The sequence below is a fragment of the Tyto alba genome, unplaced genomic scaffold (genome assembly GCF_018691265.1).
Source record: "Tyto alba isolate M040663 unplaced genomic scaffold, T.alba_DEE_v4.0 Super-Scaffold_7, whole genome shotgun sequence".
Lineage (NCBI taxonomy): Eukaryota > Metazoa > Chordata > Aves > Strigiformes > Tytonidae > Tyto > Tyto alba.
The window spans coordinates 29,908,600-30,014,095 of record NW_024881328.1 but is presented as its reverse complement, the minus strand read 5'-3'; the positions used below and the strand labels follow the sequence as shown (position 1 = coordinate 30,014,095).

The 105,496-nt window shown below is 46.2% G+C and overlaps 1 protein-coding gene across 2 annotated transcripts; it reads left to right on the top strand.

Annotated features, from left to right (window-relative positions):
- The first annotated feature begins 39,842 nt into the window (after positions 1 to 39,842).
- KLF7 (Kruppel like factor 7) lies at positions 39,843 to 104,263 on the top strand. Of its 2 annotated transcripts, none has more exons than XM_033010906.2 (4): positions 39,843 to 40,255; positions 70,100 to 70,712; positions 89,080 to 89,203; positions 96,102 to 104,263. In XM_033010906.2, the coding sequence occupies exons 1-4, from the start codon at positions 40,154 to 40,156 to the stop codon at positions 96,151 to 96,153; spliced, it is 891 nt and encodes a 296-aa protein (XP_032866797.1). In that variant the 5' UTR covers positions 39,843 to 40,153; the 3' UTR covers positions 96,154 to 104,263. The 2 variants fall into 2 exon arrangements, with proteins under 2 accessions (XP_032866797.1, XP_032866798.1); XM_033010907.2 differs by having other exon boundaries at positions 70,100 to 70,528; positions 96,102 to 96,139.
- The last annotated feature ends 1,233 nt before the right edge of the window (positions 104,264 to 105,496 follow it).

Sequence of the window (105,496 nt, the reverse complement as noted above, 5' to 3'; positions counted from 1 at the left end):
TTGAAACGAGCAAGAGAATGATCCCCTTCAACCAGCGACAAGAATTCGGAGCCCTTTTCCCCCGACGGGCGAAAGGCTGCTTGTGGCCCCGGCTCTCTCACCGTGTGCTAGGAGCCCAGTGGCGTGGGGGGGGGAGCCAGGGCTGGCCCGTGGCATCCGACTGGGTGTCACAGCCGTTTCCTAGGCTGTTTGTGGAAAAGAGCTTTTTCCACAATAAGTATGCCAAGGCAGCCTGTGACTTCCAGTAGGAGTTATTTGAGTGTTAGGGAGGGGACTTCCCAAGGCTTCAGTGACAGCATATGAAGGGCTGATACTAAAATACCTTGGGGTGTGAGCAGGGCAGAGCTAACCCCTTTGGCTAGGGACGGCACTGTACTGGCACCACGCTGGGGGAAAATCCAGCTCCTGGCCAGCCACGGGAAGGATCCTTCTGATTAAGCCAAAGTCCAGATTTCTGCGTGAAGGTTCCCATGGCAACCGGGCTGCAAAGATTAAATATTTAAAAATATGGAAGCGATGCTGGCATGTGAGGTGAATGCAAGAACTTTGGGGCAAGTGGTGTTTCCCTGCTCCACCCACGTGGCGGGGTTGTGGTCCACACCGGTGTCTTGCAGCCGTGCTACTGCCACCGTGCCTGGCAAGGCTTCCTCAGGCTGGGAGCAGCCACCCTGCCCATTGTCACTGCTGCCCAAAGCCTCTGTGGGACATCTCCCTGATTGCCACACAATTTTCTGCAACAGAAACTGCAGGGCATGAGGCCCCCCCTTTTGGCAATTGCTCCTGTTGCTACCAGCACTTCTTAGTAAAAAGGACAGGGGAAAGTGCAATTTAAGTGAAGACCAAACCTTCCCCAGGCCTCTGCCTGGTGAAACATCATTTGTGGAGACGTTCAAAGTCATTCCCCGTAATTTGGGGTGGGATGAGAAGAGCACTGCTGATTTGCCTTCATTTTACAGCACTGCTGTTGGAGAGCACTATTTAATGAAAAGCAAATGCTCTGTGGGAAGTGATCAGTTTAATGATATTTTGATGGAAAGTTTCTAATCCACTAGAAATGAGTAATCTGTTTTGACCTCCTTGTTTTGTTTCTGACACACTGCATTACCTGAAGTGCATCGCTCGGGTGACACTGGTACAGCTCACTGCGGTAAAATCATTGTTCCAACACGAACAGTACCCATCCTAGAGTAAAAGAAAAAATACCACCTACAGCAATTCAGGATCTTCACTGGGAGTTGCACATTTCAAGCTTAAAGTAGTCACCTCTCTTCCCACCAGTCAACATTAATTTATTGATACAGCGATTGAGTAATAGTGGTAATACTAAAGGAAGACAGTGCCAGCATCCGGGCATCCGCAGAGAGGTACAGATGGCCTCTCCAGACACAGAAGAGCTTTAACAGCACCACAATTTCAGCTCCCGTCTCTGGAAAAGAGATATCTCATTTCTGAAATCACTGGAAAGTTAAGGAAGTTGAGTTTTTAATGGCACCCACCATACCTATATCCACGTTTAACGTCTTGTCTCTAAGGTAAAGAAAAGTGGGGCTCATTAGAGCTTTTTTCCTAATTAGCTGCTGCAAACAGATTTTCTTTTATAAATGCTGGAATGTAAAGTTATTTGTGTACCTAATTTCTTTTTTATGTTACATTTATTTTTAAGTGTAATTCACTAAGGCTTAACATTTGTAATCCTTGAAGGGGCATTACAACCAACGATGCACATTTATTACAACCCCTTAAATTGCTGCATTTTATTTCCATATGTTTTTGAATTGCTATTAAGCTTGTTTTGTGCTCTTCCCATCGTTAAAGTGTATTTTTTTATTGTACATAAATGGTAAATAATTGATACCTGCCATCTGGTGCTAATCATCCTGCCAGCCCTATGTCTCCACCCTGTCCTTTCATTCCTTGCTAGCTCTCCCCCATCAGCTCTTCCCCTTTCTTTCCCAGTTTTCTCCATGTCTTCACTCCTTTGCTCCCCGGAGTTGCCTGTAGTGATGTGGTGATGAGAAATGCACTATGCAGTGCCCTTCACCTCTGCTCAGCCCAAACCCTCCTCTTCCTCCCAGATGCTTTTCAGGGGAGGCGATTCCCCTGGGCATGCTCGTCCTGCCCCCCCCCGCCCAAGCACCCCTCATCCCTGTGGTCCAGCCTGTCCCATCACCCAGGGACCACTGGGGACCCGCTGGCTGGAGCCGCTCTGCCCCGACACCGCTGGGCTTTGCTGCATGGCTCCTGCGGCGCCCGTGTGCCTCGTTACTGTGACAGAGGCGGCACCCTTGCCAGCATCTCCTCCTGCATTAGCAGCGTGCATGGACCCGCGTGACATACAAGCACTGAACTGCAGGGCTGGGTTTCTCTCATTATAGACCGTGCTGGAAAAAATCAGCCAGGCATTACGGTAGTTAACGGCAGCAAACCTCAAGTGCTGGTGTCTCCAGAGAGTAGCAACAAGCCAGAAGCCATGATGACATGATGCTGTGCCCACCTCTTGCCCTGTAAGGGAACAAAATGAAGTCCCTCTGACCCCTGAGGTTGCTCAGTAGTGAGCTACATGGGCTATGTATGCTGAAAAACATATTTGCAAAGTATTCAGTCGCCAAAGCCAAAGCAGGGAAAGCCCAGAGCACACTTTCCGTGAGCAAAGCAATTTCTTTCTCTAAGCCTGAATTAAATCTTTCCAGACATAAAAAACCCCTCGGAGGCAGATCCTTGGGATTGAGAATTTCTGTCTAAATGGTTAAAAGTTCAGCAACATTATGAGTGACCAAAAGGTTTCATAGTGGGAAATGCCAGGGAAAATTAGTAGCCAGAATTATTATCAGCCCAGTCCATAATAACAGCTTGCGCTGTGCAGATATGTGACCATCCGTGCTGAGCTAATTGTTGATAAAATCCTAGGAGTTATAATTAGCCCCGGTGGGACTCCTCGTGCTGCTAAACCGAAGTGCATGCCTCCCTGTTTGCAGGGGAAAGCCACAGGGCAGGGTGGTGGCCCAGCGTCCCCAGGGTGCAGGATGCGACCTGGCAGCGCAGGCCCCACGGGGAGCAGGGGAGGACGGGGATGCTTGGCAGGGTTTGGAATAAATTAGCCAGTGCTTCACCCCGTCCCCTCTTTCCCACCTTTCCGTGTGATGGCCAAAACGGGCTGTTATATGACAATTTTGCTATTTTGCCCTTGCCAAAGCATGAGCGCTCCACCTGCTTTTACTGCCCGCGGGATGAGGAGGTTTCAGGATGCTGTACCTATCCATCTGTCCATCTGTCTGTCCTGAGCACTGTATGCAGGGCACAGAAGCGCAACGGCTCCTCTCTGCTCTGGGCAGCATCGTGGGTGCAGGTGTGCAGCTGCACGTGGTGCCCGACCCCTGGCAGGGCAGGTACCAGTGGCACCTCTGCGGGTGATGGGCTTTTTGCCTTTCCCTCAGCGCATACGTGCCGGGCTGAGCCCCCTGAGAAACCAAAGTCTCTGCGTGGCCGTGGCAGGTTCCAGCCTGCGGGCACGGCCGGGGGACAGGACTCTGCGGTGGCAAAGAGCGGCAGCAAAGGGGCTGAGGGCGGGAGGGAGGAGGTGCGAGGAGAGCGGTGGGAGGTGGCAGAGAAGGGGAGAGAGGACGGGAAGGTCTGCGCGCCAGAGCTGGGGCTCAGGTAGCCCGAGCTCTGTGAAGGGGAGGTCGCTGCCGGCTGTGGGTCAGAGGCAGCAATCTTTGCCTCTGAATATTGATGACTGATGATCCTAGGAGATGGTAAATACGCTGAAGGCTGAAGGCATCCCTCCTGATGGACTGATGCCTGCAGTGTGTTTAATAATGAACCGGGCTCCTTTCCATACTGCCTGTATCTTAGTGCACCGGGAACAGTCCTACTGAATGTGCCTCGAGCAACTAACTCCCGGAGAGATGCAGATGGGCTTTACTCTGTCCTGAAACCCCCTTTTTGGCAATCTTGCTTCACTGCGGGACCAATTGATCAGTAATTAAAACACGGGATAATTAAAATCTCATGAAAACCTTCTCTGAGTCTTCACAGTGAAATGTATCAGCTTCTCCACTAGCTACATCGCTTGTCCTGATTTTGCAAGGTCCCCCAAGCATGGTGATCCAACCACGGCATCTTGCTGCTGTGAAGAGCTGGAGACAACAGCCTCCAGGAGGCCCAGTCACTGGTGGCTCCCTCCAGGGCCCTGATGCATTTCCAGCATTGATTGCATCATTTGCAGCACAGCTGCATGGAGGATGTGCTCACGTATGTGCATGCTGGCTTTTGTTTGGAAAATGGTGGTTTTTAGCTACTTACATCCACCAGAACCTGAAAGCCCTGGGTGCTCTTGCAGCTGAGAAATGCACCCACCAGATATGAGAGTCCAAAGTCCAGTGAAATTCCACCACGATGGAGGAAGACTAAAGGCATTTTACCTGTTTGCTGCCAGGTAAAGTGTGACTGTTCTAAGAACTGAACCTTTTTTGGTTCAGCTGGGCCCTTTTTCGTGTGTTCATAAACCTAGTGATGACAATAAAATGGCAGTTTTTCTACAGAAAACACAGACCTTTTCCAGACATCTAAATGTTAAAACACATCAAGCAGACTTTGAACCTGGAGTGCCCCTCGCTCCCTCTGGCAGAGCAGAGCCCTTCTGCCCAGGGACGCTCTCCTGGGTGCATTCAGGCCTCTGAAACACCTTAGCTAAATGGCATTCATTAGTTTGGGGGAACTTCTTTAGAGAAAAAAAACCCTGTACTGGAGCCAGGCGCCACCAATGTGTGATTAATAGCAAGTGGTGGGGTCTGCACTTGCCAACAGGGGGGCAGAAATGCTCTTTCATTCCCAAATGTCTTTGGCACAAGCCTTGGCAGTTCTTTCTAAGCTTTTCCTGAAAACTAGCTGTCTTGTGGGATTAAAAAATGCTGCTGCGTCAACAACTGTGCTTACAGGAGCAGGTGAGACACAGCCCTGACATTTCCAGGCTGTCCAAGCAAGACAGTTCCTGACTGTAGCTTTGCCTGGATGCTAATGTTGGCTGCAGGGACCACATCCCCCGGGCACGCAGGGAAGCAAGCTGCAGACGGTGGGGGGCTGCCACCCGCCTCCAGCTGCCCAGCCACAAGCCCACCCCTGTGGGTCCCTGCTGTGGGAGCCTGGGTCCCCAGGGGCTTGTCTGTGCCACCCTGCAGCCTCTGCATCCCCGCGGACCACGAGCATCCGAAGAAACGGCTGCCTCTGCCAAGGCTGCCGGTGCCCAGAGCTGGCACCAAGGCCACGGATGCATCCAAATCCTCCCACGCCCCAGCGAGGCTTTGAGGCTGGCAGCGGTACCCGCCGGCTTTGCAGCACGCCACGGCGGTGTTTGCGGGGGGGTGAATGTGGCGGCTCCCAGACCTAAATTTTCTCGCTTGTGTCTGATGGGCTAATTATTATTGATTGACATTTTTGGAGTTTTCAGGGCACTTTGGGGGAAGAGCAGAGTGTGGGAAGAGGAATATGTTGACAACTTTTTCACATAATCCTTTCCAGCCCCCTCATTTTTCAGTTAGTCATGGAACGCATCCAAGTATCTGGGATTTTAATGAAATTAAAAGCAAGTGGACCCGAAACCCCTCGAAAAATACAAGAGAAACCACAAATAGCTGTTTCCCTCCTCTCTGGCCCCGGGGATGCATGGCTGGGATGGGCATCCAAGGGGGTCTGGTGGTGATGTGGGGAGGCTGCCCTGGCCCTCGCTCCCGGCCCCACACCAAGGCAGCTTTCCTGACCCCATGGCTCCACGTGGCCGCTCTGCTTGGGTGCTCGAGTGGTGTTTGGTGTGAGTGTCTTCCCTTCCCTCCACGGCCTGCCACCAGGTCCTGCCATAAGGAGTATTTATACAACCACCCTTTGCCCACAGCAAGAGCCACATGGCATCCTCAGTCCTTTTACAAGGGAGGGAACCAGTGGTTTTGGTCCAGCACCCTTGCATGCTGAGCTGTCTTAAGCAACATTTTGAGAGCCATTAGCTGCTGGTGTGTATTTATCCTAAACCCTGAGCAAAGCCCCTCTGGGAGCTGCACCTCAGCACATGCTGTTCAGGATCCCCAAAGGGCTTCAAGCAGGTTTGTCGCAGGGAAGAAAAAAAAAGCTCTTTGTATTAATAAGTAACAATCTACTTTAGCTTAACTGAACGGAAGTAAGCAATTTGCATTGCACATGCTATAAAGATGTAGTTAAAGGTTATTACAAGGGACAAATGATTGTATTCTGGATACATGAGCATCGGCACGTGCAACATCTACCTCAGCTGCTTTAAATGCATTTGCACAAGTTTAACCACCACTGCTGGCAGTAACTCCCATATTATATTATGTACAATGCAAACTGGTGTACAGTAAATACCTAACTAGCAAGATGGATTTTAAACTGGCATGAAAACTTCCTTGGAAATGGCAACCTGAACTGCCTATGTGGCTGGGAGGCATCACTGTGTCCTCACTGCCACGGCTGCTGGCGCTGGGCAGAGCCGGCACGGTAACATGTCCAAAAGATGCTCTGGTTGTGTGCTAATACTGCAAAGGTACAATCCAGGCACAGCTGGAACTGTGGCTCCTACGAGATATTAAAAACTCGGCTTGCAAACACATACTCTTTGTATTTTCCCCGGGCAGCTTGCTTAGCCTTTAGGCTTCTTGGGTTTTGAATTGACTCTGCCTTTTGAGTGGGAGTTCTAAGAAAAAAAAACCCAGCAGGTCGAAAGCAAAGGAGCCGGCTGTGCTGACTAACCATTTTGATTTAAGGCGAATGTGGGAAATACCGAGGGGAGAAGCAAAGCCTCCGCTTTGTGAGCAGCGCATTGGCAGTCAGCAGCCGCACATGCTTAAAATGGATCCCCATACCTGCCGTCCTCAGTTTAGGATTATTAATGTTACTTAACCTAAACAAGACTGGATGGGAGGATTTTCCCCCTGCATGGATTAGTGAGTAAGGAGAAAGCCGAAAATCAGCAGAAATCCTCTTAGTAATTTTTATCGGGTTGATTTTCACATCTGAATCTCAGCTGCCAATTTGCATGGATAATCTCAGATTAGTTTTAGTCCGTGGACAGGTTTCCCCTTCCCCCCCTGCCAAATAAGTGCACTTTTGCAGTGACAAAGGAGACTAACAATTCTTTAGGAGAATGGCTGTGACATCTAAATAACAATGATAAAAAAGTCCATCTAAAACCAAGCAGCTCGGCACTTTTGGCTCCCCCCTCCTCATTATGCATTATTCATAGTAGACAACAGGACCAAATGTGTATGCTCCCTGTGCAATTACCAGGAGAACATATTCAAAGACATATGCTAGTGCCTCTTAGTGAAAGGAGATGTGCAAGTACCCATTATTTACTAGGCACTGTTATAAAATCTGCAAGTTTGACTCCAAGGTTGCAGTTTAATTGACTCCCCCTGGTAGCTCTTGTCATCCATCTAATTCAAGCCATGCAAAAGCCTGGTTGTTGTTTTGTGTGTGTACAATACGCTGGCTGCTTTGGCACATGCTGGTGGAAGAAATGTGGTTTGCATCAATTAGCCTTTTTTATAGCAAGGAGAGTGGCTGAATGACAGGGCATCTGAGAAGTATCTAAAACTTCAGTGCTTCACTCAAAGCAAATAATCACTGAGGTCACCCATGTTATCATCACAACTGCCTTTGGACCCGCTCCTCCTGAGCACAGAAGCCTCGATAAGGATCATCTGCTCAGTTTATTGCCTTCTTGATCCAATAAATACATTTCCTGTGAGAAAACCCTTCTGTGGGATTTATTTAAATCAGCCTCCCCAAATTCATCTCTGCAAACTTCCTTCCTCTTCCTCCCACACTGGTTCTCTCTGCATGCCAGAAGCTGCAAGGATCTCTGCACTGATTCCTTTCCAGGCAGACTGTAACCTCTGTGCACGTGGAAATAATTTTCCTCCAGTCAACCAGACCATTTCAGCTCTTTTTTTTCCCCAAAGCACGACCCCCTTTAGAAATGAGGTACTGATGGTTGGTGGCATAGCGGCACCACCAAAAGCACCAGAGAAGGATGCTTTCCTCCACCCCCTTTCACAGCCGAGATGAAGAAATCTGGGGTTATTTATTTTTAATAGAGGTGTTTGACATCTGTGGCACAACCACTGTCAGAATAGAGAGCTGTGCGAGGGACAGAGAGGCCAGTGGATAACTGGCCATCCATCCCCATAATGGATGACAAAACTTCCCTGGGTAGGGGGTTGACAGGCTGACAGGCATCACTGAGGCAATGGCTGAAATGAAAGAGAGCAGCAAAGTCTCTGTTGTGCCGCCTGTACCAGGCACTGGCCTGTTTTAGGCAGCTGGTCCATCCAGGAAAGGGCTTTGTAACAGCACCAGGATCAGACCTGACAGGGAGAAGCTTCTTCACGTGCCGCTGAGGGATGTGCCAGGGCAGACTCAATGCTGGGAGCCACAGCAGGGCCAGCAGCAAGGTGTTGCCTGTGTCACTGCTGCACCTCGTCGTAATTTATCCGCCTCTCCTCTCTCCTTTGCCCTCCTCTTCAGTCTTGCACCAAACGGTGATTCCTCCAGGCTGCCGTCTGTCGGGACAGCCGTCCTCTGGCAATGCCGGCGTGGCTGGGGCCACGCAGCCCATGGCACCTGGCTCTCCCCAGGCTGGACCCTGGAAAAAAGCAGCAGCAGCAGACGTGCCGAGGATGTGCAGGTGTGGAGACGTGGCACCTCTTTCCTTTTAAAGTAAGAGTGCCTCAAAATAGGAAGGTCGTTAAACCAAGTTTTGGGATGACAGTATCATACCATTCCTCAGCCAGTCAAATAAATGTAGGAATCTGTATGGAAGCACTTATCCTAATTTTAATAACAAATTCAATTAAATAGGGATATTTTGGGGCATTTGTGTGAAATACACTTTTTTTCTAAGCAGCCCTGCTCTCTGCAGTGCCTTGGGAGGTAAAGCATCACTTCCAGCTTGCCTAGACTGGGAGGGGCGACGGAAGCGGCGATCTGGTGTGCTTTCCACGCAAATCCTTAATGTAGATATGCTGCAGCACCGCAAAAGGGAATTGACTTCACTGCAAATGAAGCAAGGCCTTAAGTGCTTTGTTGAACAGCAGCCGAGCTCTTTGGTAATGAACAACAGTGACAAAAGAATTAAAGAAGCAAGCCGTGATAGCCTGATGTGGTTGCAGTGGAGTAGCTGTTTCGATGGTTGCTGGCGTGTGAGATGACATGTGAATACAATCTATCTCCGTACATTGCTGCAGTCTTTCACCAGAGGCTACTTTAAAAACCTTGAAGACTTGGCAATTAAGAGGACCTCTAATTGAAACAGCACAACGGTAGCATTTTAATTGCCATGCAGCTCCCCTCCAGAGCATCGTGGTCTAGTAGAAATCCAAGGTTTCTACAAGCAGGTTTAAAAGCAGGTTTTTAACATCATACAGTAACCATGTCATACGTGTGCTTTGCCTCAAGAGCATTTTGCATCTGCGGGGAAGGGACTAGTTACTCCACAACACCAGGGCCACACGTAGAGGTAGAAAAGACACGCTGCTTCAATGGGTGACACTTGCCCTGGAAATCATCATGTTGGAGGACAGGGAAACCAACTGCAAGCACTGGGCAATTTAAAATGCATTAAAACATGCTCTGGAGCTCAGAGTTGAGTCTCCTTAAAACAAATCATTGGCCGCTAATGATTAGCAGCTGGGCAGTGACAGGGAAACCCCCCCCGTGTTGTGCAAACTGAGATAGTGTTGTTCTGGTGCCCTGTGGAGGTGCTGCAGAAATTCAAATCACTTCAAAGAAATGAACGGAACAGGAGGTCAGGATATTCCTTCCCATTACCTGAGTTATCCTTTGGTTTGGTGGCACTGACGTGGAGCTCTTCAAGGAAGGGACGTTCATTCCTCCTATTGCTGGGAGAAGAAACACTCCAGGTAGCACTTAGAGGGATAATAAATGGGATTACAGCAGCAGTCTCACCCCAGCACAGAGTAACCGTAACGCTGCGTGGATGTGGACCCTTCAGGGAAGGAGGGAGATGTTGGAGGCACCGGGAGCGGTGCCAGTGTCCCCTGTGGCAGATGCCAGGGCCCACGCTGGGCAGGAGCCGCTGGCAAATACATGTTGTAATATATTAATACACTTCTATAATTCCTTTCATTTCTGAGAGCCCCAAGACATGCCGCAGCAGATAATCCTGCTGATTAGCCAAATCAAAGATTTGTGAGCAACACACTATTTAGGGAGCTGTGCAATATGAAATCAATGTATTGAAAGAGCACTCTCCACAGCAAGCGCTGCTGATTCACAGCTCCCGTCAGCTTCTTGTTTCAAGGTAAGTGACATCCAAGCAGTTGTGGTGCTGTTTTCCATTGCTAATTATCTGCTGGTCCTGGGCTAGATGGGACTTGACACAGAAAAAGACACCATCCCTTCCCCAGGGAGATGAGGACCAGCACACAGAGGGAAAACGAAGGCCAGGAGAGGAGGTTTCTGCTGGGCAGCCTGTGCAAGACACCAAACCTGAGCTGAAGTCGTAAACCATTTTAGGAACATGTCTGCAAAAAAATGCGTGAGCAGGTGCTTGGCACGAGGCAGAGAGGAAACACAGAAAAACAGATGAAGAATAAAGATCTTTTCCTCCGCCCAAAAGCTGTATCAGAAATCTTAATCTAAAACCAGCCAAAGCCAAACCCCTCACTGGGACCTTGGGATTCACCCCTTATTTTTGCAGAAAATCCCAACGCTAAGCACTCCCGTCTGCAGTTGGTTTCCACTGCGTGTTTCAAAACTAGGTCTTGGTCCTCCTCGAGGGGGAAGTAGGTGGCAGTGGTGATGCCGGGGGAGCAGCACCCAGCAGGACCCCCGACACAGCCCCCCCTTTGCAGCACCCACAGCAGGGCACCACCAGCACCCTTGTTTTCATCCCCCCCAGCCCCAGCAGCACCGTGGCAGCCTGATGCTCTGCCGTGGGAAGGACCTATTAGATAATTGACTGTATCCCCTGCCAAGGCAGGAGGTAGTCTCCTGACAGAGGCTGTAACAGATATTAAACATATTGCTCTTGATCTCAGCAAAAAAAGGCCACTGGAGTAATTTTTTTTTAACCCGCTAAGTAAAAGCTTTCTAGCTAATATTAATAGGTTTTATCTGATGAAAACGGTACATTCATCAGGGAAGGGCTTTTCTTTTTTTTCTCCCCCAATAAACTTTCAAATAAATGTTTTAATTTTTTTAAGCTGTCATTGATTTTTTTTTTGTAAGCAAAAACGGACATGTTCAAGCAGAAAAAGAATCCATTTCACTGTAAACCAATTTTCATTTAGGAAAACATTTCAACATACAATCTCCAATTTGGTTTCATTGCATCCTCCTCGTCCCACTGTTACATAGGTCAAGATGCTACTGGAGATTGATAAAAGTGCAAAAAAGTGAGCTTGTTTTAGCAGTAATTGGAAGTTTTATATTTGTTTCCAGACAGATTTGTCTGGCTGCTTTCCTCTTTTTCTGTCAGCGCAAGAGACTAATGCCCTCTGGTAGCCACATGTTGGTGCCAAACCCATCACGGGGACATTTGTCACTCTCCCTCTTCCCATTTCTAAACAACTTCCTCAACTGGACACGGAGTAAGACCAGTATTTGAGTAAGCAGTCACCAGCACCGCCACCAGAGGTGATGACCAGCAAGTAATTCCCTCGTTAAAAGCAATCTTCTTGCTGAAACACTGCCTGTCCCGTGCTCCCCAAGGCCTTGGTGCCCTCAGCCTTGCCCTGCTCCCACCTGCCCGGCCGGGGGTGTGTGGGATGCGGAGCGGGGTGGGGGGCAGACCCTCAGCAGGGTCCCGCTCCCTCTGGCTTGGAAACACGGGGTCACCAGCACGGTAAGATGCTCCATTCTCCTGGATAACGTCACCCACCAGGCTTTCAGATCTTGCAACGACCCCTTGGTGCCAGTAAACACCGGCATTGCCGGCAGTGCCAGCGCTGCACCTTTTAGCCCCGTGCGCCTTGTGGCCTCATTAGCCCCAAATTATGTACAGCCAGGGCCACGTACAAGCCAGTTTCCAGCAAGCAGGGCTTCCCGCTGGCAGCTCGGCACCTCTTCCTGCAGCCTTGGATGTATTTTGCAATTGTCTCTGTTCGGTACCCACTGTAGGGAAAGAGGGAAAAGGTGAAAAGCAAGGAAAAGGGCTCCCGCATTGTTCGTCTCCGAAGGAGGGAGGGAAGCTGCTGCTACAGCCCGCAGGGGCACCGTCTGCCGTGAGTCAGCAACCAGCCAGATTTACTGCCGATTGATTAAATTAACATTTGTTATAAGCCAGGGAAAGGAGGAAGGGGGGGAGAAATCCTCTTCATGGCTCTTGAATTATTTACGCCCTGGAAGCCTCCACGCCGTGCTCAGGGCAGGCAGCAGCAATGCAAGCTGCAACTCCCCACGCACGGGGACGGGCTGCACTCCTCTAGGACCTCCTGTCCCCTGACAAATTATAGCAACATGAGGTGGTACGAGGTGTGCAATATGTGCTGCTCCAGAGGGAATTTTCCTCTGTTATTTTGGCTACGAGCTCTGTTTTCCCAATAATGGTGTGACAGATGACAGTGAAGCACCGCTGTATTTCTAATGCCCTCCACTAAGTCTTCACTGACTGGTGCAAGAGCGACTGGCTTTGCTCCGCTCCCCTGGCCGGGAGCCAGAGATGGGAAAAAAACCAAGCTGAATTCCCACCAATTTGACATGATATTTTTTTCCTGGGTGCCGATAATGAATCTGGATGGAGTCAGCTGGATGCTTTTAGATCTCAGCGAAACCTGCCTCCATGTGTGATGCGAGGCGCTAAATTCGGGACTGGGCTCATGTCACTCTGCGGGGGCTGTCTGGGCTCGGCGTGTGCCTGGTGGGGACGGGGAGAAAACGTGGAGGCACTGCCAAGAGACGTGTTAACACAGACAATGCCTGAGCGGGCTGGACCTGCCGGGAGAGAATGTCCGTGCAAATCTTGGCACTCAAGCCGACAAGCCAGCGAGGAGCGAGGACTGCGGGTCTTTTGTTCTTGTGGTTCACGTTGGGTTTCAGAGCCACCCAGCCCCGACACAAGACTGTAGCCCTGACCACAGTGGCCATCTATCTGCAGAGTTGGCAGCCGGCCTGAGTGAGAAATAAGGCAACTCTTCCCTACAGACTAATATCCTCTGCGCAAACACCATCAGGATGCGTGGCTGAGTTGCCGTACGGGGACGATGCTGTGAGCCCTTCGTCCCCCCGCAGGGTGACAGGAGAGAAGCGTGTTCCCCACAGGGATGGGGACACACGGGGGGGGGGGACAGGAAAGTGGAGGAAGGAAAGGAAGAGCTACCAAGGCACAAGGGCAGCAGCAGGGGTGATGCTGGGAGCAAGGCCACCTCCTGTCCTCACCAAGACTTTCTGAAGCCCAGCCACTGCCTTTACCTTTGCGGGGTCTCATCTGACAGCCCCTGCTAGCACATGGGGCCTCCCTGGCCCCCCATAGCTGTGAGCAGCCCCCCCCAGAATCCCAGGCTGCTGAGCAGCTCCCCAGCATCAGCAGCGCAGCCAGTGCGCCTGTACTGGAGAATAAATTTAGGTATTTAAACTTCTCATTACAGTCAGCCATCAAATATTCATAGTAATAGATAAATGAGGAGAGGAGGGGCGAGCCTATTGCACAGGGGCTGAAAAGGGAAATAACTTTTTACAACCAGCCGATTAAGTTATAAATCTGGGTATGTCCAGGATTTATTTAACATGCTTTCTGGATATAAGCACGCTGCAGTCTCTGGGGAAAGCTGCAGCCACGAGCAAGGGCAGGAGGCGTGCTGTTTGTCCAGCCCTTGGACAAGAGTTGGAGGTGGCGGTAAGAGGAGGGGGGTTCAAGGAGGAGAGCAGCCTGGTGTTGAGGGTACAGGCAGAAGTCAGGGAGGAAATCGAGGAAGGGCCCCCCCCTGCACAGACTGCAAGGGGATACGGGGGTGCATGGCAGTGGGGGGTGGCAGCAGGGCTGATGCCCAGTCAGGCAGGGCACTAGGCAGGTCTCTCCCCTCTCACTGCCCAGCTTCATCCAATTTGCAGGATGCTATAATCCTACCTGCTGGGATTTAAGCTGAGGGCTCTGACTGCTACTGCAGCACAAGATGAAAACGGTAGCAAAAGCTGAGAAGCGGGCTCAGGCCATCCAGTCCCTTCCCAGACGTGCCCAAAGTGCCATTGTCCAAGGACCGTTTCCCACCACCATCAGCTGGGAGGCAAAAGACTTCCTCTCCCCAACTCCTGCTGTGAGACATAGCCCTGATGTCCTGGTTTGCAATGGTGTGGCTTGAAATACTGCAGAGAAAAAGCCACGTCCTTCACATGAAGGGGTAAGATGTGGGTGGCACCAGGGAGGGACCACATCTGCTGGCACCAGCCAGAAGATGCCCAGGCAGCCCCTCCGGTCCCGACTGTGCCGTGGGGCTGGTTTGGGTTTCCCTTCCCCTCCAAGCGGCTGCTCAGCCTGAGCTCAACCTCCAGTGCCTGGAGAGACACTGACAAGGAGCTGTTTCAGCAGATTTTCTGTTACTGGAGAGAGGGTGGCATACGGAGGGAGCTGCCTGCTGACCTGCTCGCTGAACCTCTGGCAGGCACAGGCGCCCAGCGGGTACACAGCAGCCCCAGAGGTCAGCAGCAGATTTTTCCCCATCACTGACAGAAAAAGGAAGGGATGGGGTGGGAAGGTTGTTTTCTTGCTACACACCCCTTCCCCAGAGCCTGCTCCTCACCTTTGCTTTCCCTCTGGTGGCTGTGCCTGCTGTAGGGGCGCTGGATGTTGCAGAAGCCCCACAGTGAGGGGGAGGCCTTTGCAAAGCTCATTTCTGGGCAAGGATCTTCCCTCAGCCAGGCTGGGATTTTCCTAACCCTCAAAGGCCCAGCCTTCTAAAGGTCAGGGTGTATCTCAGCAGCACAGCGCATCCGGCACAACGAGCGGATGCCCAGACCCCTCTCCCAGTGGCTGGTGCAGATTCCCGGACAATATTGCTTCGTGAAGCTCCAGGTTTTCTGTGTCCCAGGGAGCAGAGTCGGCAGGGAGGGTCGGAGGCGTGCCAAGGGTAGTTCAGTCACTGATGAAGTTTCCAGTCATATTCTATTTTAATGTTAAGATCCTCCATTTGTTCCATTCTTAAAGGTGACCCACAAAGGAAAGTACAATTTGGGCTCATGCCCAGTGTTTGCTTCCCTGTGCCGAATAAAAAGACATGGAAGTAGGTATTTTTATAAAGCTACTTTTTGGCATTAGAAATGTGGATCCTTGCCTTACCTCAAGACTCTGGGAGGCAAAGGGACTCATTAGAGTGTGGTTACAGAAATAATAACGACATGAGCTGAGCTGCTGAGAGGTGACAAGAGCAGGCTGTTTGCTGTCTGGTGTTTCTGTTTGTTTTTTTATTAACAACACTTAATTTCGGTGACCAACTGACATTTTGGATAAAAAGCCTTTATTAAAGCCTAGGCATCCTTTCCCCTGCTATGGTATGCTTTCCATGGCCTTTTCCTCCATCTGCTTCAGCAAAACGTATCAACTACCACTTCCATCAGCTAAAACAGCAAACAGGAAAAATCTTTAATAGCTTTTCCCCTCCAGGACTTTTGTCATACAGAAAAGATAACTACAAGACAGCAACTCAAATAAGAAAACCCCAGCCCCAGGCCCCAGGTGCCGCCAGGGTCCTGGCTGAGCGGGGCTCTTTGCTCTTCAGTGAGCCATGGGTGAAGACAAGTGCTGTCCTGTGAGCAGATTCCTTCCTCAGCACAGCCACCCCCTGCACCCCATTTTGAGGCAGGATTTGTGGCTGTCCTCCCATCAGAGGCCACTGGTGTGAAGCCTGTACATCTTTGTGCAGGCTTGTGTCTCAATCTGTGTGCATGTCCTTGGAGCCTTATGCCTGACACCCCTGCACAGACACCCCCACCCCTCTCCTCTCACCTTTCTCTTATTTCCAGAGCCACCGTTAAGAGCTGGGGTAATTTCTGACCCTGGGTGTATGCCTATACAGTCGACAGTAAAAACACTCAGGGAATTTAATCACTAACAGAAATCAACTCCCCATGGGACTGATACCGCTCTTTGATGCATTGAGGTTTCCCGTGTGATGCCCCCACCTTTCCCAGTCCTTGCTGCTGGGCCAAGGCTACTGCCAGCCCTTAAGTGCTTGCCTCTGGGTGGAGCGCGCCAGGCGTGCTGGCAGGCAGGAGGGCAGTGGCGCAGGGCTGGGGACACTGCTGCAGCTCTGCCTGTGCTGAGTCACGCTCGCCGGACGCTCCTGCAAATCCCTCTGTTTCCTACGCCGCTGGAAAGGTACCAAGAGCATTAGCATTGCGAGCCCAATCTCTGCAAAACAAGACCGCCTGATCCTTGCAGTAGTTCCTTTTACAGACCATGGCTGCCTTCCCTGTGTCCTCCAGCCACCCATCTTGCCTGGCTCAGGCAGCCTCCCTTCGGTATGTGCTGCATGCTTGATGTTCAGATACACTTGGGCCTGCTCCAAAAAAAGACTCCCAACCTGATAAACTGCTGCCATACCTTATTTACAGACTGTTGTTCCTCCTCCCATGATCCTGCCCTCCAGCAAATACAGCAATGGCTCCCGCCTTTTTGACCCATCACATGGCACTGCCCAGCCATGCGCATCATTACGTCCATGCAAGGACCAAACAGACACCAAAGTGGCCTTCAGCAACACGAGAGACTCGAATGTTGGCCTTCCGTTCACATTTGCAAACATGGGGGAGGCAAAGGCTGGGAGGGACTTGCCTGCCCTGCGCCCCGGGAGGCTCACAGCCCATGAGCTCCCCTTCCCTTCAGCCGCAGGCAAATGATTTATGGCCTCTGTGCCTCCATTGTCCTGCCTGGGACCCAGACATGTGTCTCTCCCTCTCCAGGCTGCTGTGACGATGGCTGTGTTTAAAGCCTGAGGTTCCTGGACACTATGGCAACGGGGCCATACAAATACTTAGGGTTGAGCCACCCTTTGTTTGGGGTTTCTGGAACTCTGGTGTGACTGATGAGCTCTCACCAGACCAAAACCATCTCGAGCAGGCTCTGCCGGGGCCAGGCTCCTCTTGACGTCAGCAGGATTTGGACTGGGGCCCATCTTTCACAGGAGGCGAAGCCAAATCTGCTTTTAAACCACGATGCTTCTGCCGACAGCAGTGAGGACAGAGCGGGATGCAGGTCCACAGTGGCCCTGGAGGGACCTACAGGGATAGACCTCAACCAAATACACTCACTTTAACTGGCCAGCACTGTCCACCACCTTTTTTTCAAGACCCCAGAGCTCCTGGAGTGGGCAGTGGGCCTGGCACACTCCCTGACTGGAGAGCCCCAACTGTTTTTTGGGAAGACGGGGCTTCCTCTGCCCAGCTCCTCCAGCACCACCCATCATCTCTCTATGCCTTCCTTTCCAGCAAGATTTCCTGAGGGGACAAGGTTACTGCCACCAAGCTCTGCTGACACCCGGGGAGTGAGGGGGCTGAAAGGCTACAGGACCAGCACCAGTCGGCATTTGCACTGGGGGAGACACCGGAGAGACCAACTGCAAGACCTCATGATCCCAAACACATCCCTGAAGCAGTATTGCAAATGCCAAATAACCAGCAGTTCAGGTTGTCCCAGGGGTCTCTCCTTCCTGTTGGGCATCCAAGCGTCTCCCTCCCACTCTCAGTTCTTACTACAGTGCCAGAGACAAGGTGAAGGTCTGTGGACAGAAAGCAATTCCTTCATCGCCCATTGCATCTCCTCCCCAGCTTGCCCTCCCCGTGCCCCGCAGCTCCTGGCTCTGGCTCCTGCTCTCCTGTTTTCAGTTCATACAGGGGCCTCCCTGGGCTCCCCCTCACCCAAAGGCTCCCAAGGCTGCTGGGCCACCAGCCTGTCCCCTCGGCTTCCAGAGGGGCAGCGGGTGTCCAGGAAGGGCCCTGACCTGCAGCGAGGAGCCCAGCATCCGTGCTCCATGGAAAGGGAGCACTCATTTCCTGGCAAGGCAGCCGTCCCCAAAGAGGCCGTGTGTCCACCCATATGCCTGATGCTCACTTTTGATGTCCCCCAGCAGCAGGACCACCTGTCATCCCCGTCCTGGAGGCTCTGGGGCTCAGTGCACCCCATTGCCCCACTGCCTGGGCTGAGACCATGCCAGCCACAGTGTGCAGGGGGCCCGCACCCCCTCTCTGCCCTGGCTGTCTCCCCCTGGGAAGGAGGGCACAAAGGGAGGGCAAGGGGGCAGGGGGGGCATGAGACATCTGTCCAGAGTCAGGATCCAGCCAGGACAGGATCTCAGAGCCGGGCTTGGGGCACGCTCCCCATGCCCTGGGGCAGGCAGAGCCTTTGCTGGTGCAGGCTGCTGGTTTTGGCTCTGGGCTTGCCATGTGCCTGGGGTCCTGCTCCAGGCTGGAGGCTCCTGGGCAGGACAGTAGCGTAATTAACTGCTAATTCTCCTCCTCCCTGGATTTGTTCAGCTCTGCTAGGTCTCCCTGCTGCTGCTTCCAGGCATTTCATTGCCTCCCAACTCCTTCCCACTCACCCTCTTCCATCCCAGGGCTGCTCTCTGAATCCACTAAAGCTGCTTCTTGGGTCTTACACTAATTTTAACAAAGGCTCTTCCTTACCCTGGGGATTTTGCTAGTGTCTCTGTCAAAGATGCCTTTGAAAGCTTTGCTACATGTGCTCACTAATAATTTAGTGTTTGGCTTCTGCATGGTTTCCTACAGTTCTCCTGGCTTCACCAGTCTCCCTCTTGCTTCACTCATCTTCTTCCTCACACAGGTTGGGAGCAGGAACCAGTTAATATTTGATTGCCCCCTGACTGCTGTGTCTGGGAAACATTGGGGGATCAGCCACAGCTGCCCAAGGAGGGAGCAGGAGACCCCCTAGAGCTATTTGCAGCCTTCCCAGATGTCTCACTTTGCTGCCTTTGTGCCTCGTGATGCCCCATCTCCTTGTCCCTCCCCACACCCACTCCCCGAAGGTCTGTTCTCCCTGTTGATAATCCATTATCTACATTTAATGCCTTGCTTACGTCCTCCCCTTTGTCTGATGGTGAAACCCCGACCAGATGTGAAGCTTCTTCTGTTACGAATGGCAAATCCTTTTGCAATAGCTGGTTGGAAAATGGGGAAACTGTTTTAATGAAATAAAAATTGAAACACTGGACTAAATTTCATTCTGCGTGCCTCACAAAGAACAGGTTTTGTTTGGCATTATTTCTATCTTTTTACAGAAAATCACTGTTTAGAACTGTGGCTCCAAAGATGGGTTTGTATTGTCAGTACTTGCGCTGCTAAATGTTTCCTTTGCTGGTCCAGTGCAGCTACTATTTCTCTTATGGTCCACTTGACTCTAAAAAAAAAAAAAAAAAAAGGCACCAAGACATGGAAGGAAAAAATGTAAATGTTCTGTTACGTGTTCAGACCTTAGAAAACTGAGGTCAACAGTAACATTTCCAGAAACAGGATTGCCCTCTGTGTGTGCTGAGCGCACCTGGGTGGATGCGTAGATGGGCTCCAGGAACGGGGTGAAGCGCTACTCAGAGAGGAAGGTCTCCAGTTAACCCGCAAACTGTGTTTTTCTCATTTGGCATAATTTCCAGAGTCCTCCTGCAAACTTCCTCGCTGATATAATAAGGTGTTAGGTTGCCCCATAGTGCCACCCTCACGCAAAGTTGCCCTCACCCAAATTACTATTAAAATTTAACAGCATGGGCTGCTATGCAGCTGCAGAGCTTTACAGCAGCAGCAGAAACACCCGAACAAAGCCCTTGAGAGCCAGCAGACAGAGCCATGCCACACTGGGCCAGCACCTGAATGGAGACCCCCAAGCTGGAGGCACGCAGATAAGGCGTCAGCACGTTCTCCTTTCTGGTGAGCCAGCACTAGAACGGCACTTTGGTCTTTCATTTGGGCTGTGTGCGCTGAGATCTGCATCATCTTTTTTGCTGAGACAGGTGGTAAGAGTAGATCCTGGACCGCAGGACCCCTAAGCACTGCCAGCAAGCTGGGAGAGAACTGTCCTCCCGACCAAATGCTTATTCTCATCACTACAGATGTGCCTATCTATGTTTTTCTTTCAGATGCAAGCATTCATTTTTGCAGCTAGTCAGAAATTCACTGACAAGTGCCAGCCTGAAATGTTTCATCTTCTGTTCAATGAACTGTCACTGAACCAAAAACAAAAGATCTGCAAGGACACGCATGGGCTCCTGGTGGGTCTGCCCAGAGCCAGGATTTAAGAAGCCTCCCAGACTCACTCATGACATTCTTCCAGTTGAGGAGAAATCTAGCTAGTTTTTAAGTTTTGGTCTAATTCAGAGGATTGGATTTTTTGCTTTTAATTTCTGGATACAATGGCATATCCTGTGAACTGGAAAGCCTGTACACCAGCAAAGCTGTGCGTTTAGACCAGTGGAGGTTCTTGTGTCCTGTCACCTGGGATGAAGTCGTCGATGAACTCATTTGACATCCCAATGAGTTGAAACAATAAACTGAATATGCAAACTGCCGACATACACGGCAGCATGAACACCTACGCTGCCTGAGAGATTCAATGGGAACAGGTGAGGCAAAGGTGCTGGATTGTGACTATGAAGATGTCCTGGGGCAAGAAGAGCAAGCAGACAGAAAAGCTGTGGGGAAGTGTGTGAGCAAACTGGCAAAGGGGGCTGAGGAAAAGAGAGGGAGAGGTGCAGGACCACACACCAGCAAAAACAGCCCTGGAGTCATGAGAAAAGACATTTTTCCCTATGTGATTTTTCCCAGGTGCAAGGAAATGTTTCTTTGTGAAGGTAGAGGTCAGCAGCAGAGGTGTTTTCCCTCATCCTCGCTTTCTCTTCCCAAGGCCAGGAGCCTTTTCTGCTCACCACCACCACCAAGGAGAGGTGGCCATACGAGGAGTGACTGACTTCAGTGGAGCTATGGTTCACTGAACCACCTGGCTAAAGACTTTTGACCTGGGAGGAAATGTTTATTTATTCTCCCCATGCTTTTTTTTCCTGGAAGCTTTTTCTGCCGAGGTGCCCCCCCCAGTCAGCAGGAGCAGAGCCATCCCGCATGTAGCAGTGCCACCGGCACAGGGCACACGCTGGGCATTGCTCCACCACTGCAGAGTGAAATAGAAGTAGGTCAGGAAAGTAGGTTTGACAGAGCCAAGGACTGGACTTGTCACCTGACGTGCCATTGGTGTGGGAACAGAAAACTGCCAGCAGCCAGCGAGAGGGACAGGCAGCTGCTGGGATGCTGGGCAGAGCGGGCAGCCCCTGCCCTCCCAAAGCCATGGCACCGTACGCAGCCCCACTGCTGCACCCGCCTCCGGCAAAGGCTGAAGACCTCCGTGGGGATGATTTGGGTCTTGCAGGTTCCTCAGCCACCAGCTACACTGGCCTAACTGATACCTGAAACAAACTCCCAAGTCCAAGGTGAAGGCACTAATTACAAATATCCACTGGCTCCACCAGAGTGGCAGGACAGCACTCCGCCAGCCAGGGTGATGCTCCCCCTCGATGGAGGGGTCTGCCACCGGTCACAGATAGGGGAACAGAAATCACCAAATGGGGACCCCAAAATACTTGACTTTGCCAGTGAGCCAGAAAATCACCCACCACGCTGCTGTTTCCTGCAGCAGAAGGCATGCTCCTTTGTTTACGACATTTTTGAATGGGCATGCTACCGAGTCACCACGTGCATTTCTGTGATGCCCACTTCAAAAGTCCTCTGAACATCTGGGGACCCCAGAACACTGGGCTCCGGGATGGGACTGGATTTTGCGGGTCGGGGCAGCAGGGAGGATTTATAACCGCTGAGGCAGAAGGGCTGAGGTTGGCACACAGCAGCTTCCTGGGAAGTTACCTGTGATAAACCCTGTGTAAGGGAGGGAGATTCAGATCCCGTGACCTCCAAAGCAACTCCACCCATGGAGACCATGGCTGTATTTTGGCGAGTGGGGCCCTTCCACCTGAGGTGGGGGTGGCAGCAGCTGGGGCTGGGTGGGCAGAAGCGGGACAAAGACCCTGCTCCCCGCAGCAGCTGGGGCAGGCAGCCCGAGAAACACGGATGCGGTCGGTGCTTCTTGAAACCCCTGTCCCTGGCTGCACCCCCACCCGTGGCTCCCCCCGCCCAGCAGCCACCCATGCAACTTTTCTGGGGACTAAAACCGGTGCTGCTCCCTCCTTGCTACCAGCTAATTGCTTTAATGCATCCCGAGGCACCCGCCCTGCCTCCCTCCCACCAGCGGCTCATCATTTATTCACAGGGCTGAAACCCTCCGAGCGGCATCCCGCTGGTCATCACGCTGTGGGGGGCTGATGCGGGGCGGCTGGCCGGCCACGGGGAAGGATGACATCATTTTCGTGTCAGGAGCCAGACGCGCGGGGCCGGGGGAAAGGCTTAGCCCACTTATCTTCCGTCTTACACCTACAATTTTCCCTTTCAATCTCCTTCCAATCTGGCTACTCCCACGTGAGTTACTAATATAGGACACACAACGGGGCTTCTCCCCGCCTGGCCTATCCTCATCTATTTGACTAATTAGCTCGGTTTCGCTAGGGGGGTGTGGGGGTAGAGAAGGGGAGAAGGGATAAAAGGGGAGGGGGGGATCTTGTCCAAAATCCACCCTTCTGCTCCATCTTCCCTAACCCCTAAACTGGTCAAGCTGAGCATGACTCGGCTGACACTGGCCAGTAGGACTCGCTGTGGGGCTGCTGCTCGGTGGCTCTAATGCCATATCCAATGCCCTGAAAAACTGGGGGGCACATTGGTCACTTCCCACCCCCACTGCCAAAATACCTGCCTGTAGCAGCAGCCCTACAGGCACTGGAGCAATATTGTCCCTGTCCTGGGGAAATTACAGCTCCCAGCTGGCCAGCGAGGCAGGGTGAGAGGGGAGAGGGTCAAACATCAGAGAGGTACTAATTTACTTTCCTCCTGTCCCCTCCTGCAGCCTGTCCCTGCAGCAGGTCCGGGACAGATGGGAAATCTGGGGGACATCTCCCCCTGGAAGTGAGTCCCAGACCTCCCAGTGCCAGGACCTACCATCACCAAAACTACCTGCATCTGGACCGGTGGCACTTGAGAAGCTTTACAAGTCGTTCTCGGTGGGGAATGAGTGGTTAATTACCACGCGCCACCACTGTTAACCTCTGCAAATAAGTCTAATTATCACAGATTAATGAACAAAGCACAGGCACATCCAAGGAGCAGTCACTGAGGGTCTTTCCAGGGCCACATTTCATTATCTTTCTGAGTGTTGCCATCCTGCCTCCCCCACTCCCCGCCCCCCATTGATGCTCCAGCTGGTCCCTGAGAAATGTGACCCCAGAGCTCCTGCACTGCCACAGCAGTGGAGAAACCCCATCGGGTACGCCGGGGAAGGCACAAAACCAGGGTCCTCGATGGCTCCCAGAGCTTTTCCTACAGACGTCAGCGTGGACTTACAAGGATGCTTGCACATCAGGGCTATGTCCTCGCATGATGTTATGGGGAGCCCTGTGATGTTTGGATTGTGCCCACCCCAGAGGCTCTAGCTTTTTCGGGTAAATAACCCGATGAGATCCTCCTGCCTCATCCGGGACACAAAAAAATAAATAAAACAAAAAACCTAAAGCATGTCATTAGCTCTTGTGGTCACAGGGAAAAGCTCAAGTGAATCTCACAGGCTGAGAAAGCAGACAAAGGAAAAAAGGACTGTGGTTATCGATTTTTTTTTTTTTTTTTTTTTTTGTTGCTTGTTTGTTTGTTTTTGTTTTTGTTTTGTTTTTTTTTTTAAAGCCCAGTCCTTCCCCACCACTGCCTTACAAGAGCCCGTGGCTGGGCAGAGGGGAGTCCTGGCACCCGGCACTGGATGGGCAGCGGCGCAGGCAGCCACCGCGCAGGGCACAGCCGCAGAACCGGGCTGAAGATGGCAGGAATTGCTGAAGCCTGGGGCTGGTATGGGATGCAGCCTCAGAGCAAGGAACATTAATAAATGATAAGATTTTACGATCATGTCAGGAAAGCTTACACTTCCAGCATTAAAATAAATAATGAAACATTTTTTTTAGCTATTCTGGCTTATTTTCAGCACTTGCTGAATGGCTGATGCTTTGTTATGGTTGCTTACCCATCACTCAGGAGCATCCTTTCAGATTTGAACCAATTAGGCCACACTCACCTTGACGAGCACTGCTACAACACACGCACACAACTGCTGTACTGAGGCTCCCATGCCAGCAAATCGATGGAGCCTTTTCTCATTACCCTGCCTGAATTTAAGAAGTTGTTAGCTCCATCTTCACGTGATCTGACGCCGGGAGGGGTTTGCCAGGAGGGAAGGGAAATGTGCACGTGAGGACGTGCATTTTTGCAACCACTCCCCACAGATGAGCCCCACTGGCTTTGGCCACATCAGGATTGCACATGTCCCATCACCTCCCTTGTGGTGGTTTTGCTGCTGAGCAGCACAAATGCGTCCCCAGCTTTGACACACTCTTGCGGGGAGGAAACCAGCAGATGTAGAGGAAGCTGAATGGGCAAATGAATGTTAAAATAATTGGAGCCACCATTTCAGACTTGATGAATATGTTGCTCAAATTACAGCTCTGCCTTTAAAACAAAACAAAACAAAAGCGCCAATGAATGTAACATTAATTTAATAATAGAGAAACTTGTAAATAATGTAACACTCATTTAAATGGTTGCTCATGCAAGATCTCTTGAGAGGAGAGTAAGGGACTATATAATTTTGGAGCTGGGATGACACATGGTCGGTAAACCACAATGTTTTATTCATCGTCTCCCCCACGAGCTGGTGGGGCTGGCGGGGCTGGGGCCAGGGCTGGGGTGCTCACAGGCAGCCCCCAGCCCTGCCACCAGCCACACATGTGCCCCCTCCTCCTCACAGGTCCCTTGGGTTTCGCCAGCACTGTCCCCCCTCGTGCTGGAGCGCTGGTGGCTCCTCCAGGGCTCCCACAGACCGGGACCCATTCCCCCCATCCCGTGGACATCTGTGACACCCACATGTCTCAGACTTCTCTTCCCTTTGCTGTGACACTTATTTAAATGTTTCTCTTATCCTTCACCCTCCACCATGAGGTGGAATTAAATTCACAGCAAAACAAGGAATGCAGTCCAGGGCCAATCTAGTAATTACCATCAAACCCAGAGAAAACCAGAGCGGAGATACTCAATTCAACTCTGTCCCTTCCATTTTTTTAAGTTGCCCTTTTTTTTTCCTCTTTTTACGGCTGTGAGAGCCCATTACCAGCTTCTACAACTTCCTTTCACCAAGGACCTCTGGGTTTTTCCCTGCCTGCTTCCTCTGCTTTATTTATTGACATATTCAATAATTCAGAGAAATCTTATTTTAAATGCACAGGGCAGAACTTGCCCCCAGGTTTAAAAAACAAAACCTGTCACATTTGGCAAACAGCTGCACACAGAAGGCAGACATCAAACATATATACCCAAATATGTAAATTCAGAGAATCAATAGATATGGCGTATTCTTTATTTTCATTTTTCATCCAGAAATAAAAGCTCATGTGTAACATTATCATAATATTGCCGTATTGATTTCCTTGCGGTAAGGAGCATCCTACGAGACATGCCCCAGGCATAAGCTTTCCTCCCGGCATGAAGGTCAGCCTGCTGCCATGGGGACTATTCTTACACGACCAAAAATGCTTGATGGAGAACTGATTTCCAGGGCTGGGGTCTAACCTAGCATGACCGGTCTTCCTCTTTCTCCTCAGCCCAGGAGGCACCTCAGTGCCAGCCAAGGGAAGCCCTTATGTACAGGGCTTTCAGTTTGAGTCCCATGGCACCCAAGTGCCCCCCCAGCAAAAACCTGGGGTCTGAGCTGGTGACTCCCATCATTTGTTTGCCCCCCCAGTCCATATTGAACCTGTGCACTAAATTTATTCTGCTCCAATATGCTATTCAGAAGGTTACCTCTCCTTTTATAGCCTGTAGTATAATTATTTTTCACTTCTCTGTTGCCCACTACAATACACAACGTCACAGTTGACCGGTGCTCTCCAGCCATCACCTGCCGTGTAACTGTCCAGGTTTGTTTGTAGGTAATTGAGAAAGAAATGTAAATGCACCGATATGACTGAGATATACACAGCTGGTGTCACCAGAAACGGGAAAAAGCAGCGAGTACCAGGTATGTATGAGAGCAGTCCGTGCTGTTTCATACTGACTCATCCAGGACCGTTAGCCCCCAGATGATGCCAAAGGCAAAGAGGCTGCATTGCAAAACTGCTGGGCTGTGCCTCTGGGATTTCTTCATGCATTATCATTTTCATCTCGCTGTTGTCAGTTATAAAATAAATGTGTACATCGATAGAGTAGTGGCAAGCAAGCCTGTTTTGAAGAGACGTTGGCATTGTCTTATAAATGTCAGCAGCTGAACAGCAGCGGGCTCCGTCACCTGCTACTGCTTCTATCGCTTCCCTTTTATTAAAAATACATATTGACAATAAAAGCTCCAGCTAAAAAAGAAAAAGCCCCGCCCTCCACAGAAGAAAGACCTTGCTCTGCTCTTCTTGGAAAATCTTTAAACATGTGCCCTGCAAAATGACCTTACACATCTTCTCCCCTCCTGTGAATGCCATTGAAGTATGCTTTTAAAACGAGGCAGTAAAAAGTGAGGCTCCTGTAAGCGGTTTAACAGCGGTGCTTCTCACAGCTGCTGCTGCAGCAAATATTTGAGCTTTCTAAAATACTGCATTTCATCCAACCTGCCCCGCTCCTGGCCATGCCGTGCTGTGCCGTGCCTGCCCATGCGGTCGGTGCCCCCCGCCCCGTCCCTGCAAGTGGCACTGGGCACGCACGGGGCTTGTGCCACAGGCAGCGGGGATGGACGTGGCCTGACACCAATGCCCGATGCTTCTTGCCGAAATTTGGGGGCACTGAGTGTGGAGGGCTTTGCTACCCCCGGCAGACGGGAGCTGGGCTGAAGTTGCTCCTGAAGGCTTTCGTTCGCTTCTCTGGGCAGTAAGGAGAGGTCAGAAGCTTGGCAGATCTGGAGGGGATTTATCACAGCTGACTGAAGCACTGTGGATGGCACTGTTATAGTTTTACCGTGATATCAGTTTAAATTATTTTTTCCTTTTTGTTAGGTGGACTAATTTTCAATTGAAAATTATTTTTAAAAGTGGGAACTGCTTTCCTTTCCAAGTAATACAGGAGAGAGAATTTAGAAAAGCATCCCATGGAAGCAAAGGGGCTTTATTTCAACAGTCCCTGCTTAAAACCTACTTGAGTTTCTGTCTCTTTTTTACTGATTTCCTTCATCAGGCATCTCGAGGAAAGAAGGCCAGCGATGCTTTAGAAAGGTGGCTTACTGTACACAGCCCACTGGGCATTTCAGACTCTCACGCGTATCTTGGGTTTGCAGTGGAGACGCTGTTAAACAAATGATGGTCATGCCTGCAGTTTGCATCCCTTCACACCTCTGTATCAGAGAACCAGAAAGATGCAAGTCCCAGCACCTTCACAGAAACCCCAATGAAAATACGTTGCTCAGGAACATGAGCATGTGAACACCATCACATAAATGTCAAGTGAATCCCAAACATAGGCCATTTGTAAACTATCTGACTGCAAGTCAAATCCTTTTATGGTTAGAGGAGCATTTAATATACTATGAACAGTTTAAAGTTAGCATTTCATATTCAAAGTGATTAATGGCACCATATTGTATTTCAATTACTATGAGATACTTCCCTATAATAAACGATGACAATAATATTCACATTAAGTCAATAAAAAGCATCTTCAAAGTGTGATGTATAAGTGCCATTATCACAGCCCAATGTGAAAGCATCATACAACAAGTTAGCAACACCGATAACAGAAATGCCAGCACCCAAAGGTAGAGGATCGTTCAAGGCAGAGGTATTGTCCTCTAGCTTGGGAAGCTGTACCAGCTTCCCCACTGCTCCTAGGTACAACTTCATAAACTCCAGCCTGTGAATTGATGAAATGGGAACTGCAAGCACCGACATCCTACAGTCATTTCCTCGGCATTAGTGCTGATAAGAGCTGCACAACAGGTCACACCAAAGCCTTCCGTAATCTCTTCTTTCACGTGAAACCTCATTAACTGAAAAGGGAAATTATTTTTGCTCATACCGTTTTAACCTGCTGGCTTGCTTGCTTTTTAATTGCTTGCACTGATTTAACTTGAGTGCCCAAGAGCACGCCAAAACAGCTGCTTTCCACAGCCTCATACCTAGAATATTGTTACATTCCCCATCAGGAAGTGGAAAACTGGGGAAAAAAAAAAAATCAAACCCAATAAAATATTTAATTTCAATAAGCAGTGAATTGTTTTGCCTTGGCATCTTAATTTAATTCTGTTTCATTTGACTAAAATAAAAAGACACTTGGCTTAGATGTCAAAACAAAACAGCATATATCAAAAATTAGATACAGCATTAAATATAATCTAGAAAAATATAATGATAAATTAATAACCGTTATGAACAGTGTATTTATAGGTAGCAGAAAATGTAGCAAAGTGGGAAGGTAGAAGTAAAACATTTTTGCATCATGAAAATGACAATTCTGTCTCTATCAAAACAAGACATTTTACCATTATCAAAACAAAACGGAAAACCCCAAATGATTCATTTTGACTTTCCTGTTGAAAATTATGTCCAGATTGGCACATTCTCATGAAATGTCTCAGTTTCAAAAAAGCTGCTTTTTCTTTGGGTGAAAATTCACTTCTGATGGAGACCTCTGCAGGTACTCCTGCTGAAGGGCTTGGGAGAGAAGGTGCCTCTGGTCACACTTGGCACCTCTGTCCCTCTGGTTAATGATCTGGGCACACTCGCTCCGCTCAGAGGAGGCTGGACTCAACAGTCCCCCTGTTTGTAAGGTAAAATATATGCAAGTTGCCGCCCCATGCCACAAAAAGCAAGGCTTGCCCTTCGGTGCTACCACTAAGAAGCGATGAGCAATGCATCCATAACAGTGGTATTTCATAAAACTCTACAAGGAATTTTATTTAAAAAAAAAAAAAAAAAAAAAAAAAAAGAAGATGAAAACAGAGAGAGAAAATAAATTTATTTTCTTTACAGGTCAGCTTTAACATACCCAGTTGTGGGGATTGCAGGAGAGTGAGGAAATCTCGGAGGGAGCCATTATCCGTAGATCACTGCTGGGGCAGACCATAACGGCCGCTCCCCAGCTATCAGAAGCGATTGTTTCAATAGGCATCCATCCTGCAATCGATGGCAAGACAAATGGTGATGCCCCTCCAGACTCCCGCTGGTCTAGCGGTGAGGACACGGCCCTTGGGTGCCGAGGGGACGGGAGCCCCTGGCCTCGCCACGGTGAGGACACAGCCCCCGGGTGACGAGGGGACGGGAGCCCCTGGCCTCGCCACGGTGAGGACACAGCCCCCGGGTGACGAGGGGACGGGAGCCCCTGGCCTCGCCACGGTGACCTGGGCAGTGAGGACCGTGCGGGTGCTTGCTGCGCAGACCGGGGCTGGCCTTGCAGAGCTTCCCCACGCAGCTGGGCCCGAGGTGGCTGGTGCCCTCCTGAGGGTGGACGGCTGTAGCTGCCCACCGCGGCCACGGGAGCGTTGCTTCTGCAGTCCTGCATGGAGATGCCTCCACCAAGGTGGTCTGCAAAGCACCGCTGAGCTACCCGGTACCCTGCACCACAGCCACGCAGCTGCAGCCCTGCGCTACAGACTGCCGCTGTTTTGTAAATCCCTGACATTGTGGCCAGTGGCTTTTATTAAAATAAACACTTAGACAACTAGGACCTGGTAGAGACCTCAGCACTGCCTCCTGGTGCCGCAGCCACCAAGGTCTGCATCGGTCCTGCACAGACGCGTGGGGTGACCACATGGGCTAAGCTGAGAACCACATTGTATTGAAACCCTCCCACGGTGCCTGTTCATTTAGAGATTTGAGGGATCCTCACCTACTTTCCTGCAGCCACTGAGCAGTATGCCCAGGGACATGCACCATGTCTACCCTAAGGACCAATTCACCGCAGTGACATCAATGTAATTTTATTCACTGTCTGGTCTGAATAAGAAAATACCAGCTGCTTCAACAAGTCTGTATTTAAGGTTTTATTTCCAAATATGGCTTTATTTTGTATCCCTAGACTTTTCTACCAGCTTGTCCAAAGCAGGAACAAAACATGCAAGACAAATACAGGGGCTCCATGCCCTGACACATACTCTGTCCAAGTCCAATTTAAAGTGGAAATTACCGGTAGAAAACAAAGAAACCTCCATAGTTTATCAGTCCTAATACAATTAATGCTAATAATGTAGGCTACTAATAACAGTACGTTGCTCTCTTCAACACAAATCAAACTTGTACTGGTTACTGCACAGCTGAGAAATGGAGGCAGGCATAGCAGTAAAACACAAGTTGAGTCTCCAGGTCAAACCAGACCATGCTCTGATCATACTGCTCCTCGCTTTTCAAGTTTCATATTATTAATTTCTTGAAACACATGTTCCTACTTAAGCCTATGGGAAATTTGCCATTGACTTCAAAGGGACCTGGAGTGAGCTCCTGCAGCAGTCACTCTCCTTAAGGAGAAGGACTGTGCATCTCCAGTTTTGGCAGGGCACTAGCAATCCTGTCAGTTTACAAAGTCATGGTCACACTTAACACTGAAAGTGCTGGTTTTTGTGGGAATAGTCTGCTAACCCTCATTATGGCAACTTACGAAAAACTCACCCAAACGTCTGCAGCATTCAGTGAATAGGTTCATAAAAATGATTAAAAAAAATAAATGCATGCTGTAGTGGCTATGCCCAGAAAGGAATGAGTCATGGTTTCTCCGGGCACTCTCTGCAGTAGGGCTACACGCTTGAAAAATGCAAGAGGGCAGAGGTTCAGCCCCCACAGTCAATCTCCCCAGGTGGCCCCTGGTAAACTGGGGTCTACCCAGGGTGGAGGAACTGAATGGTGAGAATTTTGTGGCTGGGGCTTTTCCTTCTCATCTGAATAGGAGAGGGCTCATTCCCCAGCAGAGCTGTACTGACAGTAAGGGCAATGCAGAGATGTACATCACACATCCAGGCCACGCAAGCCCTTGTGACTCCCCTGCCAAAAACCCAGTGATGTCTTTGTGCGTTGCCATGGAGAAAAAGTGATGTCAGAGACTGAGGTAGCCACTGAGCCCACTTGCCTGCTTCCAAGAATCTGCAAGAGCTTCTGGAGAGACACGTCTCCCTCTTCCTTCGCTCCTCCAAGGCTCTGCTCCTCCGCCTCTGAACTCCTGGCTTCAGAAATCACCAGGGATCTATAAGGCATGACAGGCACCTGCCTTCTGCGTGGCAAAGCTCTGGCAGGAATGATGACACCCAGCATCTCTACCCTTGGCCACCCACAAACCAGGTCTCAAGGCAAGAGGCTGCAGAATAAGACTGATCTCGCCTATCACTTATCATCCATATGACCTCTTCATTTCTTTCCTTGGAAAGAACAATCTCCCAGCTCACCTCCTGCAGGTGTTTACCTCCAGCTAAAGAGGAGAAGGGAGGCTGTGTTGGTGAACTCCACCTTATAAAATTATTTCCCCCACCCCTTATAAAATAATCTCATAACATTCCCCGTGGCTTCATTAGTAACAGCCAATTATTCACTGGTGGCAGGAATTGATACAGGTAGAAAGGACAAGGATGACACACTGCTGGCCACCCTGCTGAGCACTGCTCCAGAGGAAAGGACAGCTCAGCCAAGCTCCCACAAGTCCCAAATCAAGGTGGGCAGCCAGGAGTCTTCTCCAGCCAAGGAGAGCTCTGAGGGAGTAGGTACGATACCTACAGATTATTTAATCTGCCCATTAATCTGCAGTTTGAGAGGATACAGGGTTTATTCTGGGTTCTGACCTGCTTTGTGACTTTGGTCAAGGCTTCATCTCTCTTGCATTTAACCTGTGAGCTCCTCTGTTGTGCAACCAACACCCCCAGAAGAATGGAGCACTCTTGGTGCTACTGCCTTTCTATCAGCAGCTTGGTATCCATCTGATACAGCGATGCAGCATGCAACACAGGCTAAATAGGCATGAGATGCTCTGCTGGGTGCTGCTCACATTATAGACAGAGAGATGTAGACCCTCAAGGTAAGTCTAAGCCAAGGAACAGAGACTGTGGTGGGAAAGAGGCCCAAAGATTAACCCTCCCTCTTGAACAACATCCATTTTCGTTTCAGCAGTCCACAGTGGCCCAGCAGACGAGGGCTGAGCCCCAAGGAGAGCTTGGTTGTGAGCAATTTTTTTTACAGATTATGTCTGCAGGCCTTGTTCAAAGGTCTGTCTTCAAGTAGGATGAGGGAGAAACCCTGATGAGAGAAGGAGAAGCCTTGGAGATGCAGCTGGTGTTGGGACGGTAAGGGGACGCCCAAGGAAAAAGCTGTTCCCATCTTTCTTCATACAACAGCAGACCCCAAAGAGATGCTCTGTAGATGAGGAAATTCTGCAATACCCAGGTGATGCCCGTGTCATGCCAGCAGAGCCCAACTGTAAACCAGAGCAGGGACTGTGACCCATGGCTGAGTTTGGCTCTAGTCTCTTTGTATGAAGCCTGGCCACTGCTGTGGGCTGTGTGTGTTCTTGTGCCAAGCAGGTATTTTATTCTTCATGCACCTATGTTGTGGAACATGAAAAGCAGCAGGCAAGCACCACCAAGATACCTGCATACACCCAGCACAACCCGCTCTGGCAGGTGATCTCAGACCCTTGGCTTGCTGTGAGAGCAAGCGTGTGTTGACTGTGAGTGCCACAACTTCAGCAGCTTCTCATAAGGAACAGGACCAAGAGAGAAACCCCCAAGACGATGTGAAAACAGTACAGTATGAGGGTCTTGCAGCTTCCGGCTGAAGACAGGCTTTGCTTTCAATGCACTGCATCTGCTTCATCTGTGAAAAGTCTAGGGAACAAATCCCAGCAATGCAGCACTATCCCCTGCTTTCTTGAGTGCCCTCTCCTCGCAGGCACCAAGCGCTGTGAGTGTTTGCTGCAGTGCTGCAGAAGAGCCGTGCACAGCAAGCCCCCTGTGCTGTGTGTGCTACCTGTCCTGTGACAGCAGCTCTTCTTAAAAAGGCTCTTGCTGGTTAAAGCCAAGACAAACCAATGTTTTGTCCAGAGCAATGTGTGTTATTACACAAGCCAGTCCCTGGTTACCATCTGCTGAACCATGCCAGTATCCTCCTATTCTGTTGTAAAGTTTCCGATAAATTACTTGAGTGCAATCCAACTCGGTCATTAAAAGGCCACCAATCCAGAGATGCAACACAGAAATGTGTCCGTCTTACGTTTGCTGACAGCCGCACAGCATCTCCCAGGGCTGCTGGGACCCCATTCCCAGGCCACTCTCCAGCAGCATTGCTGCACTGCTGGCAGCAGCAGCCCAGGAGGGTCTACGAAGTGGTCACCTTGGGTGGAAGCCACGAGAGTCCAGCCTGAGCCCGAGACTCAGAGCTCTTCCTTGCAGCTCATTATTATTTATTAGTTGTACTGTAGAAGTACCTGAGAGCCTACTAATATGATCAGAGACTGCTTATGTCAGATGCTGAACATCAACAGAATAGCAATGATAACTGCCCTTGCCAAGAGGTTCAGAAACATACCGATCGCTTTGGGCAGAAGCGAGGGACTTGAAAGACAGCAGAGGAAGCAGTTAGGTCCAGATGGGTTCAGAGTTCTTGGTGGGACCCAAAGCAGATCTCATTTCTCGCTGGTCACACTGAGGTTGTACCTATCTGCTTCTGGAAGCTCTGACCCATCACCATACCACTCTGAGTGTAACTGCAGCGCTCTCCTGGACAGCACTGCTTTGCAATTTGCCTTTGAAAACTGGCACACAGAGACCAATCCGAATGCGAACAGCCACAGCCACAATATAAAAACAATTGCAAGAAATACGAAAATGCTAGAGCATGTGAACAAACCACAGCAGATGAAGCCTTCTTCCCCAAAGTGGACTCTCAATTCTGTTATATCCTGTATGTGCCTCGTGCCTTTTCAGGATGTGGGGTCAAAAGCCTCCAGGCCAGATCCAGATCAGGTCCCTTCAGCTGTGATTTCTAGCCTTCCCTTGGAGCATCAGGTTTTGTTTTTTTGTCTCAGTCCAGAGGACTTAGCTGGATGTTTACACTTTGAGATGGCATGTCCTGCTTTCTCACCAAACACCTTCTGTTTCTGGCCAGTGATCAGCTTGCACAGTCCACTGAGACTTTGGGATGCCCTAAGCTATGATTATGGTTTAAACCCATTCATCCCTAATCCTGGAGGGTGCTCATTAGCCACCCTGCAATTAAACCCACTGCAATGTCCACAGAGCATTGATTTGAAAGGGAAGGGGAGCCAGCCAAACGGTGCCTGTTTTTAGGAAGAAGAGGCACAGGAACCTGCTGTGCCACATTCTGGTCCCCCTTTCCATTGCTGCAGATCTGGGGAGTGGCTTGTGGCTCACTGGAGGCACCTCCACCCACACAGGCCCAGCATGGAGATGCCCCCACCCTGTCCCACCCAGGCAGAGCCAAGTGCTGTCAGGGGTGATGACTGTGAGAGGGTGCTGGCAGCCATGCCGTTCCCTGAGATGGAGATGGGTAAGGAAACCACCTCCCTGCCCTGTGCCCTTGGGGTGCCGTTTCTGGGCTGCACCTGCCAGAAGGAAGCACGAAATGCTGCTCTGCGGGGACGGGAGAAGGACATGAGGCCAACAGTAGAGGCTTTTCTCCAGGAAACTGAGGTCTGAGGAGGAGGCGAGAGGTTGGGAAGTATTCAACTGCAGGGGGAACAGGGGATGTCCAGGGCCTGCAGAGATGCTTCAGGCTGGGAACAAAAATTTTCTCTCTTTTGACTGCTTGATGTTTGTTGGATTTTGGTTCTCATCAGGCTTGGACACAGTCACAGATACATTTGGGTATCAGAAAGGGACAACTCTGAACAGCAGAGTAGTTTCTGAGCTTTCCTGCTGCGCCTCTGGCAGCCACTTTCTAGCCATGCCACCTTACCCATGAACTGCCACCAAGTCCTCCAGCTCCCCAGCAATAGCTTTCTGCAACTCCTCCTGGAGAGGGTGCAGCTGCAAATCCAACCACGCTCCAGTGGGCTTTTCAGTGCTCTTCCTCCCCTTTGCTCTTTGCAAGGCCTTACAACCAAGGGCAACCTCAACCCTACCAACCTGCAGGCACAGCCTCTTCCTCTCCAGGAGGGACACTTGGCCGAAGAACGAACACCTTTGAACATCCCTGTTGCAGGTTTTATGCACAGGAAAGCTGTATTAGCTCTCAATTTGAGATAGGGAAAGGAAGAGACACAGCCAGCAGCCTAACATGCAGATGTGACAGTAGAAGAAACTGGTAGCCTGGACACCTGGAGAAAGTGCTTTAGTACTTTTGTTGACTAGAGAACACCATGGGCTTTAAAACTGCATTATGAGTTCTGTACAGGGGATCTCAGTGTAGCCTTTTCATTGGTACCAAAGGGAGCGTATCCAGTGAAATGTTTAAATTATTAATTGATATACTACCTGATGGCTTTACGACACCTTGTCACTGCCCAAACCAGAGCAATAAAACACAAACCCAACAACCCCAAGTCCCCTGCAAATCAGCTTTCCCTGTCAGGCCCCCACTATGCATCCCTCGTCATTGCTCCTGGGCGCAGCAGTGCTGGAGGTATCATAAGGGAAAGCAAACATAATGACCAAAATTGTGATTCTGTGCACACCAGTGGCTTGCAGAGACCCAGCCAAGCACAGGGGGTGATTCTGTGCTCCCAAATTGGAGGGGGCAGGAGAGGTTGTTGCCAGAGGTCCTGGGGCAGGCAGTGAGAAATTCAAGCTCTTCCCAGAAACCTGTGAAGTCATCTCTCCTCTTTCCCTAGAAGAGCAGAAGGAACAAGGAAATGTTTTCTTTCCTTTCATGAGTACTAACCACTCCCAGTGCCCCCTGATGCCAAAAATACAACCCCTTCTCTTTTCCCAGGTGCCAAGACCCATCGGCGCTATTGGACAACTAGCCATACCACCTTCCTGCATCTTCCTGACATTTCAGCAAGTCTCAGGAATGATGAAGTTTGAGCCTAGCCTAAAAAATCCTCTCCCCGTCCAGGCTGTTCTCTTTACCCGTTACGAGACAAATTGGTGATATGGCTGAAATGCCCATCCTTACTCCCTGCCTGTCCAGCCTGCACTTTTTGCCTGAATTTTTGTGTAGTCCTCTGTGTCCTTGAGCCCAGCTGTGTAGCAGTGGGGAGGTATTGCTCCTCCTCCACGTCTGATTGCGTTGCTCTCCGTGATGGGTGGTGTGGTTGGGCTGGAGCAGGGAAGGTGGCTACCTGCCAAGAGTAAGGTCAGTACAGCCTGGGAAACAAAAGAATGCTTGGCAGAAATTACCATTCGTTACCTCTGGGTTAGCACAGAAAGATGCTACCTCAGGTGCTGGACCAACAGCATTATACCCGGTGTATCACCACATTCATTTTTTGTCTAGACTTTTCTACTTCTGCCAAGTGACAACCCCATTCTGCTTTCCCAACTGACCTCCAAAGCGCGATATCCAAGACAATAAAAATGCAATGTCTGCCTGGAAACCACCCAGGCAAGCGGCCAGATCTGTAGCTCAGCTCTTCACCTCAAGGCTCACAGTCAAAATCTTGCCCTCAGACACAATTCCTCCCGAAGCCAGCCAGAGCAGCAGACCAGCATCTGCTCACCGGACCTGGCTATCAGTTACAGTGCAACCTGGTCACAGGCCGGGCTCTTCGCTGGTGTAAAGCAGCTGAGCTCCACAACCGAGAATAAACATCACCCTGAGGGTGGAAAAGTGGCTGTTCCTACAGGACATGTGTTCAGCAGAAAGTTCAAGATAAGAGAGACAAGTAGAAAGGTTTTAATTGATTCAAATGACAGCTACTCAGTAGGAAGCAGAGGTGACTATCACTGCAGAGGGGGCTCCTGGGCTGCCTGTATGCACCGAGCTTTGCAACAATCCAAAGCACGAGCAACCCACAGCTTGCACAGGCCAGGTATCCTCTTACACCAGTGTTAGAGGGGATCCTGGACATCAGAGCACTAAACTTTGTAACATATTAAAGTGGTAGTTATGCTAAACAAGGCAAGAAGTGTAATACTAAAATGTTTTCCAGCCACAGGAATTACAGAATTTGAAGACTAAAATGTATGTTCCTTTTCTGCTTTTGTCCTCTGTTTCCTTGCCTAGGTCAGAAAAAGCCTCTGCATATGCATGTGGCCTTGTTCTGACAAGCTCTTAAGGATAAATGCTTATTGAAAGCTTTTTCTGAAACAGGTATTTCTTGCATAACCCTATTGGTACCAGAACTGTGTTGTGATTCCCAAGTGCTGCTCCTTTCCAGATCTGACCACCTTAGTCCAGCTCTCCCCACTCCTGTCCTTAAGTTTTCCCTTCCCAAGGTGCCCAGGAAAGGTGCTGCTTTGTCAGATTGAAGCATGCTCGGAATTGGTAACGATGGTCTGCAAGACTTCTCGAGCACTGCTCGCTGCGCTAACCTTCCCTCTCATCTTCCCACTAACACATACATTTACACATTTATGGGTATATTTATGAGAAAGAGCAGCTTATTATTCACATCCAGCCTCACACTTAGCTTTTCTAAGCTAAAGGTGCCAGAGACGGTCCTGTTTGAAGACAACCTACAGCTCCCTCGGTGAAGGCCGGGAAACAGGCACCGTTTCCACAAGCAGCTCGCAGGAGACAGCTAGCTTCAGGTACGCTGCCCATGGAGCGCCCAGACCCACAGCCTCCAGGTCAAAGCCTGAGCAATGGCTCCTACCAGCCATCCTGCTGCTCCTGCAATGCAAGCACCCAAACAAAAAGCATTTATGCAGAGGTGAGACCATTTAGTTGAGAAAACTGCCTATGTCCAGTCTCTCCTGATTACTGCAGCTCCTCCAGCAACAGCTTCTTTTCCCCCTTTCCCTCTGGATTTTGATTTCTCAAACTCCAGTGTGGTGTTTACTCTGCTTTATTCTGAAGTTACAGCTGTGTTGCTTGCCAGCACCTGTAAGAATTTGGGGCTGGTGCAGACATTATCTGGACTTTCTTGGAGATGTATTCTGAGCAGCGTTCTTCAAACACAGCTTTCAAAATCGTGAACATGGACTCAGTCTTAGAAAAGGCAATTTGTCTTCATCACCAAGAAAGAAAACATACCATGAACTAATTAGCACTGATGAGTTCTGCTGCCTCATACTTTCACATCAGTGGGACACCTGGGATGAGACACATGTGTGTACTAGTGGCATTGCACCAATTTACACCAGCTGAGCCCTGGCCCAGGCACTCTCATCTGGTTGCAGGAAGACAACAGCGAGTAGAGACATCTTAGTCATTTAAAGCATGAGAAGTGTGATGCAACTGCTCTAAAACCAGATAGTTTAACATCCCTGGGCAGCATCTGCTTGCCCTAATACCCAGTCCAACTCACACAGCCAACCACCCAGAGCAGAAAGGCACCAGGGGGACATTCATCCACCAGCCTGGTAGCTACATACAGCCCTGGCAATGCAACTGGTGGGACTGCAGGGCCCTCTGGATTCAAGAGCAACAAAGAGAACATGTTTCTTCTATTACTGAACTCTCCCCTCATCATCTTTAAATAAGCACACTCAGTTCTGCAATCCTTCCAAAAGCAGAAACGCAACCGTGCCAAGACCCAGAGCAATTCTGGGGAAGCTCTGCACTACGCTAACCATTTAAGGTCAAACAGCCTATTAGCCAACCCAAACCAGCGCTCAAAGAGGGCTCAGCTCACAGCTAAGCCTGGTTAAATACCACCAAAGATGCCTTAATAAGCACATGAGCGTTTCTGGAGATAGCCTGGCTGGATTAGCACTCAGCACTGCCCGTGCCTCAGAAGCTGGGTTGCTGTGGTCGCTGAACACAGGAACGGAGCACATGCTGCCTAGGCTGGCTGCTCCTGCTCAGGGTATATTCCAACTCAGCCTCCTTCCAACACCCTCATCTACCGGCGCATCTTTTCCGGGCCATCTATGACTGATGGAGGGGGGAAAAAAAAAAAAGCGTTTTCTCGGCCTGGCCACCCTCAGGCCCTGAGGACTCGAGCGCTAGTGAAGGGAGAGCCGTGCACGGCCGCACACAGCGCGGGAACGGCAGGCTGCTCGGCAGGCAACGAGTGCGCGGCCCCTTCCCCGGCCCCTCCAGCGCCCGCGCCCCGGCGGGGCAGCGCCGCGGCCGGCAGCGGGGCGAGGGACGGCCACCCTGCCGCTCTGAGCGCGTCTCTCTGCCCGCCGAAACCGGCGGCTACGGCCGGGCCACATCGCAAACACCCGCGCCGCCCCTCACCGCGCCGCGCTCTACCACTGCCGCGCGCCCGCCCGCCGCCTTATATAGCACCCTAAAAATAGCTCGCCGCGCGCCGCCCCGCGGGCCGCGGGGGAGGAGGTGGGAGCCGCGTTTCTGGCCAATCGGCGCCGCCGCCGGCGGCCCGGCACCGCCCCCCGTGCGCCTAGCGGCGCCGCCATTGGGCGGCAGTGACTTCAGGCGGGCCTCGGCCCCGCCCCTCCCGCCCCGCCGTTTACCTTACATGGTCACGCGCTGCCTGAGTGGGCCGCGCGGCTGCGCGCTGAGGGGGGCCAGGGGCGGGGCGGGGCGGCCGTGAGGCGGCGGCGGCGGCTGCGGGGGGGGGGGGGCCGGGTTTGCCGAGGGAGGGTGAGAGGAAAACGGGGAGGAGGGAGGGGGTGTGGGGGGCCGGGGGATGTGTTCTCCCGAAAATAAAGAGGGGAGGGGGTGGGGAGGGCGGGCACGAGCGCGCATGGCCGCGGCGCGGGGCTGCGCGGCGGCGGCGGGGACGTGCCCCGGTGCGGCGGCCGCGGGGTGCTCGGTGCGCGCCGGCGCCGCTCGTCCTCCTCGGCCCGGCCCCCGGCCCTTGCCGTCCCTCCGCGCTGATTCTCTCTCTCTCTCTCTCTCTCTCTCTTTTTTTTTTTTTTTAAAGTGTGACTGAAACAAAACAAAGCCAAGGGGACGCTGGATCTATCATTGGTTGATTTTCCTCCTCCTTTTTTTTTTTTTTTTTTTATGATCAAAAACAACCCCCCACCCGAGCAAACAAACACACACAAAAGCAGAAAGAAAGGGTCTTGCTCAGCAGCAGCATGGATGTCTTGGCTAGTTATAGTATATTCCAGGAACTCCAGCTTGTCCACGACACCGGCTACTTCTCAGCTTTGCCATCCTTGGAGGAAAACTGGCAGCAGGTGAATCATTTAAATTACTCCTGTAAATCTCTTAAGCGCAGACAGTCGATGCATTGGGGCTGCATTTCTGACTTTATTTTATTTTTATTCTATGATTCAGGGTTGGTATTTTTTTTGGTGGTTCTTTTTTTTTTTTCTTTTTTTTTCTCCGCGTGGGTAGACCTTTAAATTTCTGTATTTTTTGCCATGACAAACAGCAGTCCATTCAAATCTGTCTGCCTTCAGACCTTTCTGAGCACGCCAGGCAGCACCTGAGATCCGGTGGCATTCTTTGGGGTTTTGTTTTTATGATGACTACTGTTTTTATTTTATTTTTGAGCTTAGATTTTTGTTGTTGATGTTGTTCTTTTAAACAAGGCTGATCACTTCCAGCCAGTGCTGACAACTGGCAGCTGGTGGAAACAGAATAGATCATTCTTATTTTCAGGTAATTAGTATATGTCAATAAAAATCGTAGCCTAAATCAGAGATGGGGAGTGGGCAGATGTGTGGAAGCACTATCAAAAGCTTTTAGGCTAAATTCTGTAACCAGGGAGGTTCACTTACCTTGTTTTTTTTTAATTTTTTTTTTTTTTTTTTTTTGAAGGTGGGGAGAAACACACACTTCTTGCTGTATCTTAAAACAATGACGCCTTAGGCTGGTTCCAGTAAACCAGTGTGTTTTGAGGCACTGTAGGGGTAATATGCATACAGAATTAGGATAAAGATGGAAATCAAGTGTTACAAATGCATTAAAATGATGACTGGTGGCGTGAATAAATAAGATCAAGGGGAAGAGTAGGTTACAGAGAAGAGTTGTATAAAATGAACTATGAGCCCAAATGCATTGATCTATAAATAGTTATCAGCTGGGATTCTGAGGGAAAAGGAAAGACAGGATTCCACATTACGGCAGGGCACTGTGAGGCAATCCTGTTTCTTGATGTGATTTTCCAGCAGAGGTGATACGCCAGGCAAAATTCTGGAAACTAGTGTCTCTTTAAAAGAAAAAAAAAAAAAAAAAATCCGCCGGTGGTTAGGAATAGTGGAGTGTGGCTGGGATGACATGTGGTGCTAATGCAGCGCATGGACTCGTGGCACTATAGGTATAAGAATAATGGGCCACTGGATTTCATCTTGCCAACATTCACCTTAGTCTTGGCTAGCGTAAGGGTAGTGTGTGTTAGGTCTCCAGTAGGTGACAGCTTGCAATGTTCATTTAATTTTTCCTTAGAAGTGTGTGTGGGGAGAAATGTGCATGGTAGGGCTTCAGGGGAGCACTCAGGCTGTAGCATTGTCATCCAGCTGGACGGGGGCTGGATCTTTAAAGGGTTTACCCTAGTAAGATTGTTTTGGCCGCAGCTTTGTGTATGTATATGCACACACAGGAGAGGTTTACTGACAGCTACAGTACGAACACATTCAGGATTTAATTTGCAAAATGACTGATCCAACTTTGCTTTATCCTTTGAGGGGGAGGGGATGCTTTTTGTTATTAATATTCATCTCGCACATCCGTGATGGTCACATCTGCTTTCCTTTTCTGTTTCTAACATGCTAATTAAACTGAAGAGGTTAATATAATTTCATTTTAAAAATTAATTTCATAGCATCATTGTTGTTGAATCAGTTGCGTATTCAGTTGCATATTAGTAACAGTCCAGACAGTCCAAAGCGAGATAATCTGTTGACATAGCCAGCATGCTTTAGGCAATACTGTGTGTGATACTCTGTCTCCTGCTGCCTTCTTTTATGCGTGGAAGAGCAGTAGTTTGTTTTATACAGTAAAATGTACCTACCCAAGCTCACTGTTGTGAAATTTAAACTCGCACTCTCCTGGTTAAACCCCACTGATTCTTCACATATGTTTGAAAAGAGTAGTTGAAAATAATTGATTACATTTTCCCTTATTTCCCCTCAAATCCTCCAACCAGTGCCTGATGTTTCATAATACATCCTGTATTTACAGTTGTTAATTCCCCTGTTGCTGCCTGGACTCTCCTTGCAAACAACAGGCAGCAAAACTGATCTATCAGTGGTGAGAGCAACTGAATCTGGCCATACAGAGCACGCTGTCACACAGGCTTGGCAGACCCACTGACACAGAGACCCCAATTTCATTCTTCTGAATCACTTGCAAATGAAGTCAGGTCTTGAGGATTTATTTATTTTAGGCAAAACATAGCAACTTTGGGACACGGGGCGTGTGTGTGCATGTGTGTGTGTGTTTCTAAAGGTATCCCTTCAATCTGTTGGGCTGCAGCTGAGACGCCAGGGAAGAGAGCTGACAGGGCAGGACCTGATTCCTCTGGGAAGCGTCAGAACTGGGAAGCAGCAGCTTTAATTTTGAGTGAAAACGTTTGAATGGATCTTGCCTCGGCTCCCATGAAGAGCTCTGGTGCCACAGCCGAGCTCCACAGAGGCTCCAGAGCACTGCTCTTCCTAGCAGCAAATCAGCACCCCAGGAGATTACTTCGGTCTCTTAAAAGGGGGAAGTAGTTGTGTGGGTCAAGAGCTGGCTTCCGTATCACACTGTGAGCTCCAGTTGTGTTGAGATTAGCAGCTATTAGTGTTTGATGTGGACAGGTTAGTCCGTGCCAGTTCCTGCTCCTGGAAATGGTGTCTACTGGCATACCATAAAAGATGCGCTTGCCCCACTGAAAACCAGAGCACGCCTTGGGTTGAAGGTGTTGTCACAGTCCTGTCTTCCGTTTCTCCTGAGTCTGGACCACACTTTTGTAGCTGCTGGCTGAGAACTACGCAGCTGGGGCAGTTGCTCATATTTCCGATTGTGAAACGCTCATCGCTCACAGAGGGCACTGACAGCATAGGCGGGTTGTTAAAAGCTTGCTGATCAGCTGAGCTCTCCCTTTTTCCCTTCCCACCGCAAGGGAAATGTGAGCGAGTTTGGTATCTATGCTTTTGACAATTAGCATTGAAGTTAAATGAGAGCAACCCAGCAATACGTACAAAACAAACAGATTTTCCGAAGGAAGAGATTGTAATTGTTTTGTGTAGGGGCTTTTTTTTTTAGGAGGAAAAAATACAAACAGCCCCTTACTCCACCCTGGACATAGTTTACTTTGTAAAAGTGGAAATACCTGAAGTGGAAGCTGGAACAGAATCCATGATGTTTCACATTACTTTAAAACATGTGTTGGGAAGTAAGGGCTTGGTTTTTAGGCAGCAAAAGCTTAGCTGTGCTATGTCAGCTTTTGGTATACTCTTTCAGGCAAAACACTTTTGAGGTCAGGAGAGTTTTTTCTTGGAGTGGGGAGGTCAGGATCTAATGAGTAATTCATAGCACAACTTCAACAGGAGAGAGAGAACTTTGTTTAGTCTTTGTTTAGCTTTCCCCGCAGCATTGAGCCGCCACGGCAGTGAGAGAGATTAAAGGAAGAGGTGGGCTCTGCGCATTGGAAAATGAGGCGTTCGCTGTACATCAGCTGGCTGGTATCTCGGCATCTGTGTATTTCTGCCTGGTGCTTCATCCTGGCTCTGACTGAACCGTCCTAATTGCTCTGTCCCTGTGAGCTGACTCTGCAGTTCAGGACCAGGGTGGAAGGGAGATTTCAGCACCTGTGTGGCTGCTGCGGTGCAGCGGGAGGACCTCTGGCCACATATGCTGTTGCTCAGGGGTAGCTGTCTGATGTGGCATCCCCAAGATTGGAACCAGACTGCTGGGAGAGACAGCATGAGGCTGAAGAGTGCCTTGTTACTCTGCAGAGGAAGGAAGTGGGTAGGAGGCTGTTTTTGGGGGGGGCAACTGTGAAGAGCGTAGCCCGTGCAGCTGCACGTGGTCACACTCTCAGTGTGCTAGACTGCAAAGAGGGGGAGAGCAGGGCTGGGAATTGGAAAGGGATGGACATGGGGTTTTGGTCTGTTCTGCCTGCTGGGCCTTCACAATGTCATTTGGGGGGGTCATTAAAAGATCAGTGTGCAGAACGCATCTTTTGTAGTCAGGTATGTGTCTTAGGGGGAACATTTCAAACCATCCCTATTGTCCTTCTTCATAGGCCCCTTGGAGGACTCTGGACTCACCTTCCTTGTGTGGAGAAGGGATCTGATCAGGAGACATTTTGGAGCTCTCTTCATATTTGGTGTGCGCCGTAGGGCAGCCTCTAGCATGGCAATTTCCATAATTTCAGAGCACAGGAGCACAAAGAGCAGGTAGATGCACAGGATGACCACATGTGTAGCTGATGCAGGTGTATAAAATCAGCAGGACTTAGCTGCCAAACCTTGGCTTATTCTAAAGGAGCCAGCCTTTCCCACGTGTATCATTGGGCAGAAGAGGTCTAATTGGCTGGCAGAAGTGGAAATAGCATTATATCATTTGCCTGATAACCATTGCTGAATAACATTTCCTCTTGCCTTGGCTGACCTGATTGCTCTCAGCTGCAGCAAACAATGGTCCTTCCAAGGGAGATGCTTGTTTCCTGTAAAGCGTAGGATCAAGGAAGCCTTTGTTTTGCTCTTGACTCTGTCGTAGAGCCTTCTTTGCATATTTTTAATCAAGTCTTCAAGTCTCAGTTTCCCGCTTTTTGAAATGATTGACAGCAACGATGCTAAGACATGGTCTTTGTGGGTCTGGGAGGCTGAGTTTTGACCCATTCTGGCAACGTGCTTTGAGATCCCTGTGCTGTGTGAGAGCAGAGTATCCTGAGGTGACTAATCTAGCAGAACTCTTACATCTTAATGCTGACTTCTCTTTGGCAGACAGGGTCATTTTCAGGCCTATAGGAAAAATTTCCACTGCTACTGGAAAGGAATAAATCACACTGGAGAACATTCCTGCCTCCCCATCGTCTCCATTGTTCTAGTTTAATGGCATAGTTGGACACTACATAAACTAAACCATCTCTTTTAATATTGCTATTTCATCTTGGTTCCAGTCACAGTGTAACACATTTCTTAAGTGCTTATAGTACATCATGCCTCTTGAGAATAACTTGTAGAAATGGTTGACTTCCAAGAACAGCCACATGTGTAATGCAGTGTATTTCAGACTGTAAGCGCTAGTCCATTTATACCTGCAGGCTCTCTACTTGCTCAATGTGCTGAAAGCATGCTCCTATCACCTTACAGAAAGAGATGAAGAAAGAGAGAAAAGACAAACTGGAAACTGCTGTCTCTATTGTTTCATGATTCCTTAATTACAGAATCTGTTGTTATAAGTGATTATTTCTTGGCATTAGGGAAATGTAGAGCCCCACAATCCATGTTGGAGGTCTTAAATATCTGATTATGTCTGTGACTTGTGTCAGGTGATTTTGAAGGTCTTCAGTTCCACATAGTAATTTCACACTTGGGCTCTCCAGGGTGGAGGCAAATGGTATCTTCTGGATATTGTCATATTTTTTGAGGCCTTGTCAAATGAGTCTCCACTGAGAAATTTCCAGTGTGTTGCTTCTCCATTCTGCATTGGGAAACACGTTATTGGGGAGTGAGAAGGAAGCTGCTTCTGTTTGACTCTCTAGCTGCATATGAACAACCTTGATTGCAATTGTCCTTATAAAACAAAGGGATTTAGCTCACTGGCTAAGCAGCATTGGTGTGCAGTACATTAAGCAATGGAGTAATTGTACACTTCATCTCCTATCAAGTTTGTCACATTTTTCAGAGGGGGAGAAAAATTGTAGGCTTTTGATCACCACACTCAGAACCTCATAAAAACTTATTCACAAGTATTGTAATTGGTGGTGGTTTTCCTTTTTGTTGGTAAACTTGAATTCTGAAGAGTTAATAAAGGTGTTTTCAAGAATGGTGCTGAGTCCCTCTTACTTTCCTTTCTGTTTCCTTGGACTCTGAAGTACCTCCTGCCCATTCCCTTATGTATTCATCTACAATGCCCCCTCCAAACTCCCAGCAACATTCAGGAGTTGGGAGTGCCATTTTTGTGGTGTCTTTCAGGCTCAAGTTGCAGGAATCACCCACCTGAATTGCCGCATTTCTTTTCCCCACAGGTCCTCTTTGTACTATGGCTGCTTCTGCCTTGGTCCAAACGAATCTGGATTCACTTGAACTGCAGCGTTCAGCTGATTCGGTAGCAAACAAAAAAACTGAACCTGCTGGGGAAAGAGCTTCCCCTCCTGCTAAACTTTCCTGTGCAGAGAGCATGTTTGGAGTATACATGTTATGTAGATGTTTTCCCCAGCTTGATGCTGTTGTATTTGGGACTGTCCAAGTTTTCTTCCATTGGCTTCAGTTTTGATAGGTGCTACACATGTTTTGAGTGCCTGACTTTGGTCCTCTTGGCTGTGTCTCCTTCTCAGCATTGCCACTTAAAAACTCATGTGCCTGATTCCAAAGACACTGAGATTGTCTTTAAAATCACAGACTTTTTCTTTTTTAATTTTACGTTCTTTTTACTTTCCTTGCTTCTGAGCCACTGACAATTTGTTTTATTGTCTTTTATTCTCAAAAATAAAAAACCTGGGGTTTCCAACACTGACTCGATTCCAGCAGCATTAATAAAACGCCACTATTGTGGCATTTTGAGAGCTGGCAGTACAGAGATAGGTGTGTATGTCAAAAAAAAAAACTTGCATATCACTGCGTTTGCCAGGCTGTATTTGCCACCCCTGCTCTGGGCCCAGCTGGTGAGGAAGGCTGCCTGGCTGTTCAGGTGGTCTGGCTGCCTGCGAGAGGAGGGTTCACCTCTCATTTCCCTTCTTAGAAGAAATAGTTTCAGCCTTTATACTCAAAGATAGTTAGATGTCTTGGATTTGATCAGGACACCAAACCTTGGCTTCTCAGTTCTTCAGCTGGAAGATGAGTTGGCAGCTCTTCTGTTCTTGTAGGGCTGCTGTGAGGATTTGCGTTAGGGGATTGCGGGGCTGGGGCGGGAGAGGGTTGCGCTAGGCTGTGGGGGGCCGGACAGCCAGCCCCTCTGAAGCTGCTGGCCCAAATCCTGCCACACCAGCCAGCAGGTGCTGAAAGCACAGGACAGCTCCTGTGCAGGGAGCCCTCGGCGGGGTGCGGCATTGCCTCTCCAAAAAAATTAAGGACCCGAAAGGTAAGCTTAAATCCCCCTTCCCAGAGGTCTGTGATGTCTTTGAGACAATTTGTGCATAGCACTAATTTGACCCCTTCTCTATGTTTGTAAAAGATGTTGGAGTTAGGTGTCAGAAGGTTGGGCAAGAAGGCATGGGAATTTTGTTGTTTGAAAGGTTTAGTATATATGCTCTGATATATTAAGCTGCTTTGATGCTCTTAATCCTTTTAGAGCAGGTACCCATCCTCTCCCTGTTCTTACACATGAAGAATCTTTTCCAATCCAGAGCATTTCCTCTCAGTCCAACTGTGTATTCATTACATGTGTTACTGTGTGGAGAACTATTAAGATGCATGTGGTATACTTTACAAAGTACACTAAAGAGTCTGAGTCATTTATGCACAGACTGCGTATTGGTGCTTGCTGAAGGTCCAGTAGGCATACTTATTTAAGTGTCATAATGGTTTTGAACATGATGCTTATAGACCATGTCTCACATGTCCTAATCCTATTGGTTATTTCCCAGCATTGTGGACCTGAGTGCAGAGCTGGGCTTTAAATCATGGGTGGGGGTCAACAGCTCCTACTCTGCAAGGGATAGAGAAGTAGGCAGTGATACAGGCGAGCTTGGGACACAGTGTGATTGATGGAGAAGGATGCTAGCTTGTGAGAGGCTCTTCTGAGATATTCCAATTACTGTCCTGATGTACAAATCCTGCCCTTAAACCTTCAGCCTCCCAAGGTCGGTTTTAAAGGGACACTAGCATAGGGTTGATGTCTGACCGTGATGGACCTTTGTAAACCAACATGTTCTGACGGAAACTGCAATCAATGGAAGTATCTCAATTTATGTAATTAAAAAATCCCTGGAAACAGGTTTTGTATTTTTTTGGACAAGATTGTCTTGCCCACCTGCTGCCTTTGCAGCTCTTGTGCGGCAGCATTCTTCCCATGCAACTGAAGTGACTGGAAATCAAAGTGAAAATGACTGTTTGTTTAGACTGTGCAGTGAGGAAAATGCATAGCAGTATGACAAGTAAATTAGATTTTTAAAATGCTTTCACTACTAATAGGCTACTATGCTGCTAGGCATTTGGTTTTAATCCTGACTCTCAAGTGGGCAAAGTTCACTCTCAGGCATAAGGACAGTTCTTGGGTTTGTAAACATTTGCAATTTCTGCTGACTTGTCTTCACTCCAGCCCAGGAGGGGAATCAGCATTGTGCTGGATTGCTTTGTGCTGGTAGGGTGAAATAGGGGACTGCTGTTAATCGCCTGCCTTTATTCTCCACCAGGGCTGGATGGAAAACAAAGGTTCCAGCGAGCAAAGGCCACGGTGAAAAATGTTCAGTGGGTGGAAGAGTAGGAGGGATGAGAGGTGCTCTTGTCTGCTTGCTTTTTACACCCAGAATGGACACTGGTCACATCACAACTCTTAGGTGTGATGTTAGAGACCTGGATTTGAGTCACTGCTTTGCTTGATTCAGGTCTGCCCTTCCAGATTGCATCTTGGATGTGTGAAATTTCAGTGGAGTATATCGGGTGGATCCAAACCCGATATATTCCAATAAAATACTTTAGAGTGTACAAAAATGTAATTTTTTTGGAGAATGTTTTGTAGAACTGTTTCAACCAGTTCTACTTTCAAGAAGATTTTCTGAGAGCCTGGCCCTGTTTTCAGTGTGAGACTTGATTTGGCTAACATCTTTGGCTTTTTTGTCAATTTTAGCCTTCTATTTCAGGGCTTGCGCCCCTGAAACTCCATTAATTTTTCCCAGCTATTAGCAGTTTGGATAGTAAAAGGTATCTAGAGTCTCTGCATCCTGTGACTCTTGCATCTTTTGAGAACTGCAGCCACAACCCAATGTGCTGCTGCAAGCAGTGTGTGGATACACTCTAACCTGAGTGCCTGCTCTCCCTCCCTGTAGTCCAGGCTCTGGCAAGGCCTGTTGATGTACGAGATGCACAAGAGTGGTGCAATCACAGATTTTCCTTGGCTCCTCACAACTGCTGGTCACTCCTCTCTCTGCTCAGCTGCTGCCAGCGAGGTGCTGTGCTGCTGTGTTGGTGAGGAGTGAGGAGTCAGTGCACTGACCCTCCCTTGGCACCTCTGGCCTACCACTGGGTCTGAGGTGCCCCACATCCCAGGGTGCAGGGTGACGCGAGCAGCTCGGGGACTTTGTCCTTTTCCTGTGGCTGCACAGCAGTTTGAAGGGTGCCAGCCCCTTAAGACCTTGCTGCCTGCTTTGAGCTTGTGAAAAGTACAAAATAATCCTGGTTTGGGGTTTGTTTTCTTTCTTTTCTTTCTTCTGGCCTCCCCTATCAGCCTGGAAAATTTATGCTGCACTGAAGAAAACATTCCACTCATCTGCAAGCTACTACAGCTGCTGTGTGAGTAATAAAGTATGGAAAGGAGGAAGGGAGAGGGGAGAAGAAAGATGGGATCTGATGTTTCATATGGAAAGCATCAGGCCAGAAGTGGCTTTGTTTCCGACACGTGGACAGTGGAGAGGCTGCATTTGCTGCTCAATGGAAAATCAGTGCCAGTGAAAAGAAACCTCCCTCATGAACTTCGGTGTCTCTTGCTTTTATTTTTGATTTTAAAATTTTTCTGCATTTTAAAATAATAAGGGGGAAGCAAAGAGCACTGGACTGACTGGCTTGAGAATATAAGCAGTTTGGTCAAAATAGCTCTTTTCTGTCTCCATCAGTGCAGTCCCAGTTCACTCTGGTGGTGTCACAGCCCTCCCCATAAGCTGTGCCAGCACATTGCAGTGGTTGTGAACACCCGAAGGTTGCTGTACGTCAGGTTCTTAGGAAGGTGCGTGTTCCTTCTGTTTCATTTCTGATCTTTTGGGATAGTGTAAAGTCATGTTTGTAGGCTTTCCTGCACAATCAAGGAAACCAGGAGCTTGGTTTTGGTGCTGAGAAAGGTGTTTCTGATGTAACCAGAAGCCTCTGAGAGTTGGGGCTTTAAGAAACATGTGAAAGAGCAGTGGGGATTGCAGTCAAATAGTGAGAGTAAGGAGTGTTTCTGTCTGATCAGACCAGAGGAAGGTCTCCAATATCTTGGAAGAAAGATGTGACCCAGTGAAAGAGCTTGTAAGGTGCTTCTCTTGCAGGTTTGAGAATTTCAGGGTAAGTGGATGTCACCTGGGGTATGTTCCTACTGTATACTGCAGGAAACCAGCATAGACTTGTTGGCACATCCCTTAGCTCTCGGGTGTTTTTAAAGCGAAAAGAAAGATTATTGTCTACGACGTTTGAAAATGGGAGGGCCTGGTTTAATCTTTGGAGTTTTTTTCTGTAAGGAATGAGTGTTTTGGTGTTTGATTGTACAATTAAGGTCAGGAAGAGCTTTGCTGTTTCTTCCACTGATTACAGGATGAAACCTTCCAGACACAGATTTCAGCCTGTGCTTCCCTGGATGGAAGATGTTTGCTTGAATCAGTGTCTCAGGAGCTGCGGTGATTTGGGGGTTAAAGAAGGTAATGCAGGGGCCTTGCTCTGCTCAGTTTGCATGCCTCTAGAATGGCCTGGTCCCGTGGCACCACACCACATTGTACTTCTGAACAGGCTGCGAAGCTCATGCTCTCTCTTCAGGCAGCCCTGATTTTCTCCTCACTCAAGACAATTTTGTGTTTTCCAGGAGTGACTCCTTTATTAATCTTTCTTGGATGCTGGCAAATGAGTTTCAGGGTACTCAGTTTAAATCCTGTTTACTGAGAGTACCTAGCTCATCTTGGGCTTCCTGAGCTTTGTTGGTTTGTTTAAAACGTGAATAAGCTCCAGTTGTTTGAGGGAGAACGGAAGAATGCCAGTGCAGAGTTACTTTCTGGTGTGAAGGACTTGGTAAGTGAGTGACTTTCCAGCATAGTTTCTCGGAGCTGAGAATACCAGTAGGTGCACAGAGCCCTACAAAGGCTGCATTGGGATCTCTTTTTCCAACATGAGAAATTCATGTTACATTTCTTCAAAGAACACTTTTGAGGTAAAGCAAGGGAAACAAGGCATGGGTGGGCTCTTACTCCCAAATACCTTCAGCACATGTGACATCTTGAAAATGCTGAACTCCATGTCTTGAGTGTCTGTTGAGCTGGACACAGAGTGGATGTCCTAGGTTAAAGAATTGTCCTCACTGGGACTGTCTTGCATGGATTATTGTCGTGCAGTGAGAGCTATACCAGCTACAAGACCTCGTAATTCAGTCAGTGTTCTGTCTGAGCAAGCTGCATCTCTGGTCAGATGTTGTGCACTGTGGTATAAGGGGGGAATTTCTGTCTCCTTTCAGTTTCCTTAAGTGGAAAACATCAAGGAAATCTTTGTCATTCAGTTCTGAATGCTTTTTCTCTTTGTAAATGGGAAGTACCCACATCATGTTGAGGATTTCAGATGGGTCCTGAGTCAGATCCTGGTGTAATGCAAACTGGTGCAGATCTGCCAAAGTCACAGTGGCATTACACAGATTTACACTAGCCTCTGTGTCCATGAAATCACTTGACACCTTGCAGAATGGTTTATACAAATCCCAGGTCTTGTCAGGATGTGGAATAAATATCAGGATGTGGGCAGAAAACAGTACACCCATTTTAATGATTTGGTTAAAACAATATTGCTGCTCTATGGCTCTCATAAATGTATTTCCACTGGTGTTGAGGGGAGGAGATATTCTCAAGTGCCATAATGAGAGAGTACATTTTTTAAAATGTTGCACAATAGGCCACTAAGTTGTGCTCTAGCTATATTGGCTTATTTCTGTTTTATAGTGAGCATGGCCTTAGGCATCCTATAAATACTATTTCTACCCCTTCTCTTCAGCTAATAAATAATGGAAACTGTACCGGAAAGAAATTTTCTTTCCATGAAAGATTGGGAGGTCCTGAGCTGCCCTCTATAAAACAAAGGATGTAGCATGATTTGTTTTCTTTGGTTTTCCAAATGAAGAAAATGTGGGGGTGGGAGGGAATGAGAAGATGTTTCTATGTGCTAAATGTTCTTTCCCCAACACTGCAAAGTAGGATGATGTCTGGTGTGGGCATTACTTCCCCCAGGACAGTAATACCCATCTGTGAAATGAAGACAGATGAGCACAGTTTCTGAACAGTCTCAGTCCATGGGAAGAAGGAAGGATCCCATTCTGATTCACCCTCAGGCTTTCATATCCAGCAGTGGAAACCGACCTGAAAGTGGGTGTAAATGAGGGTCTAAAGGAACCCTTTGTGTAATTCAGTGGGCTGTGTTGTCCAGGGGTCAGACTAAATTATCAGAATGGCCCTTTTGACCTTAAAATCTGCTTTTGTAAGTAAGTCCTCTTAGAGACCTTTGGCTCTGTTTTAATGATGTCAGAAAGCTGTAGTGTAAAGGTGAGTCATGAAAGGTCCCTGTATGTGCACATACGAGCGGCCAGACATGTTTTATTTTGAGAATCCATCACACACGTACTGTGTGTCAGGTTGGAAATGTGTCTCGGAGGAGAGACCAGTTTTGTGGAGGTGGGGGCTTCCTTCTGTGCTGACTAGAATCAAAAGTGAGTCCATGTCATGTCATGTCATGTCATGTCGAGGGTGTGGGGCCACATTCTGACTGCAGCTGGGCCATTAAGGTTAGAGAAGGGTCAGGGAAGACCTTGTGTTTAGCAAGGGGGGTCTTACTGGCTAATTTTGAAGGCAAATGAGGTTCAGGAGCTGGCTGCACATGACAAAAAGGCATTTTTGGTCACTGCCTTCATCTAGCAACAATAAACTGTGCATATAAGCAGATCTGGTCCAGAAACAAAGAAGCTCAGAAATTAGCACTGTTAGATCATGAAATTCTTCTACCTGGGTGCCATTTCTTACTGTTTGCCTCAGTGGTGCTTTCCAGTCTCATTTGAAATCCACCTAGCATGAGGCCCTGCTTTCCTTGGAAACATGTGCTAAAACCTAATTTAGAGGAGGAATATCTAACAGCCTGTTCTCTCTCCTACCTGAGTCTAATTCCACCCCTGCCATATTCTGTCTCTTCTCCATGAGCAAGTCCATTGCTGTGTTTGGGTTCACCCTGTTCATAGCTGCATGGTCTGTGACGCTTTTTCCCATCTTTATCCATATTAATTCTTTCAAGGATTTTTATCTAAATGTGAAAGGAGACCCCTGCTCATTGACTGGAGATTATAACACTGACTGTGGAACAGACGTGATAAATAGTAATAAATGTGCATGTCCCTTTCAATTTTGTCATACTTTCCATCTCTCTGTTCCTTCCAATTTTCCTGTATATCAGATGCTGAGGATGTGTCCTCGAAGCTGTATTGGTCTTCTCTGTGTCTTATCTGTTCTAGGTCTCTTTTCAGCCTTACTGGATCTCTGCTTTGTATTGAGCGTGCATGCTGTGTTGCTGTTTCTTCCGTAAATGCATTAATTTGTCTTTTCCCAAATTCAATCTCAAGGATTTATTTCCCACCCCTGCGTAGTTTTCTTTATATACTGCCTCTCTCTGCTGGCATCACAAAAAAATTTAGCATTTCCTCCTTAAGCCCTTTTCCCTGCTTTTCTTCATAATGAAAGCTTTTTATCAGTTTCCTTAGTTTTCTGATTTGTTTTTATTAAGCATGTTTTTATAGTGAGGGCTGCAATCCATCAGAGTAAACGGAAACAAAAAAATTGATGCCAAATTTTTGTTTGTTTGTTTAATGAATCAGATGAAAATTTAAATGGGATGAAGTCAAATTGATGCTGATGACTTGACTTGATGGTAGCTAGTTCTGAGTGCTGGCTATTGACAGTGAGTTGTGGAAGATCTCAACATTCTGAAGAGCCTAAAAATACAAATACAACTGCAGGGTTGAAAATCACATGGTGGTATTAGTATTGGGAAGAGCAGGGTTGCTGTCCTTTGTTCAGGAAACAGTATCTATATGCTGGTTAGTTAGTTGAAGACCACAGGTTTTGTGTCTGATGGATGTAAGGTGGACATTTAACCTGGATCACGTTTAAAGGGTAAAGGCCCCTCAAATTTCGGTGCCCACCCAGCCCACTTCTGCCGTTTGCTCCAGCAAAGGGAGCCGCTCCGATGCGGGCCGGGAGCAAGCCTGCCCGTAGCATCCCTCTGGGAGGGTCCCCCTCTCGGCCACCACCCACTGGGGTGGGTGGCTGTGATGGCCTTGAGCAGGGTGGCTCCCAGCCGCCCTGACCCCACTGCCTTGAAGGAGGATTTGCCAAAGCTGACAGCATAAGGCAACGGCAGCTGCCTGAGCCGGGGTGGAGCGTTAGCTGCTGGGGACTGCAAGGCGCTCTTCGGTTCGCTTGGCGGGTCACCCCGGCTCTGGACCTTCCTGCTGTGTTTGTCTGCTGTGCTGCTTTTAACCATCTCCGCTCCTTTGAGTCAGCTTGGGCTGCTCGCACGGCAAAGGAATATTTTCCTGGTGTTTCAGAAGATGGGAGATTCCCTTTCCTTCCTGTGCAGGAGGAAAGCTGATCGCCCCATTGAGGGTCTGTCAGAGTTATAACAAAACAGCGGGGCCTCACCAGATAGCAGGGAGGTGTACAGCTGGCTGCAGGCATCAGGGCTCTGCTGGTTTTTGCTTGGTCCTGCCTCTGTGAAAACTTCTCACAGGTACTGTTGTCTTTCTCCCCTTTATTCACCAAGCTCTTAAGCTGTGGGTATCTGTGAGGGGTTTTTGCAGGGAACATGAGGACTGTAAAGGAGCAGGTCCTAAACCATGTGCTCTTGCTAATGGTCCTGCAGACCAGTGTGTAAAAAGCCAAATGTTTTAATGGAAATTAAGGAGTGAAACAAAGAAAGGAACTGCTACAATGAGCCATCACGTGGCACCATCCTTATGGATTGATTGTGTGATTGCAGTGGTCTACATACTGGGTGTATTCTTCCATCTAATGATTTCCTGGAAGAGCTGAGAAACAGAGGGGTATGCAGAAAATCCACTGTCCATCCAGATGTTAATCAGTACAAAAGTTGAAGTTCAGAAATAAAATATGGATGAGAAAATTGTGGGAAAGCAGTACTCTCTGTGCCTACCTCTATTTCAGTACCAGGGCCTGTGCCGGCAAATTTGTGCAGTCTGGAGCAGCAAAAATCCTCACCCAGTACATTGCTAAGTTAGAGGGCCTGACATCTACGGTCTTGGAAGCAAAACTTGCAAGTTGCCTTTATGAAGCTCAAATTTTTCAAGAGCAACGGCAGAGCTGTTTCAGCAGCGAAAAATACATACCCTTTCATACAAACCCCGAAGTTTAGAGCATTCAGATGTCTTGTTTGATTTGATGGTTAGGCTTTGAACAGGTAAGATGCTTCACAGCCATTGCCCTTAGAAAGCAGGGAAGATGTAGCATGCCCATTTTACAGGCTAGGAAACTGGGACACCCAAGGGCTCAGTTGTCGGAGAGAGGAAGTCGAGAGCAGAGCTTGAAAAGGATACCAGCTCCCTGATCTCCATTTTAATTAAATTCTTTCTACAATAGTCTTCCCTAGCAGTTTAACTGGTGGGATGTGGTCTAGCGGAGGAATTTTTGGCTGCAAACTTGACAGGAATATTTTTCTGGGCCAGATCCTTGCTCAGTGTAAATTAAGATGACTGCACTAGTTACGATTACAGTGCTAGCGATTTACTCCTCCCTTGGAGAATCTGGCCCTGGTTTGCAGACAGTGGGCAGCGTCATATAATTTGTTCTTTTTAATTTTAGTCTGTCTAGACACTTTTGCAGCACCCCTTTCTGGGAGGACTTGGTGCCAGCAGCTCTGGAGCAGCACCACACTTCCCTGGTGAGAAACGCTTAGCAGACACAGTGTGGAGGTGGCCTGGTGTGCTCAAACTCAGCATTTCACCTCCCTGGTGCAGGGTTTGGCTTTGATAGTCTCAGTATTTTTTAGTGGAGAGGTGGCAGAGGGGATTCGTGGCAGGATTTCTTCCTCGTGGAAGGGGGAGTGCATCTGTCATTTTCCCCGTTTTTGATGGTGTGTCGTCCCAGCCGAGTGCTGGAGAAAGATGGCTGGTGCTGATGCAGCATTTCTGTGGTAGTTTTTCTTTCCAGCAATGGATGACACACCTCTCTTTGTGGGTAAGAAGGTCTTTCTCCTGGTTTTAAAGGCTGTTTGCTGGTCTTGAGTTTATTATTACAATCAGTCCTTCCTCCCATGTTGTCAGTATTTACCACTCAGCCTTTAGCTTCTCTGCTATGTTTTCTCCCACACTGAGTCACCTGGCATAGGGGTGGTACCTCTCCATCCTTCTTTAAACTTGTCATGAGGCACACACAGGACCTAGTTTTAACAAAATTCTCATATTTGCTGGCCGTGGTTAAGCAGGTGATTAGTTAGGAGTTTTTTTCTTCCCCTTCCATTCTCTTGCTAATTCCCTGAGTTACTCACCAGGATTGTCTGTAACTGTGTTTGTCAAGAGCCAAACACAGAAAGGCGGTGACTCCGGCTGTGGGGCTGGGGCTTAGGAGCAGCACTGATATATACCCTTTTACTACCACTATTTCTGCTTGAATCCTCGTAATCGTTTTACAAAATCTGCTAATCATAAAGTCCTACCTTCTGTTGTTAACCACCTACATTTATTTGTCTGTACCCAGTCCCCAAAAGGAAGGGTCTTCATGGCTGCAGAAAAAAGCCTGAAGATAGGCATCCTAAAGTCGTCAAAAACAAAATTTCTTTTTGAGAAAACCATAAAGCACACACTATTTCTGGGATTCCACCTGAGCTTGATCAATACTAATGAAGCAGAGCTCTCCCAAAAAAGCAGCTTGCATGGAAATGGGTAAGAGATTCTTTGTGCAATCTTAATGATTTTGAGAGAGACATTTCCCTTGTGAATTGCTGTGGGAGTTAGCACCCCTTCCCCCAAGCTCAGCAGAGGCAAGAACATATGACTATCCTCATGTAAGGTAGCGCAGTGTTAATAATGCTGCTGTATTGATCAAATTGGGCTGCTTTGTCACCAGGGACATCTGGGAGGATTTATTCTGACTCCTGAGGCTGTGCCTCCTAAGGTGCATTTTTCAGTCCTTTCACTAGGCAAAGGGTGTGTTGTGCTTTTTGTCTTAGCCTGCAGGATAAACGCTTTCAAAAGATTTCATGGTGTCCCACCATCCACTGCCTCTATCATTTCTGCTCTCAGGGCTCCCACCTCACTCCCACTCAGAGCTGGATATGTCTCAAGTTCAAAAATGTGTTGTGGCGAGATCCAGTTGTTTGCCCTTGGAGAGCACCCGGAGGAGCAGCCACTGGCTGCTGGAATGTGGATAAACACAGGGTGACGGGAACAGGAGAGGCTTCCTCTTTGCTTAGAAAGTGAGCAAAACATCAGTAAGAAAGCAGCGTAGAAGGAAAAACATGTGCAGGGTTGTTTTGTTCACCCCCCCAGCTGTTATTCATGACCTTGTTAAAAAGATCGGTCTGCTTCAGAGACTGCACGTGGTCATTTTTAAATGTAGGGAGAAACCAAATGTGGCTTTTATTTTTCCATCTGATAAATTGCCAATTGCAGGTTTTACTTACAGAACACTCTGAGTAGTCTGAGAAGAACACGATCACCTTGATATTATATTTATGAGTAAAAATGGTATGAGGCAAAGAAAGCTCTTAGCTCGCATGTAAAGAAGACTTCTAATGCAGTTTTTGCTTCCAGGAATGCACCATTACTTGTGATGGGGAAGGGACACGTTAGCAGGCTTGACAGGAGGACTGAAATGCCTAGGGGCGTTCAGGGGCTTGCAGGGGCAATCTGACATCATGCTTCTTTGACAGGTGTCACAGGCTTGGTGCTGGGTAGTGATGGGACACCTGCAGAGCAGGGAATGGTCAGGGGAATTTGAAATGGAAGAAAACCTCTGAACCTTGCTCTGATGATGGTGGGAGCACCTCTGGGGTGCTCTGAGCAGAGAACATGTGTTCAGAAGTGCTGCAATGTATTCTGGAGGGACTCAGGATGGTAATCAAGTCACGAGTCATGCCTGGAAAATTGTGTCCTGAATGTGTAGGCTACCTATAGTGCCAGCTGTAGCTAAAGAAGCACGGTATGAGTGCATTTCTCTCTCCTTCTGAGTCTCAGTTCCTGGACTGCTGGGTCTGAGCAGGTCCCTCCAGCAGCCCCAGTCACCACAAGTCATTTTGGCTCTCGCTTCAGCCCTGATACCATGCAACTGCTTGGGAAGCACAACTGCTTGGGAAGCAGAACTGGCTGGAGGCAAAGCAGCAAAGTGCTCCCAGGAATGTTCCCTGCAAAGCAGAGGCTCAGCCTGTGGTCTCTTGTGTGGCTCCTCCTCTCCCATCATAAAGGTTACCTTTGTATGTTTATAACCAAAATAAAATTGCAGCTCCTGAAAGCTATAATTTGTACTTAGGAGAACATAATGTTTGTGTTTAGCTATTGCAGGGATTGTACCCAAGCATGGTGACAGAGGTCTGAAGTGTTTGGGATGTCTATAGCTGTCAACAGACTCTGCCTTTAGGGGCTACTAAAACCAGCTTTAGTTAAGCAGTATTGATGACAAAATGCCAGGGAGGATTGGTTATAGTGTGAGGAAGAGGACCTCCCTCCCGCAGTGGGAGAGGCTGTCCTTCTTCAGTTCCTAATCTTCCCCTTCCCACAAACCAAGCCAAGAGAGCCTGGTCACAGCCTTCCAAGACGTGACATCGGAGACTTCCATCTCATCTCAGAAAGACAATAGAGGGAAGGAGTGGTATACAGCCAACCCGCAGGCAGGCTTATCTCAGGAGATGCTATATAGGCTTAAATAGAGTGGAAAAGGGAAATCGGGGAAAATAGGACACTTAAGGTAAACTAACTACATTTTTAAATGTCTGAGTTGGAAATATGCCAGATAACATGTCCACTGTTGGGATTATAATGACTACAATATGTTTCCTCTTTTCCTTGTTGGTAAGTGGGTTTGGTTTGTTTCCTTTCTGAAGAGTGGTGAGGGACTGCAGTTCCCTGCAGTGCATGTTTGGTAGTGAGCTCAAGCTGTCTATGGCGGTTTAGTGGGTAAGGCTGCAGTGCCATGAATGTGACATCTTCCAATTCCCGTCATCGTCATTTGGGCCTTTTCATCTTTGCAATGTTGTGTTTCGTTCAGTTTGCTCAAGGAGAATACTTAGGGATGGGGCTGGAAAGCCAGAGGCCTCTCAGAGAGCCTCTCAGCAGCGTGGGTGCAGACAGAAGGGATGCAAACGGCTCTGCCAGTGGAGAGATGCCTTCGCCTGGTATCATCACTGCAAGGTAGTGCTGAGTGTTGTGTTTGGTGATGTAGCTGGAATTAATTCGGGAACCCTCTCAGTTAATTTTAGGGGGAAAGTTACCACTATATACTTGAGGCAGAGTCTGGTGGTTTTGCACAGTATTCTCCAGTACATTTCCAGGGGTATTTTGCCAGGAGAGACAGAAGAGAGAGCATGAAAAAGGACAGGGCCTTGCCTTAACTGTGAGGCTCCTGCCTAAGTAAAGAGTGTTGCTGAGGAGATGCAGTGTGAAGAAACAAGGAAAGGAGAGGGTGCTTATAGGGGAAGAGAGGCTGAAAAGAAGAGCCTCTCTGAGGTCCTGGAGTCAGAGAGGTTTCTGAGCAGGGCTCAAACAGGTCCTGTCCCATCCTCCACCTCCTTCAGGAAGAGTAGAGCTTCTCCTGGCCTCTGTTTCTGCTGATGCTTCATCACAGCGCCCAGCCTCTGCTTTTCACCAGCCTGCTTAGAGTAGCAAAGTACCACTCTTTGGGCCTTTCTGCATTATAGTCTCTGCAGTCTTGGGAGCCTGCAGGCATCCATACAGGGCATTTCTATGAAGGCATGTCACGATGGCTTATCATATAGTTAGCTCAGCTCACAAAAGACAGTCTTCTGCACAGAAACATCTTGAATTAACCATGGTGGCTACCTGAATGCTGGGAAGTCATCGTATCTTCCAGGAATACCAAGACATTGCATTCCTTCTAGGCTATTTTCTGGCTGCGTTGCTATTTATAACTATGTCCTGAAATAGCACTTTCATATTGCAGCATATTAAAATCCATAACAACTGGGTGGGTGTCCACAGTCAACAGACCGAAGAAAGTGAGCCAGCGCAAGAGCGGTGGTTGTGTAAATTGGCTCACGGAGGTGTGCTGACTCTGAGCAGCTGGTGATCTGACCTGCCGAGCTTTCTCAAGTCAATAAATGGCAGGGCTCTTAATGGGATCTCCCGGCTTCCCGTGCCATGCTGCAGCCAGTAGCCGTACAGCCTGCTGGAAATCACGCTGACACGAGGCTGATCCTGTGATCTTTTCATGAGGAGGGAGCAGTGCCTCGTCCAGTTCTGACAGCACACCTTGAGTTGCTAATGATATCCACAAAAGGCCCTGCCAGATCTTCTTTTTGTTTGATCTGATGCACTTTGGGGGTACAGGTCTCCTCAGATACCTGTGGGCAGCTGCCTGGGTTGCTGCTGAGCCGCTGGGCCAATACTGGTGGGCACTTTACCAATGTGCTCTAGGAAATTGCTTTTAAAGAGGACCATACTGCTTTTATCAGGGTGTGTAGCAGCCCAGTTGCACTGCCTGTGAGATTTGAGGCTGATCAAAATCCCTGGTGGCTAGAGTTTTGGAACAAATGCCTTGGCAGAGCAGTATAGAAAAGAAATGCAATGGAAAAACACCTTTGGCTATAAGGAAGCATACTTAGGTGGAGGGCATGTGGATTTTGAGTGACAGGCAAGTTTGCCTGCAGTGGGACAGTGAAGCACGGAGGCTGTTGTTTCTGTGCATAGATGGTGAAAACTGACTTAGAAGTGGCAAAAATCAGTTTGTGAATACCTCCATATAGACTGCCCAGAAATTAAAAAAAAAAAAAAAAAAAAAAAGGGGGGGGGGGGGGAAAGAAATAAATCCAAGTATCAGAATGTCTGAAGTTGGTGTTGTTTTTGAATTCTTCCCATATTTCCATTTGGGTCACATTGTTCCTAATAAAGTAGACAAGATTTGTAATACAAAAATAACCATCTCCATCCGTCAAAGAACATGTCAAATTCTGTTTCACGTAAGCCACAGAGTTAAATGGTGCTAATCAAGAGCAGAATTTCATGGAGTTTGAGTGCTGGCAAGGTCCTCAGCTGATGTAAACAGGAACCATGAAATCAGGGCTGCTCTGTGCTGATTTACCCCAGCTGAGAATCCGGTTGTGCTTCCCATCGCTTTGTTTCTAGGCTGAGGTTTTTTTTTTTCTTGGTACAACAGTGAAACACAAGTCTGTTGTCTCCTCTTTTCCTTACCCAGACTGGCATATTTATCACAGTAGCACATGCATCTTCTTGCTCTTCTAAGATAACAAATTGCTGAAATTATTTAAAAAAAAAAAAAAAAAAAACCCAGCAAATTTTTTTTTTTGTAAATGTGCTCGGACGGTTGCTGTGCTCACGTTAAAGTTTAAACTTCAGCCAAACAGCTCACAGCTCCCCGCGTGGTTGGAGGCAGGCTTTGGTCCTATATGTTTATTATCATTTAGACATGGTATAAATGGTCTTTATTCTTTTTTGTTCTGCCCTTATTCTACAACACATTCCCCTTTTTCCTCTTGCTTCCTGTTTCCCAGACAGGTCCCCACCTCTTCCTCCCCACAGCCAAAAATAATACAAAAGGGAACATACAAAAGGTTTTTTGAGCCGTGAGATGTGATAATGAATGGACATCATATACAGGGTAGATACAGTAGTCCCAGCACAAAAATGTCGATCACACAAAGTCAAGATGAGGAATTGCTTGTTTTTGGATTAGGACCTCAGTGTTATGCATCTTCTTGTTTAATATGTTTTTAGGTCAGAGCAGAAGAGATGACTCACAACCCAGGACTCTTATGAAACATACCATATATTGAGTGTATTGATCACATCTCCAGATTTGATTTAATAAGCTAATTGTGAAGAACTGTGCTTACAAATATGCTGTTGCCTGAGAATGCACAAACACAACTGGTATATACATTTGTGTCAGCTGCTGAGGAGGAAGTGTTAAGCTATCTCTGGATGTTAATGAAACATCTCTAAAGAATATGTTTTTTCATTCATGGTCCTATCCAGAGTAATTACAAGGAATCCAATTCTGCTGTGTAACCCCACTGCAATACTTTGTAAGGATGAATCTTAATTGAGGATCGAGACCTAAAATATTGCTCTGCTTTGTACATTCCACAGCCGTCAGCATTTGCTCTTGCATATCCATTTCCTGTGAGAAGTTTACCACACTCTGGGGCATGCTTTGAACCTGTTCCTTTGATTTCAGTGGGAGCTAGGGCTGGCAATTCAAGGAGCTAATTGTGCCTTTTTGCTATTTATAATGCTAAATTAAAGCTGCTTCCAAACCGGACGGCAACAGGTTAAATATACACTTGATGAAGTTTGGAGAAAAGTTTGCAGGGAGGACTACTAGCCAGCTCACTCAACACCATCCAAGGTTGTTATATAAATAAATGATCTCTTCAGAAAGATTTTGAAACACACTTATGTTGCATATATATCATTTCTCAAATGGTCATTGTATGGCTACTTGCCATCTGGACTGCATGGCAGCATGCAGGGCATGTGCTGGTGTACAAGCACACATGGGTTTTATCATATTTTGATAGTAGCACAATGGGCTGCCTGTGCTTTTGAATTCTTGATTTGGCTATCCTTAATCCTTTGCTGACATTGATGCTATTTTTTGTTGTTGTGACTGATTGCAGATATTTTTTCTATCTTTATTAAACAGACTAAAAAAAACAACAAAAGCCCTCCAAAGCCCTGGTTCAGTGTTTGCAGATTTCTTTCATCCTTTTTTTTTTTTTTTTTTTTTTTTTTATCTAGATGCCTATCAAATTCAGCCACGCTTAGCTGCAGTCCTTTGTTCAATATCTCACCACCAGTACATGGAAATTCTCTGTGCTTAGAGCCCATATTCCACAGATTTTTAGTGAACAAATTTGGCTTGTCCATTTAAAAGAATATTTGTTAGAGAAGATATATTTCATTGTCACTAAGTAATTTTGACTCCTTGGTTAGAGTTATGGGTTCAGACTTTTTTTCATTTGAGACATTTGTTTTACCACCCGTTTCTGCTGGTGAAAATTGATAGTTAATGGCAAAATTGGTTTTGATCCTTTGAGCTTTAGAGGCTGATGAAAGTTTTTGATAACCTTGGTTACATTGTGCGCCAGAACAACAGGAAAATGGCTTGTGTTTATATGAAGGTAGTGATTCTGTCCTTTACATAAATCCACAGAACTTTTCACATTAAAATGCATCCTTGCTGAATGTGATTGAGGCTTCCGATTTCAGCATCTTTTATGCTCTGAAGAAAAATGCTGCGGAGAATATTCAGGGAGAAAGCCATCTGGGTCGTGGTAGGAGAGTGTTCATTGAGAGTGCTGTTGTGTATGAATAACAGTGAATGGGCTGGTTTGGCTAAATAAATTTCGTTAAAGGTTCATTCTTTGGACTGAGACCAAGGGGGAAAATGAGCACAGGCCATTATTATATTGAAGAAATTTGCAAACTGAGGCTTGAGTCCTGTGTAGCATAGCCAAGAGTTAATAGACATGTCCATTGCGGACTCTTGGGGGCTGGTGAGATCCATTCAGCTCATGTTAGAGACTAACAACTAGCGACTAGCGTATGGTGAAGTTACCACAGGAAAACAAGTATTTATGTATCAGACGATCTTTGCTGACTAAGTGTGTGCCTGCTTTTTGCTCTTGGCAAAATCCTGTTTGTTGAGCAAACAGTTAACTTGATTAGCTTCGAATATACGAGGGATTAAGAACATGCATGCAGATATTTACCACAAGTTAGCTGTCAATAAGTGTCTTATTGTTGTACCTGAAAAGTGGTTTTACCTGTCTTTTTTTTCAGTGAACTATATAACAGGTAGACAAGATGTGCTGGCACATGACTAGGAGTTTTGTCTTAAAACCTTTGCGTTAGAAATTATTTGCTATTGCTTGAAACTTTTTCTTACTATTAATTCGTTTCAGACTGCGGTTTTCCCATTTCCCCAAGTGTATTTTGCAAAACTACTTATTTTAATACTAAAATTGTGTTTATTTTATGCTGTCCCAAATGTTAAGCTTCTGATGTGCTGCAGCTTTTTGACAACTAGCAACTGCCCAGTAGAAGTTGCCAAGAAGAAAAGCTGGAGGTTTTGGCAGCTGGTGAGAACAGATGACAATCTTGGAATAGATGGGCAAGAGTATTGGGTTTTGTTGTTGTTCAGGAAGTAATGAAGGCTTTCATCAGTGGGAAGAAGATGCATCTTCCAAACCTTGTTTTAGGGTTAAGAACAAAAATAGAATGGCATTTCAGGGAAGGCAGGTGAGTTTTGAATCTCTTATTCCTCTTAACTTCAGGGCTGCCCTACAACATCCAGTTCAGTATGTGCTTCTGGCATCAGCAATGCAAGTGCCACTGTAGCTCAAAGCTTTCGCTGTTCTGTTGAAGAATGAAATACTGACACCAGGCACTAGACCTGGTGCCACTGTTTGCTCTGAGCTTGAGTGAACTGTGGTGGCACTGACCTTAGAATTACTGGTTTGGATTGCCTTCAGGTTGAGGATGCTTTCTCTTCCTTTGCAGTCTTGAGATTTTCACAATTATTTAAAGTTGGAGATGAGGCCCCTTTTTTACATGACAGTGGAAAGCAATGGGGTCATAATGGAAGTTGGAATTCCACCTTCCTACTGCATGCATAATTCTGTTTTGCTCGTATAAATTATGCTGCAAAGGGAATAATTTCAAGTAGTGTAAACAGAGCTGGTAGATCAGACCTGCTTGTCAACCACATTCGACATTTTCATTCTCTGTCACAGCCTGATCTGAGTATCCAACTTCTTAATTAGGTTTTGGATAACTTCCAAGATTGGTGCTAGATGTCCAATTATATCTGCAGTAAAATGGCACTTAGAAGTAACTAGCACTTCCAGATAAGAACTTCCCATGATCTGCTAAAAAATTTCAAAATCAAGATCTTATAAAATACTAAAGCATCAATAAAACAGAGGAACCCAGTGAACATGTTGATAAGGTGTCTTCCATGACTTTCTGTCCTCAAATCATTATAAGTGTTTGGGCTTTGTTTAACCCTTTTCAGAACTTTACTGTTGCCACATTGTTCTGTCTTTGCCTATGCAAAACACCCAGGAGTTTGAGTGCTGTAAAGGCTTAATGGCATAGGCAGGTGCTTCTGAAGTGACCTGTGATTTTTGAAGATCCTGTATGTATCGGTCAAATTCTGATACACAACATGGCTGCCAATCGAGACCAGTTCTTTACAATTAATTGGAGCAAGTTTAGATTTGTACCCTGGCAGCTGAGAGTTCACTTTGGGTCATCAGTTGGAATTGGGTTTTCCAGAGCTCTCTGGATCTGAATCCAGATGCCAAACTTGCATCCCTCCAGAGGCCCCTGGCCTACAGGCACGTCTTTCCCCCATCATTCTCTAAGGGGGAGACAGAGACATCAGGTACCTACACTGCCTTGAGGCTTGGCACATTGATGGCAATGGTGATCCCAGCTACAGACTTCCTGCTGGTTGCTCTCTGGGGGAGAGTGATGAAATCAAACATCAGCATCGTGAGTGGTGACTACAGATCCTTCATATCTGGATTTTTAGTGTTATGGATTGTACTTTAACCTGGACAGCTGACAAGCACCCCAAAACTTAGGCTGTCTGAGCCAAGCTGAGTATCTATCTGCAAGTCTGGGAGGGATTGGAAAGTCTGGGGTTTGTCTTGTTGTTGCAGTTAGTAGCAAAACTCCTGATTTCTGCCGGCTGCAGAATTAGGTGAGTGCTAAGCTCTGCTGAAAACAATACACACATATCACATATCTACTATCAGAGGCACGTGCTGGGTTTCCCTTGCACCGTATGTCATAGTGGTGAGTGTACTCAGTGTGTTTTGTAAATAATCTTTACTTTCAGTAGATGAGCTTTAGATGAGCTGCAGAGGTAAGAATACAGGAAGATTAGAGGTCATACATTTCTGAATTGACAGGTGTACTGAACAATGAATTTCCCTGGATCAGTGCTTCTGTGAACTCCGAAAGGACTAACAAGAAGTACGATGTCCTTACCAGGCATAGGACAGCATTCCAGTGGGTGTCTTGTACTGTCTGAAGGATCTGGTGCTGCATGTGGAAGTGTCATGGTGTGCAGTTTCCGTGTATTCTGCTGCTGTATGTGCCCCAGAGGACTGAGGTCAACTGAGGTCATAGTATAATATGGGGAGCAAAGAGATGTTCTGAGTTACTGGTGTGTAGGTAGGAAACACACAGCATTTCTTGCAGGTGATGGAAACGTGCCTCTGCTGGGACAGTGAGCCTTTTTCCAATTGTATCCAAAATTGAAAAATTGGACTGAGGCCTTGTCAGGGTTGTCCACATACCAGACTGCTATCCTTTTCTAGCTGGCTTTGTGAAAGTACGTGGGGTCTTGTAAAGTCACATACTATTATTTGTCAGCCATGAATCATCATTTCTTTTAACTGGCTAAATTGAGGAGCAAGGTACAAGGAGAATGACCCTCGTTAATCAGAGCATATGGGTTGAAGTATTGGGTCACTTTTTATCCCTAGCCTGTGAAACCAGCTTGACAGCAAACAGCAATGTTATGGATCTTCTTCTTGTGTTCCTGAAGGGAGCCATCTTCCTTTTCCCATTGCAATTTTTGAAGTCTTTATTGCTGTAAATCCTACAGGCATTGGGTAAGAAAGTTTAATACCCACGAAGTTGCCTGCAACATAGCAACCAAAGGATAGTCAGACTTAATGTCACATGTGGCATTTATTACAGCTGTTACACAAAGCTCCCCCTCTCTTGCATGAGTGGTTAAAGAGAAGCTGAACACCCAACAGAACTTTGACAAGAGCAGCTCACTCCTGCCTTAATTATCCTTGGACCATTTTCCTACCAGGCTTGTAGTGGATGTAGATATGCAGGAGTTCACCATCACATGAATCCAGCAGTTTGGGTTCGTATCTCTGTGGATAGTGGTTAATATCCTGCTGCTCTCACAAAAAAAAAAACCTGGTAGTTTTTGACGTGCTTGCTGGTAAATAACTTTGTGGGAATGGAGACCAAAGAACTCTCCTGCCCCTCCTGATGGTCCACTGGGATGGAGTGGGGATCTTGGTGGTCTCAGCCTGACTGGTTTCTCCAGGCCAGAGCTCAAGACAATGGAATGGGCTTAGCTGGCCTGAAAACTGCTTTGCCAGGGCAGGAGTGAAGACAGCAGGCTGGTTTCAAAACCCTGCCTCACCACTCCCTGGGTGATTTGGGCAGGGAGGAGGGAAGGTCGCGTAAGGTACTTGGCAGAAGCTGGGAAGTGCATATGGGGAAAGACACTTCATTTCTGCCGGCAACTGCCTGCTCTGGCACAGGCAGCAGCAGGTAGGGCCCTGGCAGGGGGTAAGGAAAGGGCTGTGGCCATAACCCCTCACCAGGCTTTGTCTGCCATGCAGATTAGGTGGAGGGCTTTTCTGGCTCAGTGTTGCTAGGCTTTTCCCCCCTATTGACTTGGTGGAGAGGCTGAGGGGGGTGGGAGGGAGGGACTGCATTATATTGTTTCTTTGAGTTGTTTTTTTCCCCCCTCTATGGGGAGATGGGCTTGATCCACTGGTTTTGGATTTCAGAGGCAGAAGGCAAGACATGACCAGCTGGTGTCTTGAAATGGCACAGGTGCAATGGCTGCGGGAGGGGGGAGCCAGGAATAATTACAGGTTTCTGAAGCATCAGGCTTTGCCTGAAAAGGGCTCATCGAGAAACTGCTCTTTATGGAAAATTAATGGTGAAGCTGGAAAAAACTGTCAGGCCCACTATTGTTGTCATGGGGTAGTGATGCCTTAAAGGAGCAGCACCTCCTGCTCGACTCCCCTCCATGGGCAGCCCAAAGCCAGCGTGCAGCTTTCTGATTCCACAGCAGTTGAAATTTCATGTCGCCGTCATCAGATTTAATGGCCTTGAGTCTCTGTCTCTTTCTTTTTTTTTTTTTTTTTTTTTTTTTATATTTTTCCTTCCCCTTTCTACCCCTAATTTCTGATTATGCTTGCTCTTTCCTTTGGAAGCTTGTTATTTATTAGGCCCCTAAACCTGTTTCTGCCCCACTGGATGAAGGCTAACTGGGCCAGAAAGGCTAAATTACATGATGTGGAGAATTCAAAAGCATTGACTCTCCTGGTGGTGGGGGTTACTCCAGGAAGACTGTGTGGCACATTGGAAAGCTGCTCCTAAAACCTGTTAGGATTCATCTGAGGACAGACCAGATCCCCAGCTAAAGCCATTCCTCACGGTCCTAGAAATGCACTTTAAAAAGAAAATGAAAAGATTGCTAAAGGCAAGTACTAACTGATAAGTGTCCCACCTCCGGGCCTGCGTGCAGACACATTGTACATACAGTGTCATGCCTCTGAAAATAACCTGTCCAAGTCCATCTCCACAGCTCAGGTCTATAATCAGCTGTTATTTTAAAAAGAAACAACAGGTAATAGTCTGGCAAATTCTGTTGTGAACTCTGATAGTCATCCCAGCACATTGTATCTGCAACCAGCAGTGCTGCTTCCTGGGTACATAGAATAATCTTGAGTTAGCTGACAGCTCCTAGAGAACTGTGAGTGGGGCCTCTACACTCCTGTTGATGGAACCTTTGTACCCAGAGGACAGGAGTCTCTTGTCTCTGGTCATACAAAGCTTTTGTTTCTTGATCAGATGCTGAACTCTCTAGGTTGAGACATAGTTGACTCACCAGCTCCCATAGGATGAAAATTTTTGCCTAAAATCTCTTTCTTAATATCTCTAGAAGCAGTCTCTGAGATACGGTTTTTAAAAAGTATTAGTTAGAATGTTTATTTCTCCATCCTGTAAAATTGCAGCGGTGGTATTAAACCAGCTAGCCTTTCAGTCAGTGAGAAATGAAAAATAGCACTAATAAACTCCATTAAAAGCTCCTGAAACTACAGCAAATGGTTTTCTATAAACAATAAAAGTTTATAAGGTTGGTTATGGAGAACACTGGGCAACGTGATGGTGCCTGGAGGCTTTATTGGGGCTAGCTCAGGGCACCTCATAATAAGGTACATTTAAGTAGGAGGCTTACCCCATCCTTGTGCTGATGATCACTGCTGTGGAGATGCAGGAACACGTTTTTATGTGACAGCCTCTTTGACTGCAACTTCACCTACTTTTTAATAAGGTGTGTGCGTGTGTTTGTGTGCAAGCCTGATGCCCCATACACAGGAAGCCCCCTTTGACCAGATGTGCCAAAACCCCTCTAAAACAGACAGTAGGTCCCTTTTTTCTGTCACATCTTTCCTTCTCTCAGGCCCTTTAAACAAGCTGTGGTGTCACTGGAAGTTCTCTGTCTCCTATCTTAAAATGCTATGCTTCAGGATTGAGCTGTTTTAGGAACAGATTGGGCCCCAGCCAGCTACACTGAGTTAAATTTGGAGTGAAAGTTAATGTTTGTGAAGGAAGAGGAAGCAGGGTTTTTTTTTTTTATGTGGCCAGGCAATAGGGCCATTGGAATAGTTTCATATGGAAGTGACTGTTGGCCAGATCACACTTAAAACTGGGAAGGGCCTGGTGTCTATGGGACAATGTACAGACTTTCATGAAAATGTAGTGGATGCTTTCTGGTTTTCCTATCTTTACTTCTACCATAATATCTGCTACCGTACGTGGATATTTCCACACTCTGTCTCAGAGCAGCATCAAACAAGTGCCAGATCCTCATGTCTCCCAAAATGTGATCATCTCATGAGAAGATGTTGGTGTGCATGAGTGCTGTCCCTGAATTGCTCTCCTGCCCTAGGTGGGAGCTATACTGTAATCTCTCTCTAACTGTGGTTTCTCTCCCTCCCTTCTCCCTTTCCCTCCTGCAGACATGCCTGGAGTTGGAGAGATACCTTCAGACTGAACCGCGGAAGATCTCTGAGACCTTTGGTGAGGATTTGGACTGCTTCCTTCATGCCTCCTCAGCCCCAGATGCAGAGGACAATATCCGGCGGCTGGACCCCATCCTTTTACCAGTGGAGACGAGTACATGTGACAAAAGCGCCGATATGGACATTATCCTCTCACGGGACAAGCTGCTGTCTGAGACGTGCCTCAGCTTGCAGTCCACCAGCTCTTCCACAGAAGGCTACACAGCCGTCAACCAGGCCCAACTCAATGCAGTAACCTCATTAACACCCCCTTCCTCTCCGGAGCTCAGCCGCCACCTTGTAAAAACCTCACAGACTCTCTCAGCAGTGGATGGCACGGTGACGTTGAAATTGGTGGCCAAGAAAACTTCACTCAGCTCTGTGAAAGTGGGTGTAGCAACAGCGACCACGGGGACGATAAAAAGCGGGCAAAGTGACAGTGAACAAGGAGGTACAGGGGCAGAAGCATCCCCAGAAAACAAGAAGAGGGTTCATCGCTGTCAATTTAATGGGTGCCGGAAGGTTTATACAAAGAGCTCCCACTTAAAGGCTCACCAGAGGACTCACACAGGTACTTGTGTAGGATGCTTCTCTCATCTTGTCCTCCTGCCACCTAACCGTAGCCATCTCCTTTTATTGTCATTTAGAAAAGAAAAACTCTTCTGAAAGTCCAAGCTTCTATCTATAAAACAGGGCAGTGGAAAAATATGGTAGGCCAGCAAATGTACCCATTATTCAATAGAACAGAGGAGTTCACCATCTACCATTAACCTGTTGGGGTTTCATATGTCTTATGGGGCTTGATGCAGAGTAATTTTAGGATACCTAAGGGATGTAGATGTATCATTCATGTTAAAACTGTGGGCATGCTGGTTTGGGTTTTCATCACTTGCTTTCCCAAGACAACTTTAAAAATGTTAATTTTAGTCAAGTGTTAATTGCTTCAAGTAGAAAATAGTAGGTTTTAGTTGCCTTTTGTATGGGGGAAAGAGAAAAATGTATTTCAGATCTGAGATACGTGGTTTAGGAATAACGTGTGCATGAGAGAGCATGTGGGTAGATGCAGATGTGCAGGTACACAGATGTACACACCCTTGAGATACTCAGGATCTTGGACTTCTCTGGTGATAAAATACGGTGAGAACAATCAAAAGAATGACATGGAGTTTGACTGGAATAGTGTAGGTAGAGGGGAAATAAGATGTATGAAAGATATCAGGCCATTATTGTGGGTAATATTTACTAATGTTGCATATAAGCTCCACTGTGGAAGTTTCTTGAGGCACACCAAATGGGCTTAAGTTTGGCTGTTCAGGATCCCCACTCTCCTGTCATTTGTTCATAGTCTGCAGTAGCTTTTCGGCTGGTGTTCATTGGCAGTAATAGCTGTGCATTTCACACGCGTTGCTGCTTTGTTCTAAGCCTCACATGTGATGAGAGATGATAAATTCCCATTAGCACTGTCTTATCATGTGATTATTCTTGTTTCCAAAGGGATTGCTGTAATCAGTTTTCTCAATTTTACTGTAAAATGTGTGGTCTCTTACGATAACTGCACATTTAATTCACGATCTTATCATGCAGGCAGATTCCTAGAAGCGAGGTTGTTCTTGCAAGGTAGAGGATAACATGTTGGACCAGTGCAGTAAATCAAACAAATGTGTGGGTTGTTAAGAGAGCGGCATCCATCAAATACTAGGCAGCCTTGTAAAAGTTACATGGTCTGAAGTATAAATCATATTAAGACATAAAAGACATTGGTTTTGATCTTTTTATATGGGCTTTCTAGTGCTTTTACTGGGGATAGCCACCTTGCCAGGAGTGACCTCACTTGTAATCCAGTGATTTGAAAGCCAGTGAAAGTAGTGCAGTCATTTTAAAATCTGCAGCAGCATGGTTAGGAGGGTCCTCGTAGTGCCAGTGCAGCTGTGAGGCTGGCCCCTGCCGGGCTGTCTGGGGGGACATCCCAACCAAGGCTGTCCAGCAGGCCACGGGGCTCCTGGGGAGGCACAAATGCAGACCGTGAGGGCTGTCGACATGGCAGTCCTATCTGTTCAGGTGTGACCCCTGCGTTCCTCCTCAAGCTTGAAGTGATGGGTCTTACACAGCTCTTCCTGAAGTTAATCAGAAATGTGACACGATTGCCGAGGAAGGGTGAACTGGTAGAGTTTTTCTGGCTTTGTCACCCAGTAGATGGAGATGTGGACAAGGAGTCCCGAGAGAGCACTTGCAAAAACCACTACGCTTTCAACACCTCTACCCTTTGGAGTCAAAATCTTGCAAGATTTTGCATGCTTTTGAACCCAGCCTTAGGTCTGGTTGAAATATGTATCGAGGTCAAAACCTTTCCCCTTGGTAACATCAGCATTCGGTATCATATGTTTTACAATTAATCCATGATGAGAAACAGTTACGTAGATTCCTCCTGCCTTAGACTGGACATAGGGCCGTTGACGTGTATTTGTCTGCCCATCCACAGCAGTTCAACATGTGAGAAAGGCAAGTCCACCTTTGCGGGTGGATGGGGAAGACCTGTATCAGCTGATGAGACTACAGCTGCCCGGGTGCTGTGCCCACACCTTCCACTCCCAGCACCTCACCTAGTGGGTTCAGCTGCCCCTCTGATCTTGCCAGTTAAACCATCAGCGGTTTAACCAGCTCCTAAATCATTTACTGGTTTACGGGAGTTTTCCTGTTTCCATCCACCAAGTCTTAAGCAGATAACATAACTTGTTAGGAAAGCAGGAAGGCAAAAGACAAGAGGGAATACAACCTGGATGAGGAGCTCTTCTGTCTTCGCAGCTGTGTAACCACCCTGTGCCTGACCACGTCCTAGCTGTGCATAGCTGTGTAGAAAGCATGGTTTCATTTTGTGATGAGGACTGGATGCAGCCTTCTTGTTAAAATACATCTTTGATGCAGAACCTGAGAACAGGTAGGTACCTGGCTCCCATTTTTCTCTGTGGAAAGCAGATTGTCTAAATACCTTTGAACATTTACATCTTGGGAGCAATCTGAGTGAATCGAGGGGAGGGTTGTGATAGGCTTATCTAACTAGCTTATTTGAGTCCAAAGCACAATGTCATTCAGACCCCTTCATCCTGCTTAAGTGCTCTGTTCCCTTAAAAAACACTGACCATTGGATGCCTTAAATCAGAGCTGGTACAATCAAGACATTAAATCTGTTCACGCTGACCTCTGCAGTGGGTTTTGCCCTCAGGGATCTCCTGCTTCTGGTAAAAGAGAGGGGCAGAGAGGAATAGCTATGGAAATCTGGGATTGAATTATAAATGGCAGGGCTGCCTCCTTTCCCATGCATGCCTTCAGGGCTGGGGACAAGGAGCCCTTTTCTCCATCGGTGCTTTGTTTTTTTCACGCCGTGAGCCGAGTGTGCTGTGGGTTGCGAATGCACCCAGCAGTGCTGATGGCTAGTAGCCACTTGGCTTAGTCAGCGGCTGAGCCAGAGGGTCTGAAATGATTGCGAGATATTTTCCTTTGGCTGGTAGTTTGTTAGTATGTCATGCAAGAGCAGTCTGCCAGTGTGGGCTCTGTGTAAAAGGGTGTGAGTGCCCTGACAGACAAAGAGCTCTCAGTGTGGGGTTCACAGGCAAGGAGGCAGATGCGGGCTGGTCACCCAACTTGCACGTGCAAAGTCCACTTGCTGGATCAAAGGGATATACTGCAGTGCATGAAAACAAGAGAACCATGGGCCGGGGAGCAGGGGGGTGGAAGGCGGCGGAGGGAGGTTGCATTCCTTTTGTTCGTATGTAAGGCTGACCAGACAGAAGCTGGCTGGTGTTCCTCGCTGCTGCGTGATGAGCCAGGCTGGGCTGGAGGCAATACAGACTGATAGCAGCTTTCTAGATTGGAGACGATCTTCTCTTAGGGCTTTACTTTTCTGGGGAGCCCAGAGACAGTCAGACCCCACAGTGCATTTGGTGCATCCCCCACATTACTCTGCCGCATCTCATCCGTAAGAGAATCAGGACAGCGCTGTAAGGCCCATCAGCGGTTGAACTGGTTATGAAACCACCTTCTGGATGACCTTTGGAGAGGGAAAAACAATCATCTGTGTGGGAGAGAATTTAATCTGGAAGGGAAAGGGAAAAACACTGTCTGGATGGAAAGGGAAATGAAAATATTTGAATTCAAAGTAAGCTGGGGCATCTGAAGCGAAGGGTGTGTAAAGGAGCTAAGAGCAGTGGTGGGATTGACTGTCAGAGGGCAGCAAAGAAGCTACTCAGGGGAGAAATAGTGGCTGGGCCTGTAAACAGAAGGAAAAGGTGAGCTGTAGGTTTGGAAGACCATACTGCCAATGTGAGGGTGGGGTAAAAACATCTAAAGAAGGAGCCACCAGGACTGGCACAGTAATCCAACCCTAGTATATTCTCTCACAGCTATTCATGGAACAGACATCAGTGCAGCCAATGACATTTTGTCTCTTTTGAGAGACAGAAATTTTCATCTAGCCCTTACCCATGCATCGAGATGAATTGCCAATGTAATGGAGAGTAGAGAGGGAAGGAATTCAAATGAGCCAAAACCCATGTATAGTCATCAGTACTTCCTAAATTAGAAAACAGGATATTGCTGGCGAGTGTCTGGATGCAAATAAGTCTAAGGGTAAGCTGGCCCATGACCTATGGAAAGATTAGTCATGGGACATGGCTGTGTCTCCTGGATCAAAGACCTCTGCAGGAGATTCTATCTCCTGACAAAACCATTCATACCAGCCTTCCTTGCAATAATGTACAGGGTGTATGAGGTGGCGTGGGTGCTTTCTGAACAGAGATAAAGCATCACGTATCAACTGACCAGGAAATCCTTAAGATTGGGATAGTGCTAAAAAGTTACCCTTAGGGGGTTCTGCTGGGGTTTGCATTTTGTGAGTATCAGAAGGTTTTTTTTTTTTTTTCTTTACGCATCTAAAACTAGGATCTGATACAACCTAAGCTCAAGTCTGAGAAACAGCAGTTGGGCACCTCATATCTATATTTAGACTTCTAAAGCCTAAACAAGTGGGAAATACCCGTGTAAATAGATGTTATGAGTTTACATGTGATCTTAAAATACCACTTATTTAAGTGGAGTTTGTTTCACATTGTCAGGACATCTTATTTTAAATTATACAGTTCTTTAATCCAAAGTGCTGGCTTAGAGTAACTAAAACAAACAAATCCACCCTACAGGAAAACAAATTACTACATTTGCAAGAAAAAGACAAGAGACACAAGAGTATTAGAAAAAGCATTAATGAACAGAAAGGTTTTTGAGATAGGATTTAAAACAACAGAGAAGAGCTTTCCCAAAGTGTTAGAGAAGGAAGAGGGAAGCATCCAGAATTTGGAAATGATTGGAAAAGACCAAACTGAGGAGAGTAGGCTGGGTGATAGATAAACAAGATTAATACAAAGTAAAGGAATAGTAGAGAAAATAAAGACTATCTGTGCCAGTGATACCAAATGAGTAGGAAGCTGCATTGCTGTATTGTGTTAGTGTGGTAGCACACGTGAACAGAAAGGCAATGAAAAGAAATGAAAAGCAAATAGCCAAACACAGCACCAAGTCTGCAGGATGCAAGTTTTTGAATAATAACTTAGGTAAAAGCACTTGGGAGAGCAGTATAGGTAGCATAGGAGAAATGAAAGGCAAAGCCCAAGACTTTCTGTTGTACAGAGACCCGTGTCTTCATAGCGAGTCCCCAGCTCTGTGTGCAGGGCTGCAACCCAGCAAGGGGACACAGAGGGACACGGAGGATGCTGAAGCTCCTGTAGCAGCAGCTGAAGCAGGGGGTGAATTTGCCACTGGAAACGAAAGCAAGGGAATTGAGGGAGAAGAGCTGTGTGAGGAAGACCTTCATCCAGGGCTAGATTTGTTTTGGGGTACAGTTACATTGCCAAATTGGAAAGATGTATTTTGTTGTGGGGTTGGTTTTTTTTTAAGTTTTGGGGTAAAAGCATAACAATAGTTTAACAAAGCTGATTAAAATAAGCCCAACCAGAGCATGAGCTCTTTAAAACTTTCTGATTTTGAAGCCTCTTAGCCATTTGGCAAGTTTGGAGGGGAATGTTGCGATTTCACTGTAGAGAGCCAGAGCCTCTCTTCATTATTACAGTGAGAGCTTAGGCTGAGGAAACGAATTTTGTGAACCTCCCAGGTGGCAGGAGGACAGGCCCTGCCAAAAGCCACCCTTCCCTTGCCATTTAAAACACTGGTGGTGTTCATCCATTACTTAGTTGCCAATACCTGAATTCTCAGCCTGTGTTCCTGCTCCATCATTTTCCAAATAAATAGCACAGGGCATTCTTACTGTTTGGGGTTGAAAATGTAAATAGGTATTGTTTGATTGTTTGTTTGTTTGCCATGTGAGATGATTTTTGGCACAAGGGGGACGTAGAAAGTGATGTTTGCTCTCTGTTCAGCAGCTGCAGGAGGGAGAGTGTAGACTCCTCCAAGTGTTATGGCAGTCTGCCTCGGTAAGGCACAGAGGAGCTGCCATCTCTAGTTTGTCATCTAGTGTCTTCTTTATACCCATCCGACCCTGAGAACCCGTGATGCACCTGGCAAGGGTGCGAATGAAAGGGATCGCAGAGAAAGACCTGAAAAAAAGCCCACAACTTGTCTTCTGCTAATTTCCCTTTGTGTTGCTGCTGTCCCACACTGGATACAAATGGCAGGCTAATGACAAGAAGCCATGATTTTCTTGTCCATTTGTCCAAAACACTGGCATTTCTGAAGTATCTGAGGTCACACCAGGCTTCAATCAGAGATGTGTGCTCAGAGATGCTGTTTTAGGCTAAGGTGGGCTTGCTGGATGAGGAAGGCCTGAGCACGCCGGGATTGCTGAAGCGCTCTGGGCACGGAAAGCCAAGTGTGCTACCTTTCATCTCAGAAGCAGGTGCCAGGTTAGGCTCTTCCTGAGCACAGTGTGGGCTTTTGAGTCTGGGTCACATCTGGGTAAGCAGCCAGGAGCCTGGATGGACCTGTCCTAACCCAGAGCCTGCCTTTCACACCCCATACACTGTCCCGCATACCTACGTACCAGCAGCAGCAACCTGCAGGCAGGAGCAGATGAACTGCAAGGCTTCGTGGAATCTGACCTAAATACAGCAGAGGCATCCATGCCTCTGTCAAGGGTGGTGGGGTCCCAAATAAAACCATGGGCGCAATGGCATAGGTGGTGCTGACTGTATAGCACAGACCAGCTGTAGGTAGGGAGACCAGCCAGGGCTGCATTAGCACTAGGAATAATGGCTGAAAGAATTGACTTAAAGATAGGTAAAGGGCAAGCTTATAATGCAGAGAATGCAGGGTGGATGTCATGAATAAAATTGTCTCTTTCTGTTTAGCTGCTGTTTTGGAGAAAGTGTGTTTGTGTCTTCAGAAAACTTCTGTCTAACACCACTCTCAAAAGCCGGTTGGTTACCACATGTCATGCAGGGAAAGGTAATGTGCTGCAGTAGATTGAAATGAATGAGAGACAAGGATGTCAATGAGGGCAGTTTCAAAGGCTAGTGCAGCCATTTTGGAAATGGGAGGACAAAACACTTGCTTTATCCACAGTCTCTGAGAGTGACCCAAACTTTTGTGTCACTGCAGAACCAAAATCTTTCCATTGGTCAGCTTTATACATGATAAGAAGGCTAAATGAGAATTAAAAGCTGTTAAAACATTGCAGGCCAGTTCTCAGTCCCAGCAGTCCCCATTTGTAGACAGGCACCCAACTGTTGCATTGGGCAGATTTGCTCCTGAAGGTGTCCGGCCTTCAAAACCCGGGACTGAAAACTGGGACTGCAAAAACTGAATGCTAGAAAAACATTTGCAGGTGTGCTAGCTAGGCTAACGATGACAAGCATGTGTTTCAAGATAAAAGCTGATCACCAGCTGAGTTCTGAAAGAAAGGTGTTCTCACTGTATGGCAATGTGCATTCAGAGGCTTAGCAGGGATTTTTTCCTTCCTCCTGTATGTCTGGACTCTTACTGCCGACAGAGAGAACTTAATAGATCAGTTGGACAATTTTGTAATGTCATTCTAGTTTTTTATGATGACCATAAGCGATCATTAGTGCACTAGAAGCTTGTATTAGTTCTTGGAAATGTATGTTGTAAAAATATAGGCATGCACATCTGTATGTACTTTTGTTCAATATGTAACCGTTATGGTTAATTTTGCATAAACTTCCATTTGGACATCTTCTTGTTGGTCACCTGTAACTTTGCAAAGCTTTTCATTCTTCAGAGTGAATTTTCCCACATTTGGTCTTTTTCCAGTGTGGTTACTGTTTATTATTTTAGAAGTTAGAGGAAAAATATTTGGCTTTTAGAATGTGGCATGTGTGTTGGGGAGGGGCAGGGAGAAAAAAGCTGTCCTCAGTGTAACAAGTTTAGCTAAAAACTTGGCCTATGTAATGGAAAATAGTTATATCTGTGAATATCTGGGTGAAAATTAACTTGAATGAACTAAGCTATGATCTGTTGTAAACTGACTTCCATATGAGGGTGCTACATGTGATGCAATTTCATCATTAATTCTTTGCAAAACCCATAGAATCCCAAAGGTGATTCTTTTCCTGGGCTTTGTTTGGCTTTGAATGTGTGTTAGGAAATGTGTTTCATACAGAAAACCTCTTTATTTTTTTTTTCCCCGAGGATGCAGAATCACCCAGCAATAGAATTTCATAGTACATTTGTGTCCTCCCTCAGTTACACTTCTCTGGCAGCATGAATGACCTGCGTGGTTTCCAGCTGGGTGCTTGTACCTCCCTTAGAGCTAAGGGCAGGTAACCATTTGTGCCTTTCCCAAAATCCAGATGAGAAAACGTCCTAGCTGGTAAAATTAGTTATCTTCACTCACTGCTTCGTGCTCTTGAGACTGTTTGGTTCACCAGGGTTTGCTCAGCAGTGTTGCCATGACTTTTTTACTGAGCCCTGCTCAGTGTGAAGCAGCAAGGAGCTCCTGTGCCACCAGGCACAGCCTGCCACCTCCAGCCCCAGGACAGGGAGAAAGCACCAGGAAGGATGGGATCTCCCTCAGAAGCATCACATGCCTGCCACCGTGTAGGTAGCCCTGCCCTGATACCAGGGCATCCTTCACTGGGAGACCTTCCCAGTGTATTCTTTAAGCCCAAACACATGATTGCCCATCTGTTTCCACCCCCAAATCAAATCCAGTATCTGAATGAATTCAAGCATCCTGGGTCTTCTTCCGTTTTTGTTGTTGACAAAACTGGGAAACAGAAAGAAATGTGTCATTTCTGTATTGTCTCTGCCAGTCTGCATCATCTTTTTGGTCATATTTCTCTGATTTTTCAGTGGCAAAAGGCAGAAAATGAAGTGACATGTAAATGGTGAAAAACACGAGCACTGTAATGGTTTGAATAAGCAAAACCCCACATTCATTAGCAAAAATATGGAGCAAAACCACTTAAAATGTTAGCATTTGGAAAAGAGGGTGTCTGTTCCTCTTAATTTCTTTTCATCAGATCTAGTGCCTGATACATGTGTTATATTTTGCCTGGAATACCTGCCTTTATATTTTACCTGGAATTTCTGAGAAACACTTTGCCTAAAATGCAGATGTCCAAAGAGCACATCTTTGATACACTGCTTCGGATTATGTAAATATGTACCATGTCCCTTACAGGGCTGTCTTCATTGTTCACCCTCTGGGATAACTTACAAAAAACAAAGAGGAGAAATATATTTCAGGGTCCTGGAAAAATCTGACCCAATGAGCTGCTGAATTTTTTTTCTTTTTCATCTGTTCCTTCTGCCGCTTCTACTTTGCCTTGCATCTTTCAGCTCGCAGAGCTCCACTGAATCTGAAACTAAAAGCCCTTATTAGAGGAGATTTTTTTTAAAGTTCTTGCTGCTCCTCTGGGGACCAAAGTAATGGCAGCTTGAAGCAGCGGAGAATGTGTAATTAGGGCAAACAGCGATGCCTCGCATGATGGGGAGAAACAGGAGGAGAGGAGGGGAAGCGTGCAACAGCCTGGCATGCACAGGCTGTTACTAGGAGACCCCGGCACGAAATGCATGAGATGCAGGGTGCTAATGGGCCAGCCTGCCGCCTGGGTACCAGCCCGACCTGCTGCACAGCTGCTTCTGCCCTCCCGTTGCCAAGCAACTCCATCCTTATTTTTTTCTATTTTTCTTTTTTTTTTTTTTTTTTTTCTTCTTTAATTTTCCTCCCCCCCTCACTCACTTATTCTGGAGGCTTAATTGGGTAGTTTTGTTGCCGGTGTTGCTGCGGGGTGCCAGCCTGGGCCTGCCGCTCTGCTGCTGTCCCCAGGGCCCGGGGCTGGGGGAGGATTTGCTGGCAATTAATGGGGCAGAAGCGCGGGTTGTGCGCCCGGGCTGGCGCCGGTGCCCGTCCCCTGGCCCCGCTTCCCGCCAGCCAGGAGCTTCCTTCGGAGAGGAGCTGCAGGGAAGGGGTTTGAAAGAGGAGCAGCATTTTGAAGGCTTTAGCACTCTCGATGGGAGTCTTGCATAGACCCAGGGAAATAAAGCGTGGTGTTCCTCCTCAGCTTCAGTGCTTGGCATGTATGGCAATGGGCATTCGTTAAATGCGTCCTCTTGAGTAGAAAATGGAAAATTTCCATTTCTTTGAATGTTGCTACATGCTTTGCTTTTCTCTGCTTTTCAGCTAGGCAAGTGGGCTTTGTGGATGTGTGTTAGGTGCTTGTGTGTGTGTAAGACATAATGCTGCAACAATTAATTTCTTTTCATGTCCTGAATAGCTACATGCCGAAGACTGCTGCTGGCTCCGTAGCCGAGCTTTGGCAAGGCCCTTAGGGACTAATCTGGAGGGCTGAAGTTTGTAGAAAGACTGATTGGACATTGAGTTTGGTTCTTAACCTCTTTTCCCCCATCTCTAATACAGACACAATCAGAGCCATCTCTCTATAAGGGCACTGCTGACCTTTTTGGATGAAAGGAGCTGTACATCGTTCATGGAAATGTACTGCTTTTACACTTGATCATCCCTGCCCATCTAAAAATAGGTACAACCTTCTCACATTGTGTATTTCACAATCCTGTCACATTCCTCTTCTGCCCCATACTGTCTCCTGCCAGCTTTTCTCTTGTGCTTTGTCACCCTTTCAAAGGCTTTTCCATCTTTCCAGCAGGTGGCAAAACTGTGAATAAAATCCCCTTTTTTTTTTTTTCCTTTTTTCTCTTTTTGGGTAGAAAGCATTGGTGAGCCACTTAAGCACTGACCACTGCCCCCCCTTGCATTCCTTTGTAATAATAAAAATAATAATTAGGCTTTCTATTCTTCAACAAAAATCAATTAGGAGTATATTGAGGAATGAAAGGCTCAGAAAAGTATCTGAAATTGATTTTTGTAATTAGTTTTACTGGTTGATGGGTTGCACGCACATACACTTAGATGTTAGCATTGATCTCCAGAGGATGTGTGTATTAAATAGCCTGCTCTTCCTTTTTGCTAAAGAAATGAACTTATTAATCTTAAAAAGAGGGTGATGTTGTTGTGCACTGAACTGCAGCTGCTCACTAGCTTTTCTGTAACCTCACCAGCAGAGCAGCTGCCTGAGCCATGTGATGGTAACTTGCTGAATCTAGTGTGAAAGTGGGGATATTTAGCAAGCAGCAGGTTTTGGGCTACTCCTCTTCTGTGTCTCACATTTGACGAAGCGTGTGTATGTAATGAGGGAGGACAGGCACGGGTGTTAAGGAGGCCCGTCTGGTTAGATGTCATTTTTTCAGAAGTGCTTAAAACTGAATGTCCTTCTGCAATGCGCTTCTATTAAATATCACGTAGCTCTTTCCATAGGAAGAGAGGAGTGACCAGTAACATTTTCTGTTGTGCCATGTGCTGTGTGCTGATGTTCAGCTAATTAGAAGAGTTATGTCTCATCTTCATTGGTATGCCATGTATGTAGCTTGTAAAGCTCTCAGGGACCCTTGGAGATGAAGAGTGCTACATAAATATAAAATATTGTTAATGTGATGTTCCTCATTAGGCGTCCCATAGTGCTGTGGCAGACTATCGTAATGAATTGCAAAGCAAATACAAATGCCTGCCTGACGTTTCTCTGCAAGGCTATCTGGGGGGCTGCTTCCCACCAAAAACCACACCGGCTTCTGGCACGGCTGAGCAGCTTGTGTCTGAGCCGACAACATCCCCACGGGCACTGGCCTCTGAAGGGTGCCTTGGGTTGTTCCACAGTGACACCACTGCTCGCTGCAACGGCACGGTCCCAGTCACCAGCCTGGGAACCGCAGGTCCCAAAAGGATTTCTCAGAAAGGGGGGTGAGGAAAGTTGTTAAAACACACTCTTGAAAAGCCAGTGGCACTACTTGATTCTTCACACAATTCTTTGCATGGCTCAGGCCCCCAGAGCTTCCTTATAGGAAAATTCAAGCGAGGAATCTTGCATTTAATTCCTTTTCAGTTGTAATTTGCAGTTTGTCTGGTTCTTCAGGAACACCAGTCTTGGAGCAAGTGTAGCTAAAGCTGTCTTTCAATACATATTTTTAGACATTGAGGCTTTTAGAACTAGTTTCATTTTGAATAGTTTTTATATCACAAATTTTAAAAAGGAAGGAAATGTTTTGTGTTTCTTTCATAAAACCTTTTTTTTTGGATCCTGAAACTATATGTAAATAATTCACGATGGATTAGAACACATGGTGATTTTTAAGAGGGTGTTTCTGTTGTTTTCTTAAAGACACTTTTGCATGCTAGTTTTGTGTAGTTACGTAGCATGATATTAAGGAGCTCTTAAAACATACTACAACATATATCTTATTTGAATGGCCTTCAAAATGGGCATACAGGCAGGATTTGAGTTTTCTCCTTCAGTTTCTTTAAGCATTTTTGGTTAAATTGGTCATACTGACAAAAGGAGTCCTCTGACTATACCATGTTTTAGCAAAGAGAGGTACCAGCAAGGATTTTGACTGTGATTCTCCTCTGAAGTTCACTGCAGGACTGGGGGCTTAAACTACTTGATTGTTTTACTAAGTGTGCTGCAATCAACATATGTTTGTGGTGTGGTATTTAAGGTGAGGTGCAGGGGAGGGATAAGGAAATAGATACAGATGGATAATCATAATATCTTTGTTTACTTTTGATTCTGTAAAGATACAGAGTGAAACTCAAGCCTTAATGGGCATTTTTCCAATGACCTTGATGGAGCCAGGATTTCACCCCATAGCATTGCCAACTCTGTGATTTTATTGTGCACAGCCCAAAATCTGGAGGGTTTTGTTCTTAAAGTCCCTGCTCTTGAAATCCAGGGAATAGAGAGCAAACTCCTTTCTCTGTATTTCATTATAAAGGTTTCTAGCCTTCAGGGTTGCAAAGAGAAGTTTAAAATCATGGCCCCAGGTTATCTACAAAGCAGAAGGTAAATGATCTCTAAATACTATTGTTTTCTTCTTTAAAACCTCATTATTTCTCTGGGAGATTGAACTTGTGACTTTTTAACACTTGGGGTTGGCAATAAATAATGCAGATATAAGATGTATAGTATACCCAGTGTCCACTGTGTGCTGTAGTTTTGTCATCACGACAGTGTCCTCAGTTGTCTTGGTTATGTACCTCTGCGTCCTGTAACCTAATGTTTCTCCTAATCGCTCTTTGTTGAAACAGCGACTGTGAGATGTCTGTAGCAAACGCTGCCTTACTCCATGTACAACGGAAATATCCCCGGGACCTGGAGGGTGCCTGCGGGATGTAGGTGGCAAGGAGAGGGGGTCTCTGGATTTTGAGAAAAGACAACATCCCCACTGCTGTGTTTTGTGAGGGAGTATTTATTGCAAAGGCTTGCATAAGGTTTACAATCTAAAGTATGTACGGGAGAGAAAACCTGATGTTCTCTGGTTTGTGCCTGGAGAGCAAAGATGCAGCTACCTGCAGATGAGCTGCTTGCCTAGGCCTCTGTACCGCCTAAGGAGAGAAATTCACCTCTGATTCCAGTCTGACTGAGGTCTGATGTGTCACACTCCACACATGCCTCTCCATTAACTTGAAAAAGAGCCATAGGTGGCTATTTCAGATGATGGCTTTCGATATCTAAAGTTATATGAGATGAAACTCACCAAGACTGCCTAGGGCTGGAAAATGGAGGGAGAAGTCCCAAGGATCAGTGCAGTGTCTCCATCACAGAACCAGCCCGGCTCTATCAGTGAAGTTTGGCTGGGAACTTGGTGTGTGTTTACCACGGTAGTGTTGCTGGGATTGTGTGCTTGGCACTTTCATTTTTTCAAATGATAAATTTTTGGCTTTCAAGAGAAAGCTGTACCAATTATTTGTTTATTTTTGTAACAAGATGCTGAATATTTAGAGTCTTGCGTTTGTCTTAGTCACCAAAGGAATAATGACCTGATTTCAGGGCTGCTGAAGTCTGATGGATTTTTGTTATGACTCATAAATTCTAGCTTCACTATTGCATGTTTCCCAAAAATTTGCAAAGGTCTTTGTCCTCCAGTTACCAGATTGGACCAGGCTGGGTGAAATAAAGAGGATGGAGGGCCGGACTGTACTGAAGTGTGCGTTGGAGGTACTTTTAGAAGAAGAGCTGGGTTGTGTGAAGTGCCATAAACAGAATTGGAACAGGGAGTCTTTTCCCCAAGCATCCCAGTCTCAGAGTATGAAAATATGCTTCAGGAATATGAAAAGATTAAAATGGGCTGTGGACCACAGGACAGAGCCACAATGAAGAGAGTCTACTTCCCAGAAGTATGCAGTCACAACGGACTGAAACCCTAAAGCGTATCTGAAGGGCTGATAGTGTTTCTGAACCACTAACTTTTCTGATGGTAAGGTCCTTCTAGATCAGTAGGTTTCAGCACAGCGCACTGCGTGCCTGCAGGCATGTGCAGGCTGCTTCTGAGGGATCCTCAGCTGGCAACTAAGGATGGGTCCGTGTGAGTGTTTTCTGGTGATCAAACGTCCCCTTTTGAGGTGAGTCTTCTGGTTGCCCCCATTCACTGCGCTTTGGTTCAGCCTGGCCAGAGCACAAGAGTAGCTTTGGATGGCCTGTCCCAGGAGGTGCTCTGCAAGTGCACAGCTGGCATGCTTCACCTATGGAACCTATGGTTCATGGCACGGGACCAGGCTGCAGCTAGCCCGAAATAACCCCCTTCAAGTGCACGTGGTGTGGATGTTGGGTCCTGTGTAGCCGCTGTTTCACACAGCTCGCCTTTACCGCGGTGCGCTGCTCTCTGATGCACATACTGCCCAAGGAAACTGGAATGGGGTCAGTAAGCTTGAAATCACTAGGTAGCGGTCTCCACCTCCTGAGAAAAAAATTAGAAAAAGGTGAGAGCCACTATTCTGGATCGGTTCTAGAAGATTTTCCATAAGCAAATGGTACCTTGTTTTAACACTAGTGCTCATCTCAGAAAATTGCATAATTCAGTGCTTGAATGTATGTCCGCATTGCTGGCTGCCTGCCCTTCCCAGGTGCGTCTGTGGATGTGTGAAAGCTGATCTGGCCCCACGGTGTGGAGCATGTTCTGAGCTGAAACAGCTGAGTATTTAACAGCTGCATATCTGGGTATCTGCTTCTTTTCAGATGTGCATTGGCTTCTCCATCGAGCACATTTGTATAAATGTGGATTTATGGCTTTAAGCACTGCACAGATCCTTGTGTTGAATAAAGGTGACTTAAGGAGTAGAGCCTCCTTCCTGGGTGTGGCTTGCAGGCATGAGTTTTAAGTGCGGTTATTAATTTTGGGGAATTAGAGCCTGAAAAAAGTCAGTGTAGCACAGCTTCATGATGTTCCTATTTTTAATTGGATTTTGAAGCTCATAATTAATTTGTTGAAAAGGGGGAGACTCTGGCCCTGTAGAAAAGTGAGTGGGAGTTTTGCCATTGCCTTCAGCAGAGGAGGATTTCATCATCTATCCTTTTATTCTCATTAATCCACTGCAACAATGGAAGGGCAGCCTGGCACATGGAAAGGATCCTTCCTGTTTCTTTTCCCTGCCATTGCCAGTAGTGAGGTAGGAGGACCTTCCCCCCCTTCTTCATTCCCATGCTTCCTACATGTGTGCACCTTGACAAGATACGCTCTCATTTCATCTTCTAGTTAAGGTGAAAGCAACCATTAAATAAGCAGTTTGTTCTTCGTCTTCACGTGCAGAGATATGGAGGTGTCTCTCCTCCTGCCCTCTCATGTTTTTGAGTAGCTGCGGGAGGGCTGGAAATGTAACCTCTTTGAGGTCTCTAGGTCAAGGAGCCGTCTGACATGGCTGTAAAGGTCACCGTGCTCCTTTGCATTTATTTTTGTGCTACACGGAGCGCTGTATGCCAGCATGCTGTCTGGAGCACAAAGAGGTACTGTCTGACATTTTGTGGAACAGGGGCTTGGGTTACAGAGGAAAAGCATCTGAAAACAAAACTCAGCTCAGGGCTGTGCAAGGCCAGACCAGGAACGCTTGAGAGAGGAGCCCCTGCAGCAAGAAACAGAGATATGTGGCATCCCATGGGTTTACCAGTAATCATGGTTGGCATTTCTGTCTCTCGTAACCTATATAGCACTGTACATTTTCAGAGCTCTTGACAAATGTTAACAAGCCAAACTCAGCTTCAGTCCTAATAGCCCTTGTTTCACAGAAAGCCCAGGATGTTTTTCCTTCACCCTTCTGCTCTGTAGGCGACTGTATCATTCAGATTGGCTGTACCTGCCAGATCTGGCTGAGCAGCTGCCTTCGCGTTCACTTTGCAGCATGTGGAGCAAACACACGCTGCAAGGCGGTTTGTCTGCCTGGCTGTCTCCACTCTAAGGTAGGCACTAGAGAGCGTCAGAGAACCAAGGAAGCTGAGTTATCATCGAGGCCTGTTTACTGGTGGCTTTTAAAAATAATGCATGAGCTGTGCAGACAGAACCGGTGCACCATCATAGACATGGCCAGAGCTGGGGAAACCCCTTTTCTCTGAGAAGGGGAGAGCAGATGCAGTATACTGAGGGCTGGGTAGGGAGAGCACTGCAACTGCAGCTGTAGTGTCTGGGGCCAGCACTGGCGACAGTGTTTGAATTACAGTCGAGTAACCAGTCCAGAAACAAGACACCAGCACTTGGCTCCTAACAAGAAGTTTCTTGCTTCTTCTTTTTTTTTTTTTTTTCTTTTTTCCCTGAAGAAATCTTATTTAAAAAAAAAAAAAAAAAAAAAAGAAAAGGCAAGTCCGCAGAGATGACCAGGCAGGCACAATCTAAGTGGGGTGGTGTTATTGTTGGCTCAGTCCATTGTCCTGTTGGGCTTTTTCCCATGGTGGACTGGGGCACACAACAGAGACATCCAGACTGGCCTTTCTGTATTCAGGGACTGAGGGACAAATGGATATTTTGGCGAAGTCTTGATGGCTGCTGCCTCTTCTTCATTGCTTCACCCCAATGAACCCTTTAATTGAGCTACTGAGCCAAAGAAACTTCTCAGAGGCCAGTAAAATGGCTCAATTTCACTTAATGTCTCAGCCCACTCTGCTGTTCTCTCTGGGGCGGATGACCACTGTGCAGCAGAGCTGCCTGTGCAATAAGTCCTCAGAAACTCACTCACCAGAGAATAGCTTTTTTTAAAATGTATTTTGATGCAATTCTCTGGCCCTTTTCACATTTCTTGCTCCTTTGGCCTCTCCAGTTTGTCACCTTGAAATACATAAGTCTCATATAATCAGATCTCACTCCTTTACTTTCTGAAGAGACATGCTAAATATAGAAATCTACGTCTCTGCACTGAGAAATTTGTCTGCTGTGGCCAAGTGATTGTTTCACGTGACTGACAGAGAGAGGTCATACAGACTGCAACTTCAGTTTGGTCAGTGGTGGGTTTTTTAAGATCACCTTCTCAGCAATTTTAAGAACAAATAAGTAAGTAATAATCCCTTCTCTGTTTATAATTCCCAATTTAGAAGCTTGGTAGTGAAAGTGATTTCTTGTCTGCATTTTATTTCAGCTCCCTCCTCTTCTAATGCATCCATACGGTGCTGACTGCGTGGGGAATAGTGACAATGACTTTATATGGGAGGAGATGCACTGGAGCGTTTGCTCTGGGGGGAGATGATAAATTTGCATGCACACAAATACGTGTTCACTGTATAAGAAAAAGGGGGGCATGACACCTTTGAATTCTTCATCAGAAGGTGTTAATGACTCCATGGATGTTACACCATGGCAGACTGATCCTCAGAGACTGGATTGCATTAGAAGATGGGTAGATGTGAACGCAGCAGACCAAAACCTCTCCTGTGTTATCACTGCACTGTTTCACTGCCTTCAGTGGTATGGTTAATATTTTGGGTCAGAATGACAGCTGATAAAGGTGTAGCGCAAAAAGCCCGAAGGACTAGCTGACTTAAAGAAAACGTTTTTCCTCTCACACTCACTGTCCTGACGCATAATTTCTTGAACCAAGGAAAAGTTGTTGTTGGCAGAAGCAACTAAAGAAGGTGCAGTCCTAGGGGGGCAGCAGGCATGAAAGCTCAAGGGGAACAGATGTGTCTGGCCATGCCAGGGGTAAATGACAGCCAGGGTAAAACATGCGATGCAATGATGGTGGTCACTCTATAGGGGTGCACACCTACAGTATGTTCAGGTGTTAGTACAGCCACTCACAGGTACCGTAGTAATTCATCTGGCAAGGGTAGAGTGAGCTGGAGCCACACGGCAGGACCGGCATTTGGGGATGTTCTGAGGGCTTCTTTGAAGAGTAATTGACTGGTTTTGTTAGCAATGTGAAATAAGGTTGTGCAAGAATTTTAGCAGCGGTAAAATTTGGGCTGGATCTACCCTCAGTACCGTGTTTCATGAGCCCTAAGTTGTTTCCATCCCACACTGGCCATGAATTGTGTGACAGGCTGACCTGCCTGAGTGGGACAGAGGCGAGGTGGGAGGACACAGGGCTTGCAAGCTTAGTGCTCAGTAATCCTGCTGCCACGCTGACTGTTCTCTCCTCCCCTCTGCAGGTGAGAAGCCTTACAAGTGCTCGTGGGAAGGGTGCGAGTGGCGTTTTGCACGGAGCGACGAGCTCACGAGGCATTACAGAAAGCACACGGGTGCAAAGCCCTTTAAATGCAACCATTGCGACAGGTAATGCAGCCTCCTAACACGGTGTTCACATGTGGACTTTGTGAGTATCATGGAGCTGCCAGCTCCCTGAGACAAGAGACTTGGCTCCTGGCAGAGGGGCCTCTTCTGGTGTCCCATCCCACTGCCTCGATCCCCGAGCCAAGGAGAGACCCTCCACTCTGCCCTGTCCTCTCAGCCTCCATGGCCAGGCAGGCTAGCAGAGCCAGGAATACTTCCTAAGTAGCCTAAGCTGTTTCCATCCCACAGCACAGAGAAAGATGTGGAACCAGGCATAGGTCTGACTGAAACCTGCCAGTGTCTGCTGTGGGCACAGGATTCAGTCCGTAGGGCAGCTCTTGTTAATACTCTTAAAGCAGAGGAGATATCCAGAGGGCCCTAGACCACGTCAGTGATGGACCTCTTGACAAATCGCCTCCACAGCTTTCTGTCTCCTGGTCCTATAAGGCTGGTTCTCTCACAAAGGCAGAGCTCCCTCTATTTGCTCTGCTTCAAGGACTATGCCAAGCACCACTGCTGACTGCCTGCATTTTGGCAGGGTGGGCCTCACAGATACTTGAGTGTATGACAGGGGGAATGGGGAGTATGTGTGTATGTTGTGCTACTAGTGCCCCAAATTTATAGGAAACCTCTAGGAAAAAGGCACTTAATTTCTGTATGAACATTGTCTTCCCTTACCACCGAGTCCAGGGCTCCATGCTTCCCCAGATGTAACAGGGGAGAGTCAATAAAAGACAGCAAAAGGCATAATTTTCAAAAGCACAAGAGTGATTTAGGCACACATTACAATTCAAGTTCATGGAGTTGTTTTGTGTAGGATCAGTGATCTATGCACATTCTTACTAATTAGTGAACCTTTTCCTACACTTTTAAATCTTACCCTTGACATCTGTTTAATGTTGGAAATACTCTGCACCTTTATTCTGTGTGGGCCTAGATTTACAAGCCGGACAGATTCCCAGAGCCAGGGTCCCTGAAGGGCCTGTCATGCAACAGTTCTCCTCTGGGCACTCAGAAATGAGATTACCAGCTTTGACTGGTGATCTGAGCACCCAGCAGCTCCCAGTGAGAGCCATGATTGCTGCTGCTCACTGCTGATTCCTTTTTGCGGTCCTCACCGCTTTAGCTGAGTGAATGAATGGTAAGCTCTTCTGAAAAATCTGGTCATCCTTGCTTGGTGCTGAGCATTTTTGAAAGCTGGGTTCTTTGAATTTAGAAACAAACCCAAAAGAAAACTCTCCTCCCCATGCCCAATCCTAATTGATAAGAAATTAGGGTGGAGCAAAAGCAATCACCGCTGTAATGACTCTTGACAGCACTGACAGGATCGAACAATGAGCACTTCTCCCCCTCACACCCCCCCAGTTGGAGATTGGCAGTGCCCTGGGTGAAACCTGGATCCACTATTGAGTAATCAAATAATGTGCTTGCATCTGAACATGTTATCCAGCTAATCCTATTTATATATATTTTTAAAAGAGGCTTAAGAAAATTACCCATCTTTTTAATGCAGCACTAAGGTTCTCTGCTCTGATAAGGAAACGTTTTGTAATACAATAAAGGCTCTAGGAAGCCTCTGGGTACACCAGACCAGCAGAGAACATGCGTGGAGAGAGGATGTGTGGGACATAAACAAGGGACCCCATCCTTTTATGGGAAGGAAATTCGATCATTTTCACATCCTGCCTTTCCAAGAGCTTCATCTCCTTAAGTGCTCTTCTGCCCTTGTCTCCCCTCTTCCCGCCCCCCTTCCCCCATGAAGGGCTTCCTCTTGGATTATTTTTTGTTCTATCCCTGGATTATCTTTTGTTTGCTGAGAATGAGGGACAGGATAAGCCACGTAGGGACCTCTGGAGTTCTGCTTTTGTATAAGCACCTCAGTGAAGGAGAAGAGTTATGCTCTCTGTTTTAAATTTAAGTCATTGCCTTTCTCTTTTCTTTCCTCTGAAGAACAAACTAACCATCCTGGCCCCACAAACACACACATGCACACACACATACACACAAAGCCCCAGGGTTTCTGTGTCAGGGCAGACCATATTTTTAACAGAAATATAAAGAAATACAGTCAGTATTTCTTCAGTCCCTTTCAGTCCTTTGTTAGCTATTCATTCTTCTCCCTCCACTTATTATCCCTTCCTACCTAGGTTTTTTCTTTGACAGCCAACTCAGTCACTGCAGTCAAGAGATATATTCCTCCAATCATCTAATGCATTTTCTGCTCTTCAGCCGAATCTGTAGATGAAAGAAAAATATTTATTAATAAGTTAAAAGTTCTGGGAATTGTGCACTGTTAAACTCCATGCACATACCATCTGTGTGTGGTGGTAGGAGACAGATTTGTCCTTACTCTCCCAGTCAGTTGTTGCAAGCTTGTAGAGTGACAGTGCCTGTTCTTTCAGTCCACTCTGCCATACCACTATTTTTCCTTCTTTTCTCATTCACAGACCACTCTACTATCGCCTATTGCAGATGTCACCTCAGCAAGCACTGAAACATATGCCTAAATCTGTCCTTCGCTATTTAGGCAGACTTCTAGTGTTAAAGCTGCTCCTTCCCGAGCGAGGGTTCTCAGCTGGAGAAGAGTTTCTCTTTATTTGAACCGTACCCTTTATTGCACTCACCATTATTGACAGGAGTTGTGGTCACTCCCTCAGACGTCCTGACTCGTTAAACTTTAAGGAGCCTTCTGGAGCTCTTTTAACAACACTGACATAGCACAAAACATATGCCGGTTGTTGTTCAGAGGTGAAGGCCATACCTTGGCAATCAGAGCATGAAAGCAGTGATTCAGATAACAAAGAAGGAGAATGTTATGCATACATAACATATGGCTGCAATTCCCTTCCCAGCCTGTTTTCAGATGCGTTTGTGTCTCTGACCTTCTGGCTGACTTCAGAGGGGCATTAATGTCCTCATGTACAGGTCAATTTTAAAACAAAAGAGATAAGAAGATGTGATTCTCTTCTCCTGATGTCCCAGCCCTATCCCAACACCATGCAGCCCACGGATCACATCGTTAGTTATAGCTGGCAAACTACCACTGGTTTGAATAGCACCACGTGTACTGCAAATGTGTGGTTTGGTGGCAGCAGGAGAGAAAGGAGAATCAGCTAAAGTGGTGTGGAAAGCAGTGTACAAGTCCCTTCCAGACACCAAGGATATGCTGGTTATTAGCATTCCCCAGGAATTTTGCTTTTCAGAAACACGGGCTAGGGTTATGTTCCTCACACAGTGAGGAGCCCTCAGCACTCCAAAAGGAAGAAGATGACAGGGTAGTGGTACTTTCTTGTTTGGCATAAATACGTGTTTAGGAGAAGTAAGCTTAGTGCCAGACTATTGGGGTATATATTCCTCTGTGTGTGTGTGTGTGTGCACATGTGCACGTAGTTTCCTTTTTGACTGCACACTTAGCTGGAATGAACACATCCCACAGTGGAGAATACACAGCTGGTAAGAAAGATGGCTGAGCAATATAGTCGCTTCTCATCGTAGTTATCTTCCCTTATTCTCCTGCAGAGGCTTCAGTGCCAAACAGTACTGTGTTGCTAAGGAGATAGAGCAAAAAGAGAAAGGAAGAAATCATATTTGGGAGCAAGGAATTTATGTATCGTGCATCACTGTATGACTTTCAGAATTAAGGTATCTTATTCTAGCATAAACTGCCCTTTCTAGGAAGAGCTGGACAGGGGGAGGAATGATGGGGAAGATGTGATGGGCCTATGTACAAAATGCAGAGCTGATCTGGAACTGGAAGAGGCGTAGAGCCCGAGGTGTGGAGCAAGGTTTTGCCTCACGGGCAGGACTAGAAACCAGCAAGCTGCTGTTTCTTAATTTGTGAAGAAAGAAGTTTCCTTTGACAGCATATCCTGTGGAGCCTTTTCCACTTCTGCCCCTATCCCAGAAGGAAAAAAAAAAAATGTGTCCGCTGATCTATAGCTTTTTTTGACAGTGTGATTTAGCTGCAAAATTTTGTAGGGACTGTTTTACCATCCACCAGCCTTACCAAGAGATAGAACTAACCAAATTAGTCAGCAGGAGTATGTAAAGAATTAGTATTGTACCATTTTATTAGCTATAAACTAGCAGATATGGTACCATTTTATTAGCCATAAAAATATTCTAGGGCTTAAAAATATACTAGATGCTAATACTGTGGTTACTGATGTGAAACAATGTATTGGGTCCATATTTTTAAGAGATCTTGCTGTGCTGTGACTCAGCATACTTTTTCTTGGGTTGCATCTATACCAGAGACAATCAGAGAGGAAAAGCCGTGCTTGGGTGGTGGTCTTAGGACTAGTCCTAGACTGAAGTGCCAGCTGGTGCATGTCTTTTTGGCAGCCACTCAAGCTGTTGTTTTGTTTTGGCAGCCCTTGTAACCAGAGCATGCTGCTTTCTCAGTTCAGACTGATGAGAGAGATGTTGGTCCAAGGGTGTATTTTGGCACCCTAGGGCTAGAAAATTCTAGCTCTGCTGAGCCTGCTGTGTTGAAAGCCAAGTGTCCATTGTCAGATTTGCGTCTGTCTCGCTGTGCTTCATGTAGGAGCTTGGAGGAATGCAGCCTCCCTCCTACTTTGAAGTCTTTCTTTTAATTTTAGCCACTCTGAAGGTATTAACCCCCTTGTAAGCTGCTACAAGTCAGTAGAGAACAGCTGACTTGAGCAGAGCTATGCTTATCTGCAGAAGATGAGTATCTAGCTTTTCTTGAAAATAAAGAGAAACCTTGCAGGTTTTGTCTTAAAGGTGCACATCTTGATCGCTCATCTCAGCATGTAGATGCAAATAGGTTGCCTGTGCAGGGGAATACTGCCATCAGGACAAAAAAGAATGCCTAACTATTTAAAATATCTTCATTTTTATGGCTCTTCTCTTTCTCTGCCTTTCTCTGCTTAGCGTGTTTATCCTCTGCATGTTTGCCTTTAGATTGAGCGTTCTTTTTTTTATCTTTGTTTTTTGGCTTTTTTTACTGAGTAGTTCAATTTGTTCTTTTCCCTACTTTCTGATAAATACTAAATACTCAACTACTGCTTATTTGGAAATAGATTCACTGCCTGTGTATGAGCTATCCAGATTCTCATAATAAGCCATTTGGATATTTTTCATACCAGTGTTGGTGGGTCTTTTATACTCTAAATCTGTAAGGCAGTGAAAAGACATTCCAGGCAAGTCAGTTCTGGAAGTAGCTTTTTGTGCTGCCCATGGAGCCCACAAAAACAGTTTACTCAAAAGCCACAGAAATGTGGGGTTTTGTGTGATATTTAGAAGAGATGTTTTCTGCTATTAGTAAAAATAAATAAGCAAGTGTCTTGTGGCTTAGAGTGGAAAGAAGGCAAGCCAAGATTTGCAGGGAACTTGGAAAACTCCTGTTTTTTGGTGCTCAACTTGAAGTATCTAGTAGAATTTTAATTTCTGAGAGTGCCTGAGTCCTGCTGCTCTGACAGTCAGGCTCCATTTTAGGGCTTTGGTGTAGGCAGCCAGAACCACTGCCCGCTTGCCCTGCGGTTTGCTCTCTGGTGCCATACATATCTTTAGTGACACTGTGATGGTGTGTGTGAAATGTGTTGGTGCTTTCACTCCAATTTCTAATGGTTATGAAGTCGAAAAAAATATCCTTGCTTACTAGCAGTCTTGATAAAATGGGGTATATATTGAATGACAGGGAAGAAGAGCACTTGTCCTCCTGAGAACTTATTCCCCTGATCACTCTGACAATATCTTGGTGGTGTGAAGTGCCTGAATTTGGGCTGCCATTCCTGCTGCTATGAGTGCCCTGCAGCATGTCTACTACAAGGCAGCTGTTCTAGAATAGTAATTCCTGATTAACTCTTTGTGGGGTTGCTCTTCTGGAGTAAGTGTATTTTATTCTGAGTATTTTAACCCACTTCCCAAGTGGATTAAGTAATTTCAGAAGAAGGCAGTCATAAGCCTTTAGAGAGGGAGTTAATCAAGAATAGATTCTTCATTTCAAATTCATGCCCTACCTTATTCTCAATTAACTGTATGTTTAGACCAGCCCTAAAACTCAACTAGTTCTCTAGGGTCACTGCACTAAGTCCATCTCATCAGCATCCATCTACATGTTCAGAATGTCAAAACACTGAGTTTTCTTATGAGATGGAGAAAAATGACTTTGTGGATAAAGAACGGGAGCTGAAAGCTGGAGTCCTGGCATTTTTTTTTCTGGTTTTACCACACTTCTTATGTGATTTACAACGTCCTTGCCTTCTCTGTCTCTCAATTTTCACTCTTACAGAACAGGCATAATACCTTATCTTCTCTCAACATCCTTCAGGGAGATAGCATTCATCAACATCCACATATTAGCATTGAGATTCCCAGCAGAGAGAAAGGAAGAGATATGTAGCCTGACGCATTGTCAACCTCCGAACTCTGAACTAGCTTTCCTTACAATTTGGAGATAGAAAGGAGAATTCAGCTTTCAAAACTGGCATCGTACTTTGGTGCTTGTTGCAGGTATTGGGCATTTGAGAAAGCTGGTGGCTTTTAAAACTGGTGTTGCTGAGTACTTGAACAAAACTGGCTTGTTTTATTTAATTTTTTTATATGTACAGACACACACATTTATACTAAATATTTGATTTTATACTACAGGTGCATAGATGAGCACTTTTCCCTGGTGTTTGACTCAGTGACAGAAGAGGGAGGGAGAGGAACAGAGAAGGGAGAAGAGTAGTCTAGCTGTTGCATAGCCAGGATAGTTGGCCATCTGTGGTCCCAGAGTTCAATCACACAGAGTTTGGTGGCAATCCGTGGATAATCTAAGGAATGTCTCTAAACTTGGATATATATTTCCTCCTACACCTAAGGAGGGAGGAGTAGGAACACTCTCCTCCCAAATCCTGTGTTTATTTAATTTCCCGCTTGGTTTATTTTGCAGGTGTTTTTCCAGGTCTGATCACCTTGCCCTCCACATGAAGAGACACATCTAAATATCAGTCAGCTTGGCACGGATGTCATCTGAGCTAAGTGTTGTGAGATGAAAGTGGAACTCAAGTTACAACGGTCTACCTTGCAGGAGAAGAGAACTTGATCACGTGTAATCCTCTGTACAGAGACCAGACACTCACATTGTCATGCACCCAATTATACTTCAGTACGTACATCGGTTCTTTATGCCTTGCCCCAGCTGGATGGGAGAAGATGCAGGCAACGAAATGGTATAGAGGTGAAGTCAATGAGGAGGAACAATTTCTTATAGTACTTCTTCCCTCTTGGATTTGTTTCCTGGTTTTGCCAATGGAAATAAAAGAAAATGGAGGAGGCTTCCCTGCAGATGGATGGCAGTAGGAGGGGCTTATCTAACTTGCTTCTCAGTGCAACTCAATAGGAGAATATGTCGTCTTGAAGTTGCATATTTGTAGCACTAACTTTCTTTTTAAATAGATGGGGGGAAAACAATGACCTAGAAAACCAAATCCCAGTTTGGTAGCCAAAATTAACCTCTTGGTTCATTTGTTCTTTGTCCGAGAATTCCCAATGTTCAGTGCGTCAGACTTCTCACAGACACTTTGACCTATTTTGGTTTTGGTTCTTCTTCCTAGAACTGAGCTATTGAGATCCTTTTAAGTCAATACCAGTAGCCTTAATGGCAGTAGACTGTGGAGTGACACTTGTGACACAAATATCCTCTTTTTGGCCTGAGTTTATGTAGACTTCATGGAGGACTATATTTTTGTTTGTTGTTTTTATTTTAATTTTTGTTTTGGCTATTGCACAACATATGCACTAGGGACTCTGGAAGCTGCTGCCATGATGGCTAAGTGGCCAAGGGATAAACCCATGAGAAACAGCACCTAATATCTCTGTAGGCCTCACCTTATTGCCATAGCTAGGACTTCTTGTTTATTTGTTGAACAAAAAACTTTAAGAGCTTATTTGGAAGCTTAAACATTTTTTCTCTTTTCTCCACGAACAAGTGATCTTCAGAACTCCTTGTCTTCACCTGGATATTGGTCTGGGACTGGCCACACAGGCATGACTACAGGATTCCTTCCACATCATGTGAGCATGTTAGCCACAACCCACAGTGACTTAGTGATGAATTATGTTGCTTTTTCTTGCTGTTCTTCTATTAACCAATTTAAAACATTAGACTTTTGTTTGTGTAAAGAGCACCTGCAGACGTTTTAATTTAAAGCTAATGTTTGTTGAGCATCTTACACACAAAAAAACCCAAGCCAAAAATCCTACTCCAGTCTCTGAGTGGGAAATCAAGAACCTCTTCCAAGTACAATGGCTTCATTCAGCATTAGCCTTTTAAAGAAATTATCAAAGTCCTCCTTTTCCATTGATCGAGTTGATGCTGTAGCCCACTCCTATATGAAAAAAATGTAACAGTGTGCATGGTGAAGGAAGGGTTGGATTTTACATACAGCAGTGAGGCTTTTCCAAATGATTGGTCTAAAGTATTGCTAACCTAGAGGTCCATTTTGGCCTACTGTGTGAACCATCAAGGAGAAGTGGAGGTCATGCTCACCCATCAGTCCTACTGATAATTTTATTTTGTTGGCTCAAAGTGGATTAAAGTCTTCATTATAAAAGAAAAACAAAAAAATGTATCTTACCATAACTTGCATTTGAAACTATTTGGCACTGGCCCTGACTCCAAAGACTGCATTTAGGACCATAGAAATGGCCTATGCAAGCAGGCAGGCGGTCATTAGGTTGTATATTTTGTATATTCTGGGACCATCCCTACAAGATGTGTCTAGAAATGAAACAAAATGTCGCGTGGTCCACAAATGGTTGCTGCTCTTTTATACTGTATTAGCCAACTGCCCTTCTTTGACTGTTTTGACTCATTGACTGTTAAATATTTCCCTTAATTTATGTTTTGGGAGGTAAAACTGTACTCTTAGGGGAAAAAAGAACAAACAAGAGACTTGATAGATGTTTAAGAGCCGTCACCGGGATCCTTGGCACTTGAATTCTCAGCATGTTGCAACCTTTGGTTCCAGTGAGAGATTGAATTTACTCAAAAAATGCTGTTTTTCCTCACAGTTTTCACAAAACACTGTGACTGTCAATGGAACACTTTGGGGACAGTGGGGAAATACGATGTCTGGTCCATATGGTATGAAATACGGACCAAAATCTAACCATCTTTAAGGGACAATGATGTAACATTCGTTGATAAGAGCATGAGAGAGCAAGAGAGAGAGTGAAAGAAAAAAAAGACAGACAGAAAGAGAGAGAGAACAAAAACTGAGTTTATTCCAAAGATTTAAAACTAACTATACTCTATATGTGTATATATATATGCTTATATATATGTATACATTTAAAAATTGCGGAGCACTGCTTGCTGACAATCTCGTATTTCTCTACTTCTGTATTTGCATACTTTTTATGGCCATTCCACCCAGCTGTTCCACTGGGACTGAGGGCCCTAGAATCCAATTTGTGCTGGAATATATAGAGCATCCTGCCAGATGTCTAATGGGAGCTGAAACCTCAGCTGTGTGAAACTATAGAGCATCCAGTCAGTGCATTAGACTAAAAAACAGATAAGAGAATCCTAGAATTTCACTACTGTAGTGTCCTAAAGTGTGTGCTCTCAAACCCACTGCTATGATATTCATTGGCTGTGAACCCTCATAAATATTCTCCTTTGACCTCTGAACACACCTGCCTTTAGACATGCTATCAGTAGTCTACCAACCTTAATAATTAAGTGACAGTTTAAATACCAGATTCTATTTCAGGTGGAAAAAATCAAGCAAGACTGATTATTTGCTTCCAGTTGTCATATATGGTCTTGTTGGCATCTTATTTAAATATGGCAGGACCAGGGCCCCATGGAAGAAAACATGCTGAAATGTCACATTATTTTGTTACAGAGGCCTACATTTAAATCATGGATCCGAATAGTCTAAAAAAACATAGGAAAAAGGGGGATAAGAGACTTAACCAGATTTCCGATTTCTCAGGCTCTCTCTGTAGCAGGTCTGGAACTCTGAAGCCAGATTTTCAGCTTTGGGACCATCTCTTCTGTTTGTAAAGGGAGATATTTTTCACAAGGTATACTCAGTCTCTGGACTTCAGTTTTTGGGTGCTTATATGTAAGTGTCTTAGTCATTACTAAAATTTTGAACCATAGATGGTATTTTGTAGAAGAAGTCTCCATTTTGGAAAGGCATAATTAGTGACACATTCCAGGATTCGTTTTTTACAATGACACATTTTATTTCTTTGCAGACATTTTAAGATGTGCACTTCAAACTTGTGTAATCTGTTATAGCTAGATCCTTTTTGGGCTGGTCTCCTTGCTAAGGTTGTACAGTTGTCCTCTATTTGTAAACTATGAGTAGAAACAGACTAATGAGGAAAGGCTAATCCTCTCTGTAAGGCTTCTTGGAAGCAAACCTATAAATAGATGATTTGGTGATGGTTGAGGACTGAGTTATCCAGCTGTAGAAAGGAGAAGCTTAACCGTGTTTCCTTCATGCTAGATTTATGCCTATTTTCAAAAGAGAAGCCATTATAAGAAAGCCAGATTATGGTTTCCAAGGCCATGGAACTATAGGATAAGAACAAACTGAGACAAGTCTCACAAAATAGCATACATAGAGGAAGAAACTAAAGCAAATGCAAGTTTTTCTGAATAGCTAAATAATATTTTGCAGCAGAGCAGTCAATCATCGAATCATGCAGGTGGGAAGGGGCCTCCAGAGGCCATCTTGGCCTACCTCCAACTAGAGCTGATTGCTCAGGGCCATAGCCAGCTGAGTTTTAAGTATCACCAAAGATAGAAATTTTACAACTTCTCTGTGCAAGCTGGGCCAATATTTGACCACCTTTATGGTTTAAAGAAAAAAAAATTAAAATCCATGTGCCAAGTAGGAATTTTCCATGTTCCAACTTGTTTTCATTGTCTCTTCCACTATGCACCTCCAAGAAGAGTCTGGCTTCTTCTCTACACCCTCTGTTAGATATTTGTAGACAGCAATAAGATCTACCCTTACTCTTCTCTTCCTAAGGTTGAACCATGTCTCTCAGCCTCTCTTCCTCCATCATGTACTCCATAACCTGATCTCCATGGTAGCTCTCTACTAGACTCAATCCAATATGTCAATAATTTTCTTGTAGAGGGGAGACCAAAACCAGACAGAATATTCCCGATCAAGACATACTTCATATATTACAGTGTTGATATAATTTATTTATTCTGGATTTTTCCATTATCTAATTGAGACAAGCTATACTCTATGACAATATTCTGTTTTGAAAACTGACTTATGAAAAATAATTTAGGAAGCACCAATGTAAAGATTTTTCTAATCAGATTTGCTAAATCTGTGTATAAAAATACGCTTCTAGAAATATGCTTTCTATACTGCCAGCTTGAGGCCTGGCAAGCAAAATTCTGTTTTTCCAACATAATAATTGCTGGTTTACTGTAAAATAAAAAAAAAAAACCAACAACATTTTTTCACTCATACTATATCAAATATGAAGACACATGATGCTGTATTTTAGTCACTTTTTAGACAAAACCAGCATTTCAATACATCTTTGTTCTGTTTGGTTTTCCCCTTACAGTATAAAAAGAAACCTAAATTATCACATGTATTTTATAAAAATTAGTCTAACAGAGAAGAGGATTCCAGAGTCCAGACTATTTTTCATTATCCCAGAGTTGTTCTTTTCCAATAGCCAGTACTCAATCTAGAAAATTATATTACATGGATAAATTGGCAAATAAGAGAAAGGAGTGAAATCCTAGATTCTTTCAATGTTTTGGACAAGGCCCTGAGCAGTCTGATCTAACTAAAATGTTTTTTAAACAGAGTGTTGAATTAGGTGACATTCAGAAGTACCTTCCAACATTAATTTTTCTGTGTTGCTATGATTCATTTCAGAACTCTCACTGCTTAAATGTATATTGGTTCTAGTTCTTCCCAGTCTTGTACTGGTGGAACAGAACTTTATAACTCTTCTTCGTGCACGAGACTTAGAGAGGAGGAAATCTTAAGAAGACCCAAAACCCTTAGCAAAACAGTTTGAAGCAATATCATACTGTGAGATGTGTCACAGCTGCAGGGACCAACCAGATATTATGGAAACAAGTTTGCTAGCCTGGAAGACCCATGTGATGTCTCAAAAATGGTTTCCAGGACTTGAAATATAAAACAACATATATTTCTACGAAGGTGAACATTTTTTTTTTTTTCATTCATTTGTATTTTCCTCAGACTTTTTGGAATTGGGTTTACTGGTTTGCATGTTTTCACTTAATACGTGGAAAGCACTGACCAAACACAGATGAGGAAGTAGAACCTGAATGCAAGAGGAGCCCCCAGGTCCTTGCTTTTGGAACTGTTTTAACTTCATGAGTAAAAAAATAACTAATCACTAGGGTGTATGACTAAAATGGAGTTGATCAATGTGATAGTTGCAGTGATTGAGTGTATCTTAACCTGTGACCTTTCTGATATCTACAGAATCAGGCTTTCTCCCTCATTTTTACCTGGCCCTACACAATATGGACTTTTTAGCTGTCTCCAACACAAAGATTGCTCCTCCTATTTAACGTAGTTTATCTGTGCACAAAAGAGATCATAACTGGTGCTTTTGACAAAACAGATGAAAATCCAACTTGCTTAAGTGTTTCCTTTTCTCTGCCTGTTCCCTTATTGTATGTCAAAATCTTTAAAGAATAAAAAAAGGAAAATTTTGTAAATAATTTGATGTTACTAGGCCAGCACCCAGTGGATCAAGGGCTTTTATTCTTGATTTCATTCAGGACTTGGCACATCCTGTCATTCCATCCCCTGAGACTGCTTTTAAGCTTTCATATCCTGGGTGATGCCTCCAATCCAACACTCTTAAAGTTCTTCTTGCTGATTTCAGATAGAATTGCACTTGCAAAGATCCCCACATACCAAGAACAAAACCAATGCTTGATAATAACTCTATTTAACTCTGTCTTGAAAGATTAAAATTATTTCCTCCCAAGATACTACAACTACTCATTGACAAGTCTTGCCTGTCTTTCATTAGCATTAAATCTACACCAACTTGAATGATCATTTCCAACTTGGATATTCTTCTTCCTTTTGTCACATTTGCGTCTCTTTTTATTAATAGTTTAGGGATGACTACTTCAGTCTTTCTCCTCCACAGCTCTACACTGGCTTCAGTGGCAAGATTTAGCATTGTAAGAACTAGAACTGTAGGATCTGGCCTACCAGGTACTAAGATCTGTCTCATAAAGTTGAGACTTTCCTCCTCCCTTAGAGGAAGAAGTCCCAGACAGACTCGTGCTATATAAGTTATATATATAATGATATAGTTGTATATATAAATTATATACGTAAAAATGTGGAGATAGGGGGGTACGCTGCCTTTATCACCTCAAGAATGGGTTTCCCTCCCTGAAAACTTTCAAATGCAGGCGTCATTTTTCAAACAGGGTTTTATAGTTTTCCTTAATGCTTGTTAATGGCATTTTTGGTGTAATAATTGAAGTTGGAACTCTTTGCAATTTTCAAAATGAAAGCTTTGATGATTTTTTTAAGTGCTTTCGTCCTAACTTCTATATACTGCCAGAAAACAGGTTCTCCACCCTATCTCTGTGTGGGTGTGGATGTACAACAGTATACTGTATATACCTACACAGAAGAGAAAACTGAGCTACTGACTTACGCTTTGTAGTAGCCAACCGTGCCTATCGCTTTGATTTAGGGAGGGCCCTTGCTGTTGCCACTGCATTTTAGGAATCATGTCAGCTTCTGTAGGAAAGTTTTCAACAGTTCTGGGAAATACATGTTGCTGTGTACTGTGAATGAGTAGACTGCAAATTCGGGGACTAGGAGGGGAGGTGGGAAGGGAGGGGGACGAGGGCTTAGCATGTACACACTAAAAGTGAACTAGAATGGACAGAAAGGTGACAATTTTAGCCTTTATTGTTGGGCTCTTGGGGAAATGAAAAGCTAACACGCAGCCCCTAGAAGGCCTGATGGCTGAAGGGCTGATCTTTACTTTATATTTTGCAACAGACATTTTACTGATCACTGTATTTTAAATTCTAGGCCTGTCATATTCTGGAAGTAGATCAAAACACTGTTTTAAACACTACTATGTTACCAAGGCCATGTCTCTACCAGGAAGTTGCCCTGTGTTATAGTATCAGTCTAGTTAAAATAACTTTTTAGCTGCACCTACTACTTGATTTCAAGGATTGAGTTTGCATTGGCATCCTATGCAGTTAAGCTGAAGTGTAAGAAATGCTTCAACCAATTAAGATACCTCTACAGGAAGGTTCTTGCACCAATTTAAGTACCTGGTTTTGAAATCACTGCATATAAACCATGACAGCTTTTCTATTAGAAACAAGGCCTTAGTTTAGCATGTCTACTCATCTAGTTGAAAAAATAATAATGCAGGCTGAGATTTTTTTTTCTTCTTACTTTGCAAAGTGGCCTGTTTTCTTTCTTACCCTTTGAAGCCTTTCGTGCTCTCTACTACACATTAGACTTTTGTTTGGGGGATTTTTTTTTTAGCAACAACAAAGAAAAGTATGAATGCTCCCTATTTAAAAAAAAAACAAAAACAAAAACAAACAACATTGCTTGAAGGACTTTCATTTTGCACTATAATTTTTCTTTTACCAGATGTGTCTGACAAGTGCATTTTGGAGATGCCCTCGGTCACGTTCTCTCAGGCCTACTCTGGTATTTCTAATATATCACAGAAGTACCCAATCTTGTAGCCCTCAGTTCTGCCTTTTTTTGACATTTTATTTTTTTTAAGCTTTTTATATATATATATATATATATATAAATATATTACTTTGTCAGTTTTTTTGCTGTACAAAAAGTCTTAAGATTTAAAAATATTATTTGTATTATATGATGGTGGTATGTTAATGTTACAAAATTATTAATGAAGAAAAAATTTATTTTTGTTACTGGTCTGTTTCATAATTCTTTTTTAAATTGGTATATTGTAAGATATCTATGCAAAAATGTTATGTGACGCATTTTTATTTAAGAATGTAATATGTGTAATAAACAGTAGAATGTGTTTGGCCCGACAGTGTTTAGTGTGCCTTGTACATTATTTCTTTATGAAAACTTCTTTGAACAGTGAAATGGCTTTTGAGTATCACTTAAGGCTATGATTCTGTAAACAGTTATTGACATAAAATATATAACTTCTAAGTATGCTTTAGCTTATCAGAATCACATTTTTTTTTTTTTTTAATGTATTTCATAACAGTTCAAGTGTTGTTTATATTCATGCTGTATCACATGTTGCTTTTGGAAAAGATGCTCAAGAAGGAAGTTCTTATTCTTAGCAGCTGACCAGACTTGGCTTGTAATACTGCTTCTGTTGGAGCCAGTGACTTCTGTTATTTGACAGTTTACACTGGTTGAAGATTTCAGCTATATTACTTTTGTAAAAGACACAGAGAGGACTTGGTTTGCATTTTCCATGCCTAGCTTTAAAACATTTGTCAGTCAGTGATCAAAACAGGACTAGACTTTGAGGCTCCTGAGCACTAGTGCTATGCTCTAGTCCGTGTATCAGGCTGTCTCGCAGGAGTGCAGTATTCTCTTTCCCCCGCCTCAGTCATTTAGTCTCTTTCTTTAATGTCTGCAAAATTGCAAGCACAATTGAATCCACCTGGATGCTCAAGTACTAAAAATGTATTTAGGCAGTAAAAACAGTCATTCTGAGCACAATTACTCTGCAGTGCCATGGCATAAAATTAAATTACTTTTTCAAGTCAGGCTGGTATCCCTTTAGGTTTTTGCTTTTTTGTGCTCACACATTGCAGCAACCTCACTGGGAATTGCATATGAACATCCTATAGGGTTCATCTGATGCCAACTTGCTAGCTTTTATTTCTGGGACAACATTCCTCACTTGCCTTGCTGGGAACCTTCTAGGGATGTTTACGTCAGTCAGAGAGGGTAGGATTCCCCTCCTGACATCTGTTTCTAGAAGCCCGATGACCATTCTAACCTACTCATTTATACTCCCTCTGTAGCTAATGAAGAGAGACATATCCAGAGGCGACTCACTCCAGGGGATGAGTTGAAGGCAAAAGGAGTTGAGGTGATGTCAAGCATTTCTGGAAAGCCACATGGTAAGTTGGAAGACAATAGTCCCAGTGAGGCCCATGGCTGCTCTGGTCGCTCAAGGTTACACAAGATGTTTGGTGATGGACATAAATTGTAGTGTTTGGGTATATGTTAACAAACAGCTCTTAAGCACTGGAAAAGGGCTCAGTACAGGTCATCATTTTGGGCTTGTGTTCCAAAC

What these genes read in the sequence shown, in the direction of transcription:
- KLF7 (XM_033010906.2), top strand. Translation starts at nt 40,154, where the DNA reads ATGGATGTCTTGGCTAGTTATAGTATATTCCAGGAACTCCAGCTTGTC. An exon ending in TGGAGGAAAACTGGCAGCAG is followed by an intron (nt 40,256 to 70,099) that starts GTGAATCATTTA and finishes TCCCTCCTGCAG; the next exon opens with ACATGCCTGGAGTTGGAGAG. An exon ending in TCACCAGAGGACTCACACAG is followed by an intron (nt 70,713 to 89,079) that starts GTACTTGTGTAG and finishes TCCCCTCTGCAG; the next exon opens with GTGAGAAGCCTTACAAGTGC.